The sequence below is a fragment of the Oncorhynchus mykiss genome, chromosome 28, assembly GCF_013265735.2.
Source record: "Oncorhynchus mykiss isolate Arlee chromosome 28, USDA_OmykA_1.1, whole genome shotgun sequence".
Classification (NCBI taxonomy): domain Eukaryota; kingdom Metazoa; phylum Chordata; class Actinopteri; order Salmoniformes; family Salmonidae; genus Oncorhynchus; species Oncorhynchus mykiss.
Window position 1 is genome coordinate 25210842 of NC_048592.1, and position 133287 is coordinate 25344128.

The 133287-nt window shown below is 43.0% G+C and overlaps 3 protein-coding genes across 5 annotated transcripts; 2 read left to right on the forward strand and 1 right to left on the reverse strand.

The window, feature by feature from the left end:
• Positions 1-4500: 4500 nt before the first annotated feature.
• Positions 4501-21689, reverse strand: LOC110508788 (long-chain-fatty-acid--CoA ligase 3). 2 transcript variants are annotated; one of them, XM_036966572.1, is made up of 16 exons: positions 21486-21689; positions 15021-15156; positions 14616-14990; positions 14177-14354; positions 13959-14068; positions 12943-13081; positions 12201-12351; positions 11803-11926; positions 11581-11652; positions 11237-11376; positions 10484-10656; positions 10232-10306; positions 9851-10042; positions 9605-9719; positions 5271-5428; positions 4501-5074 (listed from the first exon to the last, which is right to left on the reverse strand). In XM_036966572.1, exons 3-16 carry the CDS (start codon positions 14976-14978, stop codon positions 4917-4919), a joined length of 2148 nt encoding a protein of 715 aa, XP_036822467.1. In that variant the 5' UTR covers positions 14979-14990; positions 15021-15156; positions 21486-21689; the 3' UTR covers positions 4501-4916. The 2 variants fall into 2 exon arrangements, with proteins under 2 accessions (XP_036822467.1, XP_021445288.1); XM_021589613.2 differs by adding an exon at positions 15279-15337 and having other exon boundaries at positions 14616-15156.
• A 31917-nt stretch (positions 21690-53606) lies between these two features.
• On the forward strand, positions 53607-55069 carry LOC118944876 (E3 ubiquitin-protein ligase rnf152-like). The gene has a single exon (XM_036966963.1). It carries the CDS (start codon positions 53897-53899, stop codon positions 54677-54679), a length of 783 nt encoding a protein of 260 aa, XP_036822858.1. The 5' UTR covers positions 53607-53896; the 3' UTR covers positions 54680-55069.
• A 17115-nt stretch (positions 55070-72184) lies between these two features.
• On the forward strand, positions 72185-120384 carry LOC110508192 (paired box protein Pax-3). 2 transcript variants are annotated; one of them, XM_036966582.1, is made up of 9 exons: positions 72185-72784; positions 73390-73625; positions 74160-74286; positions 74791-74937; positions 89013-89212; positions 89875-90040; positions 90890-91110; positions 111111-111374; positions 117551-120384. In XM_036966582.1, exons 1-9 carry the CDS (start codon positions 72700-72702, stop codon positions 117566-117568), a joined length of 1464 nt encoding a protein of 487 aa, XP_036822477.1. In that variant the 5' UTR covers positions 72185-72699; the 3' UTR covers positions 117569-120384. The 2 variants fall into 2 exon arrangements, with proteins under 2 accessions (XP_036822477.1, XP_036822476.1); XM_036966581.1 differs by having other exon boundaries at positions 72700-72784; positions 74157-74286.
• Positions 120385-133287: the final 12903 nt, after the last annotated feature.

Sequence of the window (133287 nt, forward strand, 5' to 3'; positions counted from 1 at the left end):
CTAATGTACAATATAGTCCAGTCCATATTCACAAGGAATCATGTAACCCAAATCACTGTTCACCTGCAGTACCTTTTTCTTCATCATTAGCTAAAAGTTGTATCCAATTAGTGACAGATTTTCATGCAAATATTCTAAAATCTGCATAAAAAGATGTACAGTTTCCCACCAGTGTTTCCATCAAATTGACTTGTTGTAGACAAAAGGCTGTGCGTGATGACATAGTGTACATAAAAAATATTTTAAAATGCATCGCATTTTAAACTGTACTGATGGTTTTGTCACAATAAACGTAGCATTATATGGTGAATGTGCACACTGGGCTTGGCACCTGCTCTCTAAACAACAGCTTGCAGATAAAGTGCGGGTATAGTCTACACATGAGATTATTAGGGACAAAAGAGTGAGGTTATTTTTATTTGTCGAATGGCAGCCAGTCATCGATAATCAAGTCACAAGAATAAGATGCTGAATATTTATTGGAAAAGAGCATCAAGCTCATCACTGTGCACTTTCACCACCCTGTGAAGTTCTAATAAACTGCATGCTTTTCCGAGTCGTAGTGGGAGGACCACACAACATTCCATTGCACGACTCCAAGTTTACTTAGACATACATGATGGTTATTATATCAATATTTGTGCATAAAGGCGTTTCCACCGCCATAATTAGTTTGACACAAAAAGTTCCCACGCCAGGCGTATTTAGTTGTGTCAACATTTGGAAATTTCCTGTTTCCATCAGGCTTGTCGTGACATTTTTTATCTGACCTACTTTACTCCCATAAGAAGCTCGGATGGAAACCTGATTAGTGTCTCTTTTCTTTTACATTCACAACATTTAAGGCCAAAATATTAGTCTTCACTACAGAGTTCCCAATATAATTGGGTATCGTCATCAGCACAGTACTTTCACAATCCAGAAAAATTGGTATTTAGTCATAATAGGTCCAACAAATTTGATTACATTTAAAATGATTGAATTCAGATTACATTTCTGTTGGCACTAATATCACTCGATAGAGACTACGCTACTACTTGTATAACAATGTTTACTGTCTGCCCTTCTGTCTGTCTGGAAAGAGACAGGCCCGCACCCATACATTCATACACTGTGGAGGGGCTCTCTCTCTCTGCATTTTTCCATTACATCATTTAGTTTTAGAATTTGTGTTTCGTATAAGTATTGCACATTTTATCTGTATTTCATCAATCATAGTAACAGAGCTGTAACATTGAAATAGGCGGATGTATTACTGTAATATCGAATATATAGAAGGGTCCAATGGAGTAGACAGTGCCAGTGTATGACACACAGTCTTCCAAACAACTACAGATCTGGACTATAATTCATTGGTTCTCTTGGAGACATGCTTGAGTTACATTGGACATCATTTTCAGGAGTAACATGGCAGGTTTGAGCCAGTTTTACACGGTTTTGTGGTTTACGGAGCCAGATAGTTCATGTGATATGGTTTATGGAGCTACAGACCTGGTTGAGCAGCATACGGTGTAGGTAGGTACCATTGTTTTACTGGAGAAAACGTTGAAAGGTAACAGACTGACACAGATCCTGTGAGTGGGCATCCAGTGGGCTTCAGAAAAATGGGGAACTTGGAACAAGCTCAGGGCAGTAAGTACACACACACACAGAAACAAACCTGCACACGCACAAACCACACACACCCCTAGCTGTACGTTTGGACACTATTATATATACACTACTGTTCAAAAGTTTGGGGTCACTTAGAAGGCCAGCATCCCGGAGTCGCCTCTTCACTGTTGACGTTGAGACTGGTGTTTTGCGGGTAGTATTTAATGAAGCTGCCAGTTGAGGACTTGTGAGGCGTCTGTTTCTCAAACTAGACTTTCTAATGTACTTGTCGTCTTGCTCAGTTGTGCACCGGGGCCTCCCACTCCTCTTTCTATTCTGGCTAGGGCCAGTTTGCACTGTTCTGTGAAGGGAGTAGTACACCGCGTTGTACGAGATCTTCAGTTTCTTGGCAATTTCTCAGAACAAGAATAGACTGACGAGTTTCAGAAGAAAGTTCTTTGTCTCTGGCCATTTTGAGCCTGTAAGCAAACCCACAAATGATGATGCTCCAGATACTCAACTAGTCTAAAGAAGGCCAGTTTTATTGCTTCTTTAAATCAGAACAACAGTTTTCAGCTGTGCTAACGTAATTGCAAAAGGGTTTTCTAATGATCAATTAACCTTTTAAAATGATAAACTTGGATTAGCTAACAACGTGCCGCTAGAACACAGGAATGATGGTTGCTGATAATGGGCCTCTGCACGCCTATGTAGATTTTCCATTAAAAAAATCTGCCGTTTCCAGCTACAATAGTCATTTACAACATTAACAATGACTACACTGGAAAATGATGTGGATATATTAAAGCAACATCTCAAGACATCAGTTAAAGCTTGGTCGCAAATGGGTCTTCCAAATGGACAATGACCCCAAGCATACTTCCAAAGTTGTGGCAAAATGGCTTTAAGGACAACAAAGTCAAGGTATTGGAGTGGACATCACAAAGCCCTGACCTCAATCCTATAGAAAATATGTGGGCAGAACTGAAAAGTGTGTATGAGCAAGGAGGCCTACAAACCTGAATCAGTTATACCATCTCTGTCAGAAGGAAGGGCCTAAATTCACCCAACTTATTGTGGGAAGCTTGTGGAAAACTACCCAACACATTTGACCCAAAATAAGCAATTTAAAAAGGCAATGTTACCAAATACTAATTGAGTGTATGTAAACTTCTGACCCACTGGGAATGTGATGAAATCAATCAATCATTCGCTCTACTATTATTCTGACATTTCACATTCTTAAAATAAAGTGGTGATCCTAACTGACCTAAGACAGGGAATTTTTACTAGGATTAAATGTCAGAAATTGTGAAAAACTTAGTTCAAAGGTATTTGGCTAAGGTGTATGTAAACTTCCAACTTCAACTGTATATATATATACACACACACACACACAGATATTTACATACTGGCCCCAGCTGGTTAAGTGATAGAAATAAGAGCCTCAGTAGGATTGACAGCCCATGATGACAAGTTGCCCTTAGGCACAGATCAAGGATCAGCTTATCCTCTCCACAACCTAACCACAACCACAGGGGAGACAAGAAAAACTTAGCTTTGGGGGCAACTTCATTCTACTTCCCTGTAGCCACCTTGGACACTTCACCATCATTACTAACCTGGTCCCAGATCAGTTCTTCTTGCTCTGGTTAACTCATGCATCCCAATAATAGTCAAAGGATCAGACTACATTATTCATAGTTGGGGAGAAGTGAACTACATGTAGTTTAACTAGTAATTTAACAGCCTTTTGCAGTAGCTTAGTGGTGAACTAAATTCAAATGTAGGTAGTGTTTTCAGTAGTTCATTACTTTTTTGCCATGTAGTGGTGTAGCTAACTACTGGAACTAGGCTACATAATTTATTTTCACAAAAAATTTAGTATGGTGGAAGTAGAAAATAATTTTCTTTTTCAGCATCAGATCTGCCTAATTATCCCTTGAAACAGTTTTTGTTTTTAATAGGCTAATTTACACATTCTGTTAACATCTGACTCCAGAGTGATCTGTCTTGCAATTTGTAGTCACTGACATTTCAGATTTAGATATGCAGTTAACTATATTCTACCTAACTGAAATAGTTTTCTGAAGGGTAACTTTAGTGTATCCTAACTTCTTCCAGTATGAAGTAATTGGTAACTTGGTAAACTATATTTCCAGAGTAGTTTCCCCAACACTGATTATTTATGACAAACAGGTTCTACGAGCCAACCTAGGCACATCACATCAGCCAGCCACAGAGGAACAGAGCCAGAAGGAGATTACATCACTAACACACAGAAAAAAAGAGTGACAGGACTTCATCTAGTCAAATCACTAAACACATACTCTTCCATAGAATAGAACCAATAGAGAAATAGAATAGAACCAGGAGAAAAAACAATATAAATGAGAAACAAACCGTTCAGAAAAATATAAGAAAAGCAAATTAAGAACGCGAGTTGCTTTAAAAAAATCTTTCATGGCTTTGAAACACTGATTTCTCTCAGACACAGGATGTTCATTGAATGGGCTTCGGAAGCGAATGAAGACAAACCGTATAAGTTAAAGAACCGTAATGTAACATGAACAGAACAACAAATATCACTACACCCCAAAAAAAACATATACAAGAAAAGAGATCCCTGCATAGACTCAAACCTGGATATGGGACATTTAAACCGAAGGGCCTCCTTTTTCAGGGTCATATTCATTGGTGTTTACTGTAGCAAAACATTTTGCAACGGAAAACAAGTGTTTCTTATTGGACAAGTTTAGGTAGTCGTTCCCTGTGTCAGTTTTCTTCCGTTTGGTGCCTAATGAACACGACTCAGGCCACAGTAACACAACAACAAACCAGTCTCCCATCGGGTGTCTGGACTACACACATGCCGGGGGGGGGGGGGGGGGGGGGGGGTGGCGGCATGAACATAGTGCCCGAAGCAGTCGTTTGTACAAACTTGTAATTTCCTGTGTCTCCGACCGGGTCATGTCAACGATGCCATCGTCATCATAGCAACACACAGACCCAGAAAAACCTTTGAAGAAGAGAAGCAACGGATGTCACTCCAACTGGCTTGGCCTCTCCGTCTTTGTTGGGGGTCTGGATTGACTGACAGTTATTTTCCAGAGTTATTTTCCGTTTGATTGTAACTAGTCGGAAGAGAAGTCAAGAGGTTGAGAAAGTACAATGGGTCGTTCCTCCTCTCTCCCTCTGTGTGTGTGTGTGTTTAACTTGCCGCCGTACATCCTCTCCAGTCTCCATGTCATCGTGGTAGTGTTTTTTAGATTCCTTGCATATGTCTTTACCTGTGTGTGTCTTAGAGAGTGTGTGTGTGTGTGTTACTTGCCACCGTACATCCTTTCGATGTCATCCTGGTAATGTGATTTGAGCTCCTTACGTTTGAGTTTGAATGCGTCCGTAACCAGGCCAGTCTCTGGGGTCCAGGGCTCTGCACTAAGACGGATCTTCTTAGGGATCTCAAAGCGCTCAAGTTTGGCTGTGGGAAACAACACTGGAATTTAGATACGTCATGACCATGAAGATGGGTGAGGGTTAGGAGGAGAAACAATACTCTTGATACAACCAGAAACCCCTTTCCTCTCTCTATCAGTCTCCCCTTTCTCCATTTCCTCTTCCCTCCCTCCCCAGTCTTCCCTAACTAACGCTTACTTTCCTCCCTCCCTCCATCCTACCTGACAGGGCGGCCTCGGTGATGATGCGGAGGACGTCTCTTTCCATGTCAGGGTTGTTACAGATCTCCTCCCAGCTGCCCCGTAACCCTCTCTGCTCCGCCAGCACTGTCAGCTGCTTTTGATTGGGCACCACAAAGCCAATCACATATGACTGGTCACTAAGAGAGGAGGGAAGTAGCATGAGTTTTATTAAGCCAATACAGTAGATCTGTATTTCCATTTTATATTATTAGATTAATAAGAATACTATGAGTTAATAAAGGTAGTAATTGAGAGAAAGATGAGTCAGAATAGGATAGAGCAGTGGTTCCCAACCTAGGGGTCGCCAAAGTGTCCTGGGGGAATAGCAGGGCCTCATTGATTTGAGGGGGGGGGCGGCTTCACTTTGAATGGGAATTACAATATTACAACATATTTGGTAGGGAAATAACATCAAATATGGGCAAGACTTGATTTCGTAGATTATTACCATGTAATAGCACACTCAACAATAGATATGTTAAACTACGTTGAATTACATACAGGAACCTGGTGGTGCATTTAACACATCTCGTTGAAATAGGGGTCCATGAGGGGGGAAAGGTTGGGAACCCCCAGGATATAGGATGGAGAGAGAGCACATGGATGGCACAGACAGGAGATGGAGACAGAAATAGAGATGGAAAGAGTTGACAAAGAGAGAGATAATAAGGGAATAGCAAGTAAGTCTGACAACACAGCAGACTGGCAAACACAGTAAATTGAGAAATCACGTAACTAAACAAAAATAAACTATACTATGGAACAAAGACTAATTATATAAAAGAATAATAGTAAAAAGCTCTGGAGTACTTTAAATTAAATTCTAGTCAAAAAAGCAAACTCAGCTCCATCCTTCATTGAGGCAGATGGCTTGTTCATAAAACCCTTTGATATTGCTAACCACATTAGCAAACTTCATTTGACAGGCAAATAACAAATGCTGAGCCTTCATATTCACGCATAATGGACCAAATAATGAAAGACTAGCACTGTAGTTTTGAGTTCCAAAAAGTGGGTGTGGAAGAGGTGAAACAATTGTTGCTATCTAAAAATAAGGACAATTCCCCTGGTACCAACAACCTGGGTGGTAAATTGCTGAGGTTGGTTGCGGAATACATTGTGACTCCTGTTTGCCACATCTTCAATTAAAGACTAGAAAACAGAGTGCGCGCCCAGACAAGGAAGGAGGCAAAAGTCACCGCTACTCAAGAATAGCAGAGCTCCCTTTAAATGGTTCAAACAGCCTGTTACAAGTGCTTAGTAAACTTTGTAAAAATGTGTGTTTGATCAAATAGAATGTTATTTTACAGAAAACAACTTTCAGCATGCTTATAGGGAAGGGCTCTCAACAAGGTCAGCACTGACACAAATGACTGATGATTGGATGAAAGAAATTAATAGTAAGAAGCTGTTTTGGGAGCTGTTTTGTTAGGCTTCAGTGCAGCTTTTGATGTCATTGATCATAACCTATTGCTGAAAAAAACATAGGTGTAATGGATTTGCATCTTCTGCCTTATTATGGATTGAGTTACTTATCTAATAGAACAGAGGGTTTTCGTTAATGCAAGCCACACTCATGCAAATTCATTTGACTGTGGTGTACCGCAGGGCAGCCAGCTAGGACTATTATTGATTTTTGTTTTTACAAATTACATTCCACTGACTTTGAATAAAGCCTGTGTGTCTGTACGCTGATGTCTCAACAGTATACACGTCGGCAGCAGTAGTAAAATAAATAACTCAGGCACTTAACATAGAGCTCCAGTCAGTTTTAGAAAGGGTAACTAGCAATAGGCGGGTGCTAAATATCTCAAAAACTAAAAGCTAGCTAACAATAAAACCACTAAAAAAAACAGATAGGGGACTGTGAAGAGAGACCCATTTGATATATACTGTATTGTACTATGTATTAGACGTAGATAGTGTGTCACTTTTCCCACATTGTTACATTACATCCTTATTCTAAAATTGATTAAATACATTTTATTCCTGTTACCATTGACCATCCTTGATGTTTCTACAACTTGATTAGAGTCCACCTGTGGTAAATTTAATTGATTGGACATGATTTGGAAAGGTACACTTCTGTCTATATAAGTCCCACAGTTGACAGTGCATGTCAAAGCAAAAAACCAAGCCATGAAGTTGAAGAAATTGTTCGTAGAGCTCAGAGACAGGATGGTGTCAAGGCACAGATCTGGGGATGGGTACCAAAAAATGTCTGCAGCATTGAAGGTCCCCATCATTCTTAAATGGAAGTTTGGAACCACCAAGACTCTTCCTAGAGCTGGCCGCCCGGCCAAACTGAGCAATCTGGGGAGAAGGGCCTTGGTCAGGGGGGTGCCCAAGAACCCGATGGTCACTGACAGAGCTCCAGAGTTCCTCTGTGGAGATAGGAGAACCTTCCAGAAGGATAACCATCTCTGCAGCACTCTACCAATCAGGCCTTAATGTTAGAGTGGCCCGACGGAAGCCACTCCTCAGTAAAAGGCACATGACAGCCCGCTTCGCTTCGCACCTAAAGGACTCTCAGACCATGAGAAAAAAGATTCTCTGGTCTGATGAAACAAAGATTGAACTCTTTGGCCTGAATGTCAAGCGTCACGTCTGGAGGAAACCTGGCACCATCCCTACGGTGAAGTAAAAAATGCTAATCATTTTTTTAAAGCATGGTGGTGGCAGCATCATGCTGTGGAGATGTTTTTCAGCAGCAGGGACCGGGAGACTAGTCAGCATCAAAAGAAAGATGAACAGAGCAAAGTACAGAGAGATCCTTAATGAAAAACAGATCCAGAGCGCTCAGGACCTCAGACTGGGGCCAAGGTTCACCTTCCAACAGGACAACGACCCTAAGCACACAGCCAAGACAATACAGGAGTGGCTTTGGGACAAGTCTAAATGTCCCTGAGTGGCCCAGCCAGAGCCCGGACTTGAACCCGATCTAATATCTATAGAGAAACTTGAAAATAACTGTGCTGCAACGCTCCCCAGCCAACCTGACAGGGCTTGAGAGGATCTGCATAGAAGAATGGGAGAAACTCCCCAAATACAAGTGTGCCAAGCTTGTAGCGTCATACCCAAGAAGACTCGAGGCTGCAATCGCTGCCAAAAGGTGCTTCAACCAAGGTATGAGTAAAGGGTATGAATACTTATCTAAATGTTATATTTCAGTTTCAAAGATTTCTAAACCAGTTTTTGCGTGTAGATTGAGGGGGAAAAACAATTGAATCTGTTATAGAATAAGGCTGTAAAGTAAAGAAAATTGGGGAAAAAAGGAAAGGTTCTGAATACTTTCTGAATCCTGTATGTAGTGATATGCAGGATGTGTGACACGTTTTATATGGAAGTAGTTCAGTCCTTGACTAATAATGATGTTTTGTCCTATGTATTATGTCATGTTTCATGTGATGCTTTGGCAGCAGCTAATGGGGATCCTAATAAATCCCCTATATATGGACAGTGACGCTAAAACTTTTAAATTTGGTTCTGTACTCCAGCATTTTGGATTTGAGATCAAGTGTTTCATATGAGGCAACAGTACAGAATGTCACCTTATATTTTAGGGTGTTTTCACACCTGTTTTCTGTTTGGAAATAAATGCACTATGTATCTAGTCTCCCCATTTGAAGGATTCAAGTATTTGGACAAATTCACTTGTAGTTTATTAAAGTAGTCAAAAGTTTAGTATTTGGTCCCAAATCCCTAGCACACAACACATTTATGGGATGCATTTGCAGTTTGTTTTGTTTGCGTTTCAGATTATGCTAAATAATGTAGGGTCATTTTGGAGTCACTTTTTATTCACAATTCAATGATGATTATCTGTAATCATGGTAGCATCCACACGAATGTAGAAGTGTTCAGAAACATTCTATTCTTATTTACAATAAAAGTGACTCCAAAATGTCTCAATACATTATTTACCATTAATTTCTATTGGGCACAAAAATTATCCGAAACAACCCAAACAAACTGAAAATGCATCCAACAAGTATGCAGAGTCACAAGCTTGATGTAGTTATTGCCTGCAATGACTGTGGAAACAAATAGTCAACTTTTGACTACTTATAAGTGCATTTGTCTTAACACCTTCAAATAGTGCTTTTATTTCTAAACAGTAAAACAGATATTTATGAAAATACCCTCAAATATAAGGTACTGAACTGTGAGACATTTGATCTCAAATCCAAGATGCTGAGGTATAGCGCCAAATTAAAAGTGTCAGTTTCACCATCCATATAAATAGGTATGGGAGTGTATATATAGAGTCTAGTCACACGGGTAGCATATAAAGTAATATGTGCAATGATTACCTGTTTGCGTAAGCACAGATGTTGTCTACGAAAGGGCAGTTCTTCAGCATGGCCTCCACCTTCCCCAGAGACACATACTCCCCAGCCTGGAGCTTCACCAGGTCCTTCTTACGGTCTACACAAGAGGAACACACTATTAGACACACACACACCACAATCCCCCTTCCACTACTGATGAGAACATGTTCTGCGCCTAAGCTAGGGGTCTCTAGTCTAGAATGTTCTCTTGGTCGCCTGGTTCGTCACCGATGATCTTGAGGCAGCCGTCAGGGTGGAGCTCCCCGATGTCTCCCGTACAGAACCAGCGCTGGCCGTTGCTGTCCACAAAGAAGTCCTCGCGGTTCTTCACCTCGTTCTTGTAGTAACCCATGGTCACATTGGGCCCGCCGATCACAATCTCACCTCTTGGGTTGGGCTTGTCTGTGCTGTAGTAACCGCCTGGGGATGAGAAGGAGAAGATGAGGGCTATTTTCAGCACCACCCCTTCCAATTCACCCAAGCCCCCAACCCCACTAACCTCAAACCTCCCAGCCCAACCCACCGAAATCCACCCTCCAGTCTCACCTGTACTCTTCCCAGCCCTCCCCTACTATCACCCATTCTACAGTCCCAATGCCATGTACTCACCCTCTTCCCAGTCCTTGAGGGTGATCTCAGAGCAGACCAGAGGAGCTCCGACCCGGCCTGTGCTGTAGTCCCACACTGACACAGAGTGAAAAAATAAGTGTGAGAACATAGCATAGCACACTAGTGTGTACAATCACTTGGCTTTCTCTCTATCACGCCCCATCCTGCTCTCCCAGGCAGCGGGAGTCTTCATCCTCCCTCCCTTCTTATTAGACCTCCTTCATCTACCTTCCCTCTAACCCTCCCTCTTACTCTCACTGATGGTGCCAGCTCCGCAGGTCTCAGTGAGGCCATAGCCCTGGCCCACGGGACAGCAGAGGCAGATGTTCATGAAGCGTTGTGTGGCGGCAGAAAGGGGCGCGCCGCCTGACAACAGCACCCGCATGTGACCTCCTAACAACGAGCGCACCTTCCTAAACACCAGACTGGAGAGAGAGAGCGGTGGGGGGAGAGAGAGAAAAAAATACGTCTGAAAAGAGGATATGACAGTGAGTCAGAGGATACAGAGCCTTCAGAAAATATTCACACCCCAGACTTTTTCCACATTTTGTTGTGTTACAGCCTGAATTAAAAATGAATTCCATTTAGATTTTTTTTGCCACAGGCCTACACACACAATACCCCATAATGTCAAAGTGGAATTATGTTCTTTGCATTTTTTTTATACAAATTCATTAAAAAAAATAAAAATTGGAATAAGTCAAGGGGTATGAATACTTTCTGATGGCACTGTAACTATAACACCAAGGCAAACAACAAGTCATTCACCACACAGTAAAAACCTGTGTGACCGTATGTTTCTTTTTAATGCAAGAACCCCCCCACAGCAACGCCCCAAGCTACATCGAGAGTATTGGTTTGTTTGTTGTGCGCACCACTGAGCAAGTGAAAGGGGAAAAAGTGGAATTATAGTCTATCAATCATTACTCATTGTGTGTGTGTGTGTGTGTGTGTGTGTGTGCGCACATTCGTTTGTTTGTTTGCTGTGCAACAGGTGTGTGTTACCTGTCACAGAGCGGGGTCCTGTAGCCCTTGGTCATCTGTTCCATCTTATAGTTGTAGGCCAACACAAACAGGGTTCTCTGCACACTGCTCATCTCCTCCACCTTGGTCATCACATTCTTATAGATGCGATCCATGATTTCCTATAGGAGGGAGACAGAGGGACAGAGAAGGAAAGGGGAAAAATACCACTTCAATTAAAGGGGCCATGCCAAAACGTTCTGTGTATCTTACTCAGGTCATAGAATTTGCACTGGTGTTTAATTTAACTGAATATTAACCGTTTATATATTTTATGGTAGCTTTGGAGACAAGGACATGTAAAAGACGTCTGATTGGGTGCTTACAGGTACAGCAGCCATGAGTGTAGGCTTCAGAACACTGGTGTCTCCTTTACTGCCCTTCTTAATCTTTGTCGACTGGGATGGAGAGAGAAGAGAGAGGAAAGAGAGTGGATCAGTGAGAGGGCAGAGAACAGGAAGAGAGCTTAGAAGAGATCTGGTGGTGGTGCTTGGCATGCGTGGGATTATTTCTTGGCTTGTGTGTGCTTGGCTTGTGTGTGTGTGTACCTGGTCTGCTAGCGTCTGTGGGGAGGAGTATCCGATGCGGCAGCCGTGAGAGATACACACCATCTCTGCACTGAGCTCCAGAACATGAGCCAGCGGTAGGTACCCAATGTAGGTGTCTGTCTCACTGCACGAATGGAAACAAAACCATTTTACTCAACAGCCAAACATACAGACACACAACATACTACAGAGGGAAGGAGACGCTGAGGAGGTGAGAGACGAGAGGAGAACGAGAGAGAGAGGTTGACATACTATAGGGGAAAAGGTGGCAAACAGAGAATAATGAAAAGAGAAAAAGAGAGACAGTGATCTGGGCACATGAGGGGGAAGAGGCATTGAGAGAGAGGGGGGAAAAAAGGAGAGAGAATCTAGAAGACACCCTAGTGCTCTGTACGTACTCCAGGTCTGGGATGCGCTCTGCCATGCCCGTGATGCCCGCGATGATGTTGCTATGGGAGATCATCACACCCTTGGGGATGCCGGTGGAGCCGCTGGTGTACATGATGACAGCGATGTCAGAGGGCAGGGGCTGCCGGCGTGCCACCGCCACTACACACAGCCACGTAGAGGGAGAGGGGAGCAGCAGGGAGGTTAGAGGTCACACAGACCAAGACCTTCGGGTCAGAACATTGCACAATGCGGGAGCATCAGAGTACGGATATCTTTCTGTCAAGAGAGCACGCACAGGGCCAATACAATCTGATAGACAATGACAGAGAGGGTACATATCACCATATGGGTACAGAGTCACTAAGAACACAGGGCTAATACAATCTGATAGACTATGACAGAGAGGGTACATATCACCATATGGGTACAGAGTCACTAAGAACACAGGGCCAATACAATCTGATAGACTATGACAGAGAGGGTACATATCACCATATGGGTACAGAGTCACTAAGAACACAGGGCTAATACAATCTGATAGACTATGACAGAGAGGGTACATATCACCATATGGGTACAGAGTCACTAAGAACACAGGGCTAATACAATCTGATAGACAATGACAGAGAGGGTACATATCACCATATGGGTACAGAGTCACTAAGAACACAGGGCAGAAGTACTATACCGTGTCACACATCACATAGACCCCAACATACAACATACAACCTACCCACCCCCACGCCTTACTGTTGTCGGGTCGAGAGCCCAGCTCCTGCACGGCGACCAAGTTGTGGACCATGATGCCGCGGGGGAAGCCAGGCCAGCTGGTTGGCTTACTGTCCACCACGATAATGTGCTGCAGCCGAGGCACCTCTAACAGGATCGCCTGGGAGGAGAGGGGAGGAGGAGAGAGTAAGTAGCTATTGACTGAGTAAGTCAAATGCGTGTTTGAGATCGACTACATTGCAGTTGGACAGACACACACACACACACACCTTTAAGTCCTGTTAACACGTCAGGCATTGTAAATACGTGTGACTTTAGGAAAGAAAAGAACTGGCTCTATGGATACAAAGAAATGTTAAACTTGTCCAACACTTAAGAAAATACTGTAACCATTTGTACTGTTCAGAGAACTTCACACACACCACTCTTGCATATGCAGCCTACATTTTAAGCATCTCTTTGAGTATCCTATTATTTTTCAGTTCTTCCTGTGCCAAATGTGTGCATAGCCTAGTCAGGGGACAAGTTATCAGGTTGCTAGCTAGCTAGGTAGCATATGACTATCTAGCTAAACAAAACAAACAAAAAAAGAGAGGCTCACGAGTAGTTTCAAACGGCCCGCGACACACGCACGAATCCCGAAGAAAAAACATTGGTCCGGTAATATTTGGCGTAACTTCTACATGATTGTGGCTAGAGGCACACGATCTTCAGCTCTTAAAATGGTCAGTGAAGAAACACGTACGCTTAAAAGGATCCATGCGGTGAAGAAATGGAGACGCAATTAACAGCATCCCAAAACATTCAGCCGATAAGCATCTCACGTTAACTTTAACAGCCCTAGTTCCAATGCAGATTTATGGGTGAACGTATTCATAACGTGTGGGCATATTTTCAATATAAACCATCTAGTTTGCCATAACAGGACATGGGGTAACACCATTTCAAATGTGGGCATATTTCAATATCTGGCTGGAGTTTGTACTGTCTCATATGGCATCGCAGGAAGTAATCAGGACAAGGCGAGCAGAGCCTACCTTGAGACGGCTGTGTAGCAGGTCTTTGCTGGTAATGATGTGGGTGATCTCTGTTTCATTGAGACCGTGGGCGATGGCCGCTCCGCCCAGAGTAGAGTACAACGTCACCACTGGTAGAATAACACACTGGGTTAGAGATTCATCCTACGAAAGAAGGTGCGTGAGTGTGTTTCTGTGCTGCTATAATGTGTGTTACGGTCTGTCACATAACCACTCACATGGGAAGTTGTATATGAAGCAGGCCTGTGCTGCTATCATCCACTCAGCCCTGGTCTCACAGAAAATGGCGATGTTACACTGAGGCCTCTGGCCCAGCGCAGCCAGACCACTGCCAAAACACACTGCTGCCTGGTAGGTCTCCTCGTACGACATCCACTGATACTCCCCTAGGATAACCTTCACAAATAACACATACTAGTAGTGCGCTACTAAACAGTCACACACCGACAGCACTATTATCCCAGAATTAACTATAAAAACCAGAGTCATACACAACCTCTGCAGCGTTCAAAAGTGGTCAGACAGTGCCATCTAATGTCCTCCTAGTACTACTGCAACAGCAGTGAGGAGGCTTTCTCATGCACAACATAAAACACAACATATCACACATTACATCCAGAAAGCTATCCAAATCCACTTTTCCCCTCTCTTCCTCACCTTCTTGAAGACCTTCCCGTTGGGTTGGAGCTCGTCCTCCTCGTTCAACACCTCTCTGGTGCCCAGGCAGTCCCTCTCTGGGAACCTGGTCGCCCCGTGCACCATCACCTTGTCCAGGGTGTCCACCCCCAGGTGCAAGGACCACACCAGCTTCTGATGGATACCGCCCGCTTGGTTGGTCGCCCGGTAAGGGCCCGCTGGACGCCCACTCACCGACCGCGCCTTGACCCGCCGTGCCCGGTCTAGGTTGGTGCCGGCACCCGAGAGGAAGTACCATGGCAGGAAGGTAATGAAAGAGCAGACCCAGACCACTGAGCGGAAGACTTGCAGCAGCAGCGGGTTCATGTCCTCTTTCAGTTTCATCTTGCAGGTCAGGGTTCAAGGGTCAGGGGGTGGAGTCAGTTGAGGTGGGCAGGAAGGGTGAGGGACACACCCAGATACTTATTTTGGAGACTGGTTGTGTTCCTTGTCATGCACTGGTGGTCCCTTTGGTGGATCTGCTTGGACTAGCAGACGCTGCTCGGTAGAAGAGTCAGGTTACCTGTAGGGAGAGAACAGACAACACACGTCAGAGATGAAGACAGGCGGTGGAGCGGGAGGGATAGACAGATCAAATGTTGTTTTGTTTTTAAATGAGACTCAAACAAAACATTAGTAACGTACCAATACTGGCAGTCATGCTAGGCAAGCAGGTATCAGATAACACCTAATCAACGGTGAACCTACAAAACAACAACCAATCAACAATATGGCATGCAGACATGATGCAATATGGCATGAAGCTCTACCAAACTGTATTGTTGGGTTGTGTATCTTGCACCATCCTGTGTTTGGGTCTGTATACTATCTGCACAAGCCAGCTGCAGGGACAGGGTGTAGACTGGCAGGAAAATGTGATAAATCAATGTCTGGGGAGGAGGCACATCCCTATTCTCTCCTCAGCCTCTTCCTTGGTCAGCAGCACTATTCCTGTTCACTTCCTCTCTCGCTCTCTCTGGCATAAGGACACAAAAGCCAGGGGTGGGTGGGTCATTCATTTGGCACCAAATGGAAGAAACAGGGTGGGACGACTTAAACCTGTCCAATAAGAAATACAAATGTTTGTTTTCTGTTGCAAAATCTTTTACTACGATGTTCCCTAACAAATACGACCTGGGGTTGGGTTGGGCTTGGTGGGTCTCCGTTACACAAAGCATAACTGTGGTTGAAATAATTAACAAATACGTGGTCTATTGCAGTGGAATAACAAACAAAACACTTTAGGCCTACCCATGTCCATCCACACCTCTCTAAACCTGATCAGAACATATTACTGTACCCTGGGCCTAACATCACAACGACACTTCTTCAAATATTAACAACGTGAATTTCCCCATTCCCAAATAGGCTACAACATGTCAGTCCAGTCCAGTATTTAAAGATTGAATCCGCATTTGGGGAAACCATTTCTATTTGGTATTAAACAGATTGGCAACCTGTGCTACCAACCTTCTTTGTAATAATAACAACATTTTCTACTACTACTATTAGGCTACTATTGCTAGATAAGACTACAGTGCATGGGGCTATGCTATTGTTTATGGTTTGTAGAATCTCGTACTTATCTTTACGGTATTACTACTAGAGGTCGAACGATTATGATTGTTCAACGCCGATACCGATTAATCGGACGATTTATTTATTTGTAATAATGACAATTACAACAATACTGAATGAACACTTATTTTAACTTAATATAATACATCAATAAAATCAATTTAGCCGCAAGTAAATAATGAAACATGTTCAATTTGGTTTAAATAATGCAAAAACAAAGTGTTGGAGAAGAAAGTAAAAGTGTGTGTGTGCCATGTAAAAAGCTGACGTTTAAGTTCCTTGCTCAGAACATGAGAACATATGAAAGCTGGTGGTTCCCTTTAACATGAGTCTTCAATATTCCAAGGTAAGAGGTTTTAGGTTGTAGTTATTATATTATTTATAGGACTATTTATCTCTATACCATTTGTATTTCATTAACCTTTGACTATTGGATGTTCTTATAGGCACTTTAGTATTGCCAGTGTAACAGTATAGCTTCCGTCCCTCTCCTCACCCCTACCTGGGCTCGAACCAGCAACACAACGACAACAGCCACCCTCGAAGCAGCGTTACCCATGCAGAGCAAGGGGAACAACTTCTAGAAGTCTCAGAGCGAGTGACATTTGAAACGCTATTAGCGCACGCTAACTAGCTAGCCATTTCACTTCGGTTACACCAGCCTCATCTCGGGAGTTGATAGGCTTGAAGTCATAAACAGCGCAATGCTTGACGCACAACGAAGAGCTGCTGGCAAAACGCACGAAAGTGCCGTTTGAATGAATGTTTACGTGCCTGCTTCTGCCTACCACCGCTCAGTCAGATACTTAGATACTTGTATACTCGGTCAGATTATGTACAACGCAGGACACGCTAGATAATATCTAGTAATATCATCAACCATGTGTAGTTAACTAGTGATTATGTTTGATTGTTTTTTATAAGATAAGTTTAATGCTAGCTAGCAACTTACCTAGCAACTTACTTTACTGCACTCCTTGTGGAGTGCAAGGAGAGAGAGGCAGGTCGTTATTGCATTGGACTAGTTAACTGTAAGGTTGCAAGGATGGATTCCCCGAGCTGACAAGGTGAAAATCTGTCGTTCTGCCCCTGAACGAGGCAGTTAACCCACCGTTCCTAGGCCGTCATTGAAAATAAGAATGTGTTCTTAACTAACTTGCCTAGTTAAATAAAGGTATAATATATATATATATATATATATTATTATTATTTTTATTTTTTTTTTTATTTATTTTTTTTTTAAATCGGCAAATCGGCGCCCAAAAATACTGATTTCCGATTGATTAATCGGTCAACCTCTAATTACTACCATCACAAATGCTTCATTGAAGAGATAACTGATTATATCCATACCGCTGTGATTCAACCATCTGTGGTTGTTAGTATATCACATCTTAGTATATCTTTCTGCAATTGTCGAGCCCTTTGCCTTATCTCAGTGTTCATGCTTCAAAACTAGGATTAGGTTCCATAACACATTGAGAGCGTTGCTACTATACTTGAGCTAGATTTCCTCCCAAGAGATTTTGTTCCATAAAAAGTAATTAACCTCAAGGGAGACTATAGGCCTATTTGTGCATGTAGAGAAGTAGAATAACCCTGTTACACACACTTCCCTTAATAAGTAGGTATTCGTACACGTTGTGTGGGAAGCTAGGCTGAGGCTAAACTAACCCATGACCTTCCAGAAGAGAACTCTGTCTGTACCCCGGTCAATGATCGTGCATTCTTGACTCTTAAACCAGCAGCCTATGATGTTGATGCACACATCACCAAGACAGAATACTATAAAATAGTCAAGCTACTGATGCAAAGTACCACAGCTCTTTGTCAAATTTCTGTTGATTCATTCACCAGAAATGTAAGGCTTTGTCACCCGAAGAGCAGATATACAGGTCCAGCCTCTATAGAAAAGAGGCTAGAGGTTAGGGCAATTACATGGTAATGGTGTGACACTGTGACTCAGATTTCTCACTTTAAAAATGTATGTCAAGCAAAAACCGATGACTGCAAAGTTCAACAAACACTACAACTCTGCACATGGACAACTTAACAATTTCCACAGAAATGTGTACAAAAACACATTTACTTGAAGACCAGTGCAGATGCAAAGTTTGATAACAGAATCACGGCACAAATAGCACAAACTGCCATTCTGTTACCAAACCTTGCATCTGCACCTTGTTCAAGTAAATGTGTTTTTTGTTACATTTTTTGGAAATGTGCAATCATTGTTTTTTACTTGACATACAGTGCATTTGGAAAGTATTCAGGCCCCTTGACTTTTTCCAGATTGTGTTACATCACAACCTTAATCTAAAATGGATTAAGTTAACTTTTTCCACATCAATCTACACACAGTACCCCATAATGACAAAGCAAAAACAGGTTTTTAATATAAAAAATAAAAACAAAAATCCCTTATTATATAAGTATTCAGACCCTTTGCTATGAGACTCAAAATTGAGCTCAGGTGCATCCTGTTTCCAATGATCATCCTTGAGATGTTTCTACAATTTTGTTGGGAGTCCATCTGTTGTAAATTCTCTTGATTGGACATGATTTGGAAAGGCACACGCCTGTCTATCAGATCCCACAGTTGACCGTGCTTGTCAGAGCAAAAGCCAAGCCATGAGATCTAAGGAATTGTCCGTAGTGCTCCGAGACAGGATTGTGTCTAGACACAGATCTGGGGAAGGATGGTCAAAAACAATATGCAGCACTGAATGTGAACACAGTGGCCTCCATTATTCTTAAATTGAAGAAGTTTGGAACCACCAAGACTCTTCCTAGAGGTGGCTGCCCGGCCAAACTGAGCAATCAGGGGAGAAGGGCCTTGGTCAGGGAGGTGACCAAGAACAAAATGGTCACTCTGACAGAGCTCCAGAGTTCCTCTGTGGAGATGGGAGAACTTTCCAGAAGAACAACCATCTCTGCAGCACTCCACCAATCAGGCCTTTATGGTAGAGTGGCCAGATGGAAGCCACTCCTCAGTAAAAGGCACATGACAGCCAGCTTGGAGTTTGCCAAAAGCCACCTAAAGACTCTCAGACCATGAGAAACGAGATTCTCTGGTCTGAATGCCAAGCTTCACGTCTGGAGGAAACCTCACACCATCCCTGCGGTGAAGCATGGTGGTGGCAGCATCGTGCTGTGGGGATGTTTTTCAGCGGCTCCAGAGCACTCAGGACCTCAGACTGGGGCAAAGGTTCACCTTCCAACAGGACATTGACCCGAAGCACACAGCCAAGACAATGCAGGAGTGGCTTCAGGAAAATGTCCTTGAGTGGCCCAGCTAGAGCCTGGACATAAACCAGATTGAATATCTTGGGAAAGACCTAAAAATAGCTGTGCCGCGACACTCCCCATTCAACCTGATTGATCTTGAGAGGATCTGCAGAGAAGAATGAGAGAAACTCCACAAATACAGGTGTGCCAAGCTTGTAGCATCATACCCAAGACTCTGGGCTGTAATCGCTGCCAAAGGTGCTTCAACAAAGTACAGAGTAAAGGGCCTGAATACTTACGTAAATGTATTATTTCAGATATTTATTTTTAATACATTTTCAAAAATGTCTAAACCTGTTTCTGCTTTGTCATTATGGCGTATTGTGTGTAGATTGTTTCCCCCCCCCTCATCAATGTAATCCATTTTAGAATAAGGCTGTAACATAAAATTTTGAAAAAGTCAAGAGGTCTGAATACTTTCCTAATGCCCTGTACATTTTAAAGTGAAAAAAAAAATCTGTCTCTCAGTGTCACTCTATTACTGTGGAATTGCCCGCTAATAACTGCCTAAGGACATACCTCAGAAGACCAACCAGTCAAGTTTTAGGCTACTCTGTGTCTCCATGTACATGAGTCATGACACAGTAATAATGGCTGACAGACCATATGGCTTAATGGGATGCAAACTGAAATTCAGGCCTAACAGCACAGAAATATCTAGTTAGGCCTACTCCAGTAAATGTAAACAAATGAGTCATTGTTTTTCGTTATGGTTAGGGAAAGCCTAGGTCAAGTCTGGTTCTGCTCTCAAAAACAGAACTCTCAATCACCCAGAAGGCATGTGTAAACTGTCTACCTTCACTCGACCAGAAAGTAAAGACAACATTCCTAGAGTCTTTGAGAGAGAGATAGTGTCTGTTGTTAATTAAAAACAAAAAAGGACAGATAATCTGGAGAAATCCACCACTGTCCACCAGCGTCATCATAAACAGTTTACACATGAACTATGGCTCTAGCCACTTTAAACAATGCTACCTTATATAAATGTTACTTACCCTACATTATTCATCTCATATGCATACGTATATACTGTACTCTATATCATCGACGGTATCCTTATGTAATACATGTATCACTAGCCACTTTATACTATACTATGCCACTTTGTTTACATACTCATCTCATTTGTACATACTGTACTCGATACCATCTACTGTATCTTGCCTATGCTGCTCTGTACCATCACTCATTCATATATCCTTATGTACATATTCTTTATCCCCTTACACTGTGTACAAGACAGTAGTTTTGGAATTGTTAGTTAGATTACTTGTTATTACTGCATTGTCGGAACTAGAAGCACAAGCATTTCGCTACACTCGCATTAACATCTGCTAACCATGTGTATGCGACAAATAAAATTTGATTTGATTTGATTTGATGTGGTGCCATAGCATCAGTTGCTGGCATACTGGCATAGGTTAATCAAATCAAGGTACCTGACCATCCTAAACTGGGTCACACAGTCAGACCATAGCTATCTGTTATGCTACCGGTATGTTAGCTAGTTAGATAAAACACACAAAAACATATAGCCTACGTTATTTAACAAACAACCCTAATAAAATGCAATCAAACGTGACATAAATGGGTAGATCAATACACTCAAAATGCCATGAAGAATCCCTTTTGTCACAACCACCGTCTATGCTAGCTAGCTACATAGTAGCTTACTTTAACGCTGCCAGACAGGTGGAGGGACGCAAGACAGCGCCTATCAAATGCTATCGACGTTAGCATCACCATCATCAGCCCGGCATTACAGGTGTGCTGTGGCTTAGAGAGACACACAAGCTAACTAATACCAAAAAGACGTTTCGACCAAAGCCAGCTGGCATTGGTCTCATTTCAATTACAAAGAATAACATTTGATCTGTCGAAAGATAGGTAGCAAGCTACGAAAGAGCATTACTAGCCAGCTAACGTTAGCTAGCTAACATTGCAGCACATCTGCAAGAATCGAGAGCACAGACAATGCAATCTCACCTCTTTCTCGCCCGCTATTCTCGCGGCTCTTGGAATAATTTCGTCAATACAAAAATCATTTGCTGGCTTTTGTCATCATGTCACGCCCAAACATCAAAGCAATGGTGCCAATGTATACATCAAACTAAGAGATTGTAGTGGAAATCTGCGGGCATCTATGGCCCTTGTTATCAGCCCGGAAGTGATGGGGAAAAAGTTGTCAAGACAGAGGCAGTTCTCCTGTCTGCGATTGGACCGCTGAAAGTGGCGCGTGCTAGAGGCAGCAGTGATGTCAACGGGGTTACTGGCGTTCAGAGAGGAGGACCTGCCGAATGTGTCGATAGTGATGATGATGATGATGATGATGATGTACCACTTCACGACTTCACGAGGGTCAGCACGCCAGAGCAAGACCAGTGCAATGATCTGATGATCTATAAATGCCAATTTATGCTTGATCTGAAAATGTGGGCCAGAGGCTTAAATGTGACATAATTGTGGAGCCTCCAGAGGCTTGCAGGGGCCAACATCGAGCTCCATACCACATTGCCATGAGTCACAAATTTTGCAAGCTCCATATAGCTCCACATTAGATGGAGGTGGGAGGTCCTGTATAAACACAAACTCACTTCCAAGACAACTTCCTTCATAACAGTTCTGCTCTGCAAAGCACAAGTATGAATGCTGAGGCCACACCACAGCAAATGCTGTACAGTCACTGCAGATGTCTGATTGAACATGCAGAGTATTTTACAGCCTCTGCAGAAGTTAGGGCATTCCTACTTCTTGCACTTCATGGAGCAGAGCAGAGCTGTTCTGAAGCAAGTTGTCAAGGAAGTGTTGTCACAACCTGTTATGGAACCTCCAAACCAAGCATAAATTGGCTTTTACAATGTGGAAGGCTCCATATTGCTCCGCATTAACATGATTGGTTGACAGTAGTTGGGGGCGGTACATCCTGTATAAACACAAACTTACTTCCTTGACAACTTCCTTGACAACAAACATGGAAAACGTTGATCGAAAGTCTGTAGACAAAGACAATACAGTATGAAGATAAAACTGCTTTTCCAATATAAATCCCAGAATACAATTGTAGGAGATGTAATTTCGACATTGGCTAACTAAGCTCATGTGCAGAAGCACATCATCGGGTCTAACGGTCATCTTGCGCCCTACTGTGCATATCCAGGCCGTCATGTCAAAGGCACTCCTTTGATATAAAGTTGTTTTTGATGAAAATTATAATGTGTCAGTTTGTCACTTTCACAAGGTTGGAGTAATAACATGTTCAACTACTTTAGGTTGTGCCTTTAGATTTTGAGAAAATGTAGAACTGAGGAGTACTTTTTTACTTCTCTCATTGACTTCTCAAACCCTAAACCCTGGCTTGGTCTATTTGGTCTCTTTCACAAGCGTTCTTTTAAGTCTCACGATGTTGCATCTCTGGGTTTAGAAACTCTGTGCTATAGACCCCTTTTCAGTGCATCACACATGGATGCAGGTGACTTTTGGCTGCAGTAAAATGCTCTGCATGGTTGATCTGATGTCTGCAGTGGCTGTACAGCGTTTACTGTGATGTGGCCTTTGCGAAAGTCAGAATATTCAAACTTCTTGCACTTTGGGAAGCTGCCATATGCATCCAAATAATTGGTCTGCACTGCACCACTCTAGTGATTCAGGGCTAATCTCTATAGCCATCCAGCTAATTACAAGCAACTGGCTAAACAAAAAGACAAGACCATACCTCTTCTGAGATGTTGGAGTCCGTTTCCCAGTGCTTGACATAGGAGCTCAGACAAGATAGCATAAAGTAAAAAGACTGCACCTTTTTTCCAAGCTGCATCTCCGTCCCAATTCTCCCCATTACCTTCCAGCAAAATGAACCTACAATTAGGCTATTGTTTATATGTATATTTCACACTATGTTCAGGTCAAATTTGGAGTATAATGCTTGTATGGATGTCAGCCCCAATACATGTTTATGTCATCGTCCTCAATCAACTGCATTACAGTTAAAAACTGCTTTGACTACCACCACTAATTTCTGTATGCTAGCAATGCTACCAGTTTATATGAATGGGAGTTAGCATTTAGCAGTCACGTTTTCAAAAATTCTAAATGTTACGCAGCAAAAACAGCCAAATATAGTCAAATCGGATTTTAGTAACCATATTGTGGGCCTGTTACAAAACATCAATAATGACGGATTAGACAAATATTAATTTGTTAGATCAGATTTGTTGAATGTGCGCCAATCCTTCTATCCCCGATGGTCTGCATTGCATTGACCTCTTTACAGCATATATCCCCAGTCCCTCATATTCATGTCTTTGAAAACCCAACACGGGGTATCATAACAATGTTTTTTTATTTGAGGACTTGTTCTTATAGTCTATCATCAAAGTTCTCCACGTTTGTTGTCAAGTAAGTTGTCAAAAAGTTGAGTTTGTGTTTATACAGGATGTACACTTACCGTCAACCAATCATGTCAATGTGGAGGTATATGGAGATATGTGGAGCCCTCTGCATTTTAAAAGCCAATTTATGCTTGATCTGAAAATGTGGTCTGAGGCTTCCTTTGGAAGCACACCCGCCGCAACTGCGGAACCTCCGGAGGCATGCAGAGGCCAAATCAAGCTCCGTACCACTTCGCTGTGCGCCTCTCAAATGTTGTAACAATGTGGAGGGCTTCATATAACTCCGCATTGACATGATTGGGGGCGGTACGTCCTGTATAAACACAAATTCACTTCTTTGACTTCCTTCACAACCGCTCTGCGAAGCGCAAGAACTTCTGCAGAGGCCATATCACCATAAATGCTGTATGTGCATCTCAAACCAGGAACATTGAGGTTATTCTGAACTTGGTGATCTTTGGGAGGAATCTGAACCTCCCTTTGCCTCACAGCCTGAGAAGAACTGGAATCACTCCAGGCCTCCTCAAATCCAGTGGCTAAGCCTCTCGGTTAGGCCACTTTAACTGGTCAAATTTCAGCTGGGAGAGTCACTTTTCCATGATGTTCTGCCTCCATTGTGGCACTAGATATGTTGTCCATTACTAGGTGACAGATTGCCCTTGTGAACATTTTCATAGTATCATTGTGAATCTGCAAGGAACTGCCAGACACCAGAGAGCTACTACCATTGTTTTTATTTATTTTACCTTTATTTAACTAGGCAACAAATTCTTATTTTCAATGGCGGCCTAGGAACAGTGGGTTAACTGCCTGTTCAGAACGACAGATTTGTACCTTGTCAGCTCGGGGATTTGAACTTGCAACCTTCTAGTTACTTGTCTAATGCTCTAACCACTAGGCTACCCTGCCACCCCATCTAGGACAGTCACTTGAGAAGTAGTGGAACTTGAGCTTCGGTGGCTTGATGCTCTGGATGGAACATCAAAGGAAGCAGCAGTCGCTTCACGGACTGCTCAGTGAACATTAGATGAGTTTGGAGGAGAAGGGCTTCCCCGCTTGGTTTTCTCTCCTTATGCAGTTAAACAGTCGAATGCCACCGATTTGACAAGTCAGATGCTGTTCTGCCCCCGAATGAGGCTCTCAAGTTGACTCACAATGTCATGATACAATATATGAATCTTCTCCTTTGAGATAAGTTCTTCCAGCCTTGTTAGATCAGTCTGGAGAAGGAATCTGCTGCTGCACTTCAGGATTTTCAATGATAATGCTCACCACGTCATTCATGGTTTTTCTTTGGCCACTCAATACATGTGCTTCTAACGATTGTCCAGGAAAGTTATTGTCCAGCAACTCAGTTGATATTGGAGTTCCTGGGAGTATTGTAACATTTCTGCAACCTTGAGGCCTTTGACACTGTAGATAAACGAGATGAACGCCTTTGAGGCTCTTGCCAATCCCCCTCTTTATTGTCCTCATTGCGAACTAGCTCCACATTTACCAGCACCGTTCCCACAATGTCATGGAGTCGTACCAGCTCCCCTGAGGTCCTCTTGGACCTGTCCTCTTGGATGGTATCCAAGACCTGTCCTCTTGGATGGTATCCAAGACCTGTCCTCTTGGATGGTATCCAAGACCTGTCCTCTTGGATGGTATCCAAGACCTGTCCTCTTGGATGGTATCCAAGACCTGTCCTCTTGGATGGTATCCAAGACCTGTCCTCTTGGTTGGTATCCAAGACCTGTCCTCTTGGATGGTATCCAAGACCTGTCCTCTTGGATGGTATCCAAGACCTGTCCTCTTGGATGGTATCCAAGACCTGTCCTCTTGGATGGTATCCAAGACCTGTCCTCTTGGTTGGTATCCAAGACCTGTCCTCTTGGATGGTATCCAAGACCTGTCCTCTTGGATGGTATCCAAGACCTGTCCTCTTGGATGGTATCCAAGACCTGTCCTCTTGGATGGTATCCAATATTTGTATGATGCTTTTCTTGGCTTGCGCCATCGATGCAACAGTGGTTTTCAGATCCAATTGCGGATGCTGACTGAAAAACTCTCAGGTTTTTCAGCGGGTGCTGATAAATAGTCTGTGCTACCCAGGTGGTGAGAGTAGGTAACAACATCTCCACCCCGCTGATCCTCAACACTGGGGCCCCACAAGGGTGTGTTCTAAGCCCTCTCCTGTACTCCCTGTTCACCCACGACTGCGTGGCCATGCACGCCTCCAACTCAATCATCAAGTTTGCGGATGACACTACAGTGTTAGGCTTGATTACCAACAACGACGAGGAGGTGAGGGCACTCGGAGTGTGGTGTCAGGAAAATAACCTCACACTCAACGTCAACAAAACAAAGGAGATGATTGTGGACGTCAGGAAACAGCAGAGGGAGTACCCCCCTATCCACATCGACGGGACAGTAATGGAGAGGGTAGTAAGTTTTAAGTTCCTCGGCGTACACATCACGGACAAACTGAATTGGTCCACCCACACAGACAGCGTTGTGAAGAAGGCGCAGCAGCGCCTCTTCAACCTCAGGAGGCTGAAGAAATTCGGCTTGTCACCAAAAGCACTCACAAACTTCTACAGATGCACAATCGAGAGCATCCTGTCGGGCTGTATCACCGCCTGGTACGGCAACTGCTCCGCACTGCCTGTTCACCCCACTATCATCCAGAAGGCGAGGTCAGTACAGGTGCATCAAAGCAGGGACCGAGAGACTGAAAAACAGCTTCTATCTCAAGGCCACCAGACTGTTAAACAGCCACCACTAACATTGAGTGGCTGCTGCCAACATACTGACTCAACTCCAGCTCACTTTAATAATGGAAATTGATGGAAATTGAGGAAAAAATGTATCACTAGCCACTTTAAACAATGCCACTTAAAATAATGTTTACATACCCTACATTACTCATCTCATATATATATGTATATACTGTACTCTATATCATCTACTGCATCTTGCCATCTTTATGTAATACATGTATCACTAGCCACTTTAAACTATTCCACTTCTATGTTTACATACCCTAGATTACTCATCTCATATATATATGTATATACTGTACTCGATACCATCTACTGCATCTTGCCTATGCCGTTCTGTACCATCACTCATTCATATATCTTTATGTACATATTCTTTATCCCTTTACACTTGTGTGTATAAGGTAGGAGTTGTGGAATTGTTAGGTTAGATTACTCGTTGGTTATTACTGCATTGTCGGAACTAGAAGCACAAGCATTTCGCTACACTCGCATTAACATCTGCTAACCATGTGTGTGTAACAAATAACATTTGATTTGATTTGACTAAAGTTTTAAGTCAGAAATGGCAGCACCACATTGGAAGCTCTTGTTTGAAGTCTCAGAAGCCTCTAACCTCTTGATATTGAGGCTTCTGACTTCAGGTCAACACTAGAGAGTTTCTCAATGGTTGACATTAAAGGAGATCCAAGCAGAAGGTGAAAGTATGAGATTGTTTTGCCTCAACATGCCAGAGTATACAATCGCTTTCAGAGATTTTTTGCAGATTAAGACCACCAACCCAATCCCGTAATGCCAAAATACATACTTTGTGTGTGATGTCACGAACACATCCATTGTTCCTTGCTCTTTCCTGGCATTCGCCTGAGTCAACCATGACAGCCATGATCTCTCCTGACAATGGTGTAAGGCAAGCCTCAATGTCCCTGTCCTCCTTATAGATGGAGTGGTCTTTGCTTGAGGCACAACCTGTCCAGTGACCAAATCATTGTAGCTTGGCAGAGATAACAGATATCATCTTTTCAGTGGCTTGCATGGCTCACCTGACTCACATCTCTGACAACAGATCTGGCCAATCCAGGTAAGCCAGAAGAGCTAGATTGATCACCCAGGGCCTGAAGAATTGTATCCTCGTTGATCCCAAACAGGGCATTAAGAGATTCTGTCAGGGGAACCTCTCCTCTATATACCCTCTGCAAGGAAGTCAGACAAACACCAAAATGTATTGATCTTGTGTAATGTTTACATATTGATCTCTATGAATTGTTACTTTGAATTAACCAATATTTAATTATCTAATCATGTAACATTTACTTCTCTAAAGTGTTTATATGTCGTGTCTTATTTTATCATACAGTGCATTTGGAAAGTATTCAGAGCCCTTTACTTTTTCAAAATGTTATGTTACAGCCTTATTCTAAAATGGATTAAATACAAAAAAAACTTCTCATTAATCTATTCACAATACCCTATAATGACAAAGTGAAAAACAGGTTTTTAGAATTTTTGCCAAATGTATAAAAAATACAAAAAATAAATACCTTATTTACATAAGTATTCAGACTATTTGCTATGAGACTCGAAATTCAGCTCAGGTGCATCCTTTTTCCATTGATCATCCTTGAGATGTTTCTACAACTTTATTGGAGTCCACCTGTGGTAAATTCAATTGATTGGACATGATTTGGAAAGGCACACGCCTGTACATGAATCTGCAATAAATTATAACCTGGGTACTGAGAACAGAGCATGTGAGCGGAGTTGAGCGCTCAGGTGCTCCCTGTCCTTATACAGCATATGAACACTCTAAATAGGTCAGGCGCCAGACAGGGAGCGTAAGAAGGAACGAAAATGAATTATTTAGGCTATATTATTTCAATTATTTGAAGGCTATAGCCTAAGCCTACAAAGAAATACATTGTGAAGCATTTGCGAGGGCGACACAATAGGCTGTTTGGGAAATAAAGCCCTCAGCATTTACAACATTTAGTTATATTAAATCATTATAGTCTGTCTATAAATTGCGCATATAGGCAGTGACCTACTTAGAATGAAATACATATTAAACGAAAAATGACTTAATAATGCCTTTGAGTTCATTTTTAGAATTCATTTTTAGAATCACGAGTTTGGCCAGTCTGTGGCTTCAGGCTCATGCGATGGTGCCACTTGCCAGGCTGGGCAGGCTGGGCATTCAAAACGGAATGCCCATTGAACGTGGAAATATACAGGCCTATTGGGCCAAAATCAATTACCGTATTGCAGGGTTCCCCAACTGGCGCCCCCCCCCCCTCAAAAAAAAATATTCTGAATATTTTTTTATTTAAAAAAAAAAACAAGTCCCAAATGCAAAGAAGGAAGTTACCCTACCTAAACAATACAAAAGTTACATTTGCAATTAATTCATAAGGAGAGAGTATGCAGGAGACAGTCAACTAATAAAGTAGGCAGCGGCCCATTTTGTGGAGCGGAAACGTAAAGATGCAACCACAGCGCAATCAATAGGAGGTGAACAGCGAGCTCCTGGTGCTGAAAATATAACTAATGTGTTATGCAAGTGTTGCACAACAACAGACGGATAAACCTACACCAGTCGAGTAACTAATTTCAACAATCTTTTTTTATTTTATTAGACTTTATAAACAACAAGAGGGCTTATTTCTTCCGAGCCTAGGCCTATATAAAATAATGTAACTGACGGAGATCGGCTTAACAGCATCTTTCACAAAAAAAAGATATGTCCTATTAGAAATTTGATTTTTTTTTATTAGGCCCACTTACAATTGCAACTGGCCAAAAATGTAGCATCTTACATAAAACAATCACTTAAAAAAAAAAGTCAATGTCTGTGTCTGAATATCTGTGTCGTGAGAGCCTGCTTGCCCTGCTCCTTTAACAAACAGAAAATACTGTCAGTTTGAGACCTAAATATCCCTGGATAAGCACTCAGTAATGTTAGTATTTACCAAATACAGTCATATAGGCCACTAAGTTATTTACTCAACGGAAAAAGTTGAATTTCCCCTCGGACACGATCTTGTGGATGTCGCATGAGATCAGTAGCGATTTTAGCATGTAAATCTTGCTTGGGGAAAAAAAACCAATTTTAGATGCATGACAGAAAAACCACTACACAACACAACACCAAACAATACATGAATTGCACTATAACGGTGACAAACAGTGCACAGAAACCGTTAGGACCTACATAAAGCTGTCCCAACAGCAGAGCTTTCTTTTCAGCACCATGGAGTGAATCCTGCTACACCTGCCTATCAACAGAGCCTTGTCTGGCAGCAAAACAGTTAATTCAGCCTCATTTACTGCATGTTTAAAAAAACATAGCTGATATGGCTGACTTGCTTAAAGAAATGTGGTTCTACTGACAATTGAGATGTACAAACTATGGCATAAGGGAAGGATGAGCGGACAAGAGGCAATCCGTAATTTTGATTGAGACGTTAATGAGCGATCCACCGTGAGATGGATCTGATTTTGATGCGTAGGCACTCTTCGATTGACCTATGTGAAAGCCGGATTCCTGTCGTGAGTTTATATTACGTTCATATAGAAAAATGAGGACTCGCATGTGTAAGTCGATCCAAACATTGTTACCACGTAAAATGCACGCTTCTTTATGTGCTGTATTCCTTTGAGCATGTCACCCAGAACGCACACAAGGACTCCGCACTCCTAAACTCATCCCTGATTTGGCTCGGTGTCTGGAATTCAATCAGCTCAGTTTGAATTTCGGCCTCATCCAGCGAGGGTATAATTTTCTTAGCAAGGGAGGATCATTTAATAACTTTAATTTAATAACTTTTAATAATGACACTAATAATAATAATCTTTACATATCTTGCATTACTAATATCATATGTATATACTGTATTCTATACTATCTACTGTATCTTAGTCTATGCCGCTCTGACATTCCTCCTCCATATATGTTCTTAATTCCATTCCTTAACTTAGACTTATATGTATTAGGTATTTGTTGTGAAATCGTTAACTATTACTTGTTTGATATTGCTGCACTGTCGAAACTAGAATCACAACCATTTCGCAACACCCGCAATAACATCTGGAAAACACATGAATGTAATCAATAAAAAAATAAAAAAACATATGATTTGAATTCTCCACGGATCACGTACAAACGCAATGATATCCTTGGGCATGCTGTAGTCTTCAAATCTGGTGGAGAAGTTGTCCCTCAGCTGCTTGATGAAATCTTCCATCACCTCTGTGACAATGCTGTGGCCTGGTCCCTCTGCCTGTCGTTTCTTCAGTGTGCTGAAATGCAGTAGTCTTCCAGATTACATGTCCAAATCGAAAACCTCAAGCTTCCTAATAATAAAGGCCTCAAGTTTTTCCACCATATCCACGACTGTTTTCCCTCCTTGTAACTGCATATGTAACCCGTTTAAGTGACATAACATGTCAACCGTGTGTGTGTAGCTTGCAGTTAACTCTTTAATGTGTCTGCGTCCGGCCCTTGTCTGAGGCGGGGCCGGACATGCTAATAATGACGTCTTTGCAAACAGCGACATTTTCATTGCAAATAAGACACACTGGCTTGGTATTGGGAAAATATGGTAAGATAACGCATGTACATTATTCCCTGAAACTTCGATTTTCATTATCTACCTTTCTTTGTTACTTTTTGAGTGACTTTTTGTCTTGCTATCAAGCTAATTGTTTTGAACGAATTTTGACGTAAAAAAGTGACGTAAACTCACCCCATTCCGTACAAATGTGCATAACCGCGACATTCAAACGAAGCTACAAAGAAACGAATGGGACTATAGCGACTGTGTTGACTTCAAAATCGGGGGTGTGAACTAGGTTCTATTCAAGCGTTGATCGACATGGTAATAGCTCTATAGTATTGGAGAAAAGTTGAAAAAACGTACCCTCCGTTACATCGAGGCGTGTCATGTCGTAACATACAGCACGCATAAAGCTACTATTTATGTCTTACAATTTCTCTCCACCAGGTGTAGCACTTCTCCCATCCTTTAAAAACAAGAAATGGACAGTGACGGGGTAAGGGGAATACCTAGTCATTTTTAGCATCATCATTACATGCGATCATCATTCTCAAAGCCACTGTTTACTTATAAGATCACTTTAGCACCGCCCTAAAAACCCTATTCAAATTCGACACAAACGTTCAAATAGGTATGTAATGACACCTTATATAAACTCTTTATAGTGTTTTATTTACATTTAAGAGGCGATAAGGTGATAAGTTGGACAGATCGAGTGAAAAAAAGCAATTTTCCCACACAACATCTCTCCTTCTCACTATCACACATTAGTTTCGCTTCCCCACCCGCCATTTTTAAAAAGACCCGACGGGGCTCATTGCCTGCTTGAATTATGCAGAAACGGGCAGCATTTAGGTCATGTAATAGATTCTGTTGGAAAGGGGAGAAATTGTTCTTTACAATGGTATTGACATTACAGTTGATATGGAAGTATTACGTTTTTGGGGCGCTAAAATAAGGGCAATTGTACGGACCAAGGCGATGTACGAGTTTACGTTAGTGTAGACTTAGTAGGCTACGTAGACCTGTTTTCCTCACCAACGCACAAAGAAATAGACAAAAATAATAATTGTAATAGAGACATGGTGATTTTACATGGTAATCAGATTGAAATTATTATGTTATTGTCTCTGAATTTATTATGCACTAATCAGATGTGTTACAAATGTTGTTCAATTTGTAGTGTAGGCAAATTCATTGTGATAATATTATATACTAATTATGTTCTGGCCCACCAACTATTATCTCAGGAAAAAATTGTCCCGAGGCCAAACCTATAGTTGACGAACCCTGTCCTATTGTATAGATAATAGAAAGAAAAGTAAGGAAATGTTTAAGAGATCTGATTTTTTGTTTATAAATACTTTGCTACAATGACACCCTTAGTTATCTACCTATCTTGTTCCTTTCTTTTAGCATGTGCACGTAGTAAGTACTACGTAAGCGTATTTTCAGATTCCAAAATGATTATTTAGTTGTGGACACTAAATCACCGCACTCCCTCTCTTGGTGTTGGTCCTCATCTTCGTAAGTCACCTTGATTTAGCAGCTTTGTGTTCTATCAGTTTCTGTATGAAATTATTTTGTTAACTCCATGACAGTAGCTAAAGAAAGGGGCAATAGCAACACACATGTAGACTACAAATGCATGCTGGACCGGGCATGCCCTGAGCTCCTGAAGGGAGCGAAATGGAGAGGGCTAGAAGGCCGAGGCTCCAGCCTTTGAAATCTTTCTCCATACACCAGTCAAATTGGGCACGCTCGGCTCCTTGCTCTGCTCCAAGTTCCGTCCTGCTCACATACTCTGACTGGGGAGCATAGGATAGGCTATTCCATGGCAAGCTTACTAAAATATCAATGCACAGTTCAGTCAACCAAATTAATATAGTTGTAATCAGGGGTGGTAATAGGGGAAATAATCATTCCTGGAACCCTCCGGTGTAAAAATCCATTAATTCAATGTAAAAATGTACATTTTCAAAATTTAACTAGGCCTATCATGATCTTGAAGCCTTATGGAAATAATACAATTTTCAACTCTGATTTGCATTAGGTCAAAAGAATGGCACGGAAGGGGATGGCTGCCGTTTTACGGCTTCTAACCAACTGTGCTATTTTGTGTGTTTTTTCGCATTGTTTGTATTTTCGCATTGTTTGTATTTTCTGCATAATGTTGCTGCTACCGTCTCTTCCAGAGCTTCTGGATATCAGAACAGTGATTACTCATCTTGAACTGGACAAAGAATCTTTCTTTAATGAGTCACCAGGCCCAAATCACCGTCATTTGCGTGAAGAAAAGACGGAGGCACAGGGGGTGGAGATCGGGGTGTTTTATGATAATTCGTCGGTGAGTGGGTAACCCGCCTCTATCATCCGTTTTATTGTCCAACGTGCAACGTTTTCCGTGCATCGGCAGGACAGAACAGCTACGTCCGGCTACGCCATTGGACATAAACATTACACAACAAGTTGGAAATCGCAAATTCAACGAGTGGTTTGGTAGGAATCAGTGACAGTGGCTGTGTGGTCCCAAATATGGGATTAAGGGGCTCTTTTCCAAGTTTTAAATTATAACCTTCAACATTGGCCATGCTGTCAATGAAGCATGATTTGTGCCTCGCTCAAAACAATTTGGAGGACCGCCGCACCACCTTACTCTTCAAGTGAGACGAGCACAACAATGTGAGCCCAAAAATGTATTGTATGCTGCTTCATAAATTATGTAATATGCCAGGGAGATACAGTGCCTTGCGAAAGTATTCGGCCCCCTTGAACTTTGCGACCTTGAATAATTTTGCACGCCCAATTTTTCAGTTTTTGATTTGTTAAAAAAGTTTGAAATATCCAATAAATGTCGTTCCACTTCATGATTGTGTCCCACTTGTTGATTCTTCACAAAAAAATACAGTTTTATATCTTTATGTTTGAAGCCTGAAATGTGGCAAAAGGTCGCAAAGTTCAAGGGGGCCGAATACTTTCGCAAGGCACTGTATGTATACTGTAGTTAAGAAAGTAATACTGCCTCCCGGGTAGCGCAGTGGTTAAGGGCGCAGCGCCAGCTGTGCCACCAGAGACCCTGGGTTTGCGCCCAGGCTCTGTTGCAACCGGCCGCGACCGGGAGGTCTGTGGGACGACGCACAATTGGCCTAGCGTCGTTAGTGAGGGCTTGGCCGGTAGGGATATCCTTGTCTCAGCGACTCCTGTGGCGGGCCGGGCGCAGTGCACGCTAACCAAGGTTGCCAGGTGCACAGTGTTTGCGCGCTGTGTTAAGAAGCAGTGCGGCTTGGTTGGGTTGTGTATCGGAGGACGCATGACTTTCAACCTTCGTCTCTCCCGAGCCCGTACGGGAGTTGTAGCGATGAGACAAGATAGTAGCTACTAAAAAACAATTGGATACCATGAAATTGGGGAGAAAAAGGGGTAAAATAAAAAAATAAAAGAAAGTAATATGTTGTTTAGTACCATGTTAGCCCATGTGCCTCACCCTATTAATTTCCCCCTCTTACTGTTCTGATTGTTCTACTGCTTTAGAGAAATGTAAGCATTGTGTATTGTAAGAGCTTTCATTATCTGCTTATATGCCCCCTTTATTTATCCTACGGTTCTAACTTGGTGTACAGGGAGAGCACTGTAAGAACGGCCCATGTCCTTAATTCTGTCGCTGTATATTTCAAAAGTGTAATATAACAAATAGTTATATTGACAAACGTTACGTCCATCCTAGCTCGCTCATTGTCTTAATCGATATTACGGAGAGCCTATAATCCGTTTGTCGTCCCCTTATGCCATAGTTTGTACATCTCAATTGTCATTAGAAACCACATTTGTTTTAAGCAAGTCAGCCATATCAGCTATGTTTTTTTTTTAAGTTATTAAATTAGTTTGAATAAACTGTTCACTGCCAGACAAGGCTCTCTGCCAGACAAGGTGTAGCAGTAGTAAGATGTTGGGGCTGCTGTTGGGACAGCTTTATGTAGGTCCTAACAGTTTGTGGGCGCCGTTTGCCACCATTATAGTGCAATTAATGTATTGTTTAGTTTTGTGTTGTGTAGTGGCTTTGCTGGCATTCATTCCACTTTAGTTTTTTTTCCTCCACCAAGATTTACATGCTAAAATCGCCATTGCCATATGTACATATTCCAAACAGAAGCCATGGATTACAAGCAACATCCGTACCGAGCTGAAGGCTAGAGCTGCCGCTTTCAAGGAGAGGGACACTAATCTGGACACTTATAAGAAATCAAACAGGTAAAGCATCAATACAGGACTTAGTTTCAATCCTACTACACCGTCGCTGACTCTCGTCGGATGTGGCAGGGCTTGAAAACTATTACGGACTACAAAGGGAAACCCAGCCGTGAGGTGCCCAGTGAGACACGAGCCTACCAGATGAGCTAAATTACTTTTATGCTTGCTTTGAGGCAAGCAACACTGAAGCATGCATGAGAGCACCAGCTGTTCCGGGCGACTGTGTGATCATGCTCTCCGTAGCCGATGTGAACAAGACCTTTAAATAGGTCAACATGCACAAGGCCATGGGGCCATTTGGATTACCTGGACGTGTACTCATTGCATGCGTGGACCAACTGGCAAGTGTCTTCACTGACATTTTCAACCTCTGAGGTTGTAATACCAACATGTTTCAAGCAGACCACCAAAGTCCCTGCTTAAGTGAAGATAACCTGCCTAAATGACCACCGCCCCATAGCACTCGTGTCGGTAGCCATAAAGTGCTTTGAAAGGCTGGTCATGGCTCACATCAACACCATCATCCCGGGATCCCCACCCCCACTCCAATTGTCATACCACCCCAACAGATCCACAGATGACACAATCGCAACCGTGCTCCACACTGCCCTTTCCCACCTGGACAAAAGGAACACCTATGTGAGAATGCTGTTCATTGACTACAGCCTAGCGTTCAACACCATAGTGCCCATAAAGCTCATCACTAAGCTAACGACCCTGGGACTAAACACGTCCCTCTGCAACTGGATCCTGGATTTCCTGATGGGCCGCCCCAACATGGTAAGGATAGGCACCAACACGTCACGCTAATCCTCAACACTGAGGCCCCTCAGGGGTATGTGCTTAGTCCCCTCCTCTACTTCCTGTTCACCCACGACTGTGTAGCCAAGCACGACTCCAACACCATCATTAAGTTTGCTGACGATCCAACAGTGCCTGATCACCGACAACAATGAGACAGCCTATAGGGAGGAGGTCAGAGACCTTGCAGTGTGGTGTCAGGACAACAACCTTTCCCACAATGTGAGCAAGACAAAGGAGCTGATTGCAGCCTACAGGAAAAGATGGGCCGAACATAGGTTGAGAGTTTCAAGTTCCTTGGCGTCCACATCACCAGCAAATTATCATGGTCCAATCATGGTCCAAACACACCAAGACAGTCGTGAAGAGGGCACGACAACGCCTTTTCCCCCTCAGGAGACTGAAAAGATTTGGCATGGATCCCCAGATCCTCAAAAAGTTCTACAGCTGCACCATCGAGAGCATCCTGACCTGTTGCATCACCACCTGGTATGGCAACTGTGCGGTATCCAAGCATAAGGCGCTACAGAGGGTAATGCGTACAGCCCAGTACATCACTGGGACCAAGCTTCCTGCCATCCAGGACCTTTATACTAGGCTGTGTCTAGTTGTCAAAGACTCCAGTCACCCAAGTCATAGACTCTTCTCTCTGCTTCCACACGGCAAGCGTTACTGGAGCGCCATGTCTAGGTCCAAAAGGCTCCTTACCAACTTTGTCCCCTTGGCCATAAGACTGCTGAACAATTAATTAAATGTTCACCCTGACTGTTTACATTGACCCCCCCATTTACACCTTATCTACCTACATGTACAAATTACCTCGACTAACCTGACACGGTACCGGTACCCCCTGTAAATAGCCTCGTTATTGTAATTTTATTGTGTTACTTTTATTTCGTTTTTTACTTTAGTTTATTTAGTAAATATTTTCTTACAACTCTATTTCTTGAACAGCATTGTTTGTTAAGGGCTTCTAAGTAAGCATTTCACGGTAAGGTCTACAGTCATGGCCAAAAGTTGAGAATGACACATATATTAAATTTCACAAAGTCTACTGCCTCAGTGTCTTTAGATATTTTGTCAGATTTTACTATGGAATACTGAAGTATAATTACAAGCATTTCATAAGTGTCAAAGGCTTTTATTGACAATTACATGAAGTTGATGCGAAGAGTCAATATTTTCAGTGTTGACCCTTCTTTTTCAAGACCTCTGCAATCCGCCCTGGCATGCTGTCAATTAACTTCTGGGCCACATCCTGACTGATGGCAGCCCATTCTTGCATAATCAATGCTCGGAGTTTGTCAGAATTTGTGGGTTTTTGTTTGTCCACCCGCCTCTTGAGGATTGACCACAAGTTCTCAATGGGATTAAGGTCTGGGGAGTTTCCTGGCCATGGACCCAAAATATTGATGTTTTGTTCCCCGAGCCACTTAGTTATCACTTTTTGCTTATGGCAAGGTGCTCCATCATGCTGGAAAAGGCATTTTTCGTCACCAAACTGTTCCTGGATGTTTGGGAGAAGTTGCTCTCGGGGATGTGTTGGTAACATTCAAAATTGTGAGTGAGCCCACTCCCTTGGCTGAGAAGCAACCCCACACATGAATAGTCTCAGGATGCTTTACTGTTGGCATGACACAGGACTGATGGTAGCGCTCACCTTGTCTTCTCCAGACAAGCTTTTTTCCGGATGCCCCAAACAATCGGAAAGGGGATTCATCAGAGAAAATGACTGTACCTTTTGCAGAATATCAGTCTATCCCTGATGTTTTTCCTGGAGAGAAGTGGCATCTTTGCTGCCCTTCTTGACACCAGGCCATCCTCCAAAAGTCTTCGCCTCACTGTGCGTGCAGATGCACTCACACCTGCCTGCTGCCATTCCTGAGCAAGCTCTGTGCTGGTGGTGCCCCGATCCTGAATCAACTTTAGGAGATGGTCCTGGCACTTGCTGGACTTTCCTGGGCGCCCTGAAGCCTTTTCACAACAATTGACCCCCTCTCCTTGAAGTTCTTGATGATCCGATAAATGGTTGATTTAGGTGCAATCTTACTGGCAGCAATATCCTTGCCTGTGAAGCCCTTTTTGTGCAAAGCAATGATGACGGCACGTGTTTCCTTGCAGGTAACCATGGTTGACAGAGGAAGAACAATGAATCCAAGCACCACCCTCCTTTTGAAACTTCCAGTCTGTTATTCAAACTCAAATAGCATGACAGAGTGATCTCCAGCCTTGTCCTCGTCAACACTCACACCCGTGTTAACGAGAGAATCACTGACATGATGTCAGCTGGTCCTTTTGTGGCAGGACTGAAATGCAGTGGAAATGTTTTGGGGGGATTCAGTTAATTTGCATGGCAAAGAGGGACTTTGCAATTAATTGCAATTCATCTGATCATTTTTCATAACATTCTGGAGTATATGCAAATTGCCATCATTCAAACTGAGGCAGCAGACTTTGTGAAAATGAATATTTGTGTCATTCTCAAAACTTTTGGCCACGACTGTACACTGTTGTATTTGGCGTATGTGACAAACACATTTTGATTTGATTTCTTATGGAAATATGGGTCACAGCGCAAAATACAATATTCAACTATGTTTTGCATTAGGCCCAACAAATAAATAAAAATACATTAAAACAATGTATTGTTTTAAAACATTGACACATTCTATCAACAGTCAAGTCAGATGTATTGCACCATGTGGTTTAGTTTGTGCTCATTTGCAACATAGGCCTGCAATCATTTCTTGATCCAAAGGTTGGATTCCAACCATTATAAACAGGAAATATTTTATTCATAAACCAACGTTTACTCTATAGCAGTAACATTGCACAACATTGACAGCCAATTAAGGAAGAACATAGACACGGGAATATAAATTGATAGGCTGGCTATTAGTTTAAAAAAATAACATTTTTAGGATAATTTCAAGATCCAACCAGGCATTATTATAAACTGTAAATAATTTACAGTGGGGTCTGAAATGATTGACACCCTTGATAAAGATGAGCAAAAATGACTGCATAAAATAAATAATTCAAATACTCAGCTATAATGTGTGCAAAAAAATGTGGGAAATTATATTATTTTATACTAATACAAGTTCTCAGTGAAAGTAATTTTGTTTAAAAAGGTAGGGGTCAAAATGATTGACACCCCTGTATTCAATACATTCCAATACCTCACCTTGTGAGGATAACGGCACTGAGCCTTTTCATAAGATGGTGTATGAGTTGGAGAACACATTCCCATGAGTTGGAGAACACATACATCCTCTATAACGAATCCTTTGTACATCATTGATGTCCTTCCTTTGTGCTTATGGAGTCCTACCCCTATGGGTTTCAAGTCCGGAGACTGAGATGGTGTCAGGTCTGCTCCCGCCCCCCGCCCTCAAACGCCAGGCTGCCCTGCATCACGTGCTCCTATCATCCATTACGCACACCTGTTTTCCCTCGTCATGCGCTTCAGCGATATTGGACTCAATATTACCTGTTTATTACCTCCCCTATATTTGTCAGTTCCATTGGTCTGTTCCCCGGCTGCTGCATTTATTGTTTTTTGTCTGTGTTTACTCGTATGCTGACGCTGTTCCTGTCTCGTTCCATGTCTGTTCCTTATTAAATGTTTGACTCCCCCGTACCCGCTTCGTCTCTCCAGCGTCAGCCCATGTGACAGATGGCCATTGCAAAATTGTGATTTTGTGACCAATTATCCATTTCTTTCTGGATTTATAGTACCAGTCAAAAGTTTGGACACACCTACTCATTCATAATTTTTTACTATTTTGTACATTGTAGAATAATAGTGAAGACATCAACTATGAAATATCACATGTGTTATATAAGCAATCATGTAGTAATTAAAAAAGTGTTAAACAAATCAAAATATACTTTAGATTCTTCAAAGTAGCCACCATTTGCCTTGATGACAGCTTTACACACTCTTTACATTTGTTCTATGGTATGAAAATGTAGCTCTTTGGCCACGTATGCCATCTCAGTCTCCTGACTTGAAACCCATTGAAAACATGTGGTTAGAATTGAAGAGGGCAGTCCATAAGCGCAGATGAAGGATATCAAAGATCTTGAAGAATTCTGTATGGAGTAATGGTTAAGATCCCTCCCAATGTGTTCCCTAAGCATGAGAAAAAGGCTCAGTGCCATTATCCTCGCAAGGTAAGGTAATGAAAACAGGGGTGTCAATAATTTTGACCCCTTGCCTTTTCGAGAGAAAAAGTATTACTTGTCAACAAAATCTCTTTCTCTGAGCAGTATTAGTAGGCCTATAATATAATTTTCAATTTTTTTGTTGCATACAATATAGTTCAGTATTTGAATTATTTATTGTATACAAATATCTGTGCTCATCTTTATCAAGGACGTCAATAAATTTGGATTCCACTGCATATTTGAATACCTTGAGCCTCTCAGCTGCGGGAGGGCCTTATCCTACAATTATGCTCCAATTATCTTCATTTTACGAACAAAAGAAGCACGTTCTCCTCTTACATGCCACTGGCCACTTTATATTCCGATGTGTTTCCGATTTTTTTTTTGTGTATTGACTATTTATTTGTGTCGAATTGCTCATGCGATTTTCTGTGGTTGGATGTAAATTATGATGGACGGTACAAATAAAAAAAGGTTAAGTGCTGTTATCCTCACAAGGTGAGGTATTGAAAGGTATTGCAAACCAGGGCTGTCAATAATTTTGACCCCTACCTTTTTGAGAAAAAATAATATTACTTGTTAAACTAAATCTATTTCACTGAGCAATTGTATTAGTGGCCTACAAAATAATACAATTTACCCAAAATGTTTGCATACAATATAGTTCAGTATTTGAATTATTGATTTTATACAGTAGGCACATTTTCGCTAATTTTCATCAAGGGCGTCAATAATTTCGGATCCCACTGTATATTATAATACCTTGAGCATCTCAGCTGCGGGAGGGTATTCTCCTACAATTATGCTCCTATTTTCTTCATTTTACGATCAAAAGAAGCGAGTCGTCCTCTTGCATGCACTGTTTTTGTGTTAGGAATGGCACAGTTACTATGGGAGATTCAGCGTCAATTTTGAATATTTAAAATGACTACATTAACCATAACGCTAATTGACTGGACGTTCAAAATTGCCATGGCAATTATACATCGCAATAATTATACAATGGTCTAGGCAGGGCCTTCTAATGTGTATGGCAGTCCAGTACATTTTGCAACCAAATTATTATTTGTCTATGTACAATATGATAATAATAAAAACAGCAGAACAATAACAACAATGCTCAGAGGGGAATGTAGGCTATTGTAGCGTGATTTAATCATTTGGTCCACTTGCCACAGAAAGTACAGTGCATTCGGAAAGTATTCAGACCCATTGACTTTTCCACCTTTTATTACGTTACAGCATTATTCTGAAATTGATTAAATTTAACATTTCCTCATCTATCTATGTAACGGATGTGAAACGCTAGCTTAGTTAGCGGTGGTGTGAGACCTTGAAGTAGTAGTTCCCCTTAGCGGTGGTCTGAGACCTTGAAGTAGTAGTTCCCCTTGCTCTGAAAGGGCCGCGGCTTTTGTGGAGCGATGGGAACTACTACTTCAAGGTCTCAGAGCAAGTGACGTCACCGATTGAAACGCTATTTAGCGCGCACCACCGTTAACTAAGCTAGCGTTTCACATCCGTTACATCTACACACAATACCCCAGAGTGAAAAAGCAAAAACAGTTTTTTATAATTATTTTTCTTTGTTGAAATACCTTACTTACATAGTAGATGTAAAATTGAGCTCAGGTGCATCCTGTATCAATTGGTCATCCTTGAGATGTTTCTACAACTTGATTGGAGTCCACCTGTGGTAAATTCAATTGATTGGACAAGATTTGGAAAGGCACACACCTGTCTATATAAGGTCCCACAGTTGACAGTGCATGTCAGAGCAGAAACCAAGCCATGAGGTCGAAGGAATTGTCCGTAGAGCGCTGAGACAGGAAGGGTACCAAAACATTTCTGCAGCATTGAAGACTCTTCCTAGAGCTGGCCGCTCGGCCAAACTGAGCAATCGGGGAAGAAGGGCCTTGGTCAGGAGGTGACCAAGAAGCTCCAGAGTTCCTCTGTGGAGATGGGAGAACCTTCCAGAAGGACAATGTTCTCTGCAGCACTCCCCCAATCAGGCCTTTATGGTAGAGTGGCCAGACGGAAGCCTCTCCTCAGTAAAAAGCAAATGACAGTCCGCTTGGAGTTTGCCAAAACGGCACCTAAAGGACTCTGTGTCACGTCTGGAGGAAACCTGGCACCATGGTGAAGCATGGTGCTGGCAGCAACATGCTGTGGGGATGTTTTTCAGTGGCAGGGACTGGGAGATTAGTCAGGATTGAGGAAAAGATGAACAGAGAAAAGTACAGAGAGATCCTTGATGAAAACCTGCTCCAGAGCACTCAGGACCTCAGACTGGGGCGAAGGTTTACCTTCCAACAGGACAATGACCCTAAGCACACAGCCAAGACAACGCAGGAGTGGCTTCTGGACAAGTCTCTGAATGTCCTTGAGTGGCTCAGCCAGTCCGGACTTGAACCCAATCGAACATCTCTGGAGAGACCTGAAAATAGCTGTGCAGCGACGTTTCACATCCAACCTGACAGAGCTTAAGAGGATCTGCAGAGAAGAATGGGAGAAACTCCCCAAATACATGTGTGCCCAGCTGGTGGTGTCATACCCAAGAAGACTCAAGGCTGTAATCGCTGCCAACGGTGCTTCCACAATGTACTGAGTAAAGGGTCTGAATAGTTACGTAAATGTTATATTTCATGTTTTTTTTTTTTATAGATTTGCAAACATTTCTACAAACCTGTTTTTGCTTTGTCGTCATAGTGTATTGTGTGTACATTGATAAGGGAAAAAAACAATTGAATCCATTTTAGAATAAGGCTGTAACGTAACAAAATGTGGAAAAAGTGAAGGGTATATGAATACCTTCCGAATGCACCGTAGGTAGGCACTATACATGTATAATGTTCTGATGACTGGGCAGTGCAGTTCTATTTGTCTCTGACATTCATCAACTGTATGGAGATTAATCACCCATCACCCACTTCTGAGAATAAAATTATCAAATTTGAATAGAGATAAGAGATGTTGAACTTCAAGTTAATTGACTGTGTGCCTAATAATGCATTTTTAGGTAAGATATTGCACGTTTCTGAGACTTTACAAGGCATAAATTGAACATAAAAGACATTCAGAGCCATTCTAAAAGTACTTGCCTATCAAATGAAACTTTATTTGTCACATGTGTAGACTTTACCGTGAAATGCTTACTTACAAGCCCTTAACCAACAGTGCAGTTCAAGAAGAAGAAAATATTTACCAAGTAGATAAAAAGTTAAAAGTAACACAATAACAATAACGAGACTATATACAGGGGCACCGGTACCGAGTCAGTGTGCGGGGGTGCAGGCTAGTTGAGGTAATCTGTATATGTAGGTGGGGGCGAAGTGACTATGCATAGCGAGTAGCAGCAGTGTACAAAAGGGGGGGGGGGGGGGGGGGGGGGGGGTGTCAATGTAAATTGTCCGGTGGCAAGTTTATGAATTGTTCAGCAGTCTCATGGCTTGGGGGTAGAAGCTGTTGAGGAGCCTTTTGGTCCTAGACTTGGCGCTCTGGTACCGCTTGCCGTGCGGTAGCAGAGAAAACAGTCTATAACTTGGGTGACTGGAGTCTCTGACAATTTTATGGGCTTTCCTCTTACACCGCCTATTATATAGGTCCTGGGTGGCAGGAAGCTTGGCCCCAGTGATGTACTGGGCCGTTCGCACTACCCTCTGTAATGCCTTACGGTCAGATGCCAAGCAGTAGCCATACCAGGCGGTGATGCAACCAGTGCTCTCGATGGTGTAGCTGTAGAACCTTTTGAGGAACTGGGGACCCATGCCAAATCTGCAGCACCCTTGAAACATTGTTGCATTTAAAGTGTAACTGACAGCATGTTAGCAACATGACATCTTATTCAAATCTGTTAATTTACATCCCCAGGAAGAATATGACACTTTTTCAATCATTTTCTGACAAGTGACAGCTTAGATATGGTAATTTTCATAAATTCTTAGAATGTTTGAGAATTAAGTATACTAAGGCATTTGTGAAAATTCTATAGCAATATAGAGTAGGAAGCGGCCGTGGGTTTGGAGAATTAATAGACATTGAGATAAAAAAATAAAAATAAAAAATAAAATAAAAAAAAACATCGGTCTTGCCTAGGACCAGAGTCTACACAAACTGGTGCACTATAGCCAATCAGAGCTACAGTAGACCTTTATACAAACAAGCCATTTGCCACACAGGCCTGCCATCATTCACTTTGAACTGGACTGTGTGTTTACAGACAGTAGGCCCTGTCACCATTCACTTTGAACTGGACTGTGTGTTTACAGGCAGTAGGGCCTGTCATCATTCACTTTGAACTGGACTGTGTGTTTACAGGCAGTTGGTTCTGTCATCATTCACTTTGAACTGGACTGTGTGTTTACAGGCAGTAAGGCCTGCCATCATTCACTTTGAACTGGAATGTGTGTTTACAGGCAGTTGGTTCTGCCATCATTCACTTTGAACTGGACTGTGTGTTTACAGGCAGTTGGTTCTGCCATCATTCACTTTGAACTGGACTGTGTGTTTACAGGCAGTTGCAACAGCGAGACTTTAGATCATTAGAACGCATTCGCCAAAAGCCACAAAATCCACCTGAATGGATTTCTGCAAATATGTAAACACCACAGGAGGAGTCCTCTTACATTTGGGAACTTTACAGTCCTATTGATCAACCACACCATGAAAAGGTAAGCTCTCTCTCCCTCAGTTATGCACATCAACAACAAGATCAACAACAAATGCTTGCCAGGGCAAGATGCCAGCAGCATACCACCCTGCATCCCACTGCTGGCTTGCCTCTGAAGCTAAGCAGGGTTGGTCCTGGTCAGTCCCTGGATGAGAGACCAGATTCTGCTGGAAGTGGTGTTGGAGGGCCAGTAGGAGGCACACTTTCCTCTGGTCTAAAAAAAATATCCCAATGCCCCAGGGCAGTGATTGGGGACATTGCTCTATGTAGGCTGCCATCTTCCGGATGGCACGTTAAACGGGTGTCTGTGGTCATTAAAGATCCCATGGCACTTATTGTAAGAGTAGTGGGGTTAACCCCGGTGTCCTGGCTAATTCCCAATCTGTCCTTCATACAATCATGGCCACCTAAGCATCCCCAGTTTACAATTGGCTCATTCATCCACCCCTCCTCTCCCCTGTAACTAATCCCCAGGTTGTTGCTGTAAATGAGAATGTGTTCTCAGTCAACTTACCTGGTAAAGTAAAGGTAAAATGAAAAAGATGAGCTAAAATCTAATGAAGGAACATTAGATAAACTCTCTCAAACTTTTTCAGCTAGTTGGCCGTCAAAATTTCACTGATAAACGATGGGGAATTGTAGCGTCCTCGTCGTTCTGCAGCTTGCCTGCCAATGCATGCTTGTCCCAACTAAGCACGCAAAGGTAACAAGCTAGCTACTTCCAGATACAAATGAGAGAGCACCTCACTCTGACCATTTTGGGCTCCAGAGTGGCGCAGCGGTCTAAGGCACTGCTTCTCAGTGCTAGACGCGTAACTAAAGACACCCTGGTTCGTATCCAGGATGTATCACATCTGGCACAATTGGCCCAGGGTCATTTGGGTTTGGCTGGTGTAGGCCGTCATTGTAAATAAGAATTTGTTTTAACTGACTTGCCTAGTTAAATAAAGGTTATTTTTTTAAATTATTAAATACTTGTTGTAGCAGAGATGGCTAGGCTGTTTACCTGTTATGTAGAGCGTTCTTGACTAACAATTACTTTTTTTGTCTACGTTTACTGACACCGGTCATATTCAGCGGATGTTGCGTTTTCGTAAATTCATCAGTTATTCTGCACTCTGACACATTCAGACGAGAGTGCTCTGAAATCGGAGTAGATAGCCAGAGTGATTTTGCAAATGCAATAGATTCTTGAACTAGCTAACCAAAGTACACCTGCATCTCTAGCTGTGTATAGCTAAAAGTCACTCACCCACTCCTCCAATGGCATGACATGACATCCTCCTAGAAGATAGCTAGCTAGCTAACGTTAGGCTCTGTGTTTTTAGCTTGCTATATAAATAGATTCGCTAGCCTATTAGCCACGTTATGACTGACTTGTGATCATTGCCCTTGCTAGTTTGATTGTAATTGACCAGCGAAGGAAAGGCACCCCGTTTTTAAATTTGTTTTCCTATAGATTTTTCAGATTTTCACTCTCAAAATCATGTTTTTTTTTTTAAATACAAAAATGTGATCGTCTAAGTCCACAACAAGGCTTAAAACACATCAATCTGTTTGGGTGGGCCTGTCAGGGCCTGGCTCCCCAGTGGGTGGGCATTTTCCCACCCAGGCCCATCCATGTCTACGCCCCTGATGCATGATGACAATTGCGCATCACAAATAGCCTACTAACCAACACTTCGGACTTTTTCAATACCTGGTTTGCATACTCATTATTGTCTTAGGTAGCATTTACTGGTAAATATCATAAGTTGAAACGTCTTTCCTACCCTACCGGCTACCGATGTCATTCTTCTGTGAGCTGCTCTATGCCAACAAAAAACAGTTGAGAGCTGCACACTCATGCTGCCTGCCTGCAGATAATATTCCGCTGAAACTAGGCTGTGTTCGGAGCGCATGTGAATATATTTCACGTGATTTGCGACTGTATAGGCTAATTTGTGGATGGTTTCTCTATTGTACTACATAATTGAAAAGTCCTATACCTCCACTTCAACTTTGGTAAGCATCAGTAGGGATTAAGAAGTGAGTATAGCAATGAAAGGAAGCGGGGCATATGGTTTATACCTGCGTATAGTCTCCACTACACCACTGGCCCTTTGTTTTACAAAGAGTGCGCTATTGTACATGAGTGCGCTGTTATTACGCTTTCAGAATCACGAACCTGTCACACACTGAAGGCCTGTAGGTTCGCCACTGCGCAAGCATGTTTATAATATATATAAAGGCTGTTAAGATACTGTATTAATGATTCAAGAAATGAGTGTATATATTTGGCCAGGAGAAGCGGTTTTATGCGCTGACTGAATGGAAACTGATAATTATGAGTTTTTTACTCCGCTGGTCTCGGCTGGTCTCGGGAAGAAATTACGAGTCCTCACTGTCCGAGACCAAGTAAAAACAGAGTACAAATGTATCCGACACCGAGACAAGAACAAGACACTCAATATATGGTCTCGAGACCGGCCTTGAGTACTACAGCTCTGAAAATAGGGTTGTAATACAAAAGAGAGGGAGTGAAAGAGGAAGTGTGAAATTTTATTCGGATTTTCGCATGTGGAAAGAGCTACAGAGCGAATGCTCACCTTAGAAACGACATGCAAGTGAAATGGCCAGGTAAGCCCCTCTTGACCCCCTGACCCTAGACTGATGATATCCACTCAGTACAGCCGAACATCTCCAGGGTATTGGCATGCTTATTAAAGCAAGAACGATCATCCTTTCACATGGTGTTTATTGACCATGTGTCTAATAGGGTTAGGTTCCCCAACATACTCATGTAAACAATGGACACACACGTGTTAGTACACACACACACACACACACACACACACACACACACACACACACACACACACACACACACACACACACAGCATCTGTGTGTACAAGGAGGCAGTAATAGATGTGCCCAGGCTATTCCTTTCTCATCTAGGTCATCAAGATGATTCACCCACCATCAGAGGGCAGATGTTATAAACCGAGGAAGCACTTTCGTCTCCTCTGTAAATATGTGTGTCCAATCTGATAATGACACCGACACGCACTTGAGCTGCTTGCCCTGGTGCCTAGGTGCACACTTAGTGGTGACCCTAAAGGCAGACAGAGGAAGAGAGGGAAATGCATAGTATCCTGAGACCTAACCATAGGTGATGACCTCTTCTCCCTGACAGGCTTAGACTAGCTGACAGACTCTCCCTTGGGAGTCACTCTGAGCAGCACCAATATTGACCCATGTCATGTGATCACTTCATGATTATGATGATGAGTAATGTGTTTAGTCATTTCTCTAATACCCTCCATAATATATGATGAATGGTAAAGTGTCAATGGGGAATTGTATGAATGAATGGAATTAGATTACATTACAAGAAATTTGGGTGATGTTTCTCATTATGGTTGCTATGGCACTGTTAAAGAGATGATTGTACGGTTTCCATAGCAAGACTGCAAAGATCAAGCTCTTATTAACTTAAATGCTGGCTAAATTATGGTAAACTGCCAGCTACAATTGAGAGCAGTTCAGAATCATGAAGATATACAATTAAAGTCCCAAATACAGATATTTGTGTCTGTTACCCTTAAAAACAAGGGGAGAGAATGTATAAAAAATAACGCTCAGATTATCCCATTCTTCTGAGTGATGAAGTAGAATGAAAAATGTAACCATTGAGTCCCTGCCTGAGCATGCAGCCCCTTTGACGTCCAGTTGGGCTTGAAATGTGCCAAGGGGAGGGGAAGGGTGTAAGGAGGGGGATAAGAGGGGCGAGGAGGATTAGGGGAACAAAAGGATCCTTCTCTGTCGTCTTAAAGAGGATCTTCTCCTGGCTCATCCCCTGCTCTCTGGCGGCAGATTTATTTTTCAGAGAGAGGGTGGCTGGTGGAGAGAGTGATGGAGGGAGGGAAAGAGGGAGGAGGACAGAGAGGAGGTGGAGTGCAGATTTCAAAGTCATCTTTAACTTTAAGCCCTGCAGTCTCTCCCAAACGAAGCCCCCTTTCCCAGACACTGTGTTATCTATGGCTCCCCAAAGGCAGCCCAGTAGCCTGGCACCCTCTCTTTCTTCTCACGCTTTTGTCACGTTGGCATTTAAGTGCCCTTTTTCACCGGCTGGATGACCAAGTGAAGGAGCCCCTTTGAGGGACATGAAAGAGACAGACTTTAACTACCCAGCCCAGTCTCCTCTTAAAACAATACCAAACGGGAAACAAATACCCACTTTGTTGCCAGAATTGTTTCAGGCATGTTCTATATCAGAATCAGTCAGAGAGGCAAGATGACTAGTTAAAATGAGAGTTTGGGGAACAGTTACCCCCCGGAGACAATGGAGATCTCTGATAGGAGAATAGAGGTCGATGTACTGCTTTAAGCTGCATTTGTTATGATCGTTTCATCCAATAGCTTTTCACAAGATGGATGAAGACATTTTGACTTCAACTAATGCTATTTTTTAAATGACCATAATTTACCTCCAACAAAGAAATGTTGCCATCAAGTTACACACACACACACACACACACACACACACACACACACACACACACACACACACACACACACACAGAGACAAAGAGTGAGAAAGAGATCCCATTCCACAGTCTCATTAATATTTCACTAGTTGCAACCGTAGAAAGCATGAGGCCACAATGATATTTGGTCGAGTAATTTGGGAAGAGAATGGATCTATGCAAATTCATGAAAACAAACACACTTTACAATGAAACAACATTGTTGACAGATGATTATAGCAATACATATCCACCAGTAAAACCCTGTAGAAGAGAATTGTATATTTGACACAAATGAATCAGATGAACCCTAGTTCTGAGCAGTGAGGAGATCCTGGCCCACTCTTCCTCCATTGCCTAAGACCTTCATTACACTCCTTGTTCTCACCTCCTACTTCTCAGTTTTAAGATGGACTTTATTTGCTTACAAACCCTTACAGTCATCAGCCTTGCTTTCCACTATGGCCTCCACAGGCACAGACAACCCCATGGTGAACTGAGGTAGAGTTAATCCCAAATGAGATGGGGTTGGTACAGGGAGGGACCAGGTCCTGCTGTTTGTAGCCTGGCTACATTGCAGCTGGTGGTGCTAGTTGAGTTGAAAGCTGTTTTGCTTATACTGTATAATCCCAACCCCAGGCTGTAGGTTACATTCAGACACACAGATACATGCAGTATATGAACGTGTACGTAAGTAATGCATTCAAGGACAACACACGCACACACACACATACACCACATCAGCTTCATGTACAACTTCCCACAGAATATGCAACACAATCACACACACCAATTCCTTCAGAGGCTCTGTCAGACACTGAACACTTAACCTGTGCTTTGTTCCAACACGCCTAGCTAACAGGGAGGCTGACTGACTGACAACATAATACAAATCTGTACCTAAGGGTTAACTCAGACAGGTCAAGGGTTAAGGATCATTTTTCACTTAAATTATCATGTCAAAGAGATGCACATTCAGCACTGTGATATTGGCAAAATACAATAATGAGAACATCAATAAAACATAAAATGACATCTGAAAATGTTTATTCAAGGTATGGTGTTCATTTACCTCCAATTTGTCAGATACAGCCTAATCTATATCACATATCAACACATGAAATTCACCTGATGATCCATACATTTGGAGGTTCGAGTCTTATTGATATGTGTGTGTGTGTGTGTGTGTGTGTGTGTGTGTGTGTGTGTGTGTGTGTGTGTGTGTGTGTGTGTGTGTGTGTGTGTGTGTGCAGAACAACAAACCGAGTCTGAGTGTAACCTAAAGCCTGGGGCTGGGATTAAACAGTTAAAGTCTATACAGTGGGGCAAAAAAGTCTTTAGTCAGCCATTGTGCAAGTTCTCCCACTTAAAAAGATGAGAGAGGCCTGTAATTTTCATCATAGGTAACTATGACGGACAAAATGAGAAAAAAACATCCAGAAAATCAAATTGTAGGATTTCTAATGAATTTATTTGCAAATTATGGTGGAAAATAAGTATTTGGTCACCTACAAACAAGCAAGATTTCTGGCTCTCACAGACCTGTAACTTCTTCTTTAAGAGGCTCCTCTGTCCTCCACTCGTTACCTGTATTAATGGCACCTGTTTGAACTTGTTATCAGTATAAAAGACACCTGTCCACAACCTCAAACAGTCACACTCCAAACTCCACTATGGCCAAGACCAAAGAGCTGTCAAAGGACACCAGAAACTAAATTGTAGACCTGCACCAGGCTGGGAAGCCTGAATGTGCAATAGGTAAGCAGCTTGGTTTGAAGAAATCAACTGTGGGAGCAATTATTAGGAAATGGAAGACATACAAGACCACTGATAATCTCCCTCGATCTGGTGCTCCACGCAAGATCTCACCCCCAACCACACGGGGGGACCTAGTGAATGACCTGCAGAGAGCTGGGACCAAAGTAACAAAGCCTACCATCAGTAACACACTACGCCGCCCCTGCTTAAGTACATGTCCAGGCCCGTCTGAAGTTTGCTAGAGAGCATTTGGATGATCCAGAAGAAGATTGGGAGAATGTCATATGGTCAGATGAAACCAAAATATAACTTTTTGGTAAAAACTCAACTTGTCGTGTTTGGAGGACAAAGAATGCTGAGTTGCATTCAAAGAACACCATTCCTAGTGTGAAGCATGGAGGTGGAAACATCATGCTTTGGGACTGTTTTTCTGCAAAGGGACCAGGAGGACTGATCCGTGTAAAGGAAAGAATGAATGGAGCCATGTATCGTGAGATTTTGAGTGAAAACCTCCTTCCATCAGCAAGGGCATTGAAGATGAAACGTGGCTAGGTCTTTCAGCATGACAATGATCCCAAACACACCGCCCGGGCAACAAAGGAGTGGCTTCGTAAGAAGCATTTCAAGGTCCTGGAGTGGCCTAGCCAGTCTCCAGATCTCAACCCCATAGAAAATCTTTGGAGGGAGTTGAAAGTCCGTGTTGCCCAGCAACAGCCCCAAAACATCACTGCTCTAGAGGAGATCTGCATGGACGAATGGGCCAAAATACCAGCAACAGTGTGTGAAAACCTTATGTAGACTTACAGAAAACGTTTGACTTTTGTCATTGCCAACAAAGGGTATATAACAAAGTATTGAGAAACTTTTGTTATTGACCAAATACTTATTTTCCACCACAATTTGCTAATAAATTAATTAAAAATCCTACAATGTGATTTTCTGGATTTCTTTTCTCATTTTGTCTGTCATAGTTGAAGTGTACCTATGATGAAAATTACAGGCCTCACTCATCTTTTTAAGTGTGAGAACTTGCACGATTGGTGGCTGACTAAATACTTTTTTGCCCTACTGTATAATGCAGTATAAGGCATCTTCAGGCTATACACACAGACAGCGAGAAGCCCACACTGCACATTCTGAAATCACATTCTACACACTCCACATCGACTCACTTTGTGTCGGTATTTGCCTATGATACTGTTTCAGATTGTCTGCACTGGCTAAAAAATAAGTTATTTCATTATTTGCTGCCCATTTTGGTCAAACTATGACAGGGTGCAAAAATCGCATGAAACTAATTTGAGTAAGCATTTTTTTCTGGATGGGATGAGTAAAAAATGTATCACTAGCCACTTTAAACAATGCCACTTAATATAATGTTTATATACCCTACATTACTCATCTCATATGTATGTACTGTACTCTATACCATCTACTGCATCTTGCCATCTTTATGTAATACATGTATCACTAGCCACTTTAAACTATGCCACTTTTATGTTTACACACCCTACATTACTCATATGTATATACTGTACTCGATACCATCTACTGCATATTGCCTATGCCGTTCTGTACCATCACTCATTTATATATCTTTATGTACATATTCTTTATCCCTTTACACTTGTGTGTGTAAGTTAGTAGTTGTGGAATTGTTAGGCTAGATTACTCGTTGGTTATTACTGCATTGTCGGGAAACTAGAAGCACAAGCATTTCGCTACACTCGCATTAACATCTGCTAACCATGTGTATGTGACAAATAAAATAAAATTGGATTTGATTTAGCAGGCGGGAGGTGTCGTCGCATGGTGCTGATTAGAATCACTGGCGCTGTCCACCAAGTGTGGTGCTGAAATGTCTTAAACAGCAGTGCGCACACTGATCACAATAAAGATATTGTTAACTATTTCACTCAAATGACAAGATGTAGGCCTATCTCTAAAACGACGAATAGGCCTATTGTTTTTGTTTGTTCAGATAGGCTGTTGGCTACGCAAATAGGTACTTGGCAGGAGGATAGATTAGGTGTTTTGCAGTAATGTTTAATTCCTTTAAGTATGTAACAGATTTGGATCTAAACGGGTTTAAACCTGAATAATCTGATCATGTAGCCTAATCTGGCACTGTTCTGGGTTGTGCCAGTACCCCAGTTGCGCCCCAGACTTGTGAACCAAACAGCTCTACAGGGGGAACGACTCTAATCTAGATTCTGGTTCATGCCGAGCTTCAGCAGCGGGGGAAGGGAACCGTGAATGCTGCTCTGTCCTATCCTCTGTGAGAGAGAGGGCTAAAACTGCTGCCGCCTCTTCACCGACTCAGCTAGGAAACCCCCAGCATTACCTCATCAAATTCCCATTGCGTCGTATTACGGTATTATATCTCTATTCCGGGATTTGATGATAACAAACCCACACAGAATGGCGGCGATGGAACTCACTGCGTCTGTGTGAGCCCGGGTGAGAGGCAGTGGAAATCATTTGATCGCATCACATCACATCAGAAGTTATTTTGAGCATGTAAACATTCGAGGATGACATGGCAGAGGCGCCGAGTGTAGCAGGAAGTAAAGGAATCGGGGCGCAGGTGTATGAAGATGTTTCCCTCTATGAGGAATATGAGTGTAAAATATGCTATAACTACTTCGACCTGGACCGTCGCACGCCCAAAATTCTGGAATGTTTGCACACTTTCTGTGAGGAGTGTCTGAATACTCTCCACCTTCGTGAGGACCGAGGATGGCGCATCGGCTGCCCTCTCTGTCGCCACCGGACCCCGGTGCCTGAGTACAGGATAAACAACCTCCCCAACAACACTAAAGTCACCGATGCTTATCCATTCTACATCCAGGATGACAGTCTTCCGCAGGACATCCTGCCACCGTATCCTCCTCCTTTGCACCCAGCGCTCACTGCCGCGTACCGCCGCGAGGTGGCGAACGAGGCAGCCGTAGCTGCGCAGGACCAGGCTATCCCGTCTGTAGCTGTGGTCGGAGGTAATGCCGCTGCGAACTCTTACGACAGTGCTGGATACGAGAGCTGTCAGAACTGTAGGCGCATCGTGCTAACCACAGGCTGTGTGTGCGCCATTTTCGGCTTCGTCTCCATGCTTGTGCTGCTGTTTCTGGGACTCATATTCGTGCATAACTTCAACAACCCTCCGTCTCCAGTCGGCCCTATCTGTTTGTCTGTAGCCAGCATCATGGCCATGTTCTCTGTTGTTATGACGTGGTTGGTGTGCTGGTTGAGATACAGGCCTGACCCGGAACCCGGGCGTGCTGCCTCCTCCAATGCCAGCAGGAGACATGTAAATGTTTTATGAGATTACATTTAAAATGTATTCACTTCGTTGTATTAATTTATTGACGTGTCAGTTATTAAGTGTAGGGTATACTATATATACTCAGGTTTGTTATACACAATAAGTAAGCCATGATACACTCCTTTCGGTAGCCTGGTTGACATAGAAGGGGGATGTATCACATGCTAGTGATCCCATATTATTGGACCAATTTAATTGTGTAAAATGTCTGCCCTATTTAGTGTTGCATCACATTGTGTTCCACGTCTGCCTCTGGTGGGCCTGTCATGTCACCCTGAATGTAGGCTAGGTCATGACTCATAGTCAGATTGTGTGTTCTTCTGTGTCAAATGTGTCACCCATATTCACACTAACCAAAGAATAAAGCTAATGAACAATTGTCATCTGCCCTTGCTGTCCTGGCTGTTAGGTATAGGTTAGTACTATTTGATGGCAGAAAGGATTTAGAGCAGTTTCTTAGTTAGCCGGACCCTGGGATGTAGCCCTTCAGATGGTTTTATATGACATTGATTCAGGCAGTGCTCAAGTGTTATATGTGTAATAGAATTGATCCTTGAGTCTTGATCTGCCAGCCCTTTCCTTCCTTTCTGATCTGGCATTACTGGATAAGTGTACATGTATTTGTAGTTCATATTGATTGTTATGACTACATTGCCTCACCTGGGCCCAGTTTTTTAAAAGTTATCTATCTGGATTTCGCTTATCGGATAGGATTAAATACATAGAAATAGAATGAACAGAACTCACAAATCATTGACATGAATGGGGACTGCCGTTCTATTTATTCCATTTCTATGCATTTAATCCTATCCGATAGCCGAATTCCGCATAGATAACCTTTGAAAAACTTGGCCCAGAGGGTGCGAATCCCAGCCTCAAATCAGAATAAGGATTACCATAAGGATTACCACTGGCGCCCTCCTGTGGCTCATACAGTTACACTGTACAATGTTTCATACAATGAAACGACTGAATTCTGTGCAGCTCACTGATGCTGCATGAATCTCAATGTACTTGTCACAATCTGTGAATCACTAAGCTACTATAAAAGCCTATCATTGGAAGCCTTTACACTGACAGAATGTACTGTTTTAGGTTCTGGTCTTATAAAGAGAACAATGCAGGGTTTTCCACATCATCAAGCAGAGATGGTAGGCTACCCACATCATCTACTTGGTATCCCTTTTTCTTATTCTCATGGTGGGAAATACACTCCCTTTCAAAGTGAATATTGTTCACACTAAAACATTTTCTATCGAGTTCCCTAGATGGAGAGATGAAATAATGACATTATTCACAATTAGATTAGGGAGAGATATGGGGTTCCAATGTTGATGGGGGAAATCTACTCCCACAATGGTGAAGGTATTAGGTTACAGGTTGATGAGGCACCATGGTGGGACATTTCTTATAGCACTACGACGTGATAAGTACTTTTTGTACACACATGTGCACGCACAAAAGAAGAACAAACACATACATGCATTTCCGGCAAATGCCAGATGGGCTGGTCCATCTTTAGCTTAGTGCGCCTGTCTAAGATATGTTTTTTTTGTTGCACAAAATGATCATTATCTGGCTAACAGTGGGGCTCAAGGGAAAAATGGGCCGGAGGGCCGTGAGATAAAAAGAATGGCCGTTATGGGGGCCTCGAGGGAAAAATGGACCAGTGTATTAGAAATGCCAGTTCCGATTTCTTTCGTCCAAGTCCGCCCCTGCACACACACACACACACACACACACATATACACACACACACACACACATATACACACACACACACATATACACACACACACACACACATACACACACACACACACACACACACACACACACACACAGAGACACACACACTCAAACAAATTAACACACCAGACTGAGCGTCAGGATAAAGTGACTAAGAGGGCAGTTGAAATCGGTGAGGGGGTAACATTTTGGAATTATATTGAATTCTGCTTAGTTCACCTATTACAAACATCTTATGTAAATGCAGCCGCACACACAGCTGTCTTACTAAAATAATGCAAACTAAATGCTGAAAGTAGTAGCCTTGTTATTCATGCATGCAAACAAACATAGTGAATAGCAGTTTGACTTAGAATAAAGACACAACTGTGAATAAGAACGAATTAATGCGAACAGAACAAAACAGCAGTACCAAATAAGCCCAGTAAACAAAACATCTGATCCATAAAGGCATGACACAAGCTAGATTTAGGCTTGTCACATTAACAGTAAACAAACGCAGTAAACAAAATGCGACTGGAGATCTAAATAACCAAAACATACAGCCTGCTACAGTGAGATGCATCCATGCACAGCTGTCTTGCCAAATAAATACGCCTATAGGCCCCCAAACATAGAAAACCGCTCATAAGTACAGCAACTCGTTGTGATATGCACAATACACTTCTGTGGATCAAATTCGACCCATGTAATCAATGAAGCAGACTTCAATAAACACGCTTCCAATACGTATAGTTCTATTTACAACCACGAAAATTAGTAGACTGCCAAGAAAACCATAATACAATGCATCTATTTCCATGAGGAATCATACCGATATGTAGCTACAGCGCATTCGAAAAGTAGTCAGACCTCTTAACTTTTTCACATTTTGTTACATAACAGCATTATTCAAAAATGTATTAAAATGTTTTTTTCCCTTCATCAATCTACACACAATACTCCATGAAGCCAAAACAGGTTTTTAGACATTTTTGCAAATGTATTCAAATAAAAAAACTGAAATATAACATTTACATACAGTACCAGTCAAAAGTTTGGACACAACTACTCATTCATACTTTGAAGAATCTCAAATAGAAAATATATTTTGATTCGTTTAACACTTTTTTGGTTACTACATGATTCCTTATGTGTTGTTTCATAGTTTTAATGTATTCACTATTATTCTACAATATAGAAAATAGTAAAAATAAAGAAAAACCCTGTAATGAGTAGGTGTGTCCAAACTTTTCATTGGTACTGTGAGTATTCAGACCCTTTGCTCAGTACTTTGTCGAAGCAGCTTTGGCAGTGATTACAGCTGTCAGGTGCGTGAATGAAGACCCAAAAGCGAATTAACAAACAGAGTTTCTTTAATGATGAACACACGTGGGCTCAGATGGACAGGTAGATTCCGACAGGACAGGACAAGGTTGCAGCAAACACGATGATAGTCTGGTTCAGGCATGAGACACACAAACAAGAATCCGACAAAGACAGGAGCAGAAACAGAGAGAGATATAGGGACCTAATCAGAGGGAAAAAGGGAACAGGTGGGAAAAGGGGTGAATGAGGTAGTCAGAGAAGACAAGGAACAGCTGGGGGAAAGAGGGACAGAAACGGTAACCTAGTACGACCAGCAGAGGGAGACAGGGTGAAAGGAAAGGACAGAAAGACACAACATGACAATACATGACAGTACCCCCCCACTCACCGAGCGCCTCCTGGCGCACTCGAGGAGGAAACCTGGCGGCAACGGAGGAAATCCTCGATCAGCGCACGGTCCAGCACGTCCCGAGAGGGAACCCAACTCCTCTCCTCAGGACCGTACCCCTCCCAATCTACGAGGTACTGGTGACCACGGCCCCGAGGACGCATGTCCAAAATCCTACGGACCCTGTAGATGGGTGCGCCCTCGACAAGGATGGGGGGGGGGGGGGGGGAGACGAGCGGGGGCGCGAAGAACGGGCTTGATACAGGAGACATGGAAGACCGGGTGGACGCGACGAAGGTATCGCGGAAGAAGAAGTCGAACTGCGACAGGATTAATGACCCGAGAAATACGGAACGGACCAATGAACCGCGGGGTCAACTTGCGAGAAGCCGTCTTAAGGGGAAGGTTCTGAGTGGAGAGCCAAACTCTCTGACCGCGACAATATCTAGGACTCTTAGTTCTACGCTTATTAGCAGCCCTCACAGTCTGCGTCCTATAACGGCAAAGTGCAGACCTGACCCTCTTCCAGGTGCGCTCGCAACGTTGGACAAAAGCCTGAGCGGAGGGGACGCTGGACTCGGCGAACTGAGATGAGAACAGCGGAGGCTGGTACCCGAGGCTACTCTGAAAAGGAGATAGCCTGGTCGCAGACGAAGGAAGCGAGTTGTGGGCGTATTCTGCCCAGGGGAGCTGTTCTGACCAAGACGCAGGGTTGCGAAAAGAAAGACTGCGTAAGATGCGACCAATAGTCTGATTGGCCCGTTCTGCTTGACCGTTAGACTGGGGGTGAAAGCCGGAAGAGAGACTGACGGAAGCCCCAATCAAACGGCAAAACTCCCTCCAAAATTGAGACGTGAATTGCGGACCTCTGTCCGAAACGACGTCTGACGGAAGGCCATGAATTCTGAAAACATTCTCGATGATGATTTGTGCCGTCTCTTTAGCAGAAGGAAGCTTAGCAAGGGGAATGAAATGAGCCGCCTTAGAGAACCTATCGACAACCGTAAGAATAACAGTCTTCCCCGCTGACGAAGGCAGTCCGGTGACAAAATCTAAGGCGATGTGAGACCACGGTCGAGAGGGAATGGGAAGCGGCCTGAGACGGCCGGCAGGAGGAGAGTTACCGGACTTAGTCTGCGCGCAGACCGAACAAGCAGCCACGAAACGACGCGTGTCATGCTCCCGGGTGGGCCACCAAAAACGCTGGCGAATGGAAGCAAGCGTACCCCGAACGCCAGGGTGGCCGGCTAACTTGGCAGAGTGAGCCCACTGAAGAACGGCCAGACGAGTAGGAACGGGAACGAAAAGAAGGTTCCTAGGACAAGTGCGCGGCGACGGAGTGTGAGTGAGCGCTTGCTTTACCTGCCTCTCAATTCCCCAGACAGTCAACCCGACAACACGCCCCTCAGGGAGAATCCCCTCGGGGTCAGTGGAGGCTACTGAAGAACTGAAGAGACGAGATAAAGCATCAGGCTTGGTGTTCTTAGAGCCCGGACGATAAGAAATCACGAACTCGAAACGAGCGAAAAACAGCGCCCAACGCGCCTGACGCGCATTAAGTCGTTTGGCAGAACGGATGTACTCAAGGTTCCTATGGTCAGTCCAAACGACAAAAGGAACGGTCGCCCCCTCCAACCACTGTCGCCATTCGCCTAGGGCTAACCGGATGGCGAGCAGTTCGCGGTTTCCCACATCATAGTTACGTTCCGACGGCGACAGGCGATGAGAAAAATACGCGCATGGGTGGACCTTGTCGTCAGAGAGGGAGCGCTGAGAAAGAATGGCTCCCACGCCCACCTCTGACGCGTCAACCTCGACAACGAACTGTCTAGAGACGTCAGGTGTAACAAGGATAGGAGCGGATGTAAAACGATTCTTGAGGAGATCAAAAGCTCCCTGGGCGGAAACGGACCACTTAAAGCACGTCTTGACAGAAGTAAGGGCTGTGAGAGGAGCTGCCACCTGACCGAAATTACGGATGAAACGACGATAGAAGTTCGCGAAGCCGAGAAAGCGCTGCAGCTCGACGCGTGACTTAGGGGCGGGCCAATCAATGACAGCTTGGACCTTAGCGGGATCCATCTTAATGCCTTCAGCGGAAATAACAGAACCGAGAAATGTGACGGAGGAGGCATGAAAAGTGCACTTCTCAGCCTTCACAAAAAGACAATTCTCTAAAAGGCGCTGGAGGACACGTCGAACGTGCTGAACATGAATCTGGAGTGACGGTGAAAAAATCAGGATATCGTCAAGGTAAACGAAAACAAAGATGTTCAGCATGTCTCTCAGGACATCATTGACTAATGCCTGAAAGACAGCTGGAGCGTTAGCGAGGCCGAAAGGAAGAACCCGGTATTCAAAGTGCCCTAACGGAGTGTTAAACGCCGTCTTCCACTCGTCCCCCTCCCTGATGCGCACGAGATGGTAAGCGTTACGAAGGTCCAACTTAGTGAAAAACCTGGCTCCCTGCAGGATCTCGAAGGCTGAAGACATAAGAGGAAGCGGATAACGATTCTTCACTGTTATGTCATTCAGCCCTCGATAATCTATGCAGGGGCGCAGAGACCCGTCCTTCTTCTTGACAAAAAAAAACCCCGCTCCGGCGGGAGAGGAGGAGGGGACTATGGTACCGGCGTCAAGAGCTACAGACAAATAATCCTCGAGAGCCTTACGTTCGGGAGCCGACAGAGAGTATAGTCTACCCCGGGGGGGAGTGGTTCCCGGAAGGAGATCAATACTACAATCATACGACCGGTGTGGAGGAAGAGAGGTGGCCCTGGACCGACTGAACACCGTGCGCAGATCGTGATATTCCTCCGGCACCCCTGTCAAATCACCAGGCTCCTCCTGTGAAGAAGAGACAGAGGAAACAGGAGGGATAGCAGACATTAAACATTTCACATGACAAGAGACGTTCCAGGAGAGGATAGAATTACTAGACCAATTAATGGAAGGATTATAACAAACTAGCCAGGGATGGCCCAAAACAACAGGTGTAAAAGGTGAACGAAAAATTAAAAAAGAAATGGTTTCGCTATGATTACCAGAAACAGTGAGGGTTAAAGGTAGCGTCTCACGCTGAATCCTGGGGAGAGGACTACCATCCAGGGCGAACAAGGCCGTGGACTCCCTTAACTGTCTGAGAGGAATGTCATGTTCCCGAGCCCAGGTCTCGTCCATAAAACAGCCCTCCGCCCCAGAGTCTATTAAGGCACTGCAGGAAGCTGACGAACCGGTCCAGCGTAGATGGACCGACAAGGTAGTGCAGGATCTTGAAGGAGAGACAGGAGTAGTAGCGCTCACCAGTAGCCCTCCGCTTACTGATGAGCTCTGGCTTTTACTGGACATGAAGTGACAAAATGACCAGCAGAACCGCAATAGAGACAGAGGCGGTTGGTGATTCTCCGTTCCCTCTCCTTAGTCGAGATGCGGATACCTCCCAGCTGCATAGGCTCAGCTCCCGAGCCGGCAGAGGAAGATGGTAGTGATGCGGAGAGGGGGGCAACGGAGAACGCGAGCTCCTTTCCACGAGCTCGGTGACGAAGATCAACCCGTCGCTCAATGCGAATAGCGAGTTCAATCAAGGAATCCACGCTGGAAGGAACCTCCCGGGAGAGAATCTCATCCTTTACCTCTGCGCGGAGACCCTCCAGAAGACGAGCGAGCAAAGCCGGCTCGTTCCAGCCACTGGAGGCAGCAAGAGTGCGAAACTCAATAGAGTAGTCTGTTATGGATCGATTGCCTTGACATAGGGAAGACAGGGCCCTGGAAGCCTCCTCCCCAAAAACAGATCGATCAAAAACCCGTATCATCTCCTCCTTAAAGTCCTGATACTGGTTAGTACACTCAGCCCTTGCCTCCCAGATTGCCGTGCCCCACTCACGAGCCCGTCCAGTAAGGAGAGATATGACGTAGGCGACACGAGCAGTGCTCCTGGCGTAAGTGTTGGGCTGGAGAGAAAACACAATATCACACTGGGTGAGGAACGAGCGGCATTCAGTGGGCTCCCCAGAGTAACACGGCGGGTTATTGATTCTGGGCTCCGGAGATTCGAAAGCCCTGGAAGTGGCCGGTGGATCGAGGCGGAGATGGTGAACCTGTTCTGTGAGGTTGGAGACTTGGGTGGCCAGGGTCTCAACGGCATGTCGAGCAGCAGACAATTCCTGCTCGTGTCTGCCTAGCATCGCTCCCTGGATCTCGTCGCTGGGTCCATTCTTGGTCAGATTCTTCTGTCAGGTGCGTGAATGAAGACCCAAAAGCGAATTAACAAACAGAGTTTCTTTAATGATGAACACACGTGGGCTCAGATGGACAGGTAGATTCCGACAGGACAGGACAAGGTTGCAGCAAACACGATGATAGTCTGGTTCAGGCATGAGACACACAAACAAGAATCCGACAAAGACAGGAGCAGAAACAGAGAGAGATATAGGGACCTAATCAGAGGGAAAAAGGGAACAGGTGGGAAAAGGGGTGAATGAGGTAGTCAGAGAAGACAAGGAACAGCTGGGGGAAAGAGGGACAGAAACGGTAACCTAGTACGACCAGCAGAGGGAGACAGGGTGAAAGGAAAGGACAGAAAGACACAACATGACAATACATGACAACAGCCTTGAGTCTTCCTGTGTATGACGCTACAAGCTTGGCACATCTCTATTTGGGGAGTTTCTCCCATTCTTCTAGGCAGATCCTCTCAAGCTCTGTCAGGTTGGATGGAGAGCATCATTTCACGGCTATTTTCAGGTCTCTCTAGAGATGTTCAATCAGGTTCAGGTTCGGGCTCTGGGTGGGCCACTCAAGGACATTCAAAGACTTGTCCCGAAGCCACTCCAGCGTTGTCTTGGCTGTGTGCTTAGGGTCGTTGTCGGAGGTCCTGAGTGCTCTGGAAAAGGTTTTCATCAAGGATCTCTCTGTACATTCAACTTTCCCTCGATCCTGACTAGTCTCCCCGTCCCTGCCACTGAAAAACAACCCCACAGCATTTTTATTTTATTTTATTTATTTAACCTTTATTTAACTAGGAAAGTCAGTTAAGAATAAATTCTTATTTACAATGACGGCCTACCCCAGCCAAACCCGGACGATGCTGGGCCAATTGTGCGCCACCCTATGGGACTCCCAATCATGGCCAGATGTAATACAGCCTGGATACGAACCAGGGACTGTAGTGATGCCTCTTTTACTGAGATGCAGTTCCTTAGACCGCTGCGCCACTCGGGAGCAGCGGTCTGGTGCCAGGTTTCCTATAGACGTGAAGCTTGGAATTCAGGCCAAAAACTTCATCCTTGGTTTCATCAGACCAGAGAATCTTGTTTCTCATGATCTCAGAGTCCTTTAGGTGCCTTTTAGCAAACTCTAAGCAGGCTGTCATGTGCCTTTTACTGAGGAGTGGCTTCCGTCTGGCCACTCTACCATAAAGGCTTGATTGGTGGAATGCTGCAGAGATGGTTGTCATTCCCATCTCCACAGAGGAACTCTGGAGCTCTGTCAGAGTTACCATCAGGTTCTTGTTCACCTCCCTGACAATTGCTCAGTTTGGCCGGGCGGCCAGCTCTAGGAAGAGCTTTGGTGGTTCCAAACTTCTTGAATTTAAAAATGATGGAGGCCACTGTGTTCTTGGGAACCTTCAATGCTGCAGAAATGTTTTGGTACCCTTCCCCAGATCTGTGCCTTGACACAATCCTGTTTCGGAGCTCTACGGATAATTCCTTCGACCTCATGGCTTGGTTTTTGCTCTGTCATGCACTGTCAACTGTGAAACCTTATATAGACAGATGTGTGCCTTTCCAAATCATGTCCAATCAATTTAATTTACCACAGGTGGACTCCAATCAAGTTGTAGAAACATCTGTGGTGGAATGTGCAATAATAAGTATATATATTTTTTTGCTTTGTCATTATGGGGTATTGTGTAGATTGATGATTTTTATTTATTTTTAATCCATTTTAGAATAAGGCTTTAATGTAACAAAATGTGGAAAAGTCAACAGATCTGAATACTTTCCAAATGCATCAGGGGCATCATTTGGTTTTTGCATTGGGAATTATATTGAATTCTGCGTATATCAAACTATATCACAATAAGCATAACAGTTCAATTTTTTATTTCACCTTTATTTAACCAGGTAGGCCAGTTGAGAACAAGTTCTCATTTACAACTGCAACCTGTCGTAGATAAAGCAAACAGTGCGACAATAACAACACAACTCTGTGGAGTTACACATAAACAAATGTACAATCAATAACACAATAGAAAAAAAATAGAAACATCTATGTACAGTGTGTGCAAATGTAGAAGAGTAGGGAGGTAAGGCAATAAATAGGCCCTAGAGGCGAAATAATTACAATTTAGCATTAACACTGGAGTGATAGATGTGCAGATGATGATGTGCAAGTAGAGATACTGGGGTGCAAAAGAGCAAGAGGGTCAGTAATAATATTAGGATGAGGTAGTTGGGTGGGCTATTTACAGATTGGCTGTGTACAGGTACAGTGATCGGTAAGCTGCTCTGACAGCTGATGCTTAAAGTTAGAGAGGGAGATAAAAGACTCCAGCTAAGGTGATTTTTGCAATTCATTCCAGTCATTGGCAGCAGAGAACTGGAAGGAAAGACGGCCAAAGGAAGTGTTGGCTTTGGGGATGACCAGTGAAATATACCTGCTGGAGCGCATGCTGGGTGTTGCTATGGTGACCAGTGAGCTGAGGTAATGCGGGGCTTTACCTAGCAAAGACTTATAGATGACCTGGAGCCAGTGGGTTTGGTGACAAATATGTAGTGAGGGCCAGCCATCGAGAGCATACAGGTTGCAGTGGTGGGGAGAGTGTTGGGGGCTATTTTGTAAATGACATCGCCGAAGTCAAGGATTGGTAGGATAGTCATTTTTACGAGGGTATGTTTGGCAGCATGAGTAAAGGAGGCTTTGTTGCGAAATAGGAAGCCGACTCTAGATTTAATTTTGGATTGGAGATGCTTAATGTGAGTCTGGAAGGAGAGTTTACAGTCTAACCAGACACCTAGGTATTTGTAGTTGTCCACATATTCTAGCTCAGAACCGTCCAGACTAGTGATGCTAGTCGGGTGGGAGGTGTGCGGGCAGCAATCGGTTGAAGAGCATGCACTTAGTTTTACTAGCATTTAAAAGCAGTTGGAGGCCACGGAAGGAGTGTTGTATGGCGATGAAGCTCGTATGGAGGTAGCACAGTGGCCAAAGAAGGGCCAGATGTATACAGAATGGTGTCGTCTGTGTAGAGGTGGATCAGAGAATCACCAGCAGCAAGAGCGAAATCATTGATATATACAGAGAAAAGAGTCGGCCCGAGAATTGAACCCTGTGGCACCCCCATAGAAACTGCCAGAGGTCCGGACAACATGCCCTCCGATTTGACACACTGAACTCTGCCTGGGAAGTAGTTGGTGAACCAGATGGGGCAGTCATTTGAGAAGCCACGGCTGTTGAGTCTGCCGATAAGAATGCGGTGATTGACAGAGTCGAAAGCCTTGGCCAGGTCGATGAAGAGAGCTGCACAGTACTGTCTTTTATCGATGGTGGTTATGATATCGTTCAGGAACTTGAGCTTGGCTGAGGTGCACCCATGACCAGTTCGGAAACCAGATTGCATAGTGGAGAAGGTACGGTGGGATTCAACATGGTCGGTGATCAGTTTGTTAAGTTGGCTTTCAAAGATTTTAGAAAGGCAGGGCAGGATGGAAATAGAAGAGGGGAGACACTCTAGATCCAAACTGTTAAAGACCTGTTAAAGACCTATATCCAAGACGCACTACTCTCTGTAGCGTCTTGCAGTTGGATGTCAAGCAGTTGCCATACCAAGCGGTGACGCAGCCAGTCACGATGCTCTCGGTGGTGCTGTAAAACATTTGGAGGATCTGAGAGCCCATGTCAAATCTTTTCAGCCTCCTGAGGAGAAAGATGCTTTGTCGTGCAATGTTCATGACTGTGTTGGTGTGTTTGGACCATGATAGCATGTGATTCAGTATTACAGTAGTGTAATTATTTAAAAATGAACCAGCTTATCAAGATCAAGATGCCAACATCAGAGCGAGGATGACCCAGGCCCCTGCAGGGTGAAAGGTCAATTGAGAGCTTATGGTTTAGTTTAGGGTATACAGGTGGAGGGCCAAGGTGCTCACACAGTAGCCTGGGGGTATGGATGGAGGGCTATGCATGGGGTTGTAGGTATAGCCTTATGAGTTCACCATAGGGATAATAAACTATAAACTCACCATTGTTTAATAGTATTAAAGTAAACTACTGCATGGCCTGAGGGCTCCCATGCCCCTCTACTCATCTTTCTCTCTTCTTCTCTTTCTTCTGCTCACCAAGTCCACTTTATAGGCTCACTGTCATGCAAAATGCCCCCAGTTTGAGCTCTGGGTGACGGGCCTCAGATTGCATGTAATTGATAACATCAAACACATTAGAGGTAACGTATCCATTGTTGAATGAGCTTAGGCCCACAAGTCCTACCTTACCTGTAGGCTATATGGGCAACCAATTGACCAATGACCATAAGAATATTTTGTCCCAGAGAAGCTATTCTTTGTTTGCAACCTTTTTGCAAATATCCATATATGACTGCATTGAGAGCTAAAGTTCTGACTGGGCTATGCTGATAGGCTATTGTCTTAACACATATCATATATTGGGGACAGTATAGCCTACACAAAAATTGGCTATGACAGTACTTGGTTTTATATTAAAGCATGTTACTTTCATCTGAGAATTACCGCCCCTGTCACAGTGGCAAACATTTATCTGTGGATTAAATACATCGTTGTTTACACTCAAAGTAAATGGGAAATGGCTATCAACCATTCCTTATTTATTTCAATGACCTGAAAACAGTGTGTAAAGTCATCACAGCAACAAGTTCCGACTGTAAACGCATGGTATTATGTCATCATAATGGGAGAATGATAAGGTTCCCACATTATGCACCACTGACTTTAAAAGGGATCATTGAAAAGAAAAACTCGAAACCTCCAAAATTGACGTTTTTCTGATTCATACTGTTGTATTGTTGCTATTAAAGGGTCAGATTGAACTAGACTTTTGAACAATGTATTTATATTAGGCTACAATTTCCCAAAAACATAAGTCATCTTTCATAATTGAAAGAACTCGTCAATAAATAAATGAATCAAAATACCATGAGATGTGGGTTTATTATATCGAAAATGACATAATTCTGAGATCAGAACCAGACCAAATTCCTAACGGTACTTTCTTGTTTCCTCCCGGTCTATACGTGACAGATTTGTTGTTATTCTTTTTTTAAAATTAATTTTGCTCTCTGATACATCACAAGGTTATGTTGGTTCTGAGCCTGCACTGAATACAACGAGTTTTATTTTCTACACTGAGGCATTTTGGTCTTTATTTTTCGATGCATTTTGTTGAGGAAATTTCTGACTGATCGAGGAAAATTCTGACTTAGATTTTCCCCTTCACTAATTGATTTGACACGGATATCCAGTATCCCTTTCATGATAATCAAACTTCGTATCATAACTTTGTTTTTGCACCATTCCATCTTTTATGGCGATATAGAGTTTCAGTAAGTCCTTCATGTTCCGTGGATGTATTTGTGTAGGAGGAAAGGGGAATGTATCTCACCTCGAACCCTGTGAACAAAAACATTATCAGGCTACATGCTGGGGTTGTTGCTGTAAGAAGTAGCCACGCCATTTCTTTAGAAAACTGCAAAGAAATACACTTTTCAGTGATCTCACTGTAGTGCATGTTTCAAATGTCACAATATATTATTATGATATATTATTATTTGTATTATGATTGATTATTATTATTATTATCATTACTACGTTATTAACAGGCCAACATGTTTTGTTAATGCACGATTGGAAGGTTAAGTCCCATGTCCGTAAAATAAATAATAATAGTGTTATCAGATATATTGCGAAAATTCTATATAACGTTTACCATATTAGTACATTAGATTATCACAAATAACGCATACGCCTCCGACCATAAAACATGGCTAATTGTCACAGTTCAACAAGACCACAAAACAGTCAAATGATGTCTCTCATGTCTCTGTGTCAATAATCGAACATTTGCAAGCATGTGTTAGTTACACCAACGTGTGGTTGAACCATAGGTCATGCATGGTCATCATCCTAATGTTGAATTAGTCGACCATTAGGCGAAGAAGTTCCTCATGTAGACTTTTGTGCTGAAACTCTGAGAAAGAGAGCAATTTCTCCATTTGCACGTGAATTAACTCCCGTGTCCATACCATATTCCCCTCGTGCGTTCAATTGTCCGTGCGTTCCTGTAGAAAGACAACATTTGGAAGAGACTTTTCAGTTCCCCAAAAGTTTAACGTAAAAGCAGGCCTTCATTAACTATGGGATACCCCATTTCCATCTCTAAGATGTCTTTTGGCTAACAGTCATTCTTTTTCTGTTAGGTTCTTTAGATCTCAGGTGACAAAAACGACAGCAATGGTCATGGAACAGGGTTAGAAGAAAAGCCGCAAACAACCACTTTCCTAATGATTTTTAATGCCGTAGCCTATACTAGTAATGGATATTCAATAAGAATGTTAACGATTATTATTATTATTATTATTATTATTATGCCTGTTTGTCGCCATAGTTAACATTGTGTGAGATTTTTTTAAATCATACAATGTTTTATTATTAAAGGATATTTATCAGAAATAATAAGAGCCCCAATTATTATAATAATAGTAATAATAATGTGCTTAATATTCCATGTATTTTTTAATATGTAGATATATGAATAAGACATACTAATCATCTGTTGCTCTTTTTTAACACCTCAAGGACATCGCTAAAAACGACATTATAACGAAGTTATTCCCATTGATAAAGAAGTGACACCATTATGCAAATACTAGGCTATGATTGGCTTTAGGCATAGGGCCTACTCATCAGAAGCATTTATTAGTGTTCAGCTATCCCAGCAAAATCATATCCAATGACGCTCTCCCTTGTGGAGATTCCACCTTGGTATGGCGGCTCCTTGCTCCACAGTGACGGCCTTAATCCGGTTAGGGAGCACCTGGGACCGCGACGCTCCATAATCACCTCTTATTAAGGTCCGCGGTGCACCCGTGCGCGCACTCAGAGATACGGAGATGCCAATTATGCCATCCAATATTCCGAAGGAAAACCACTCTCGAATACACTTTTCTTTTTATACACAGAAGTTTTTTTGTCAACAAAATTCAGCTGTGGTGAATATCAACCACAGTAATGTTTTTAGGGCTCAATCTGTTGGAGTTGACCACGTTGTTATTGGCCTTTTATAGAGCACAATAGTGTAATAGCTGCTGATATGCCTAAATCCCTTTAATGCAACAACAAAAAACATGAAAAAAAGTTAATGTGGGATTATGAATTGTTGATCAAGTTGACTATATTCCAGGCCCCAAACAGCCACGACTGCCACAAGTAGCCTGTAGGGGAAAATGCCCCCTTAAGAAATGTCAAATTTCTGACAGAAAAATATTTAGATATGTGCATACTGGCTATCTTTAGGCAATCACATTTTGAACGGAAATAAGTGGGCAAAAATGTTTGTTGTTGTTGTTGTTATTCAATAAAAGTAGAATCTTTAGAAAGGGGGCGTTTTGCCCCACTATCAGGTCAAAACGCCCCCCTCTACGGGCAAAAATATTTTTAAATAATTGACTCTTAAAAGCTAAGATATCCTATTTTAAATAGATAAATCAAATATCCGAACAAAATGGCATTCTACTATCTCACTATTAATATACCCGCTATGGTGAGGTTTTGATCCACTGTCCCTCTTTTTATATTCGCCCTTCCTGTCCAAATCATCCTGAAGTTTCTCAAAATGGATTGTGTAACTCAAAGAAGTTACTTACTATTTGGACAATGCTAATATTAGGTATCATTGATTTACATTGATTGCCTGTACATAGATTTTTCAATTTTTCTTTTCTTTTGTGTCATTGGCTGTACTTTTGTTTATGTGTAACTCTGTGTCGTTTTTTTTGTCGCTTTGCTTTGTCTTGGCCAGGTCGCAGTTGTAAATGAGAACTTGTGCACAACTGGCCTACCGAGGGTCTCGATCTCGACAAACCATTTCTGTATGGACCTCGCTTTGGACACGGGGGCATTGTCATGCTGAAACAGGAAAGGGCCTACTCCAAACTGTTGTCATAAAGTTGTAAGCACAGAATTGTCTAGAATGTCATTGTATGCTGTAGCGTTAAGATTTCCCTTAATTGGAACCAAGGGGCCTAGCCCGAATCATGAAAAACAGCCCCCTTACATTATTCCTCATCCACCAAACTTTACAGTCAGTGCTATGCATTCGGGCAGGTAGGGTTCTCCTGGCATCCGCCAAACTCAGATTTGTCCGTAGGACTGCCACATGGTGAAGTGTGATTTGAGAGAACTGCTCCAGAGTCCAATGGCGGCAAGCTTTACACCACTCCAGCTGATGCTTGGCATTGCACATGGTGATTTTAGGCTTAAATGTGGCTGCTCGGCCATGGAAACCCATTTCATGAAGCTCCCAATGAACAGTTATTGTGTTGCCGTTGCTTCCAGAGGCAGTTTTGAACTCGGTAATGAGTGTTGCAACAGAGGACAGACGCGGCTGAGCCATTCTTACTCCTAGACGTTTCCACTTCCCAATAACAGCAGTTACAGTTGACCAGGGCAGCTCTAGCAGGGCAGAAACTTGACAAACTGACTTGTTGGTGGCATCCTATGACGGTGCCACGTTGAAAGTCACTGAGCTCTTCAGTAAGGCCATTCTACTCCTAATGTTTGTCTATGGGGATTGCTTGTCTGTGTGCTCAATTTTATACACTTGTCAGCAACCGGTGTGGCTGAAATGGAGGAATCCACTAATTTTAAGTGATGTCCACATACTTTGGACATGTCGTATATTTTATAAATGACAAAAAAACAGATAAATGAACCTCAAAATAGTTTTTTTGGAGTGATTTAAAAAGTTGAGCTGAGACAGATGAAATGTTAAGTTGAGCAAGACTAGTGGCATCCAGGTAAAGTGGTTTCTGTGAGAATTACAGGAGGGGGACGTTTAACCCCGAGCCACCCTACATCTCTCATATACATATCCTCATACAAAACTGTATTTTCGTTCCGTTTACTGATTGGAAATGTGACCAAACAATCGGTGGGTAATATTAGGCTATGTGGAATTTTGAGACAAATAACCCGTTGTTTGCATAGAACTAACTCAAAGGCATATTTTGGAATGATCTCGATACTTTTGATTGATTGGAGTGGTGAATGGAAGAAGCTTTTTGACTGTGTTCAATTAGCCTCCACAAAGACTGCGCTTCTGAACTGGGAACAACTGTGTGCGTGCGTGCTTGTGCGTATGCGCGCGTGTGTGTGTGACGAGAGAAAGGCAGAGCGCGCGCGAGAGCGAGAGATAAGGACAGGGCAACCAGTGAACAAACACGATATTTATGTTTATTTATTAGTAATGTTTACTGTTAATTTCTGATAGTTTATTTAACTTTTGTTTATTATCTATTTCACTTGCTTTGGCAATGTAAACATGTTTCCATGCATACCAAAAAAAACATTTGAATTTAATTGTGAGAAAGAGAGGGGGGGGGGGGGGGGGGGGGGGGGGGGCAGTTGACACTCATGAAGTTATAAATAATGTCTTCACACAATTGTACTTATTTCGCTACAGACAACTTTTACTGCACTCCCGGCGTCATATCCTGCTGGGTCGACCGGTGCTCCTTTTATTCTAATTAGTGCAATACTGTCTAAATAGTACAATAAATTATTGTGTTTGTAGCATCACTGTGCATAGCATTAACAAACTGTGTTTGTGTATGTGATTTTAGTCACATCATAATAAATGGATACATGAGTGACTGTTTACTTAGACTCAGGGGGTAGCGTAGCCTTCAGTGAAAGACTCATCTTCATCCATCGACATGGTTGGACCAGATATAATGTATTGGATGGAGGGCTGATCCTGGATCAGATCCTGTGAAACAAAAAGCTCGAGGGCACCGCAAGACTCAAAACACATCGCCTTGAACCAGTGAGGCCACGACATGATACATTTTCCTCTGTCGGCCAATCAAAAAGTCCCCTCGGCCCCCAGGACTTTCGCCTCTCTAAGCCAATCAGAGGCCTGGAAAGACTGGGGTAGAAAGGAGAGAAACATCTTCTAAAATGTTTCACTTCCACGCATCTTTTCAATTCACATCAAGTGTCAACAAGAACTCCAACTAAGCGTATTCCAATTTCAACAGAGGCAAACATCGCTTAGTCAAACGTTCACTATTTTCACTCTCCATATTGGATATCGACAAATGCACCATTCTCAAAGGATTTATCTTGTGTTTATAGTTGCATGTTGTTGTTATTTTGACGAAGCAACTTGCTATTCCCTAGGACGTGGAGGCTGTCCTGTTGCTCCATCAAAGCCAAACGTGTAGTCTATAACTTTTTTGGGGATCCCAGAATTGTTCTGAAGTTCCCGTTTTGGTGTTGATTTTGGTCCAGCGCAAAGCTTTGTTTGCGGAGGTTTAGGAGACATGACAGCTCTAGCCGGAGGCATACCGAGAATGATGCGCCCGACACACCACCAGAACTACCCGCGGGGAGGCTACTCTCTGGAAGGTAGGCAGTTGCAAATAAATATGGGTCCAAATGGAACCAAGTGCATGTTTCTTGCGTGTTGGAAGATTTTGTTTGTTTGTAATTGATTCAATCAGATAGCAAGTGTTGATATTTTGTCAACTTCGAACAGTTGCAAAATTGTTGTTCGTCTATAAATAATTTTTGTTTGCCTTTCAACAGACAATTAGGCTACACACGAACTAGCATTTTGACAGTGACAAACATTTTAGGCTACACTACTAGGCCATGTAGCAACCCATGATTCCGTTGAATTGACATAGCAGCTGTTATCAAAACAACGACAATGCTCATGTTATGATTTTGATATTTATCGATTTAGCTACACTGTGCACTATTAATTAGGTCAAGTGTAAAAACAATACCAATCAACCCTTTGCCTATATCTAGCTAGATTAAATGGTATTTTAGATATCAACAAATGTTCTTGCAACAGGTCTCTCTTGAAAAACAGCATCGTTTTAATCAGGATAAATAAAGGTTGAATGAATAAATATAGGCCTGATTCTTTGGGCTTTTTTTGCTGTTGTTGTTATTTTTGTTGAAGTAATTGTTATTATTGAATGACATGAGTTCCCTCCTTCCAGTCTCTACCCCGTTAGGCCAGGGCCGGGTGAATCAACTCGGTGGAGTGTTTATTAACGGCAGACCCTTGCCCAACCACATTCGCCACAAGATCGTGGAGATGGCCCACCACGGCATTCGACCCTGTGTCATCTCCCGCCAGCTCCGAGTCTCCCACGGCTGCGTGTCCAAAATCCTTTGCCGGTATCAGGAGACCGGCTCCATCAGGCCCGGGGCCATCGGAGGCAGCAAACCGAAGGTGAGGGCCCTAGAACCGGATTGCAAGACCTGCCTGAAATAGGCAACGATAATTAATAGCAGAATATTTTATTTTTATTGTTTCAACTTTAAACCAAGCCCATATGCTCTAACACTGTCATCATCACTAACGACACGAGAGAGTTAATGGGAGATGACAGGCCATAAAAGTAACGTGCTATCTAAAAGGACACGTAATAATGTAGGCCTACAGTTGGTATAATTTATGGAATTGTCATACGCTATTAATTAATTCCCAATTTGAAATAGCCTACTTTTTTTAATTGATAAGGACATTTGGGGGGTGTTTTACGCGCACTTTTACCCACTCAATTAACCCACCAAGTGGATGTAGAGTCAAGACCTAGGTTTTATAAACCAAGTAAACAATCAAACTCAACAGAAGCAAGCATAGGCACACCCCTTAGGGTACTTATTTTCTATTGTGCAATGTCTAATTTATTCAGAAATGAAACCGTATTTTGCAACAACAATATATTGAAAGAAATGTGTATGCATTCTTGGCATGAAGCAGACATCCACCCCAGACGTGGATAAGAAGATCGAGGAATACAGGAGAGACAACCCGGGAATGTTCAGCTGGGAAATCAGGGATACATTACTCAAAGACGGCATCTGCGACAGAAACAACGTCCCCTCAGGTAGTTAGTTACATTTTATTTGATTTTCTTGACCAATTTGTAATACGTACAACATTACTAAAATGCATATTTTACAATATATCTACACTTTTCAAATAATGTCATTCATAATAAACAAGCATGGACGGTAGGATATAGGCCTACTTGACTGAAATCGTCTAAACTTTTGCATAGTAAAAAAAGGCAATGCTGAAAATATTTCGTCAAGAGAGGATATACTAGCCTAGGCCTAAGAAATCATAACCGCAGTTGGCTAAATAACGAAAACAGTATTTGAATGTACATGTAAACTTATCTGAAAGTTTAAAAGTATGCCATGCATTGCCTAAAAAAACAACATATGAATACCATATGTGAACAAATCAACCGGTGCTATAATGGCAATATGAATGACATGTTAGTATGTCTAATACCTGTTTTGACATACGTTTGCTCATTATCCCGTATTCCTGCAGGCATTTAAAAAATAACGTAGGCCTATCATTTCATATTTTGTTTCGAAAGTGAGTTCAATCAGCCGCACCATGCGTTGTAAATTCGGGGGAGGTGCAGGAGAAGACGAGGAGGACGATGATGAAATCGAGAAGAGGGAATTGGAAGAGAACGAAAGAAGGGCGAAACACAGCATCGACGGCATCCTCGGGGATAGATGTAAGTAATGGTTTTAATTTAAAGCAGTGCAGAGCACTGGCGATGTTGATGTGGCCTAGGCGACGATGTTGAGTTCTATTGGACAAGTGTGCAATTATGATACAGATAGGCCTACTTATTTTTTTATTTCAGAGTTAGTACCATCGTATACTTTTTTTTAATCTGAGTTTTCTATATTTGGTTGTGATAAAATATGTGTAGAGTTATTCTTTAGAAGTTTCGTAAAGGTTTGTTTATTTGTTGGCCTCTTGAGTCTGTTGGTGGAACATTTAGGGAAATTGAGAATGGGGAAAATTAGTATTTGTCTCTTAACGATAGTGAATTAGAAGATATCTGTACCATTTCAATTCAGAGGATAGACAAGACTCAGTTGGTGTAGCCTAAATAAAGTATAATCATGAATTGGAATAGTCCTACAATTTTATTTGTGGAAATAGGAATTATCTTTCATTTTCAGTTATTCCATTTCATTACGCAATTTCCCAATCATGCATTGAATAAAGTTGGAATAAATGATATACGTCCAGAAATAGTTTAGTAAATCTGTTGACCAGAATTGTTTTTAAAATTTGTTTTCTTAGGCTACGGTTGGTTTATAAAGCGGAATGAGTCCTGTGCATATTATATTTTTTTACTTGAACATACAAAACGTTACATTCAAAAACCAATGGCACTTGACAGAGAACTATTATGTACATTTTTGCAACATAGTCTATTGTTTATGAATTTGGAGTTCTGAATTGTATGCCTGTAGGCTATTATTTCCTAACGAAACTTTTACAAAAGCCAAACGTTTCCATATGAAGTTGATCAAACATTTGCCCAACTGTTCCGTCCCCCATAAAAAGAGACGGTTCCTCTGCACACAATCCGGCACTTGAGGATGAACTTGGGAGACAAAGGCGGGAGAGTCCATTGAGACTCACACTTCGGCATCTCGCGCACAAAGGTCTGCTATAGCAAGCGGCTCAGTGGTGTACAAAAAGACGCCAAAGCTTTTCAAAATGTGGAGAGAAAGGGAGAAAAAATGCGCTGACAAAGGGCTGGGAGAAGACATTATGGACCCGCAATAAGCGATGAATAATTCAGATAACACCGATAGCAAATCCGGCCTGTTTTATAGACTGCGCGCCCAGAGAAAAAAAATGCCGTTTTCACCTACAAAATGTTACTTTGGAGTGTTTCTCAGCGTCAGGAGATGGCGTTTACCATTCCGAGTCCGAGATAAAGAGACAGCATCTACTTTCTCCCTGTGACCTGGATTTTCCCCGAACACCTGTTGATTAGTGACCTGTTGGGTTTTAGGGAATGTAGGCTCTATGATATCATAGGCCTTTCCCATTATGCTTATAGTAGGCTAAATTGACTTGACATGCTTATTTACATTTTTTTTGACATAGTTATACAAGTCTAGAAATGTGAGCATAATATTGTTGGTAATGTAGTAGTTCATAAAATATGTCTGAAGTGCCCAGTGCCCATTGTCTGCTTTGTTTATATATAAATAAATAAATATGTATATTAAATATATCTATTTCGTTCCACTTATAGCAAATACTTCTAGGCCACATTAGATAAATAACTATCAAACATATATAAAACATTTGTACTTCCCCTCCAAGCATCCTCAAATGATTGAGCCCACATGCGCTTTTACGCATGGTTTTACTAGTCCGTACTGCATCAGTCATCGCAGTGAAAACCTTTTCTAGTAGATTAAACTCCAACCTTTTATTTTTCCCCACTTTCATCTCCGGACAAAGCCCGCCCCCTTCCTCTTCGCCCGGGGCGCGCGCATTCATGCAATATAACCGCTTTCCTCCCTCTTTCCAGGCGAGGCATCGCGAATACAGATCAGGATAGTCAATTGACTTTATTAACCTTTAAAAGTGACTCTGCCAGTTTGGTTAAGGTCTTTCCTGCAGGGTTGGAACGAATTTGTAGGCTTGTATTTTGTTGCATTTATGGTGCTCTTTTATGATTGTGTTTCGATATCTGATATTATTCTCCCCAATTTTCTCTGTAATCTATTCGTGTCGATGCCTTGTTTAGATAGATTAGACAGCCTTGCAGATATTCTGAGATAGGCCTATGAACCGGATGAAGACATTGTAAAAAGTCAGGACCAGCAAGGCATAATAAAACGTTGCAACAAGTGATGTTAAATTGTTATTATGGGCACAGTATGATTTACAGCCTATTTATTTTTCAAATATGCCAAACATCTGAATGAACTAAAAGTAATTGTTTTGATGTGTTATCTATTTCAACAGAAATAGTTTAGTGTTATGGAAGGATTATTCTAGGTATTTTGCTTTCAGTACCTGGACCTCATGTTACATTATCATCCGCATTAGCAACATTATCTTATCCATAATGACTACATCAACTTATAAACTCAGTGCAAACTCAACTGTTGATAATGGCATATCTGAAACGTTTTTTCTCAAAATATGACTTTCCTTTTCCCCTCTTCTGTGTGTCTGTGGAAGTAGTTGGTCTTGTTGTTTTCTTTGTCCTTTAAAGCTCTTAATTAGAATATGAAAAGGCTGTTTTGGGTATGAGGACTGTGTCTTCTGGCCAAATATTGATTAAGTAGGTGTTTGTAGAGGCGATAGTTGTGGGAGAGAGAGGACTGTTGCTCTCTGCCCCTTTCTCTTCGGCCTCCATTGTTGGCTTCCCTTAAGTGCCGAGATCAAAGCTGCTCCGTTTAGATTTATTTGTCTGGTAAAAGGCCACTGCAGAGTTCTGTGGCTGGGATAAAAGTATCTATACTGGGACTGGGTAGCTACTATATCTGCATGGTATTACAGGGAACCTACAGCATTCTGGGAAAAGGATGCCCCCAAGCAAATTGGAAATGTTGCGCTTTTAATCAGGAAATGAATCTGATGTTGAATGATTCCACTTCCTGTTTAACTGTAATAATGAAGTTTAGCGGAAATAAAATATAACTATATACAATTGATTTACTGCGTATCCTTAATTAAAATGGTTGTGTTATCATTATAAAAAAACGGTTGTACCTTGTACTAGAAGTAGCAGTGAGAGGCATTAGTACAGGAAATAGTAAATACATAGTATCTTTAACAACAAATTAATGTTGATGAAAAAAATATCTAGAAACATATCCACCCAAATCTTGCATTAGCAAGTTCCATAAATGATACTGGCATGTAAAAGTGCCTCCAAAACGGAATAGATTAATCAATAAATACTATCCCAGTAAGTGGCTCCTAATTAATGACACCGTTCCTCTGTATAGTCTGTATGACTATATCACCAATGACACTCCTTTAGCCTCATTTAGCTAAGTAAAAGTAACCAATTTCATGATAGAGGAGTGGCCTTCTCTTACAGATTCCATTTAAAACGATGGGGGAGAGAGAAGAGAGGAGGGAGGGGAGAAAAAAAGAAAATACAAACAGTCAAAGGGATAACTTCTCTTAAAATGGAGTCCTGCGGTGCCAAATTGAATAAGCCCAGTTCTTTCAAATCTGCCATGGTGAACGCAGTCAACATGTAATAATAATTGGTTTCATTGAGGCACATTCCAACAATCTGCTCCCATTCTCCTGGCTCCATTGTCCTGGGGCAGGCATATAGCCAGGGGACAGGAGGAATCAAGTGCTGACAAAACATGAAAGATTTAGCTGCTTTTGTCAAAGAAACTGAGTAGGACTTTGTTTGTGTAAATAAAGTGGGGAAAATGGCTCCCCACTACTTTGGCATGGACTGAGAGAGAGTAGAGGTTGAGAAAAAGAGACAGAGAGCAGAGAGAGAGAGGGATACAGGGAGAGAGAAATATATCAATTACGGAGAAAGTGAGACATTTTTCAATGTAGCATGAATACACCGTAATATGCATACTTTGCAAAAATTTGGTTGATGTTTAATCATATCATTGACTGATATGATTTGTCTGAATGTATATACGCAAACCATATAAACCAATTAGAACGTTCCATAATGCCTATTCTCCCAGGGCATTTAGAAATGTCAATAGACCCATGTATATCACACAGTCAGTCAATAATAGCCTAGTACAAGCTCAGGTCAGGAATACACCGATACCCCCTCAGATAGAACAGGGAAAACCATCAGGGAAGATGAACAGGGAAAACCATCAGGGAAGATGAACAGGGAAAACCATCAGGGAAGATGAACAGGGAAAACCATCAGGGAAGATGAACAGGGAAAACCATCAGGGAAGATCAACAGGGAAAACCATCAGGGAAGATGAACAGGGAAAACCACCAGGGAAGATAGACATTGATTTTCTGTATTTCTTTAATGTTGTGCATTTGTCAACGGTCCATGCGTTTTTAAGCTGTTTTAGTGAATTAAGCAGGGGGATTGAGAGAGATGGGAGTCTCCAGTCACAACAAACGAAAGCCTCATTGCAACCAATGGAATGTTTTCTACAGGCTACTTTCCATCTCTGCCTCCAGGCAGAGCAACAGAGAAATCCTAGAGTAGAGAAAAGCTGTATTTTGACTCTGTGTGTGATCCATGGCTGTCTCCCTGCCTGGGTTATAACTACTTATGTAAACCCAACTGAACTTGGCCAGTGGAACTGTACTGTTACAATATGCCAAACCAGAAATCCAAAGCCACAATACCTGGAATATAGCAACTGTTTCTAGGAGATTGATGGAGGGATCAGGATTCATTCCAGGGCTAATAGTTTTTAACCTCAGTGATAGATTAATAGTGAATGTATCCTAGGGAATTTGGTGTTAGTTGTCCTACAAGCTTTCACAGTCTCACGTCAGAATTAGTCCATCATCCATGTTTCTCAAATTTCAAATTTGTCCAATTTTGAAGTGTTTAAGGTTAAGTTTAGGCATGAACTCACATTCTTAAAGTTAGGCATTAACTCTGAATGGTTAAGGTTAGGCATTAACTTTGAATGATTAAGGTTTGGGATAGGCTTAAAACCAAAATATAAAAAACAACTTTCTATTGCTGGATTTGAACATGCCACCTTCGGAATCAGAGGAAGACGCTTATGCTTATTCCCCTCTACCATCCCTGTCCACAATGGTCTAGCACAACCCAAACCTACTTGAAGGTAACAGTGCTTACTGCCAGGTTCCACCTAATCTCTTATGCTTATTCCCCTCTACCATCCCTGTCCACAATGGTCTAGCACAACCCAAACCTACTTGAAGGTAACAGTGCTTACTGCCAGGTTCCACCTAATCTCTTATGCTTATTCCCCTCTACCATCCCTGTCCACAATGGTCTAGCACATCCCAAACCTACTTGAAGGTAACAGTGCTTCCTGCCAGGTTCCACCTAATCTCTTATGCTTATTCCCCTCTACCATCCCTGTCCACAATGATCTAGCACAACCCAAACCTACTTGAAGTTAACAGTGCTTACTGCCAGGTTCCACCTAATCTCTTATGCTTATTCCCCTCTACCATCCCTGTCCACAATGGTCTAGCAAAACCCAAACCTACTTGAAGGTAACAGTGCTTACTGCCAGGTTCCACCTAATCTCTTATGCTTATTCCCCTCTACCATCCCTGTCCACAATGGTCTAGCACAACCCAAACCTACTTGAAGGTAACAGTGCTTACTGCCAGGTTCCACCTAATCTCTTATGCTTATTCCCCTCTACCATCCCTGTCCACAATGGTCTAGCAAAACCCAAACCTACTTGAAGGTAACAGTGCTTACTGCCAGGTTCCACCTAATCTCTTATGCTTATTCCCCTCTTCCATCCCTGTCCACAATGGTCTAGCACAACCCAAACCTACTTGAAGGTAACAGTGCTTACTGCCAGGTTCCACCTAATCTCTTATGCTTATTCCCCTCTACCATCCCTGTCCACAATGGTCTAGCACAACCCAAACCTACTTGAAGGTAACAGTGCTTACTGCCAGGTTCCACCTAATCTCTTATGCTTATTCCCCTCTACCATCCCTGTCCACAATGGTCTAGCACAACCCAAACCTACTTGAAGGTAACAGTGCTTACTGCCAGGTTCCACCTAATCTCTTATGCTTATTCCCCTCTACCATCCCTGTCCACAATGGTCTAGCAAAACCCAAAACTACTTGAAGGTAACAGTGCTTACTGCCAGGTTCCACCTAATCTCTTATGCTTATTCCCCTCTACCATCCCTGTCCACAATGGTCTAGCACAACCCAAACCTACTTGAAGGTAACAGTGCTTACTGCCCGGTTCCACCTAATCTCCCAACCTCCTCAGATATGAATGGACGTTGAATACTGACTTGAATCACGGGTGACGTGTCTGAATGTCACCACAAGTCAAACAAAGAAACAGCTTGATAGTCCCATATTTATATGTTTCATGGCAACTTTCCCCCCCTTGCACGAATTTCCTTGTTTTCTTGGATAAAGTGATAAAGATAAAGTTAGTGATCGTTTAAAAAAAAAAGTTGTAGTTTATTTTTTACTTCTGCAGTGTGTTGTCGTTTCCTGCAAACCATTTAAAATATTGTCAGCTGGTTAGTTAGCGACGTCCAGATTCTGCTGGCTAGCATTTTTAGAGAATGTAGCTATGCTAGTGGCAACAGATTGCATCAGTTAGTGTTGCATTCAAAAGCATCCCCCCCCTCCTATTCACTTCTAGATTTACTCCTCTCACCCTAGCTATACACACCACATTCACTTTAGCCTACGTCACAGCATCACTCTCAAGACTGGCTTATCTGCAAGTGAATGGCTCTATGCTTCATTATTGCTTCTTTCTCCACTGGCACCCTCATTGTGATCGGCATGATATAATTCAAAGGACAATTAATGAATGCAGGGCAACTTTGAAGTGAGGGAGCGGGGTCCTGCCCTGGACCTGCCCCTCGTTGCTGATAGACTCCGTCACATTCTCCCCACTGCCCTGAGAGACAGTTTGAAGTGGCTGAAAGAGAAAGAGAGAAGAAGAGAGAAGAGAAGAGCGACCAATAGAAGGTTAAGGAGAGGAGTCCCTGTATAAAAAGAGCTCTCTATTTCCTTGGAAATATTGGCCAAGCAAAACTCTGTGATGGTTGAGGATAAAGGAGTTGGAAGAGAATGGAGTCGGGGGGCCGAGGGCAAAGGGACTCCTGGCAAAAAAGGTTCGGACACAATGAGATAGTTAATTGAGTAAAGCCAGACAGCGTTGTCAATCACTTAACTTTGTTTAGCCAGGCTTTTTTGTTGTTGAATAGCAGTTTAGTTCAGCGTAGAAGGGAAGGGACACGGTAGAAGGGACTCTTTTTAGCTGTCTTCTCACAACATTTTTTTTATCTGCAGCTGTTTTTTCATCAGTATTCGTACATCTCAACTGTCTTCGACTCGACCAATCTCTCACTTCTGTGAGAGAAGCTTAGAAAAATCCCACAAATGTCAAAATGTAAAACTAAAGAAACCTGGACAGACAGACTAACCAGTAAAGGGAGAAACAGAAAGAAAGAAAGACAGACATCACAGCCAAGAACATTTGTTATGGAAAAGAAGAGAAACCTAGGAATGTGATGGTGGTTGAACTCTCTGGCCGTTCACTGCCTATGATGTTTTGTGGAGAGGTGATGTTGGGCTGTAAAGGGGTAGGTAGCCCCCATCCGCCCCTCTCCTGTCCCCCTCCCATCTCCGGCAGTACATGGCAGTGTGGTTTGGGCAGGGTCAGAGGGCAGCTTGGGGTCACTGCCTGTTAAAACTATCTCCTCCTCAGGAAGAGAGGGTTAGAATAATGTTTAGTTCACCATGACAGCTAATGGACTCCCGTTCGGTTCCTCTGGGCTATAGAACATATTACATAGACATCCTATATTACATGGAAATCCTGCATGGATGTGTAATGCTAAAGTGAATTGGAAGGATGATGGTGATTGCTTGGTGTGAAACTGTGAGAGTAGGCCCACTAGGGTCATTATGCACCTGGGGAGCGGGTGGCTTGGGCGGCTGGGCAGGGGTTAGTCGGTACTGGGGGGGGGGGAGCGTGTGGCAGACTGGCCTGTTCATGTGGCCCTGCATGGGTGCTGTGCCGCTGCTTTGTCCCTTCTCTGGGGGTGGCAATGCCACCGTGAAACTGTCACCTCACTCCACCCCACTGGAACTAAATAATAAGATGCCCCACACTGGGTCCACATAATGTCCTGCACAGGGCCGTTTGGGGCTTTTTGTCACTTCAGCTATATTAGAGAGTGATACATCTTTTTAATGTCACATCGCTGACTCTCTTTGTGTGTGATCTCTGCAGCCAGCTCTCCCATATCTCCCTGTCTACCATTGTCTTCCCCTTTCTCTCTCTCTCGCTCTCTCTCTCTCTCTCTGTCTCTCTGACCATCTCTCCATCTCTCTATCCCTCCTACCTCCCTTCCTCATTCCCAGGCAGCTGGCACAGACTCCTGGGGGCTCCTTAGAAAGTCAAGTGAGAGCCAGGCCCCACTCCGCTCTTCCTCCCCATCCTCCCTTCTTTCTCCCCACACTGTTAACTCCAGCTGGGGTCAAAAGCTCTCAGTTAACCATTATGCCCCGTGTGCATCTGCTGGGTCTGGCCCTAGCTTTTCCCTGTCACGCCTCCATGGCCATGATGTACTGTTTTATTCAGTGAGTAGGCCAGTGAGTCCTACTCTCTGAAAGGGCCAGATCTACTTCCCTGGGCAAATAGCTAGTTTATTTGTCTCTTCTGCCTTTTGTTTTGGGTGCAGAGGAACACATGTCAGCAGCTCAATTACCCTCTATAGTAAGAACCCCTAGAGGATGGGCTGCCCGCCCCTACGACCGTTCTCGTCATAAACAACCCCATATGGCCCTCTCTCTAAACCCTTTCTCTCTTTTTCTATTCCTCTCTCTCTCGCTTTCTTTCTCTTCTACGTCTTTATGCTGAGATTGCAAAAGCAGAGAGTGCACAGGTTGTATTTTAATGTGTGTGTGTGTGTGTGTGTGTGTGTGTTGCTGACTCTCTCTCTCTCTGTGTATCAGTCACTATGTGTGTGAGTGATGTCTCTCCTCATATTGACATCTCAGAGTAGGGTGGAGAGTTGAATGCTTGCCAGGGTGTCTCTTGTCTTGCCCACTGTACTCTACACAGTCAACAAAGCCAGTCCCTATTGGAGGTCTGGTCTGTGTGGAGGTTTTCCTCTATTGTTAAATACAGTTCTACTGCAGGTGATCTTAATGGACAGAGACAGCTTGACAGTTCACATCTGTGTGTGTGCGTGTGCGTGTGTGTGTGTGTGTGTGCACTGCCTGTCTGCTCCCTGGATTGATAAAGCATTAGTTTAGCTCACGTTTGTGTATGTGTGCTTTTTTTTTTTGTGTGTGTTCCCAAGTCGTGTGTGTGTGTGCTTGCGTGTGTTTGTGCGTGCATGTGTTAGAGCTGGTTTCTGTGTGAACAGCACATGAATGTCTGTAATAGTTTAAGAGACAAGCACTGTCTAACACAAACTACCTATTTAAATCTATCTCTCTGTCTATTCTTACTGTGGCACTCTGCCATCCTTATGCAATGTTTCCTTTATCTACTGGCCTTGTCCTGCTTTGTTTAAATGTCTATTTTACTGGGTAATTCAACAGTAAAACCATTTTTTCCCCATTGTGGTCAGAGACACAGCCAAACTGTTGAGTATTTTGTAATCTCAGCACCCTGGTGCTTTAGCTCCAGCGTAACATTTGATTTGGGTGTTGAAGTGAGGAGGTCGAGGCCTCCCTTTGTGTGTTTACTATCCTCTTCTCCTGTTTGCTGACGAGAATGTGTGGGAACACTGTTGTTCCGGGTTCCTGCGCCTGCGTTCCCCTCTCGTCCCGATCCTCCGTCGGAACGTGGTTGGTCTTCTCATACTCAAAAGCTGTTGTGGCGAGGGGGGGGGGGGGGGGGGGGGGGGTGTATATAGAGAGCATGAGTAATGAGAAACAGGGGAGTGAATTGATGGAAATGGACGTGATGTAAAGGACAGTTTTAAGAATGAACGGCACAGAGCAAGGGAGTAGAGAGCATCCCCAATTTATCTCCCTCCTGTCCTGCTATCCTGGTTCCCTCTATAGCACCCCTGAACCCCTGCCCACATACACTTTTCTCCAGGTGCATTCAGCTCCCCTCTCAGTTACCCCCTCTCTCAACCCCCCCAACCCCCATCCCTCCTCCAATCACCATGCCCCTCTGGGTTTAGGTGGAAGGTGGGCGCTCCCCTGCTGTGCCCCTCCACAGCCCCCAATGGCCCCTCTCTGGCCCTCTTTGTGCTCCCCCCCCCCCCCCTCGACTCCCTCAGCTCCCCCAGCCCCCCACTCCCCTGCCGGGCAGGTGACAGGGCCCTGAATGCGGGCCTGGGCAGCCCTGATGAATCCTACAGATGGAGCGTGGAAATTGACCCAATAGAGCCCTGCCAGGCCTCTCCCCTCTGCCATACAAAGGAACCCAGACCACATCACTCCCAAAGAGAGAGAAAGAGAGAAAAAAAAGTCAGGAGGATGACAAAAGTAACACTGTCATTTGCCATTAACGGAGTGGCCGTGATGTAGAGTTTCCGTGGCAGTTACTAATAATAAAAACAGGGAGCGAAGAAAAAGAGAGAGAGAAAGTGAGTAAAAGAGGAATGCTCCACCCCCACCCTGCAACTAACATGATACAGTGCTGCTGGGGTGCTTTATGAACTCTCACTCTGTCGTTGAGTCTCTCATTTTCAGCTCTAGCACTCTCTCTCTCCTTCTTTTCTATCTCTCTCTTCTCTCCTTTAAGTGGTAATGACTGTGAAGTTTGTTTAGTCTTTTTCTTGTTTATCTCTTGATTAATCCGTTTCTTGTTTTGTGAATGATTTGACTAACAAGTCCAGTGGCTTTTGGGGCATAATTTGAGATTAGAGGGTAGTATCCAAAATACTAGTTTGTAGTTTATAAGTTGTAAATGTAAAATTCATGGCTGAAAAAAATCCTTCACTATACATTTTTTCAGTTTTCAGTGAGGCTTCATGCTGTGTTCCAAGCCTCTCCTCACCCTTGCTGCCAAAGTACCACAAACGTCCTAGCCAGACCAGTATTCGAAATCACGGCTGAAAACTATCTGCCCTGATGGATATTTGCACTTTACGTCCAACAACTCTCCCATGAGTCTCTCTGTTCTCAATGCTCTGTCCGGTACCCCTGGTCTGAATCTATTAAAGAGCTCTTCCCGGTGTCGGAATCTTGATTTTGGTGTTCCAGAGCCGGAGCAGAATTCCCCGAGCTAAAATCCCCGTGTAATGCCTGGACGGGCCTTCACTGGCAACCAGCACAAGCATTTCCTGCTCGGCTCCAGGGGCTGGAGCCGGAGAGACGGGAGCCCAACTCGCCTGCCTGCCTGGCTCTCTTTTTAATTAAACCTCCTAAATCTGGAGAGGAAAGGAGAGAGGGAGGAGAGAGAGAGGAGGGGAGAGGATGAGGAGGAGGGGAAAGGAAAGGAGAGGTGAGGCGAGGAGGAGGGGAAATGAGAGGAGGAGGGGATGGGAGAAGAGAGGAGGGGAAAGTTGACGAGAGGTTACCTCCATAAACCATTCTCTCTCTACTTCTCTCTGTCTCTTTCCTCCTCTCTGATGCCTCAATGAGAGACATGCAGTGGAATTGATTTGGGAAATACTATCACCAGAACATAACTTTATTTGCCTAGGAGCACAGACTTGTGGCTCACAGAGATCTTTCCCATCTTCTGTCTGACTTCATGATTAGATGGTCTCAGGCAAGGAGCTCAAGGGAGTGGAGTTTAACCCTTTCTATCTGTAGCCATCTGCATTGGAAACATTGTTATAGAGAAAAAGCAATGCGTGAAATCAGAGGTCCTAGACACAGCAGATGCATGTGTGGGTGTGAGTGTGTGTATACATTTTGTGTGTGTGTCGAGGGCATTGCATGCACGTAATGGCAAACAATGGGTGGCTGTCACGCTAGTTTGAGGAGCCTAATCATTATTTAATAGACGGCTAGCCTCCCCCCATGTGCTGCTTTAGTTGTTCAGTCTCTCAGCCTCAAGCCTTCATTCACCTCTCTTCTGCTGAATTAGGCCTTAAAGGCCCTCTGTCTGTCTGTCTCTATATCCCTCTGTCTGTCTCTATATCCCTCTGTCTGTCTCTCTATCCCTCTGTCTGTCTCTATATCTCTCTGTCTGTCTCTATATCTCTCTGTCTCTCTCTCTGTGTCTCTGTCTCTCTCTCTCTGTCTCTCTCTCTCTGTCTCGCTCTCTGTCTGTCTGTCTGTCTGTCTGTCTGTCTGTCTGTCTGTCTGTCTGTGTCTCTGTCTCTCTGTCTCTCTCTCTGTCTCTGTCTCTCTGTCTCTATGTCTCTCTGTCTCTGTCTCTCTGTCTCTCTCTCTGTCTCTGTCTCTCTGTCTCTCTGTCTCTGTCTATGTGTCTCTGTCTCTGTCTCTCTCTCTCTGTCTCTGTCTCTGTCTCTGTGTCTCTGTCGCTGTCTCTGTGTCTCTGTCTCTCTCTCTCTGTCTCTGTCTCTGTCTCTGTCTCTCTCTGTCTCTGTCTCTGTCTCTCTCTGTGTCTGTCTTTCTCTCGGTCTCTGTCTCTGTCTCTCTGTCTCTCTCTCTGTCTCTCTGTCTCTCTGTCTCTCTCTGTCTCTCTCTGTCTCTGTCTCTCTCTGTCTCTCTCTCTCTCTTTCTCTCTCTCTCTCTCTCTCAATCTCTCTCTCTCTCTCTGTCTCTTTCTCTGTGTCTCTGTTTCTGTCTCTGTGTCTCTGGCTCTCTCTGTCTCTGTCTCTGTCTCTCTCTGTCTCTGTCTCTGTCTCTGTCTCTGTCTCAGTCTCTCTCTCTGTCTCTGTCTCTGTCTCTGTCTCTCTCTGTCTCTGTCTCCGTCTCTGTCTCTGTCTCTGTCTCTCTTTGTGTCTGTCTCTGTCTCTGTCTCTCTCTCTCTGTCTCTCTCTCTATCTCTGTCTCTCTGTCCCTGTCTCTCTCTGTCTCTGTCTCTGTCTCTGTCTCTCTGTCTCTGTCTCTGTCTCTCTGTCTCTGTCTCTCTCTGTCTCTGTCTCTCTCTGTCTCTCTCTCTCTCTCTCTGTCTCTGTGTCTCTGTCTCTGTCTCTGTGTCTGTCTCTCTCTCTGTCTCTGTCTCTCTCTCTCTGTCTCTCTCTCTGTCTCTGTCTCTCTCTGTCTCTCTCTCTCTCTCTCTCTCTGTCTCTGTCTCTCTCTCTCTCTGTCTCTCTCTCTCTCTCTCTCTCTCTCTCTGTCTCTGTCTCTCTCTGTCTGTCTGTCTGTCTGTCTGTCTGTCTGTCTGTCTGTCTGTCTGTCTGTCTGTCTGTCTGTCTGTCTGTCTGTCTGTCTCTCTCTCTCTCTCTCTCTCTCTCTCTCTCTCTCTCTCTCTCTCTCTGTCTCTGTCTCTGTCTCTGTCTCTGTCTCTGTCTCTCTCTCTCTCTCTCTGTCTCTCTCTGTCTCTCTCTGTCTCTCTCTGTCTCTCTCTCTCTCTGTCTCTCTGTCTCTGTATATTCTTCTGTCCCTCTGTCCAGCAGCCCTTAACTGAGCAAACAGATTAAAACCACAATCTGGGATAAATGTTTCATCCAAAATGGCACCCCTGTCACTTATGTTGGCAGATTAGGCAGCACCTGCCTGGTGATAGGCGCCTCTCTCCCTGCTTGTCTTCCTCTATAGAATGCTATCTCCACAGTGCGCCCAGCATGAATGAGACTAGAGGCCTAGGGGATATCCTACTTTGCCCTACAGGGATACGACTCCTTTAATCCGTGTTTAAGCAGACTACTGGTCTCACTGGGCTCTTTTGATCACCTTATGATCCACTGGTGCCTGTGGGGAGTTAAAAAGGGGTGTTCAGGATATATTTAAAGTGATCTCTCCCTGTGAAAGCCATAAGCTCCTAGTCATAGTTGGGGGAGAACTAGATATGTTATTCCCTGACCACAGGAGCTGCCCAGGGAAACTCTGGGCCTTAGTCATTACATTACATTGCAGGATTTATACCAAATCTTTGACACCTTTTGCTTCTGTGTGTCTCTCTAATAAAGGTGCAAGCGTTTACTTTACATTCCAAGTCTTCTGACATTTTGTAGTTCTCTTCTTCCCAAAAAACATAACAGCCTTCCTCATTTAGTTTTTCCAAACGGCCAATCAGAATAACCATTATGTGTTGCATGTTTGCAGCCAGCCACTCAGACGAGGGTTCGGATGTGGACTCGGAGCCGGGCCTACCACTGAAGAGGAAACAGCGTCGCAGTAGGACCACCTTTTCAGCCGAGCAGCTGGAGGAGCTGGAGAGAGCCTTTGAACGAACACACTACCCTGATATATACACCAGAGAAGAGCTAGCTCAGCGGGCCAAACTCACAGAGGCCAGAGTACAGGTTAGTGAAGACCAACATACACACATAGGCAGGAATACACATACACACACACACACATTATGGAGGTCTTTGTCCACAGTCCCATACAACCCCTCCAGACATCAGTCACGAGACATCAGTCATGAGTCAGCTGTACACACACACACACACACACACACACACACACACACACACACACACACACACACACACACACACACACACACACACACACACACACACACACACACACACCACACACACACACACACACACACACACACACACCACACACACACACACAGGACCCTACTGTGTCTTCAGTTATGAGAGTTTCCTGTTTTGACCTCTCTTGTAAAAAATATTCATACAAAGAAACTAAAATAGAAGCCTGAATTAGAAAGTCTTTATTAAGATAGATAAAGGGATTTCATTGGTTTATGTGCTTGATTTACACTAGTCTCTATGTAAACCCGTGACTGAGTTAGACAAGGAGGTGATGTCACTGTGGATTCACTGGGCTCCAGATGTTCATACTGTATCTCTACGTCTGTTCTGCTTGAGGCTAAAGAGCAGATACACACACACACACACACACACACACACACACACACACACACACACGCAGATTTTGTATTTTTCACAATAATTGATTCTCACATCTTTTATTTGATTTTTATTAGGTGTGGTTCAGCAACAGGAGAGCCAGGTGGAGAAAACAGGCAGGAGCCAATCAGCTGATGGCATTTAATCACCTGATCCCTGGCGGTTTCCCACCTTCGGCCATGTCGAGTTTGCAGCCCTATCAGCTGTCAGACAGCCCCTACCCTCCCACCTCCATATCACAAAGTGAGCACAACTTCACCTTCTATTTCTCTCTCTGATCTTGTTTTATACTTGCACACCAAAGCTCATATACAAATCACATTTACATTTGAGTAATTTAGCAGGAGCTCTTGTCCAGAGTGGCACTTACAGTTAGTGCATTCAAGTAGGGGTGGGAGGGCCAAGAGACCAGAGGTGGCAGAACAGAGTGCTCGGGTTGGGGTGTAGAGTTTGAGCATAGCCTGAAGGTAAGGAAGGGCAGTTCCTCTTGCTGCTCCATAGGCAAGTACCATGGTCTTGTAGTGGAAATGTTATCTGTCACATGCTTTGTAATCAACAGGTGTAGACTAAAAGTGAAATACTTACTTACGGGCCCTTCCCAACAATGCAGAGAGAATAAATACACAATGAGCAACAATAACTTGGCTATATACACAGGGTACTAGTACGAGTCGATGTGCAGGGGTATGAGGTAATTGAGGTAGATATGTACATATAGGTAGGGATAAAGTGACTAGGCAACAGGATAGATAATCAACAGTAACAGCAGCGTGTGTGATGAGACAAAAGAGTTAGTTCAAAAAGGGCCAATGCAGATAGCACGGGCAGCTACTTGGTTAACTATTTAGCAGTCTTATGGCTGTTCAGGGTCCTGTTGGTTCCAGTCTTGGTGCATCGCTACCGCTTGCCGTGCAGTAGCAGAGAGAACAGTCCATGACTTGATGTATTTGACTCAAAATCAATAGCCTAGCATTAATCCATTCCTCCTTTCTCTCTCTCTCTCTCTCTCTCTCTCTCTCTCTCTCTCTCTCTCTCTCTCTCTCACACACACACTCAATCTCTTTCTCTCTCTCCATCGTTCTCTCCTTGCAGTGTCAGAGCAGCCCAGTACGGTCCTCAGGCCTCAGCCCCTCCCCCCCACCTCGGTGCACCAGGGTGGGCTCAGCTCCTCAGCGGGGGCCCAGGACGGTAGTTCGGCCTACTGCCTGTCTTCTGGACGCCATGGCTTCTCCGGCTACTCGGAAAGCTTCGTGCCCCCGTCTGGCCACTCCAACTCAGTCAACCCCAGCATCAGCAATGGTCTTTCACCACAGGTCAGTTCACTGTTCAGTCCCGACTGTAGCTAATAGAATAATCGTTTATGACATTGAGCAGCAGACTATATTATCCAAAGAGACTGACATTGAGCAGCAGACTATATTATCCAAAGAGACTAACATTGAGCAGCAGACTATATTATCCAAAGAGACTAACATTGAGCAGCAGACTATATTATCCAGAGACTGACATTGAGCAGCAGACTATATTATCCAAAGAGACTGACATTGAGCAGCAGACTATATTATCCAGAGACTGACATTGAGCAGCAGACTATATTATCCAGAGACTGACATTGAGCAGCAGACTATATTATCCAGAGACTAACATTGAGCAGCAGACTATATTATCCAGAGACTGACATTGAGCAGCAGACTATATTATCCAGAGACTAACATTGAGCAGCAGACTATATTATCCAGAGACTGACATTGAGCAGCAGACTATATTATCCAGAGACTGACATTGAGCAGCAGACTATATTATCCAAAGACTGACATTGAGCAGCAGACTATATTATCCAGAGACTAACATTGAGCAGCAGACTATATTATCCAGAGACTGACATTGAGCAGCAGACTATATTATCCAAAGAGACTGACATTGAGCAGCAGACTATATTATCCAAAGAGACTAACATTGAGCAGCAGACTATATTATCCAGAGAGACTGACATTGAGCAGCAGACTATATTATCCAAAGAGACTGACATTGAGCAGCAGACTATATTATCCAAAGAGACTGACATTGAGCAGCAGACTATATTATCCAAAGAGACTAACATTGAGCAGCAGACTATATTATCCAGAGAGACTGACATTGAGCAGCAGACTATATTATCCAGAGAGACTGACATTGAGCAGCAGACTATATTATCCAAAGAGACTGACATTGAGCAGCAGACTATATTATCCAAAGAGACTGACATTGAGCAGCAGACTATATTATCCAAAGAGACTAACATTGAGCAGCAGACTATATTATCCAAAGAGACTGACATTGAGCAGCAGACTATATTATCCAGAGACTAACATTGAGCAGCAGACTATATTATCCAGAGACTGACATTGAGCAGCAGACTATATTATCCAAAGAGACTGACATTGAGCAGCAGACTATATTATCCAGAGACTGACATTGAGCAGCAGACTATATTATCCAAAGAGACTGACATTGAGCAGCAGACTATATTATCCAGAGACTAACATTGAGCAGCAGACTATATTATCCAGAGACTAACATTGAGCAGCAGACTATATTATCCAAAGAGACTGACATTGAGCAGCAGACTATATTATCCAGAGACTGACATTGAGCAGCAGACTATATTATCCAGAGACTGACATTGAGCAGCAGACTATATTATCCAAAGAGACTAACATTGAGCAGCAGACTATATTATCCAAAGAGACTAACATTGAGCAGCAGACTATATTATCCAGAGACTGACATTGAGCAGCAGACTATATTATCCAAAGAGACTAACATTGAGCAGCAGACTATATTATCCAAAGAGACTGACATTGAGCAGCAGACTATATTATCCAGAGACTGACATTGAGCAGCAGACTATATTATCCAGAGACTAACATTGAGCAGCAGACTATATTATCCAGAGACTAACATTGAGCTGCAGACTATATTATCCAGAGACTAACATTGAGCAGCAGACTATATTATCCAGAGACTAACATTGAGCAGCAGACTATGTTATCCAAAGAGACTGACATTGAGCAGCAGACTATATTATCCAGAGACTGACATTGAGCAGCAGACTATATTATCCAGAGACTGACATTGAGCAGCAGACTATATTATCCAGAGACTAACATTGAGCAGCAGACTATATTATCCAGAGACTAACATTGAGCAGCAGACTATATTATCCAGAGACTAACATTGAGCAGCAGACTATATTATCCAGAGACTAACATTGAGCAGCAGACTATATTATCCAGAGACTAACATTGAGCAGCAGACTATATTATCCAGAGACTGACATTGAGCAGCAGACTATATTATCCAGAGACTAACATTGAGCAGCAGACTATATTATCCAGAGACTGACATTGAGCAGCAGACTCTATTATCCAGAGACTAACATTGAGCAGCAGACTATATTATCCAAAGAGACTGACATTGAGCAGCAGACTATATTATCCAGAGAGACTGACATTGAGCAGCAGACTATATTATCCAGAGACTAACATTGAGCAGCAGACTATATTATCCAGAGACTAACATAGAGCAGCAGACTATATTATCCAGAGACTAACATTGAGCAGCAGACTATATTATCCAGAGACTAACATTGAGCAGCAGACTATATTATCCAAAGAGACTGACATTGAGCAGCAGACTATATTATCCAGAGACTAACATTGAGCAGCAGACTATATTATCCAGAGACTAACATTGAGCAGCAGACTATATTATCCAGAGACTAACATTGAGCAGCAGACTATATTATCCAAAGAGACTGACATTGAGCAGCAGACTATATTATCCAGAGACTGACATTGAGCAGCAGACTATATTATCCAGAGACTAACATTGAGCAGCAGACTATATTATCCAGAGACTAACATTGAGCAGCAGACTATATTATCCAGAGACTAACATTGAGCAGCAGACTATATTATCCAGAGACTAACATTGAGCAGCAGACTATATTATCCAGAGACTAACATTGAGCAGCAGACTATATTATCCAGAGAGACTGACATTGAGCAGCAGACTATATTATCCAGAGACTAACATTGAGCAGCAGACTATATTATCCAGAGACTAACATTGAGCAGCAGACTATATTATCCAGAGACTGACATTGAGCAGCAGACTATATTATCCAGAGACTGACATTGAGCAGCAGACTATATTATCCAGAGACTAACATTGAGCAGCAGACTATATTATCCAGAGAGACTGACATTGAGCAGCAGACTATATTATCCAGAGACTGACATTGAGCAGCAGACTATATTATCCAGAGACTGACATTGAGCAGCAGACTATATTATCCAGAGACTGACATTGAGCAGCAGACTATATTATCCAGAGACTGACATTGAGCAGCAGACTATATTATCCAGAGACTAACATTGAGCAGCAGACTATATTATCCAGAGACTAACATTGAGATGCAGACTATATTATCCAGAGACTAACATTGAGCAGCAGACTATATTATCCAGAGACTAACATTGAGCAGCAGACTATGTTATCCAAAGAGACTGACATTGAGCAGCAGACTATATTATCCAGAGACTGACATTGAGCAGCAGACTATATTATCCAGAGACTGACATTGAGCAGCAGACTATATTATCCAGAGACTAACATTGAGCAGCAGACTATATTATCCAGAGACTAACATTGAGCAGCAGACTATATTATCCAGAGACTAACATTGAGCAGCAGACTATATTATCCAGAGACTAACATTGAGCAGCAGACTATATTATCCAGAGACTAACATTGAGCAGCAGACTATATTATCCAGAGACTGACATTGAGCAGCAGACTATATTATCCAGAGACTAACATTGAGCAGCAGACTATATTATCCAGAGACTGACATTGAGCAGCAGACTCTATTATCCAGAGACTAACATTGAGCAGCAGACTATATTATCCAAAGAGACTGACATTGAGCAGCAGACTATATTATCCAGAGAGACTGACATTGAGCAGCAGACTATATTATCCAGAGACTAACATTGAGCAGCAGACTATATTATCCAGAGACTAACATAGAGCAGCAGACTATATTATCCAGAGACTAACATTGAGCAGCAGACTATATTATCCAGAGACTAACATTGAGCAGCAGACTATATTATCCAAAGAGACTGACATTGAGCAGCAGACTATATTATCCAGAGACTAACATTGAGCAGCAGACTATATTATCCAGAGACTAACATTGAGCAGCAGACTATATTATCCAGAGACTAACATTGAGCAGCAGACTATATTATCCAAAGAGACTGACATTGAGCAGCAGACTATATTATCCAGAGACTGACATTGAGCAGCAGACTATATTATCCAGAGACTAACATTGAGCAGCAGACTATATTATCCAGAGAGACTGACATTGAGCAGCAGACTATATTATCCAGAGACTAACATTGAGCAGCAGACTATATTATCCAGAGACTAACATAGAGCAGCAGACTATATTATCCAGAGACTAACATTGAGCAGCAGACTATATTATCCAGAGACTAACATTGAGCAGCAGACTATATTATCCAAAGAGACTGACATTGAGCAGCAGACTATATTATCCAGAGACTAACATTGAGCAGCAGACTATATTATCCAGAGACTAACATTGAGCAGCAGACTATATTATCCAGAGACTAACATTGAGCAGCAGACTATATTATCCAAAGAGACTGACATTGAGCAGCAGACTATATTATCCAGAGACTGACATTGAGCAGCAGACTATATTATCCAGAGACTAACATTGAGCAGCAGACTATATTATCCAGAGACTAACATTGAGCAGCAGACTATATTATCCAGAGACTAACATTGAGCAGCAGACTATATTATCCAGAGACTAACATTGAGCAGCAGACTATATTATCCAGAGACTAACATTGAGCAGCAGACTATATTATCCAGAGAGACTGACATTGAGCAGCAGACTATATTATCCAGAGACTAACATTGAGCAGCAGACTATATTATCCAGAGACTAACATTGAGCAGCAGACTATATTATCCAGAGACTGACATTGAGCAGCAGACTATATTATCCAGAGACTGACATTGAGCAGCAGACTATATTATCCAGAGACTAACATTGAGCAGCAGACTATATTATCCAGAGAGACTGACATTGAGCAGCAGACTATATTATCCAGAGACTGACATTGAGCAGCAGACTATATTATCCAGAGACTGACATTGAGCAGCAGACTATATTATCCAAAGAGACTGACATTGAGCAGCAGACTATATTATCCAAAGAGACTGACATTGAGCAGCAGACTATATTATCCAAAGAGACTGACATTGAGCAGCAGACTATATTATCCAAAGAGACTGACATTGAGCAGCAGACTATATTATCCAAAGAGACTGACATTGAGCAGCAGACTATATTATCCAGAGAGACTGACATTGAGCAGCAGACTATATTATCCAAAGAGACTGACATTGAGCAGCAGACTATATTATCCAAAGAGACTGACATTGAGCAGCAGACTATATTATCCAAAGAGACTGACATTGAGCAGCAGACTATATTATCCAAAGAGACTGACATTGAGCAGCAGACTATATTATCCAGAGAGACTGACATTGAGCAGCAGACTATATTATCCAAAGAGACTGACATTGAGCAGCAGACTATATTATCCAAAGAGACTGACATTGAGCAGCAGACTATATTATCCAAAGAGACTGACATTTTGCTAGCAGCGCACATAGAAGAGCTTGCCTATGTTCCGCTCTGCAACATGTGGATTCCATAGTTTCAATAAGACATTTAGTATAGGTTTTATACCATTGGAATGTAAAAATCCTGTTTAGCGGTTGGTTCTAGATAACATTCAGAAGGTATATTTTCTCAGAGGTTCTACAGATGTTTATCAAACTATCCGCAACATTTCAACGGCATGTCTTAAGCCTTTCAGTAGCATCTCAACAGTACATCTCCTCATGTTCAACAAGGTAGTCAAACAGGTGACAAACTCAAAACCGGATGTTTGTCAACAATACACGATACTAAATCATTTCAGTTTAGCAAAAAGTCTCTTCTCATCTGAATATGGACCGCTAGCATATGAATAGACATGAGACAATAAAAGATGGAGGGTGTGTGAGAGAGGAAGATGACACAAATGAAATCTGAATAGACAATTATGGCCGATTACACAGTCATCAGCGTCCATGGGGGGTTCGGTACGCGGCGACGGGGCCGTCCTAACAGGCGGAAAACAAGCTTTTAAATGCCACAAAGGGTGGCCAGGCCCCACGCAATGCATGCTGGGTCCTCACCCCATGAGAAAGAGAGGTTCTCAGGCCTCCATCAGTGTCCTGCTTAGTGGTGATAAAAACGATCGCTTCAGGCACATCTTCCTCTCTTTCTATGACAAGGGGAACCCCGAGGGTGTGTGTCTGTGTGTTTGCTTGTCATTTTCATCAGCAATGACAACATGGTGATCTGTAAAACCATTTGGGAAATAATTGACTACCTTAACTACTTGAACAGCATTAACCCAACCACATTGGTTCCTTCACAAGCTAGTGCTAACTAGCCACAAGCCACCCCTTGGTAACACTATTCCATGTCTGATTAGCTGTGAGTAGAGCAGACTTCACACACAGAGATGCCTTCATCTCTACTAGGAGGCCAAATCCATTAGATTACTTTTACTCTGCTTGGAGGCCAAAGGTGCTTCTCTCTCGTAGGTGTTTTCACCATCAGCCTCCCTGAGACAAACTGGGCTTTCCTTTAGCTTAGAGGGAGTGGCTATCTTAGCTTGCATAGGGAGACACACATATGTGCAAGCACACAGCAGTAGAGGTGTGTTGTGTTGTTTGCTCTGTAACCTGTTAGTTCATATGCCTTGACACTGTGATATATAGGCCTAAGGGCGAGACAATAAGAAGACACAGTGGCAGAATAAATTCAACCACACCTGTGTTTCATCACAAAACTGGAGAGCAACATCTGTCTGGTGAAGTCCACAAAACATATTGCATGTAACAACCAGATACATGACCTACAGCAGGGTCGAACAAGGTCATGTTTCTCACATTTTCGGACCACTGAACAACTATTGATTTAGAGCCACAGAGAGTTACCGCATGTGGCAAAGAAAACAGGAGCTGCCTCCACTATTCCAGCACCATTTCAACATCATCAAATCACCTCTGCTTAGTCTAATACAGTGACAACTATAACATAACAACAACAATTTAGTCCAGTCAACGTACACTAAATATGATGTGGCTGTCCATAGCACTGATTTATGTGTGTGTGTGATTGCAAGTAGAACAAACATGTTGACTCACCAATGCCATCCTCCTCTCTTTCATGTTGCCGAAACGGTCTATGACAGTCATACAGTACAAGCTTTTGGTTTTTGTTGTCCTAGGCTACCTGGATAATATTCTTGCTGCTAGCCTAACTTCCTTTCCTAGGCAACAGTGAGCCAGCTAGTCAACATTAGCCTACTACATCTACCTACGTATTGAAATGCCACCAGGGGTCTTTTCACAGTCCCCAAATACAGAACAAAGAGTACAGTATTATATAGAGTCATTATTGTATGAAACTCCCTTCCATCTCATATTGCTCAAATGAACAGCAAACCTGGTTTAAAAAACAGATGAAGCAACACCTCACAGCACAACGCCTCTCTCCTATTTGACCTAGACAGTTTTTGTGTATGTATTGATATGTAGGCTACATGTGCCGTTTTTAAATGTATGTAGTTCTATCCTTGAGCTGTTCTTGTCTATTAATGTTCTGTATTATGTCATGTTTTGTGTGGACTCCAGGAAGAGTAGCTGCTACTTTTGCAACAGCAAATGGGGATCCTAATAAAATACCAAATACCCTTGACACTTTTTTTTGGTGCGCCAGGACCATTCACAGTTGAGCTCACTCAGTTTAGCTCCATGCTGATTGGCTATTATTATAATTTTTTTATTATCAAGGGAGGCCAAATGCTTGCTGGCTTCCCTTGCATTCAATGCTACGGGCAGCAACAATGTCATACTATTTTTGACCAGACAGAATCAGATAGATGGGCTACATATACAGGGTGAGAGGGGTGCTGTTTTGCTCACTCAGATGCTTTCTCTGGTGAGAGACATATAGCCTTTTCCGAATTGAAGGAAAATTATGAAACAGAGTGACGAAAGCTAAATTATTTTCTATGTTTTGTATTTTTTTCTTGGTAATTATTTTGGGGAAGCCTGGCTTCCGTTGGCATCCATGAATACAAGCCACTGGCACGCACACACACACACACACACACACACACACACACACACACACACACACACACACACACACACACACACACATATGGAATTGCAATCATGGAACGTTCCAGTGTGCTAATTGATTGCAATGAAGGAATCTATCCCTTAGTAATGTGGTGTGTAATTTATGCAAATTACTCACTTTGTTGACTAATTTGTTTTAATTAATGTATTCATCTGCAAATTTGGATGTATACTGGAATATGCTCATTTGCATTTCAGACTGGATGGCATTTATGTGAGGTTTGTAAATGAATACAAGAGAGGGAATGTAAATGAATACAAGAGAGGGAATGTAAATGAATACAAGAGAGGGAATGTAAATGAATACAAGAGAGGGAATGTAAATGAATACATTTCTTTTACATTAACAATGAGTGGATGAAAACCTCTAAAACTTTACAATTAGACATACCAACAAAGCTATGTAAACTCTGCAGTCCTTACACAGCAAAGCCTCGATACTGTGGATTGTTACAGTTTATTGTTCTTTTGAGTTATCTGATCGTTTACCTGTGCTGAATGCTATTTCTTGGTGGTATTGGGAGTTATTTGGGGCTTTAGTTAGTGAAAAATCAGTTCCTGTGGTGTAGCTCTGTGAATGTTACACTTGGTTTATATGGTGTTTTAACAGTAGTGTATGAATATGTCGCCAGTGAGTTAGTCCTATGCTATGACTAGTTCGGCCTATGCCCTGAGTGGTGGTGCTTCGGTTGGTAGTAAAACATAAAGGCTTAGGGAACTATATGACCATACTAGCCTAGCCCAGTGTAATGTGGGCTAGATCCCTGTCGCATGGGGTCTCAGGCGTCTGGCTAGCTGATCCGTTGCATACCAGTGGAATCCTTTCTCACCAGCGCAGCGAGCGGTCTGGCTTTGCACAGCGTTGAGGCGTAATCCCCGGAACCACCGAAAAACAGAGACAGTGCCGGGGCTTCAATCACAGAGCAGAGGAGCTGGAGAAATACATAGACTGGCTGAGACACATACATGCGTTCATACAGTCTCAGACACACATACAAACAGGCTTTTTTGATCAGGTTGCCTTATCGAAGGGATGGTACACAGTCATCTTCCCTCTAATGCTTTATCTAATCTCATCTCTGAGGACATACAGTGGGGAGAACAAGTATTTGATACACTGCCGATTTAGCAGGTTTTCCTACTTACAAAGCATGTAGAGGTCTGTCATTTTTTTATCATAGGTACACTTCAACTGTGAGATGGAATCTAAAACAAAAATCCAGAAAATCACATTGTATGATTTTTAAGTAATTCATTTGCATTTTATTGCATGACATAAGTATTTGATCACCTACCAACCAGTAAGAATTCCAGCTCTCACAGACCTGTTAGTTTTTCTTTAATTAAGAAGCCCTCCTGTTCTCAACTCATTACCTGTAATAACTGCACCTGTTTGAACTCGTTACCTGTATAAAAGACACCTGTCCACACACTCAATCAAACAGACTCCAACCTCTCCACAATGGCCAAGACCAGAGAGCTGTGTAAGGACATCAGGGATAAAATTGTAGACCTGCACAAGGCTGGGATGGGCTACAGGACAATAGGCAAGCAGCTTGGTGAGAAGGCAACAACCGTTGGCGCAATTATTAGAAAATGGAAGAAGTTCAAGATCACCCTCGGTCTGGGGCTCTATGCAAGATACCACCTCGTGGGGCATCAATGATCATGAGGAAGGTGAGGGATCAGCCCAGAACTACACAGCAGGACCTGGTCAATGACCAGAAGAGAGCTGGGACCACAGTCTCAAAGAGAACCATTAGTAACACACTACGCCGTCATGGATTAAAATCCTGCAGCGTACGCAAGGTCACCCTGCTCAAGCCAGCGCATGTCCAGGCCCGTCTGAAGTTTGCCAATGACCATCTGGATGATCCAGAGGAAGAATGGGAGAAGGTCATGTGGTCTGATGAGACAAACATATAGCTTTTTGGTCTAAACTCCACTCGCCGTGTTTGGAGGAAGAAGAAGGATGAGTACAACCCCAAGAACACCATCCCAACCGTGAAGCATGGAGGTGGAAACATCCTTCTTTGGGGATGCTTTTCTGCAAAGGGGACAGGACAACTGCACCGTATTGAGGGGAGGATGGATGGGGCCATGTATCGCGAGATCTTGGCCAACAACCTCCTTCCCTCAGTAAGAGCATTGAAGATGGGTCGTGGCTGGGTCTTCCAGCATGACAACAACCCGAAACACACAGCCAGGGCAACTAAGGAGTGGCTCCGTAAGAAGCATCTCAAGGTCCTGGAGTGGCCTAGCCAGTCTCCAGACCTGAACCCAATAGAAAATCTTTGGAGGGTGCTGAAAGTCCGTATTGCCCAGCGACAGCCTCGAAACCTGAAGGATCTGGAGAAGGTCTGTATGGAGGAGTGGGCCAAAATCCCTGCTGCAGTGTGTGCAAACCTGGTCAAGAACTACAGGAAACGTATGATCTCTGTAATTGCAAACAAAGGTTTCTGTACCAAATATTAAGTTCTGCTTTTCTGATGTATCAAATACTTGCAATAAAATGCAAATTAATTACTTAAAAATCATACAAATTGTGTGCCGCCCTATGGGACTCCCAATCACAGCCAGATGTGATACAGCCTGGATTTGAACCAGGGACTGTAGTGACACCTCTTGCACTGAGATGCAGTGCCTTAGACCTCTGCGCCACTCAGGAGCCCAAAAGCTGTGTGAACATGTCCACATTTTGGCTTTCCAGAAAAAAACCTTCCTGTATACTTTCTCACCTTCAACACACACACGCACGCACACGCGCGCGCACACACACACACACACGCTGTGAGATGAATGGGGTGTGTTGACCTCCATATGTTTCCCATTTGTAGTCAGTCACACATGAGCATGTTCCTCAGACGCATTAGGTTAGATTCCTCTGACAGCGCTCCTGTAAATTACATACCCTTAGACAGATAGTGTGTGTGTGGCTGTCTGGCCTTTTGTGTGTGGACGTTTTTAACTATACTTGTGGAGACCACAAGAATAGTAAAAAAGAATTGGGGGACCAACTGAGGACACTTTGTTGGTCCCTACAAGGTCAAATGCTATTTCTAGGGGTATAGGTTTAAGGTTAGAATTAGGGTTAGGAGCTAGTGTTAGGTATCTCTCTTCTCTCTCTCCTATCTCTCTCTTCTCTCTCTCCTATCTCTCTCTTCTCTCTCCCCTATCTCTTCTCTCTCCCTCCTATCTCTTCTCTCTCCCTCCTATCTCTTCTCTCTCTCCTATCTCTCTCTTCTCTCTCTCCTATCTCTCTCTTCTCTCTCCCCTATCTCTTCTCTCTCCCTCCTATCTCTTCTCTCTCCCTCCTATCTCTTCTCTCTCCCCCTATCTCTTCTCTCTCTCATATCTCTCTAAAGGTCCCTTTCACTCCACCTATTTCCCCCCTCGTTTTGACGACACCTCTTCTCACGCAAACTCTCATGCAGCTGTTCACGATGTATCACCAAGGAAACCTCTTAACCCTTGACATCAGAAACAAAAAGTTCCACACACACACGCACACACCACATACACGCTTATTGGAAATGTGTTAAAGAATCATACTCCTTTTTCCCACGTACCCCGTGGCCTCTCCTTGTTGGCCCCACAAGGACACGGTGAATTTGGGCATCAAATGAGAAAGCTGGAGAGGGAGAGAGAGAGAGAGAGAGAGAGAGAGAGAGAGAGAGAGAGAGAGAGAGAGAGAGAGAGAGAGAGAGAGAGAGAGAGAGAGAGAGAGAGAGAGAGAGAGAGAGAGAGAGAGAGAGAGAGAGAGAGAGAGAGAGAGAGAGAGAGAGAGAGAGAGAGAGAGAGAGAGAGAGAGAGAGAGAGAGAGAGAGAGAGAGAGAGAGGTGAAAGGGAGAGAAAGAGGAATGGGTTATTCACGTCTGTTTTTCTCCTTTACTATACTGTCCAAACACACAAAAGGTCATTCATAAAAGTATACCACACTGTTGAACACACCACCTGTTTTATCTAGTACACACTGAAGACAAAAAGTTATTTACCATAGGTTTTGTATTGTGAATGTCTTTTAATATGTTTGTCATTTTTATGTTTCATGGTAGGTCTACTGGAAATTGAACATAGTAATTAGGCTCCATAAACAAAATGTTCAATTCTATAGGATACAGTAAAAATCAGTCATTCGTGGGGGAAAAGGCTAGCTAGCACGGAATAGGAACGGAACTGTGCGGTCCCTAAACGACGCAGTCTCCCCTGTCCGTCCGTCAGTTAGGAAACGATGTAACAAGAACCATGTGTCTGGGTGAACACAGTATAATGTGTCTCTCATGGTCACAACCAGGAGAGGAGAGAGGATGATAGGAGAGAGGAGGAGAGAGGATGATAGGAGAGGAGAGAGGATGATAGGAGAGGAGAGAGGATGAGAGGAGAGAGGATGATAGGAGCGGGGAGAGGATGATAGGAGAGGAGAGAGGATGAGAGGAGAGGAGAAAGGATGATATGAGAGGAGAGGGTGATAGGAGAGGAGAGAGGATGAGAGGGAAGGAGAGGATGCGAGGGGAGGAGAGGATGCGAGGGGAGGAGAGGATGCGAGGGGAGGAGAGAGGATGAGAGGGGAGGAGAGGATGCGAGGGGAGGAGAGGATGCGAGGGGAGGAGAGGATGAGAGGGGAGGAGAGGATGAGAGGAGAGGAGAGGAGAGGAGGAGAGGAGGAGAGGAGAGGATGATAGGAGAGGAGAGGAGAGGATTATATGATAGGAGAGGAGAGGATGATAGGAGAGGAGAGGATGATGATATGACAGGAGAGGATGATGATATGAGAGGAGAGGATGATGATATGAGAGGAGAGGATGATATGAGAGGAGAGGATAGAGGACGATAGGAGAGGAGAGAGGATGAGAGGAGAGGAGAGAGGATGATAAGAGAGAGAAGAGAGAGGAGGAGAGGATGAGAGGAGAGAGGATGAGAGGAAAGGAGAGAGGATGATAGGAGATGAGAGGGGGTTTCTGGATGATAGGAGAGGAGAGGAGGAGTGGATGAGAGGATGATAGGAGAGGAGAGAGGATGATAGGAGAGGAGAGAGAGGATGATAGGAGAGGGGATGATAGAAGAGGAGAGGGGATGATAGAAGAGGAGAGAGGATGATAGGAGAGGAGAGAGGATGATAGGAGAGGAGAGAAGAGAGGATGATGGGAGAGGAGATAGGATGATAGGAGAGGAGAGAGGATGATAGGAGAGGAGAGAGGATGATTGGAGAGGAGAGAGGATGATGGGAGAGGAGAGAGAATGATGGGAGTGGAGAGAGTATGATGTGAGAGGAGAGAGTATGATGTGAGAGGAGAGAGGATGATGGGAGAGGAGAGGGGATGATGGGAGAGGAGAGAGGATGATGGGAGAGGAGAGAGTATGATGGGAGAGGAGAGAGGATGATGGGAGAGGAGAGAGGATGATGGGAGAGGAGAGAGGATGATGGGAGAGGAGAGAGGATAATGGGAGAGGAGAGATGATGATATGAGAGGAGAGATGATGATAGGAGAGGAGAGAGGATGATAGAAGAGGAGAGAGGATGATAGGAGAGGAGAGAGGATGATGGGAGAGGAGAGAGGATGATGATAGAGGAGAGAGGATGATGGGAGAAGAGAGGGAGGAATAGTGAGGAGAAGATAGGAGAGGGAGAGGGGAGAGGTTATAATGCCTGCTAACTACTTGATTTACATTACACCAAGTTACATAGTCATGATCAGTAGGAAATAAGAATCAATAGGTATGGTTTGGTTAGTAAATGAAGAGTAGGTATAAATGTTAACCAATTTTCAACCTACATTCATTATCTCAAGTACCAAACCAGTGTCTACATATGTGAAAATGGGTTGTTTCTATGATCTGTGGTTAAAAGATAAGAAATGCTTCTCTGTGACATGATAGGGTAGGATTAAAAGTTACAGAATAAATAATATGAGGTTGAAAAGTGGCAGAGTTGCCTCATAAAGTCTCATAAAAGCAGAGCATGATTTTTATATAATTTATGGCTTTGTTTATGGGAAGTCGGATGTATGCATATGTTTTATACATTTTCCTTGTGTTACATACAGGACTGCTTTCAAAGAATGTCAGTAACATGTCTTAAAATATATATTCCTGGAAAATGTATCTAACGCTTCAAAAGACTGACATTTCTCTGATGTGAACTGACAGAATTTATTTTAGGCCCAGTGGGGTTTAATAACACAACTTTCCTGCTGTAGTAAATTCCTGTTGTTCTTCCTCCATCTGGAACTCTCCTCTTGTCTTCACTGACACAGCAACTCCAATCTGCACAGTGTGACTCTGTATATACCCTAACTCGTGATATGAGTGCTCAAGTTGAACTTTCACGCATATTGTATGTCCTAGTTACATCTTTGCATGATCTATGCAAAAGTATGTGTATAAAGAAGTGACTTGTTACGTGTGCGTTTGTAACTGGATTGAGCCATGAAAGGGCTGTATTTATGCATAATCTGTATGAGAAAGTATTATTTGATTTACTTTTATTTTTATTCTATTCTATTTAAAATTATATTCTACCACATTCTACCCTACCCTACCCTACTCTACTATACTCTACTCACCCTACCCTACCCTACCCTACTCTACTATACTCTACTCACCCTACCCTACCCTACCCTACTCTACTATACTCTACTCACCCTACCCTACCCTACCCTACTCTACTATACTCTACTCACCCTACCCTACCCTACCCTACTCTACTATACTCTACTCACCCTACCCTACCCTACCTTACTATACTCTACTCTACTCTACTCACCCTACCCTACTCTACAAAACCCTACTCTACCCTACCCTACCCTACCCTATCCTACTCTACTCTACCCTACCCTACCCTACCCTACCCTACCCTATCCTACCCTATGCTACCCTACCCTATCCTACCCTACCCTACCCTACCCTACTCTACTCTACTCTACTCTACTCACCCTACCCTACCCTACCCTACTCTACTATACTATACTATACTCACCCTACCCTACCCTACTCTACTATACCCTACTCACCCTACCCTACCCTACCCTACTCTACTATACTCTACTCACCCTACCCTACCCTACCCTACTCTACTATACTCCACTCTACTCACTCTACCCTACTCTACTATACTCTACCCTACTCACCCTACCCTACTCTACTATACTATACTCTACTCAACTCTACTCACCCTACCCTACCCTACCCTACTATACTCTACTCTACTCTACTCACCCTACCCTACTCTACAAAACCCTACCCTACCCTACCCTATCCTACCCTATGCTACCCTACCCTACCCTACCCTACTCTACTCTACTCTACTCTACTCTACTCTACTCTACTCACCTTTCTTTACTCTTCTCTACTCTACCCTACTCCTCTCACCCTACTCTACTCACTCTACTCTACTCCACTCTACTCACCATACTCTACATGACTCTACTCTACTATACTCTACTCTACTCACCCTACTCTACTCACCCTACTCTACTCACTCTACTCTACTCTACTCAACCTACTCACCTCTACTCTACCCTACTCTACTCACCCTACTCTACTCTTCTCTACTCACCCTACTCTACTGTACTTGACTCTACTCTACTCACCCTACTTTACCCTACTCTACTCTACTCTACTTTACTCACCCTACCCTACTCTACACTACACTACCCTACGCTACGCTACACTACTCTACTCTACTCTACCCACCCTACTCTACTCTACTCTACACGACTCTACTCTACTCACTCTACTCACCTTACTCTACTCTACTCACCCTACTTTACCCGACTCTACTCTGTGGTAATGAGTAAGTAGATAAATGAAAGGCCCAAACCTGGGAGCCATGCCAATAGTAAAATCATATTTATAGCGAGAGTAAAATAGCCAGATCCGTAACCTATGGGGATAAGGATTGGCACTAAGAAAAGGCCGGACTCTACACTACCCTACACTACCCTACTCTACTCACCCTACTCTACACTACTCTACCCTACTCTACCCATCATACTATACTCTACTCTACTCTACTGTACTCTACTCACCCTACTCTACTCTACTCACCCTACTCTACTCACCCTACTCTACTCACCCTACTCTACTCACCCTACTCTACTCTACACTACACTACTCTACCCTACTCTACTCTACCCACCATACTATACTCTACTCTACCCTGCTCTACTCTACTCACCCTACTCTACTCTACTCTACTCACCCTTCTCTACTCTACTCACCCTACTCTACTCTACTCTACTCTACTCACCATACCCTACTCTACTCTACCCAACTCTACTCTACTCTACTCCACTCTACTCACCCTACCCTACTCTACACTACCATACCCTACTCTACACTACCCTACTCTACTCAACTCACCCTACTCTACTCTGCTCACCCTACTCTACTCTACTCTACTCACCCTACTTTACCCTACCCTACTCTACTCTACTCACCCTACTTTACCCTACCCTACTCTACTCTACTCTACACTACCCTACTATACCCTACGCTACGCTACACTACTCCACCCTACTCTACTCACCCTACTTTACCCTACTCTACTCTACCCGACTCTACTCACCCTACTCTCCTCACCCTACTCTACTCTACTCACCGTATTCTACTCTACTCTACTCACCCTACTTTACCCTACTCCACTTGCCCTACTCTACTCACCCTACTCTACTCACCCTACTCTACACGACTCTACTCTACCCTACCCTACTCTACTCACACTACTCTACTCACCCTACTCTACTCTACTCTACCCTACTCTACACTACCCTACTATACCCTACTCTACACTACACTCCTCTACCCTACTCTACTCTACTCACTCTACTCTACTCACCCTACTCTACTCTACTCTACTCACCCTACCCTACTCTACTCTACTCACCCTACTCTACTCTACTCACTCTACTCTACTCTACCCTACTCTACTCTACTCTACTCCACTCTACTCACCCTACCCTACTCTACTCTACACTACCATACCCTACGCTACACTACACTACTCTACCCTACCCTACTCTACTCACCCTACTCTACTCACCCTACTCTACTCACTCTACTCTACTCACCCTACCCTACCCTACTCTACTCTACACTACCATACTATACCCTATCCTACGCTACACTACACTACTCTACCCTTCTCTACTCTACCCTACCCTACTCACCCTACTTTACCCTACTCTACTCTACTCTACTCACCCTACCCTACTCTACAAAACCCTACTCTACCCTACCCTACCCTACCCTATCCTACTCTACTCTACCCTACCCTACCCTACCCTACCCTACCCTATCCTACCCTATGCTACCCTACCCTATCCTACCCTACCCTACCCTACCCTACTCTACTCTACTCTACTCTACTCACCCTACCCTACCCTACCCTACTCTACTATACTATACTATACTCACCCTACCCTACCCTACCCTACTCTACTATACCCTACTCACCCTACCCTACCCTACCCTACTCTACTATACTCTACTCACCCTACCCTACCCTACCCTACTCTACTATACTCTACTCTACTCACTCTACCCTACTCTACTATACTCTACCCTACTCACCCTACCCTACTCTACTATACTATACTCTACTCAACTCTACTCACCCTACCCTACCCTACCCTACTATACTCTACTCTACTCTACTCACCCTACCCTACTCTACAAAACCCTACCCTACCCTACCCTATCCTACCCTATGCTACCCTACCCTACCCTACCCTACTCTACTCTACTCTACTCTACTCTACTCTACTCTACTCTACTCTACTCTACTATACTCTACTCTACTCACCTTTCTTTACTCTTCTCTACTCTACCCTACTCCTCTCACCCTACTCTACTCACTCTACTCTACTCCACTCTACTCACCATACTCTACATGACTCTACTCTACTATACTCTACTCTACTCACCCTACTCTACTCACCCTACTCTACTCACTCTACTCTACTCTACTCAACCTACTCACCTCTACTCTACCCTACTCTACTCACCCTACTCTACTCTTCTCTACTCACCCTACTCTACTGTACTTGACTCTACTCTACTCACCCTACTTTACCCTACTCTACTCTACTCTACTTTACTCACCCTACCCTACTCTACACTACACTACCCTACGCTACGCTACACTACTCTACTCTACTCTACCCACCCTACTCTACTCTACTCTACACGACTCTACTCTACTCACTCTACTCACCTTACTCTACTCTACTCACCCTACTTTACCCGACTCTACTCTGTGGTAATGAGTAAGTAGATAAATGAAAGGCCCAAACCTGGGAGCCATGCCAATAGTAAAATCATATTTATAGCGAGAGTAAAATAGCCAGATCCGTAACCTATGGGGATAAGGATTGGCACTAAGAAAAGGCCGGACTCTACACTACCCTACACTACCCTACTCTACTCACCCTACTCTACACTACTCTACCCTACTCTACCCACCATACTATACTCTACTCTACTCTACCCTACTCTACTCACCCTACTCTACTCTACTCACCCTACTCTACTCACCCTACTCTACTCACCCTACTCTACTCTACACTACACTACTCTACCCTACTCTACTCTACCCACCATACTATACTCTACTCTACCCTGCTCTACTCTACTCACCCTACTCTACTCTACTCTACTCACCATTCTCTACTCTACTCACCCTACTCTACTCTACTCTACTCTACTCACCATACCCTACTCTACTCTACCCAACTCTACTCTACTCTACTCCACTCTACTCACCCTACCCTACTCTACACTACCATACCCTACTCTACACTACCCTACTCTACTCAACTCACCCTACTCTACTCTGCTCACCCTACTCTACTCTACTCTACTCACCCTACTTTACCCTACCCTACTCTACTCTACTCACCCTACTTTACCCTACCCTACTCTACTCTACTCTACACTACCCTACTATACCCTACGCTACGCTACTCTACTCCACCCTACTCTACTCACCCTACTTTACCCTACTCTACTCTACCCGACTCTACTCACCCTACTCTCCTCACCCTACTCTACTCTACTCACCGTATTCTACTCTACTCTACTCACCCTACTTTACCCTACTCCACTTGCCCTACTCTACTCACCCTACTCTACTCACCCTACTCTACACGACTCTACTCTACCCTACCCTACTCTACTCACACTACTCTACTCACCCTACTCTACTCTACTCTACCCTACTCTACACTACCCTACTATACCCTACTCTACACTACACTCCTCTACCCTACTCTACTCTACTCACTCTACTCTACTCACCCTACTCTACTCTACTCTACTCACCCTACCCTACTCTACTCTACTCACCCTACTCTACTCTACTCACTCTACTCTACTCTACCCTACTCTACTCTACTCTACTCCACTCTACTCACCCTACCCTACTCTACTCTACACTACCATACCCTACGCTACACTACACTACACTACTCTACCCTACCCTACTCTACTCACCCTACTCTACTCACCCTACTCTACTCACTCTACTCACCCTACCCTACCCTACTCTACTCTACACTACCATACTATACCCTATCCTACGCTACACTACACTACTCTACCCTTCTCTACTCTACCCTACCCTACTCACCCTACTTTACCCTACTCTACTCTACTCTACTCACCCTACTCTACTCTACTCTACTCTACTCTACTCACCCTACTTACCCTACTCGACTCTACTCACCCTACCCTACTCGACACTACTCTACCCTACCCTACTCTACGCCACTCACCCTACTCTACCCTACCATACACTACTCTACACTACTCTACCCTACCTTTACTCTGCCCTACTCACCCTACCCTACTCTACCCTACACTACCCTACTGTACTGTACTGTACTCTACCCTACTCTACCCTAATTTACACTACTCTATCCCACCTCACTCCATTCCATTCTCTCCTCTCTCTCACCAGGTAATGGGGCTGTTAAACCCAGGAGGAGTACCCCACCAGCCCAGCCACCAGAGTGACTTTGCCCTCTCTCCCCTGACCGGAGGGCTTGAGCCCGGGGTTGGCATGGCGGCCAGCTGCCACGGCTCCCAACGGGGCTTGGAGGGTCTGCCAGGCCTGACCAGCATGCCCAGCTCCCAGTCCTACTGCCCACCCAACTACAGCTCGCCAGCCTACGCCATGGAACACCACCCCTCCTACCAGTACGGACAGTATGGACAAAGCAAGGTGGGTTTTTGAACTAGGAATATTATGTACAGTTTATTGTAGCACTGGGACTGTTAGTAAGATGTTTTATTGTAGCACTGGGACTGTTAGGAACATGTTTTATTGTAGCACTGGGACTGTTAGGAACATGTTTTATTGTAGCACTGGGACTGTTAGGAACATGTTTTTATTGTAGCACTGGGACTGTTAGGAACATGTTTTATTGTAGCACTGGGACTGTTAGGAACATGTTTTATTGTAGCACTGGGACTGTTAGGAACATGTTTTATTGTAGCACTGGGACTGTTAGGAACATGTTTTATTGTAGCACTGGGACTGTTAGGAATATATACATATATATATATATATATATATATATATATATATATATATATATATATATATGTGTGTATTTGTATGTGGTTATTTTAGACACATTTGTTGTTTGAATGCATTGATTGTAATTCATTCTGAAAAGAATGTCTGCTAAAATATCTTTATGAAAGACGCATTAGATTATCATTAAAGGTATACTAACTCCATTCATTTCTACATACCCTACAATCTCCCATGATTAGAGACCATACTCAAGGTTTAGATTTTCAGAATAATAACCCATGTTAATTGCAAAGGCCAACAAATCAGGCGGTGACATTACACATATGTCAGAGACACGGCTAGTAGTCGAGGGGGCACTTCAGTTTCCATTACTATTACCTGTGAGAATTTACCCACACCATATCTACATGGCCAGATACAGAAGTATGTCGGTTGGCTTCTCTCCCCCATAACCATCAGCCTGTGACCTTTCACGAACCTGTGTGATGAGCTGGACCATCAAACCCTCCGCTCGTTCACCTAGCCATGTAATGACCCCTAGGTAACGAAGATACCTCCCCAAATCAAAGGAGCGGCTTCCCCAAAGCATGTTTGACAGGCGGGGGAGGAGGAGGGAGAGTTAGTGGGGTGGGGTGAGGGGTGGGGGAGGCACACTACCACATGTTGACTGGCCCGTCAGTAGCGGCATCTTGATGTCATTAATTTGGGGAGGTCCAAGCTGGGGACCCATGTGCAAGCAACTCGTGAGGGCAGGGGTAGGGGGTTGTTGGTAAGAGAGAGTTGGGTGGAAGGTAGGGTTGAGAGGGGGTCTTTTTAACGGGGAGCGAAATGGCCTTTGGCAGGCAGGGATTGGAAACATGTGTCCCTGTGGAGGTCAGATGCAGTCTGAGTTGTTATTGATCACTGGAGCAGAGCCACAGCCAGGACCAACGTGGCCAGGGCAGGCAGGCCAACTCTAACTCTCCCCAGTACAGTACAGCCCAGCCAAAGGGGATAGCGCCAGATCTGCCTCTCTTTAACTCCCTCACCCCCTCTCGCCCTCTTTCTTACATCCTCCATTCTCTCCACCTCTCACTGCTCTCTTCAACACATTCACCCACTATTTACCCCTCTCACCCATCAGGCATGATGTTATCATGACACAGGAGGTAGATACTGACATAATGTAATCCTGACACAGGAGGTAGACACTGACATGATGTTATCATGACACAGGAGGTAGATACTGACATAATGTAATCCTGACACAGGAGGTAGACACTGACATGATGTTATCATGACACAGGAGGTAGACACTGACATGATGTTATCATGACAGGAGGTAGACACTGACATGATGTAATCATGACACAGGAGGTAGACACTGACATGATGTTACCCTGACACAGGAGTTAGACACTGACATGATGTTATCAAGACACAGGAGGTAGACACTGACATGATGTTATCATGACACAGGAGGTAGACACTGACATTATGTTATCATGACACAGGAGGTAGACACTGACATGATGTTATCATGACACAGGAGGTAGACACTGACATGATGTTACCCTGACACAGGAGGTAGACACTGACATGACGTTATCCTGACACAGGAGGTAGACACTGACATGACGTTATCCTGACACAGGAGGTAGACACTGACATGATGTTACCCTGACACAGGAGGTAGACACTGACATTATGTTACCCTGACACAGGAGGTAGATACTGACATGATGTTATCATGACACAGGAGGTAGATACTGACATGATGTTATCATGACACAGGAGGTAGACACTGACATTATGTTACCCTGACACAGGAGGTAGACACTGACATGATGTTACCCTGACACAGGAGGTAGACACTGACATTATGTTACCCTGACACAGGAGGTAGACACTGACATGATGTAATCATGACACAGGAGGTAGACACTGACATGATGTAATCATGACACAGGAGGTAGAGACTGACATGATGTAATCATGACACAGGAGGTAGACACTGACATGATGTTATCATGACAGGAGGTAGACACTGACATGACGTTATCCTGACACAGGAGGTAGACACTGACATGACGTTATCCTGACACAGGAGGTAGACACTGACATGATGTTACCCTGACACAGGAGGTAGACACTGACATTATGTTACCCTGACACAGGAGGTAGATACTGACATGATGTTATCATGACACAGGAGGTAGACACTGACATGATGTTATCCTGACACAGGAGGTAGACACTGACATTATGTTACCCTGACACATGAGGTAGACACTGACATGATGTTACCCTGACACAGGAGGTAGACACTGACATTATGTTACCCTGACACATGAGGTAGACACTGACATGATGTTACCCTGACACAGGAGGTAGACACTGACATTATGTTACCCTGACACAGGAGGTAGACACTGACATTATGTTACCCTGACACGGGAGGTGGCGCCGAAGATGATGGCTGACGTTTTACATGCTGTAACCAATTGTGCTATATTTTATTTTTTTGCGTTGTTTGTATCTTAAAAAAAAATGTTTTTTTTTAATATAATGTTGCTTCAACTGTTTCTTGTGAAAATAACTTCTGGACATCAGAACTGGGTTTAATCACCACAAACTGGAAGAAGCTTCTTCCTTTAATGAGTCCAACGAGAAAGATATACTGCTCTCCCGGGAACAGGCCCAGATTCCCGTTATTTGCGTGAAGAAAAGATGGAGGAAAAGAGGACGCAGATCGGGCTGCCTTTTGAGAATCCGTAGGCGAGCGAGTAAACTCCCACTGCCATCAATTCTACTTGCTAACATGCAATCATTGGAAAATACAATTGATGACCTACGATTACAATTATTTTACCAACGGGACATTAAGAACTGTAATATCTTATGTTTCACCGAGTCGTGGCTGAATGACGACACTGATAAAATAGAGCTGGAGGGATTTTCAATGCACCGACAGAACGGAGAAGCTACGTCTGGTAAGCTTCTTGTCAATAACAGCTGGTGCGCGATGTCTAATATTAAAGAAGTCTCGAGGTATTGCTCGTCTGAGGTAGAATACCTTATGATAAGCTGTAGACCACACTATCTACCAAGAGAGATCTCATCTGCATTATTCATAGCTGTCTATTTACCACCACAGACCGATGCTGGCACTAAGACTGCACTCAACCAACTCTATGAGGCCAAAAGCAAACAAATAAATGTTCACACAGAAGAGGCGCTCCTAGTGGCCGGGGACTTTAATGCAGGGAAACTTAAATCAGTTTTACCAAATTTTTTACCAGCATGTCACATGTGCAGCCAGAGGAAAAAAAACTAGACCACCTTTGCTCCACAAACAGAGATGCATACAAAGCTCTCCCCCGCCTTCCATTTGGCAAATCTGACCATAATATTATACTCCGGATTCCTGTTTACAAGCAAAAACGAATCCACACGCCTATAAGAAATCCCGCTATGCCCTCCGATGAACCATCAAACAAGCAAAGCGTCAATACAGGATTAAGATTGAATCCTATTACACCGGCTCTGACGCTTGTCGGATTTCTCAGGGCTTGAAAACTATTACGGACTACAAAGGGAAACCCAGACGCAAGCTGCCTAGTGACGTGAGCCTACCAGACGAGCTAAATTACTTTTATGCTAGCTTCGAGGCAAGCAACACTGAAGCATGCACGAGAGCAACAGCTGTTCTGGATGACTGTGTAATAATGGTCTCGGTAGCCGATGTGAGCAAGACCTTTTTAAACAGGTCAACATTCAAAAAGCCGCAGGGCCAGTTGGATGTGTACTCAAAGCATGCGAGGACCAACTGACATGCGCGGAACAAGTGTCTTCACTGACATTTTCAACCTCTCCCTGACTGAGTCTGTAATACCTACATGTTTCAAGCAGACCACCATAGTTCCTGTGCCCAAGGAAGCGAAGGTAACCTGCCTAAATGATTACTGTCTGGTAGCACTCATGTCGGTAGCCATGAAGTGCTTTGAAAGGCTGGTCATGGCTCACATCAACAGCATCCTCCCAGATACCCTAGACCCACTCCAATTCGCATACCGCCCCAACAGATCCACAGATGACGCTATCTCAATTGCACTCCACACTGCCCTTTCCCACCTGGACAAAAGGAACACCTATGTGAGAATGCTGTTCATTGACTACAGCTCAGCGTTCAACACCATAGTGCAAACGAAGCTCATCACTAAGCTAAGGACCCTGGGACTAAACACCTCACTCTGCAACTGGATCCTGGACTTCCTGACGGGCCGCCCCCAGGTGGTAAGGGTAGGATCCTCAACACTGGGGCCCCTCAGGAGTGTGTACTTAGTCCTCTCCTGTACTCCCTGTTCACCCACGACTGGCCAAACACGACTCCAACATCATTAAGTTTGCTGAAGTCACAACAGTGGAAGGCCTGATCACCGACAATGATGAGACAGCCTATAGGGAGGAGGTCAGAGACCTGGCAGTGTGGTGCCAGGACAACAACCTCTCCCTAAATGTGAGCAAGACAAAGGAGCTGATCATGGACTACAGGAAATCATCAACGGGGCTGTAGTGGAGCGGGTCGAGAATTTCAAGTTCCTTGGTGTCCACACCACTAACGATCTATCATGGTCCAAACACACCAAGACAGTCGTGAAGAGGGCACAACAAAACCTTTTCCCCCTCAGGAGACTGAAACGATTTGGCATGGGTCCCCAGATCCTCAAAAAGTTCTACAGCTGCACCATTAAGAGCATTCTGACCGGTTGCATCACCGCCTGGTATGACTGACTGTAAGGCGCTACAGAGGGTAGTACATATGGCCCAGTACATCACTGGGGCCAAGCTTCCTGCCATCCAGGAATAGATGGTGTAAGAGGAAAGCCCATGAAATTGTTAGAGACTCCAGTCACCCAAGTTATAGACTGTTTTCTCTGCTACCACATGGCAAGCGGTACCGGAGTGCCAATTCGAGGACCAAAAGGCTCCTTAACAGCTTCTACCCCCAAGCCATTAGACTGCTGAACAATTCATCTAATGGCCACCGGACTATTACTTTTTAACCTTTATTTAACTAGGCAAGTCCGTTAAGAACAAATTCTTATTTACAATGACGGCCTAGGAACAGTGAGTTAACTGCCTTGTTGAGGGGCAGAACAGCAGATTTTTTTCCTTGTCAGCTCAGGGACGGCAGGGTAGCCTAGTGGTTAGAGTGTTCGACTAGTAACCGGAAGGTTGCAAGTTCAAACCCCCGAGCTGACAAGGTACAAATTTGTCGTTCTGCCACTGTTCCTAGGCTGTCATTGAAAATAAGAATTTGTTCTTAACTGACTTGCCTGGTTAAATAAAGGAAAACAAAAAATTCGATCTAGCAACCATTTGGTTACTAACAGCTTCTACCCCCAAGCCATTAGACTGCTGAACAATTCATCTAATGGCCACCGGACTATTACTTTTTAACCTTTAGGCAAGTCCGTTAAGAACAAATTCTTATTTACAATGACGGCCTAGGAACAGTGAGTTAACTGCCTTGTTGAGGGGCAGAACAGCAGTGGACTAGGCTAGTGGAAACTAGGTTTTGTACACTGCTGCTACTTGCTGTTTATTATCTATCCAGTCACTTCACCCCTACCTACATATACAAATGACCTCTAACCTGTAACTCCACACACTGACTCAGTACGGGTACCCACTGTATATAGCCTCGTTATTGTGTTACTTTGGTATTTTCTTACTTTAGGGCTTGTAAGTAAGCATTTCACAGTAAGGTCTACACTTGTATTCGGCGTGTGACAAATACAGTTTGATTTGAGATACTGACATGAAACCCAATGGAGAACAGTTCTAACCCCCCCCCCCCTCTCTCTCTCTCTCAGGTGCCTTTCATTATCTGAAACCCCAACATGGCCAGGAGTGGATGAGATCTCTGGCCAACCTGACAGTCAACTCCGGAGAAATCCCTCCTCCCCCCCCCCCCCCCCCCCCCCCCCCCCTGCCTATTCCCTACCCAGCCCCTGAGGAGAAGGGACAACCCAGAGAAATGGACGGAGGGGGGTTGTTTTGGGATGGGGTACCCTGGTTGGGGATGTGGGGGAGTCTCAATGGGATAATCAGAACCAAAGGGGGTGCCCTCTCCAGTTACCTGGCTCTCGCCCCACTCGCACTTCACGTCATGCTCTGAAAACCAAGCACGCCTTGCTCTCCATGCTTGAAGAGAAAAATAAATGGAGAGAAGGAGAAGAAGAGGAGGTGAGGCAGCGGATAAATGAAAAAAGGGTGAATAAAACAAAATTCACTCAGTCAAGATTCTGCCTTTGATTTGTAATAAGTGGGAGAGAGTGGGAGAGGACTTGTAAGCTGTTTTTCTTCCATGGATGCGCCTTCGAGGCCAATGTGATGGGAGGAAAATACGTTTTTAAGGCACGATCCTGAGGCTAACGGTGATCTATCTATGGACCTGCAATAGGCACACCGCTCACTCAGCCACAATGCTTTATTTATGGCATTCACAATGTCTTAGGGAAATGTCTTATACTGTACACTGATACTATGTATTATTTCACATGAATTGGGGAAATGAAATTGGTTCTATCAGGAGAAGAAAAACCGCCATCAATTTGATTCGTAACATGACTGTAGGGTTAAAGTAAAGTAAAGGTCTGGACAGTGGACTCAGTCTTTCACCCATCTCGGTTGATAGTAGAGAGATAGAGACATACAGTCGTAGATGGAAGCTGCTTCAACCCAAAGAAGTGCCTCAGATGAAATGAACTGACACATTTCCTCAACTAGCCTACTACATTCTTTTTGTAATCTATATTGTATTGAGAAAAACAAAGATAGCTGGGTTGCTTGCAGGGCAGTGCACAGACCTTTTGGGGGGCATGTGCTCAAACAAAAAGTAGGGTGCCCCCTCAAAGAAATTCCCGCAGCAGCTGCAATTTTTACAAGAGGCGAAAGCAGCACAATCTGATGAGTAAAGTATTTTCCTAAACTATTTTGAACTGGAATTAATGCTGCACTTATTAAAATGAATGACCCACACAATTCCAGTCAAAATAGAAAATGGTAAGAAAAACTGTTGCCTACCGTTACTAAATCCAAAACAACTCCATTTGTTGCCACGATCATGTATCCCAGGGTTTTTCATATTTGTTGACCCGCGACCCCCAAAAAGGAGTGGTCAGCCTACAAAACATGTAAACCCCGACGCACGCACATGCACGTGTGCACAAATGTAGCATGTCATTACAGCCATAAATGGTGACGCATTTTCAAAACACAAGTCTACAGAAATAAACTTTACAGCTGAATTTGGGTCTGAAAGTCATTCATGTTTGCAGCCAATATGTACTAGGGATATATCATGTCACTTCTCTGGAGTCCAGAGCAAGCAAAGTCAAACGGCCTACTTGTAGAGGAGGTTGCAGGATCGTATGGAAAATTATGCCACTTTGGAGGGCAACCTGCCTGCAAAGTGCTCTTTGTCAGCCCTGTAGCCCGGTTCTTCCTTACAACTATTGTAACAAATTCACCAGAAAATGTTACATCTTCACTCCATAATATTGAAAGCAGTGCGACGTTACAGCTGCTTATCTTTAGACATATAGCCAGCAGTAGCCACCCAAATTAGCCCTGTCTGAAATTTGGAAATGACCAATCAAATCGCCACCTAGCCTATTGTTCGGGCAAATGTGAGTCAGTAGTAGATTGCTAAACTGTATTTTATATAGATGATAAACGTAGGCCTACTCTGTATTTGGCACGTAGAATTGGAGGAAATGAAACAAGTGTTCTGGTCATTAATCTGGATATGCGCGCCTGCCTTTGCGCGCCACTGCTGATTGATGACTGGTCATTGGTCAAAAATCAAGAAGCACAACTTTTTGGTTCTGAAGCATATATGAGAATTTACCACCGATTTGAGCGCACTCAGAACAACAACGACAAAAAATGTATACAAAAATAATAATATATACCACCACTGAAAAGGGCACTTTGGAGACTGGAAGGCTCGGATCACTTTTAAAGCAATAAGAATCCTAACACAAGATCCATGCATGTACAGGTAACTTCGATTTTTGCAGATGGGAGATTTGAGTATAAATCTGAGTTATATACACTCAAGTTAAGATTCTGCCCATACATATCTGGGACCAGGCTACCAGTCACATAGTCCAGTCAAGTGTTAATTGGACCTGATGAAACATACCACTCCTGTTCATTTAGTATTTATTCAGTCCACCAATGTTAGCATCCCTGGTCTTAATACTCAGTGGTGCTGACCCGTAAACCTTAAACAGCGATGGAGATGACAGATATAGGATCTTAAACACAGGAAATTGTAGGGTATTTTTGTTTTTTAAAAAGCTTCTGAAGTTTATAATTTCCACTTTGAAACTTCAGACTTGTTTTTCATTACGAAAAATGAATCAACCCCTACATAAATGTCTATTCATTATAATCCACATAATAATTCACATTTGCAGTTGCTGCAGCAGTATTTTCCAACTGTATCAAACTGGCTCAAATTAAGATCCTACATCTGTACACCTATATTTTTCTGCCTTGTTTCTTTTGTAAACATATATCATTTTCATTTATGACTGCATAAAATGATTTTTGTTGGAATATGTCTTGTGTCAAATGCAGCACTATTTACTATTTATAATAAAATATATAAAAAAATGTGTACAGGCTGAAGTGTTTTAATTGATTTAAAACCAATGTGTGTCTGTCTTTACAATCTTGATTATGTACTGACACGTACTTTTTTTTTTTAATCTTAAGAGTAATGTAAGTCGCTCTAGATAAGAGTGTCTGCTAAATTACTGAAATGGAAAAATGTAAATGGAAAATGTTAGCTATGAGTTAACTTTGAGTTAGGATAAGTTATGAACCAGTTCGGAACTTGGGGAAATATACTTGATGAGAGCAGATTACTAGCTCATTCAGGACATGGACATTAGTTACATCTAATTTAGATACCGTAATTGCATTAAACAAAGGGAAAGGGAAAGGCAGCCAAAAGAGCAATGACACAGACAAGACAAGATGGCAATGTCCCAAGTGACCATCCACTGATGGGAATTGATGGGAAATGATGTAAATATATCACTAGCCACTTTAAACAATGCTACCTTATATAATGTTACTTACCCTACATTATTCATCTCATATGCATACGTATATACTGTACTCTATATCATCGACTGTATCCTTATGTAATACATGTATCACTAGCCACTTTAAACTATGCCACTTTGTTTACATACTCATCTCATTTGTACATACTGTACTCGATACCATCTACTGTATCTTGCCTATGCTGCTCTGTACCATCACTCATTCATATATCCTTATGTACATATTCTTTATCCCCTTACACTGTGTACAAGACAGTAGTTTTGGAATTGTTAGTTAGATTACTTGTTGGTTATTACTGCATTGTCGGAACTAGAAGCACAAGCATTTCGCTACACTCGCATTAACATCTGCTAACCATGTGTATGTGACAAATAAAATTTGATTTGATTTGATTTGACTGGATGACTTACTGGAAAATGACACATCTTTACCCAAATTCAGAACAAAGATAATATTTATTTATTTTCAAATTTCCAATCAAAGATCCATGTTTAAGGTTAAATGTTTTCCCTGCAATAGGATATGTTTGTTTTCCAAGAGAATAACTGAAAGAATCTGCCATCCACCAACCCCATCACTGTAAGCACACACTCATGCACTCACTAGGGTTGGGGTCAATTCAATTTCAGTTCCAGTCATTTCAGGAAGTAAACCATATTGTGGTCTTCCTAAGAACAAGCATTTGCCATGACTGACGGTGGATCGTTGGTGCTCTCATCCTCTCATGTATTCTCTCGCTGCAGCCCAGCGGCTCCCCAACACTTTAAAGACTCATTCATAAATATATCCTTTTTCATAAACACTGTTTCCAGACAAATTCCTGCTCCCCGGGGGACCCTTCAAACCCGTAATGATTAAAGCAGATCTCCCTGTAAACGATCTAAACACAACACCACAGACACATTGGGACATTAGTCACTGCCACTGTCTCTCTGGGGTTCAGACTGGAATTGCTTCCCAAAAAGCACCCTATTCTCTATATTGTGCACTACTTTTGACCAGGGCCCAAAGGGCTCTGGTCAATAGTAGTGCACTATGTAGGGAATAGGGCACCGTTTGTGACACACATGGGGTTCAGAGGGCTAAACGTTCCGATCCCAGCGCCCCGGCAGAAAGAAAAACACTCAGCCAGTTGTCTGACACTTCACAAGTTATGGGTATCTGTGTTTTTATCACTCTCTCATTCTTCTCTTCTTCTTTCCTTATTTTTTTTCTCTCTGTGAAGGGAGGAATCTGGGGATCAGGTGTTTGCAGCTGGTAGTGTCACTCATTTTATATGGTGTGTGTAAGTGTGTGTGTGTGTGTGTGTCCATGTATAAATTCATACCAGTGGCGGTCGGTGCCGTTTAAGATGAGGGAGGACTATTTTCTTTCTCCATAAGCATGGTCTTATTATTTATAGATGAGGGAGGACTGTCATTCATATTCCATTCACCCAGTTCAATATAACATCGATAGGTTTAGACTACTACACGACACTCTCATTTTCTCTGTACACATCATGAGGTTGCACAACCTAGCCTATGAATGAAAGTTTACAACATAGGTGCACAGGTGACAGACAGTGACACGTGGACAGACAGTGACACATTCAATACTGCCTTGAACACTCTTGCCTGCATCTAGCTGATCTAGGGTGTAATCATTAGTCCAACAGTTGCAAACAAGAGTTTATATGTGACAAATTCAGGTGTTTATCCCCGTTTCATTCCATTTGATTCTGTTTTAGAAACATTTTTCAACAGAATCGGCAGAATAATTACACTTCCGATCACGTATAAACACAGTTCACTTTTATAGCAGCCACGTTATATTCCTTCTCGCATCTATGTGCTATCCCCCTCTCACCTTTTCCTTTCGTTTGGGTACTTCAATTCACAACCCATCAGTTGTATGTGACCAGGAGAAAAAAATACATTCCAAACAAACCATATCATAACCTCTACACACAGCCTACATAGATGTCACCATATTAGCTAAAGTACGGTCATAGTCAACACAGCTAATAAAACTAGCGCCATAGTAAACCTGCTTCATTCCTGCAGTAATGTTACAGTGTATAGTCAGTAAGCAGTTTAGCAGTTACACAAGCGGGCCCCGGTGGCAATAAATTTGTAAAACCAAAAGCTTACCTTGACTTGGAAGTGTTCCAGTTTTGTGTTGGATAGTCATAGCCAGCTAGCTAACATAGCATCCCTCTGTTTGAGCAGGGCATTTGAGTGGGATAAACTAGCTAGCTGCATTTTCTAGCTAAGTAAGTGAAACTGAAACTGAAAAAAAATGACAAAATCTCTCTCTCTCTCTTGCTTCTCCATTTTTGAAGATATAAATTTGTCTTTCTCTCTCTTTGAGACAACTACTCACCATATTTTATGCACTGCCTTGCTAGCTAGCTGTAGATTATGCTTTCATTACTAGATTCATTCTCTGATTCTTTGACTTGGGTGGACAACATGTCAGTTCATGCTGCTAGAACTCTGATAGTTTGGAGGACGTCTTCCGGAAGTTGTCATAGTTACTGGGCAGGTCTATGGAAATGGGTGAGAACCACAAGCCTCCTACGTTTTGTATTGAAGTTAATGTACCCAGAGGAGGAAGGGAGCTAGCTGCCCTCCAGCTACACCATGGTGCTACCCTACATAGTGTTGTTGAGGCAACTGTTGACCTTCATTGCAAAACAGTGTGTTTTAATCAATAATTTGGTGAGGTGAATATATTTGGTAGATTGTTATCTAAAAAGGATAACTTTCTTAATGTTTAACTTAAAAAATAATGAAATTCACTGAGGAGGATGGTCTTCACCTTCCTCCTATGAGGAGCCTCCACTGGTTCATACATCTTCCTCTATATGTGTGCATGTGTTCCTACATTGTGTATTTACTTGCAATAGTGTTTGTATGATTGTGTGTTGATGTTTGCTTGTGTGTCTGAGCTCTGAGGTAAACGTTGAGAGATCAAGGCCAGATATCATTTCACTGTTTTCTAAGTCTTTCAGCAAACTCCTTTTAAAGTGCTTAACTTGTTGAACACAATGGAAGTAGGAGAAAAAAGCCTCCTCTGAAGCAAAGTGCCACTCAAGCAGCCACAAACTGGAGACAACTTAACCCTTGACCCAACACTCTTTGAAATGAGTAGACTACTTGACCAGAGCTGACAACAACCCCAGTCTCTTGCAGCCTCCAAGCCCTCCAATAGAAAGTGAAGGAAGGGGAGGAGGTGTTTCAGGAGAGAGGGAGGGAGAGAGAAAAGGAGTGAGAGAGGTGTGAAAAATGGTTGATTTTAGAGAAGAGGGCAAAAGATAAAATATGTTTTGGGTAATGCACAGCTTTGATTCAAGGCAAAAAGTTGAAAAGGATGAATTGAGCTTACATGATTTGTCTGCATAGACAATGGTGCATGTATGTTATTTTAGCCTGGTGACATTAACTTTATCAGTATGACATTTCAACCATGTTTATAACTTCGTTGAGAGACTGAACTCTCTCTGATATTTTGCAGAGAGTATCTTTGCTCTGTAGCTGCCATGGCCTTTTACTGGTAAGGGTGGTAAGTGGTCTTTATCTCAGCAATGTCTCTTTATCCATTGTCAGATAGTTGCTAGGTTAGGGACAACATTCCTTTCCCAATGCGGCTCAGTGTCGTCACTTCTCCCTCTCTCTCTGGCTCCATTTTTCCCTTTCCCAATCTGGCTCTACACATCTTTCTCCAATGTCTTTCTCTCTCTAGAACTCTATTTCTTCATCGTCTCTCTCATTCCATCGCTGAATACTTTTGGATACCATCTTTATTTTCTCCGTCTCCTCTCCCTCATCTGCATTTCTCTCTCTGCCTCATTCCAAACTCCTCTTTATCTGTTTCGCCATGAACCGAACCCTGCTTCTTGCACTACTCTCCCGATGCAGGAAGACCATCCTAGAAGAACTGGAATCCAACAGTGGCAACAGTGTCCACCACCTCAACACCAACACCACATCGTCATCATCCCTCCCAATGCCCATCCTGACCCCCAGCCAGCCGGCTGTGGATCCCAGGACTTCCTACGACAATGCTTACTTCTACATCCTCTTTGTCATGGGTTTCTACTCCTTCCTGGCTATCGCCCTCTTCAAGAGCTTCGTCAACAGTTCACAGAAGAAGGACCCTTATGAGGAGTTCATGGGCGAAGGAGGAGGAGGGAAGGAAAAATTGAGTGCAGATGATTTTGACTTGAATTTGAACGACAATGGGGCGGTTTAACTTTGAAGAGTAGAGCAGAGGAGGAGAGCGGACTGAGTCCTGAAGTTGGGTTGGCTGGTGGGCTGGCTGTGAGGCAATGCTGCATGCAGATGTTTTGACAGTTGCCAAAGCCAGGAAAATGTCAATACAAACTTTTCACGGACCTGCTAGTGATTTTGCAAAACCTTTAGCTGCAAAGTTATTTTTTTTCTCCACCATTCAAAAATGAGAAACTGAAAGCAGGAGGGGGATCAGGGGGGAGCAGTAGGGGGGTGGGGGGAACTGTGGGTCATCACAATTCAGAATCTTCTCCTGTGAGGCCCTATCAGGATAAATTCCAGAGACAAACCATTAAATAATTGTATATATAATCTTGAATATTATGAAGACAAGCATGGGTAAAGAAACAATGTTTTGGGAATTTTATTCAACAATATGATGAGGTTTGTATGAGTTGGACAGTTATGTCACAGTTTGCTATCATTATACAGCAATTAATATGTGCATATGAAATAAAGAACAATAGAGACATAAAGAGTGATTGCATTTGAGGTGTCAAATCATACAGGGGTCGTTTCACCTGAAAAAGCACAAGAAAGATGATTTCAACACCCTACATCTCAGATTGTTCTGAAATCGTTTCTGTTGTTAGAAACAGATAAGATTAGCATTGCAACAACATTATTTTGTTGAAATATAATTTAATCTATGAGAAATTAAACTAATTGACTGCACCCAAATTAGCCATTTTAATTTACAGGATTCATATCATATTGAATAAATATAATATGTAACATCTGATTTGGGCCAAACTTTTCTCTAACAATGAGTTAGACAGGAGGAATCCAAAGAAATTGTCAAAAGCCCCCCACGGAATCCCCCAAGCCAATCCCACCCAAACAATGAGTATCAGTTCTCTATTTTTGACAAGTAGTATGGAGCTGCGGCTCAGAGTATTGTCTCTTCATCCTGTGTAATGTATTCTCAGTGAATTTGGTGATGTTTTTTTTTCCCCTGTTCAGAGAAATGAGTCATTGAAGTTGTTGGATTTATGTCCCATTCCACATCCTAATGTTACCAAGTTCTGACCACTAGATGGTGCTGTTCCTGCTATTAGGTGATTACTTTTTAAAGACCCCCCCATCATGTGTTCATGGGATAGTTCACTCAAGTTACATGTTGGCTGTCTTACCCTGTCAGCCAGTGGTCACCAACCTTTTCTGAGTCAATATCACTTTCTCAAATCAAATCAAATCAAATGTGATTGGTCACATACACATGTTTAGCAGATGTTATTGTGGGTGTAGGGAAATGCTTTTGTTTCTAGCTCCAACAGTGCAGTAATAGCTAACAAGTAATATATAACAATTTCACAACAATACACACAATACACACACATCCAAAGTAAAGGAATGGAATTAAGAATATATTTGGACGAACAATGTCGGAGTGGCATAGACTAAAATACAGTAGAATAGAATACAATATATACATATGAGATGAGTAATGCAAAATATGTAAACATTATTAAGGTGATTAGTGAAATGCAAATGAATTACTTAAAAATCATACAATGTGATTTTCTGGATTTTTGTTTTAGATTCCGTCTCTCTCAGTTGAAGTGTACCTATGATAAAAATTACAGACCTCTACATGCTTTGTAAGTAGGAAAAACTGCAAAATCGACAGTGTATCAAATACTTGTGTATATATATATATATATATATATGTGTGTATATATATATATATATATATATATATATATATATATATATATATACACTAATATATAAACACACACACACAGTATATACAGGATATATATTGACAATCCAATTGTTGCGCAGATTTTCCAAAATAACTTTTGTTTTGCAGCCAATGGGTGTATAGTGCCCCTTAGAGGCATCTTTACCTATTTGTTTTTAAACAATGTCTAGTATACAAATTGGAAATAGCTGTTGTATTACAGCTTTTTGGGTGTTTTTAGATGGAAAATATTATTGTGACAAAAAGGGGTAAAGACAAATCTTTTTTTTTTTTTTTCAAATCTTTCGAAAGTGCATTTTTGACAGTGTTGGAAAGCCTCTTTTACTGTGCTTCTTGTTGGAAAATGAAACAGTTATACTGCCTCCTTGTGACAAATGACTGAACAGCATTCTAAATCTATAATACAATATGTCCATATGCTAAACTGACCAACATTCCTAAATAAGGTTAAATATAAATATAGGCTACAATTAATAGGCCATAGATTTAATTCTTCTGAAAAAGACTGAACCAAAATCAAAATGACTGAAAAGCTTAAACTGTCATTGTTGATTTTCAGATGTAGGTTTTTCTGTGGGGTCCAGACTATATTAGGGTTATATGAAGAGGGTTAGTTCCAGGAATCTCATAGGATTCTTTGGGTTAGTGTAGAGACATGTTTTGGATTAAATGTTGGTCTCATATTCCTCTGACGTTTCTGATGCGCAGTGTGCAGTTGTTACAGTACTCTCTCTGTAGAAAGGCTTGGACCTGCGCTGCAAACTGGAGAGGAAGAGTAGAATGAGGCAAGGAATAAAGACTCTCCTGCCTGTTATCGCAACAGGTTGATATAATATAGCCTAGAAGCCTACTTCTAAATGGTTGATACTGGTCATTTAGTAATGTTTTAGAAACATTAAGCCGTGTAAAAGTGTGAGTTGATAATTGTGAGCTTCACTTACATGATGCAACGCCTCAATGATCTCCTCCTTACTTATGTCCCCAGCCGAAACTATAGAGACCCTCAAATGGGCGATCAGAGTTCGGGTATCTGATTGGAAAAATCACAATGTAACATGATCCATTTTGAGATGATGATCCTAGCCATACTGAGCTGTAAATGATGCCCTTTACAAAATCAATCATGTTAATGCCATGATTCTTGAGCAACTTGGCAGTGGGAACTATAGCCAACCTTTGTGAGAGGTTATGATGTTTTTATGGTCTGTCTCAGTTGTTTCCTTGGAGACAGTATTCTGGATTAAGGTTGTTGTGACTGGTGGTGTTGTGTTACCAGTTGTGTCGTCAGAATGACTGGTAATGGTCTGTACTAGGTTAGACACAGCAGGGACGGTATGTGTGGCTTGAAGATTCGATGTTGATCCAAGTTCTGAAATAAACCATGTATATGATTAACACCTTGTCATGAAACTGCTGTATTCATTCTTGGTCCAAACAACTAGGGGATAGGTGTGACTAGATGTTGTTTGACAGTTCAGATACTAAACAGTGGTGTAAAGTACTTGAGTAAAAATACTTTAAAGTGCTACTTAAGTCAGTTTTGGGGGGTATCTGTATTTTACTATTTATATTTTTGATTACTTTTACTTTTACTCCACTACATTCCTAAAGAAAACAATGTACTTTTAACTCCATACATTTTCCCTGACACCCAAAGGTACTCTTTACATTTTAATTGCTTAGCAGGACAGAAAATGGTCTAATTCATAAACTTACCAAAAGAACGTCCCTGGTCATCCATAATGCCTCTGATCTGGCGGACTCACTCAACACAAATGCTTTGTTTGTAAATTATGTCTGAGTGTTGGAGTGTGCCCCTGGCTATCCATCCATTTAAAAAAACAAGAAAATTGTGCTGTCTGTTTTGCTTAATATAAGGAATTTTAAATTATTTACTTTTGATACTTAAGTATATTTTAGCAATTACATATTTAAAACTGAACACCAATAGAATTTTACTCAAGTAGTATTTTACTGGGTGACTTTCACTTTTACTTGAGTCATTTTCTATTAAGGTATCTTTACTTTTACTCAAGTATGACAATTGGTTGTTTTTTTCAGTACTGATACTAACCCAGAATAGTGAAGGCTGGGACTTTTGTGACTTTACTGCCCTCTACTGGTGACGGTGTAGTATTGCTGTCTCCTGTTATTGGCGCTGTTGTGTCTGTCGTTTTTTGCCAGAATAGAATACTTGGATATCATCATACACTCACCAACAGGAGTGGATGTTGCGACTTCCAGTGTGCTGCCATCTTCTGGTGAAGGTGTAGTACTGCTGTCTACTGTGCTAGATGGTGAAGGTGTAGTACTTCTGTCTACTGTGTTAGATGGTGAAGGTGTAGTACTTCTGTCTACTGTGTTAGATGGTGAAGGTGTAGTACTTCTGTCTACTGTGTTAGATGGTGAAAGTGTAGTACTTCTGTCTACTGTGTTAGATGGTTTAGGTGTAGTACTTCTGTCTACTGTGTTAGATGGTGAAGGTGTAGTAGTTCTGTCTACTGTGTTAGATGGTGAAAGTGTAGTACTTCTGTCTACTGTGTTAGATGGTGAAGGTGTAGTACTTCTGTCTACTGTGTTAGATGGTGAAGGTGTAGTACTTCTGTCTACTGTGTTAGATGGTGAAGGTGTAGTACTTCTGTCTACTGTGTTAGATGGTGAAGGTGTAGTACTTCTGTCTACTGTGTTAGATGGTGAAGGTGTAGTAGTTCTGTCTACTGTGTTAGATGGTGAAAGTGTAGTACTTCTGTCTACTGTGTTAGATGGTTTAGGTGTAGTACTTCTGTCTACTGTGTTAGATGGTGAAAGTGTAGTACTTCTGTCTACTGTGTTAGATGGTGAAGGTGTAGTACTTCTGTCTACTGTGTTAGATGGTGAAAGTGTAGTACTTCTGTCTACTGTGTTAGATGGTGAAGGTGTAGTACTTCTGTCTACTGTGTTAGATGGTTTAGGTGTAGTACTTCTGTCTATTGTGTTAGATGGTTTAGGTGTAGTACTTCTGTCTACTGTGTTAGATGGTGAAGGTGTAGTACTTATGTCTACTGTGTTAGATGGTGAAGGTGTAGTACTTCTGTCTACTGTGTTAGATGGTGAAGGTGTAGTACTTCTGTCTACTGTGTTAGATGGTTTAGGTGTAGTACTTCTGTCTATTGTGTTAGATGGTTTAGGTGTAGTACTTCTGTCTACTGTGTTAGATGGTTTAGGTGTAGTATTGCTGTCTACTGTGTTAGATGGTGAAAGTGTAGTACTTCTGTCTCCAGTGTTAGATGGTTTAGGTGTAGTATTGCTGTCTACTGTGTTAGATGGTTTAGGTGTAGTATTGCTGTCTACTGTGTTAGATGGTTTAGGTGTAGTACTTCTGTCTACTGTGTTAGATGGTTTAGGTGTAGTACTTCTGTCTACTGTGTTAGATGGTGAAAGTGTAGTACTTCTGTCTACTGTGTTAGATGGTTTAGGTGTAGTACTTCTGTCTATTGTGTTAGATGGTTTAGGTGTAGTACTTCTGTCTACTGTGTTAGATGGTGAAGGTGTAGTACTTCTGTCTACTGTGTTAGATGGTGAAGGTGTAGTACTTCTGTCTACTGTGTTAGATGGTTTAGGTGTAGTACTTCTGTCTATTGTGTTAGATGGTTTAGGTGTAGTACTTCTGTCTACTGTGTTAGATGGTGAAGGTGTAGTACTTCTGTCTACTGTGTTAGATGGTGAAGGTGTAGTATTGCTGTCTACTGTGTTAGATGGTGAAAGTGTAGTACTTCTGTCTCCAGTGTTAGATGGTTTAGGTGTAGTATTGCTGTCTACTGTGTTAGATGGTTTAGGTGTAGTACTTCTGTCTACTGTGTTAGATGGTTTAGGTGTAGTATTGCTGTCTACTGTGTTAGATGGTTTAGGTGTAGTACTTCTGTCTACTGTGTTAGATGGTTTAGGTGTAGTATTGCTGTCTACTGTGTTAGATGGTTTAGGTGTAGTACTTCTGTCTACTGTGTTAGATGGTTTAGGTGTAGTATTGCTGTCTACTGTGTTAGATGGTTTAGGTGTAGTATTGCTGTCTAATGTGATAGATGGTTTAGGTGTAGTATTGCTGTCTACTGTTCTTGGCTCTTGTGTGACTGGCTTTGGAGGGGTGAACGCTTTAGAAAACAAGGAAAATGATGGCAGTTAGAAAGTCACAATTCAAACAACCGACTGTTGAGAAAACATGCCATATGTTATGAAATAAGTATCATTTCAACTGGTTGCTTTTGTATGTTCTGATAGGACTGGTATTCAATCTGTCCCTCACGTTGTGTGCAGGTGGTCCTGTAGTCATGGCAGCAGTCTCCATACAGCACACAGGCCTGGTCACATAAACAGCCTCTTCTTCTACAGCTGCTACTCTGCCCCAAACAACACAGAACTGGAGGGGACGAGCATCTGTCTGAAAAACAATGGAATAGTGACCACGGATGCTTCACCTTGTAAAAAGCTAGCCACACTTCTTACAAGTGATCATTATACTGCAGGCCTTCTTATTGCGTTAATATCACTTAGGGACTCCCATTGAACAGGCAAGTGGGGTATTTACTCACCCTGTGACAGGGTCGATTGGGCTGGTGTGGTAGGTAGGCTTGAGGTGTTGATGGTGGTATTAGAGGTGGAGTCACCCTCTTGGGGCCTGGCTGTGGTGCCTGAAACATGGCTGGTCAGACTACTGCTGGGGTCCTGGGTGGAAGTAGCCATGTTGGGTCGAGCAGAGTTGGGGATAGAAGGGGTAGTTGGGTGGGATGCGTTCAGTGGGCTGTAGTCAGTCTGAGTACCTGTCGTATGGGTTGGAGAGATAGCTGTAACTAAAGAGAGAAGACAGTGAACACAATCTAAATGATGACACATCCCTTTAAACCATATCTTGTGTTAGTAGTGTGTGCCCATTGTATAGTAAGGCAGTTGACTGACAGATGGGCTGACATCCAGACAGACACCCACACAACACAAGCGATATTAAAGAGATGTGACAACAACAAGTTCAGTGTTATAGTGTCATTCTTCCGTCTAGACGTAAGGTCTCAAGTATCAAGCTATTCACTAGTCAACATTCTTTACACTGATTTGTACCTTCACTATGATGTCATATTTTGAAGATGAAAAATGGACTGAACATTCAGTGCTGTGAAAAAGTATTTGCCCCCTTCCTGATTTCTTATTTTTTTGCACATTTCTCACACTTAAATGTTTCAGATCATCAAATAAATTTAAATATTACACAAAGATAACCCAAGTAAACACAAAATGCAGTTTTAAGTGATGATTTGATTTATTAAGGGAAAAAAGCTATCTGAACCTTCATGGCCCTATGTGAAAAAAGTAATTGCCCCCTAAACCTAATAACCGGTTGTGCCACCCTCAGCAGCAACAACGGCAATCAAGCGTTTGCGATAACTGGCAATGAGTCTTTCACATCGCTGTACACATCGCTGCCCACTCTACTTTGCCGAATTGTTTTAATTTAGCCACATTGGAGGGTTTTCGAGCATGAACCCCCTTTTTAAGGTCACACCACAGCATCTCAATCGGATTCAAGTCCGGACTTTGACTAGGTCACTCCAAAACCTTCATTTTGTTTTATTTATGCCATTCAGAGGTGGACTTGCTGGTGTGTTTTGGATCATTGTCCTACTGCAGAACCCAAGTGCGCTTCAGCTTGAGGTCACAAACTGATGGCTGGACATTCTCCTTCCGGATTTGTTGGTCGAGTGCAGAATTCATGGTTCCATCAATCACAGCAAGTTGTCCAGGCCCTGAAGCAGCAAAGCAGCCCCAGACCATCACACCACCACCACCATATTTGACTGTTGGTATGATGTTATTTTTCTGAAATGCTGTGTTGCTTTTACGCCAGATGTAATGGGACACACACCTTCCAAAAAGTTAAACTTGTGTCTCGTCAGTCCACAGAATATTTCCCAAAAGTCTTGGGGATCAAGATCTTTTTTCCCAAAAGTGAGACGAGCCTTTGTGTTCTTTTTGGTCAGCAGTGGTTTTCGCCTTGGAACTCTGCCACGGATGCTATTTTTGCCCAGTCTCTTTCTTATGGTTGAGTCATGAACACGGACCTTAACTGAGGCAAGTAAGGCATGCAGTTCTTTAGATGTTGTTGTGGATTATTTTGTGACCTCTTGGATGAGTCGTCGCTGCGCTCTTGGGGTAATTTTGGTAGGCTGGCCACTCCTGGGAAGGTTCACCACTATTACAAATTTTCTCCATTTGTGGATAATGGCTCTCACCGTGATTCGCTGAAGTCCCAAAATTTTAGAACTGGCTTTGTAATCCTTTCCAGACTGATAGATGTCAATTACTTTGTTTGTCATCTGTTCCTGAATTTCTTTGGATCGCGGCATGTCTTGCTTTTTGAGATCTTTTGGCCTACTTCACTTTATCAGACAGCTTCTATTGAAGTGATTTCCTGAGTCAACAGGTCTGGCAGTAATCAGGCCTGGGTGTGGCTTGTGAA

Coding starts and splice junctions, on each gene's coding strand:
- LOC110508788 (XM_036966572.1), bottom strand. CDS start 14,978: ATGAAACTGAAAGAGGACATGAACCCGCTGCTGCTGCAAGTCTTCCGC. Junction 13,082..13,958: donor TGCTACACAGCCGTCTCAAG/GTAGGCTCTGCT, acceptor CTCTCCTCCCAG/GCGATCCTGTTAGAGGTGCC. Junction 9,720..9,850: donor CGGCTGCCTCAAGATCATCG/GTGACGAACCAG, acceptor CCTCTTGTGTAG/ACCGTAAGAAGGACCTGGTG.
- LOC118944876 (XM_036966963.1), top strand. CDS start 53,897: ATGGCAGAGGCGCCGAGTGTAGCAGGAAGTAAAGGAATCGGGGCGCAG.
- LOC110508192 (XM_036966581.1), top strand. CDS start 72,700: ATGACAGCTCTAGCCGGAGGCATACCGAGAATGATGCGCCCGACACAC. Junction 74,938..89,012: donor CGGCATCCTCGGGGATAGAT/GTAAGTAATGGT, acceptor GCATGTTTGCAG/CCAGCCACTCAGACGAGGGT. Junction 91,111..111,110: donor GCAATGGTCTTTCACCACAG/GTCAGTTCACTG, acceptor CTCTCTCACCAG/GTAATGGGGCTGTTAAACCC.